At 47.5% G+C, this 141,373-nt stretch overlaps 1 protein-coding gene across 1 annotated transcript; it reads left to right on the top strand.

Annotated features, from left to right (window-relative positions):
- Positions 1 to 17,228: 17,228 nt before the first annotated feature.
- On the top strand, positions 17,229 to 91,290 carry KTN1 (kinectin 1). Its single transcript, XM_086462117.1, has 51 exons — positions 17,229 to 17,751; positions 19,368 to 19,505; positions 21,952 to 22,119; positions 24,462 to 24,592; positions 26,665 to 26,781; positions 29,398 to 29,538; positions 31,664 to 31,770; positions 33,290 to 33,422; positions 34,448 to 34,535; positions 34,871 to 35,037; positions 35,666 to 35,734; positions 37,531 to 37,568; positions 38,165 to 38,255; positions 38,553 to 38,621; positions 39,350 to 39,387; positions 39,505 to 39,595; positions 41,918 to 41,986; positions 43,336 to 43,370; positions 43,504 to 43,594; positions 44,505 to 44,573; positions 45,461 to 45,498; positions 46,127 to 46,217; positions 46,380 to 46,448; positions 48,040 to 48,077; positions 48,739 to 48,829; positions 48,947 to 49,024; positions 49,935 to 49,972; positions 51,022 to 51,112; positions 51,216 to 51,284; positions 51,714 to 51,751; positions 52,695 to 52,785; positions 54,889 to 54,975; positions 56,817 to 56,906; positions 57,841 to 57,921; positions 58,366 to 58,455; positions 58,545 to 58,637; positions 59,900 to 59,971; positions 60,428 to 60,511; positions 60,707 to 60,790; positions 63,159 to 63,242; positions 64,583 to 64,675; positions 68,838 to 68,961; positions 69,190 to 69,240; positions 70,579 to 70,641; positions 71,716 to 71,766; positions 72,365 to 72,423; positions 72,533 to 72,710; positions 73,970 to 74,038; positions 74,209 to 74,251; positions 91,053 to 91,113; positions 91,198 to 91,290. The coding sequence occupies exons 1-51, from the start codon at positions 17,229 to 17,231 to the stop codon at positions 91,288 to 91,290; spliced, it is 4,755 nt and encodes a 1,584-aa protein (XP_086318243.1).
- The last annotated feature ends 50,083 nt before the right edge of the window (positions 91,291 to 141,373 follow it).

A 141,373-nucleotide genomic window follows, 5' to 3' on the forward strand; every position in this document is an offset into this window, starting at 1 on the left:
TGGGTTGCGTACTAAATTTAGTAAACCTCTTTACAGCTTAGTGTGTGTATGTAAAAACAGTTTTTTTTTTTTAAAGTAGCTTTTAATGGGTTAGAGCTTAGTTCAAGATGCTCCACGAAGCTAGGCTTTCTTTACACGGGTGGCAGTACACCAGGCCAGTTGTGGGAGGAACAGGTACGCTTCTTTCCACCTCGGTGTATGTCAACACGTGGATTCGGCGAGGTGCGGGAGCGCCGTGGGAAGGAGGTTGCTGAGGCCCAATTACGACTTGCGTAATGTGGTCTGCAGTCTGAGGCATGTCAAAAGTGCTAGCGAAGGGGTTAGGTTTCGGAAGTTTTAAAGGTTTGTGAGTATTCTTGGTCAGATGTTTCTGTCACAAGCCTGCCTTTTCAACCCCCCGTGCTCAATACCCAAGTTTCTGCCTTCCCCCCCGCCATGCTGTTTGTGTGACAAAACTTCTTGGCTTCTGGTCTGGTGTACCTGTTTCTACATAGGTTTCTTAATCCCTGCTCCTCGTTACAGGCTACTGGAATAATAATTTGAGGTGTAACCAAAGTTGGAGGCAAGTAAGTTTAGATCTGTGTGGTTGCGGTGAAGCGTTTGTTCAATCCTCACATGCCAAAGGAGGAGCAGATTGTGGGACAGCAAAGCGAGGGGAGTGAGAACCCAGAGAAGCATGAGAGAAATGACCTCAATTACTCTGAATTTCTGTTGCTGAGCATATTTAGGGCTTTTTAACAACCTAGCATGTTCTCGAGTTCAGATCAGTGCTGTGCTGATCAGTAAAGCTGAGTGTGTTGGGGCGGGTGTGTGTGCATGTGTTATGAGGCCGGTTTTGGGGGAGAACTCTGGGATGTTGGGTTATTGACTCGAACTCAAAATTCTGAAAACAGTGAAAACTTATTTGAAGTCCCTTTAGGGAACTTGTAAGAACAAGCTTGGTCCTTATGGTCACAAGTGGAGAAAACCAGGAAACCCTCGGAGATACTTTGAACACATCTTGGGGGGTGTGGGGTGTGTCTTGTGTGTTGTCATCCAACTCCCAACATTACACTGTAGCTGGGGTTACTCAGAAAACTGTGTTGTGGAACTGGGACTGGTGTGGCTAAGGAGCATGGCAGGGTCTGCTGGGCGGTGGCGGCTGCTGCTCAGAGAAACATCAGCAAGCCTCAGCGTTGCTCACCTGGGGGATCAACAGCCACACAAAGAAGGTGGTAGAAGAAAGCTCCTTCATTGCATGGCCCAGGTGTAGTTCAAGTGTGTTAAGCAAGTGTGGAGGAACTGGAGCCTCTTCCCTGATGCTGGAGGAGAACTTAGTCTTCTACTCCAGTGTTTAAGACAAGATGCAAATATTGTCTTGGAGTCTGCTGAAATACTGCGCTGGTTCCTGAGTGCGTGTGACCTTCTTAAGCTGCCTGCCCAGGTCCTAAAGGGTCCATGCGCTGAGATGACACTAACTGTGTATCATTTCACAGGGTCATAGAATACGAGGTTGGAAGAGACCTCGATGATCATCTGGTCCAACTTTTCTTGGCAAAAGCATGGTCTAGACAAGATGGCCTAGCACATTGTCCAGCTGAATCTTAAAAGTGTGTGGTGTTGGGGCATCTACCACTTCCCTGGGGAGATTATTTCAGTGGCTGATTCTTTTCGTGAAAAATCTGCCTCTTGTGTCTAATTGGAATCTCCCCAGGAGTAACTTGTATCTATTATCCCTCATCTTTTCCATGTGACCCCTTGTAAAAAGGGAGTCTCCATCTTCTTTGTAGCCACCCTTTAAGTACTGGAACATGGTGATAAGATCTCCTCTAAGCCGCCTTTTCTCAAGGCTGAACAACCCCAACTCTCTCAGCCTTTCCTCATATGTCAGGCTTCCCAGCCCTCTGATGATCTTCGTGGCCCTTCTCTGGACCCTCTCCAGGTGTGGCCTGACAAGCGCTGAGCAGAGTGGGATAGTGACTTCATCTCTGCACCTTCTTGATGCAACCCAGCATCATGTGGGCCTGCTTTGCCACTGCAGCACATGGTTCGCTCATATTAAGCTTGGTGTCCACCAGGTCCCTTTCCACAGAGATGCTCTCCAGCCTGTGCTGCACTCCTGAATTGTGTTTTTCCAGGTGCAAGACCTTAAGCTTGTCCTTGTTGAACTTCGTAAGGTTCTTGTTAGCCCACTCTTCTAGCCTATGCAGGTCTTCTTGCAGGGTGGCTCTCCCTTCTGAAGTCTCCATTTACCCACTCAGTTTGGTGTCACCAGCAAATGTCATCAGGGTACACTTGACCCCATCATCCAGATTACTTATGAAGATATTAAACAGCATTGGGCCCAATATCAATCCCTGGGGGACCCCACTTGTGACAGGTTGGCACTTTGGGAAGGATCTATTTACCACCACCCTCTGGGTGCAGCCTGTCAGCCAGTTGCCCACCCACTGCACAGGCTGCTTGTCTAGGCCATCATGCAGTTTCTTTATGTGTGAGTACCTCCAGCAGCCTGTGAAATGAAGGACAGAGAGGTTAACAAGGTGAAGAGAAACCTTACGGAGGGGAATGTGTGGTGCTACCGTTGAGGAGCGCGTATCCTTGTTGTGGAAGTTGAAAGGATGGTGTCTTGGAACTGTAGCCAGCGAGGTCCCTGTCGTAGTGTAGGTGTTGGGGATGAATGATGAGGTGAGGAGCTCTTAGTGCTGCCCTTGATAAATGGGTTGTGTGCAGTGTCTTGAAGGAGAGTGGAGACGGACCTTAACGCTTCACTTGTCTCAGTAGGGAAATGACCACAGTTCAGCAGCGATTTCTTGAACTTCATGTTGTACTTTGAGTTGAAAGTTACAGCTCGTAATGCAATTTATACTTTGAAATACCCTGGGGTGACTTGTATGGTGGCAGTGCTGTAGGGATTGCTTCTGAAGCCTCTTTTGTTCCTTTACCTTTGAAACTTTATTTCTAAGAGTGTCAATAGCACTGTGTTGTGCAGCATAAGGGATCTGGCTCGGATGTGGAAGTGCTATTGTTATGCCTGTATGATAATATACTTTAGGTAAACATTGAAGGACAGCTTTGCTGTGGAGCAGTCAAACTTCCACAGCAGGTATGAGTTAGTCTTGGCAATGGAAGTCTGTTCAGCCTTTAGCTGGTGCAAATATGTGCTGGAGCAGAAAGTCAAAATATCGGTGTTGTAGGAAGCCCATCGTGGGCTTCTATGGTCTGAATTCAGTCCTGAATGTACCTCTACACATTCCCTGTGTTCGCAGGGTTTTATAAATACAGCATGAACAATGTTTTAATCTGGAATGTGGTTTTAAATTTAGTGTAATAAAATCCAATCCTCTTTTGCAGGTGTTCCTAATGTGACTATGGATTAAAACTCATTGATTGCTACTACCAAAAGAGCGGTAGCTGCTTCTTGTATCAGTTAAAGCAGTCCTGGAGCTCTCCTCTGTAGCTAAGTGGCAGGAGTGGTGGGTAGACTCTGCTGCTGTATGGCCTGGTGAAATAAATACAGCACCCGTGCTCTGTACGGAGGCTGCGGATTCACCATCACGGCATCGAGCACCTTGTTGGACTGACGATCGAGAGCTGCTTTCTGACTTGTGGTCAAAATGTGTTCATGGCCTGTTAGTACCCATTTGTTCCTACACCAGCATTGTCCTCTGGCTTCAACCCCACCCTGCAAGGTATGAGCTGGGGGGTATGGCCCCGGTTGCCTTCGGTGTAGTTCAGGGCAGCGTGGCCGTACATGCACGGGGGGGGAAGCAAGGGTAGCAAGTGATGCCTGCTCAAGCCTGGCTGGTCCGATTTGCCAATGTTTTTGTGTCTTTCTGAGCCACAAGTCTGGGTATACAGTATTAAAAGCAAAAATAGGCACGCTGACGCAGTGCTTAGCCAGCTGTGCAGGCTGAAGAGGAGGCAATTCCAGCCTGGGGAGGCTCGTAGTATTCCTACTTCCTAAGTCCTAGTTTGGTAGTTGTGCTGTGCATGTTGATAACTGATGCCTCTGTCAACTTCAAGGAACTGTGGCTTCTGCATGTTGAGTCTGCGTTCCTCCTCTTGTCTACCCTAAACTGAAGTTGCCCTTTTAAAATCTCAGGGTTGAGAACTAACTGCGTACCCCCAAGTTTTAAACTCTTGGCATATTTGAAAGTTTATTGCCACTCTGTGAACTTTGATTGTTTTAACTGGTGGATACTTTTTTTTCCCACTATACTGTATGTGATCAGAAGGGAGAAAGATCTTGTCTGTTGATTTCATCTCCCTTTCCAGCTGAAGAATTACCAAGACTTAGCCTGATAATGGGGTACAACAATCTTGTTTGGAATGTTGCTTTCTGATGCTCTCATTTAGCTAGGTCTGTGCCACATTTACAGTAATTTTGATGCCTCAATCACGCTTTCTTTTCCTTTAGAGAAAACTGAAATCACTCGACTGCTTAAACATAATGTGCGCAGTAAATAGTATCTTAAAAGTTCAGGTAGTTAGAAGAAACCACATGAAAGCATCTAGATCTGATATGATTCATAATCACTTAAGAGTTTGGATTTCCCTCTGTGCGTTAACAACCCTCTTTTAACTTGCAGCCTGTTTCCAGCGCAGGTCAATCTCATTTTCCTCTAGAAATTCAAATAGGCAAGAGCATCCCTTTGCTATTGGCTTCTCCTTTTGTCCATTGCTGTTTAACAATAGGATCGTTGAGTCACCGAGAGGTTAACGAAGCACTTTTTTGTTGTTGTTGTCAGTGGTCCAATCTCTTTGTGTGGTTGTGTCAAACAGCACGCTGAACAGAAATAATGGGAAAATCTTGTTGGTGGAATGACCAGGGTTGTCATTTTGCAATACCAGGGTAAAGGCCTGCTTAAGCTTCAGGCTTCTAGCTGTGTACGGAGTGCCTGACTACAAATCCCTCTGTGAGAACATTAAATATTCATTTCTCTGTATCTTTTGCATTCAATGGTGTCGGAGCTAGGGGGATCTGAGCGGTTACAGTTGGCGCAGCAGTAGCTTCCCATTTAGTATTCAAGATGGTTTTGTTACGACAAGTCTTTTGGGGTTTGGAGTTGGAAAAAGGGTGAATTGTAGCCCTTAATGATGAAGTGCTAGAACAATTGCAGCCGGACGGGCAGGCAGTGGTCCAGCTCCTCTCTCACTGCGCGAGCAATGCTTTTGTGCTGTGCCATCCCACTGCACAAATGGCTGTAGTGGGCTGTTGCTGGCTTGATTGGTTTTGATCTCTTTTTACGAGGGGATCTGAAAGGTCTAATTTTGGGTTCATCACAGTAGTCCTTCAGGCTTCTGCCCTCTTGCTCTGAGCAAATCTGTTACTGTGGCTGCCCCAAAGAGCTTCCCATGGAGGCAGCTGGTGGGGGAGAACGTGGGATTAAAAACCAGCTCTTCCATCCGGCTGTACTGGGACATCAGCGGCTTGGCTTGTGTAGGCGCAGTGGCAAAGTAACTGCGAGGAACGACTTGAAGGTGCAGTGTTTTGCTGGCAGCCTGGCTCCTTTGTGTGTGCAGGTGATGAAGAACTTTGAGGAGTTTGGGGGAATTAAGCTTGGGAAGGTGCAGGATGGGGCTGTGCTCTGTAGCACGTTGGGGAGCGCTATGACTTGCCGGATGCCACCTGGGGCAGGGAGAGACTTCCCTTCCCCTGTCTCTTATCAGCCCGTGGGTGATGGCATCCCTTGCTCGGCAGAGCTGGGTGGTGATGGGACTGGCGGGAGTGCCTGCTGGGGGGCAGTGCTCTGAGAAACTCTCACCTTTTCCCTCCAGAGCACCTCTTCAGGTTGGGTTTCTCCTACGGTTCCAGTCAAAGTGCACCCGTTATCACCGAGGCATTGCTGTTTGCCCCAGCCCTGCCTCCTTGCCAGGCGTGTCGTTAGGTGAAGACTTCGTTGGCCGACTCACAAACCACGCTTGCGCTACGCTTCCAGCAGAGCTCGTGCTGGGGAATGGAAAATACAGAACTCCCCTTCGGGACACCACTTTTTTCCTCCCCTCCCAGGAGCTGCCAAGCCTCCGTGGCAGCTGGCGTACGTATGGCAGTGCCTTCTCCTGTTGGGAATGTTAAAAATACCCACTACAATTTTCCCTTTCCACATACCAAAATATATTAATTTACTGCTGCTTTGATTAGTCACTTCCTCTTCCTTTGTTCCGTTCGCAACAGGGTAAAGGACTGCGGGCGCGTACTTCAGTGAAATCTTGTATGGTTAAGAAGTCTGAAGCTAGATTCTCCTGGGTTAATACCTGTCTTCGTTGGCAGAAGACTTCTGTTCTCATCTGTTAAATAGGCATTTAAAAATAAATCTGGATAAAGTCACTTTTATGGTGTTCATACTAAGAATATCTTTGCTGCCTGATTTATTTTTGTAGGGGAAAGAAATGCTAATATTAACGAAGTTAATGCTCCTACCATGAATTTAATATATTCTTGCAGGGAAACTTCAGTGATACATTGCTATAGGAGGATTTCAAAACTCTCTCACTTATTTTGAGGTTTCTTGTCTTCCTCGTGTGCCATCACCTCTGTACATGCGTGTGCCACCCTCCCTGGGTTCCTGTGAGACCTCATTCAATGGGGGTGGAAACTTGGTGAAAGTACCAGCCTGACACTGGTTAGGCTGTATCTGGGTTAGTTGGAGGATAGTTTTGGCATCTCTGCACCATCGGGGTGAGGAGGTACTAAGGTTAATAAATTGGGCTATATGGACCTGCTTGAACATTGCTCCGAGTGACTTGCTGACCCTTCAAGGCTGGATACTTTTTGCTTTTCCATTGTGGCTGCTGCTTTGGTGAGAAATTTGGAGATGAGCTTTAGCACTGGGTGGTCTGTCTGGAGACCCACAGAGTAAGTGGTAGGTTTAACACTTTTTTCTATGTCTGGAGAAATACAAGTGAGTAGGCTAAAGTGTCACCTGACCAGTTAAAGGCAAAGTTGGGTAGAAGTTTGGAGAATTGAGCCATAAATGAAGACAGACCTCTTCGTAGGTATGTGCAAACTTCAGAAATACGTTCTCTAAACAAAATGCCATCCTTGTTAGCAATCTGTCATGATTTTCCTGTCATTCTGGCACTGAGGACATCTGCTCTGCCCTGGATTCAAAGCGGAGGACAGCTTGTGCCTGCCCGAGGAGGTGAGGCATAGGCAGCGGTGCTGCTTCTGCCAGGCAGCCTGAGGAGAGGAAAAAAAAGGTGTTGGTGGGGCTCTGTGAGGCTTGCAGGGAGGTAATTACCTCTTCTGGGAAGCATAGGCAGATAATACACTTGGGTCTTTTCCTTGACTATTTGCAGCTCTTGTGTTTAAAAACCTGGGTTGTGGGTTGTTGGGTTTTTTTTCTTTTTTTTTTTTTTAATGAGCATTAGCCTCCCAGTACTCGAATGCCATTCATACTTTCACAGCAATCTGCTAAGGCAAAAAAAAAAAGCTGGACCCAAGGCCTTTTCTTCCTTTGTTTCTGTCTCCTCTTATTTTACATTAATTTTTTAAAATATACATCCCTGTATTATGTATTAGTTTATATGTAGTTATATTTACTGTATACACAGGGAACGGGAAAAGGTTTAATTCCATCTGTTTTTCTTTACAGATTGCTGTGAAAGTATGAGAGGAATTTAATTATTGAGAAGCTACTGCTTGTACCTGCTTTCCTCTATCTTTCCCTGCTTGCAGAGACTGAATTGGATGTAAAGAGATGAAGGGGCTGTAACAGCCCCAAATTTCTCAAGAGGCGATCTTCAGCTTTTTTTTTTTTCACTTGGAATTTGAGGCTCTGCCTGGTTTGCGACCAGAGGGGAGTCAAGTGTGTAATTGCTGTGGGTGCTGTAGAGCTTGTTTTAATCAAGTTAAAGTAACAGAGCATGGCAAGGGTAGGTGCTGAAGTCTCGGAATAAATATACTTGTGCTAGTGCAACTTTTTCCTGTGTCAGGAAAGGATTAAGAGTGTTGGAGTAAGAGCCTGATACCCTTACAGTTGAGACCCTTCACCTGGCCTTGTTTTGGCAGAGCCAACTTTGGGAATGACGCTGCACGCGGTGATGTCACAGATGGAGGAGGGGATAAGGTGGGTGACGGGCAGCTCTGTGACTCCAGCCGAAGGAAGCACGAGGAGTTGTGGTCACGCAGAACCCCCGTGTCCTAGGAACGGGTGCCGTGGTAGCTGAGCGAGCCACGGTAAAACTCAGAGCAAACACAGCTGGGCTGTGCAGTGCTCGGCATCAGAGCGCTCGTGTCTCATCTCCTGCTGGCTCCAGGAGATGGTGACTGTGCTCTGAGGCTTTCTGTGGATCTGAGGTAAAGATTATACTGTGAATATATATTTATACAATAGACCACGACAGATGCCAAAAGGCCTTTGTGGAGGTGTATAGTGGCTTTAAGTTTGTGTAAATGGCTTTTGTGTGCGATAAACCCGAGCTGCTATGGACTGTCACATCGACTTGGCTTCTACAAACCTCTGTTAACTTTCCAGGCATCTAATCAGAATAACAAAACAGGCATGGCCTGATTCCTCCCTCCCATCCGGGTGGCGGGCAGAAACAGATTTCATGTGCAGTTGTGCATGTTTAATGCTTCTGCCTGTTTGACCCAAGAGTCCTGGCTTAAATCTGTACCTGGCTCCTGCTGCTGCACAGGTTCGTGTTGCAGGAGACCTCTTGATGCTCAAAAACTACGCAGCGTGTGGAACCGCTGCTCAGGCTGGTAATCTAAACTCAGCTTCGGCCATTAATCTGCTAGCTTTGTCCCTTATTTTTAGTATGTAATCCTGCATTAGTATGGCTTTGGCAAAACCCCAAGTTCTAGCATTGCCTACAAAGCCAGAACTAAGGAGTTAATCAATGTTGAGTTTATTGCGATGTATTGTTACACCTTGAGCAAACCTGTGAAAGCCACTCAGTGCAATGCAGCTGAGCAGTGCCGTGGCGAGAACAGTGAAGGTTGGTTTTGGTCAAGTTTGGTACGTTGAGACTACTAGAAATGTAAACTTAGCTCTTTTCTAACACATAGCTAAAAGGTGCAGCTGTCCTGCTGGCTGGATTCATTGGCTTTATCTGGCAGCTTTGGAGAAGAAGTGAGACTTTGCTGCCTGGCTTGCAGAGGCGGTGCCTCTCTGAGACTGCTGCCATCTTTCCTTGCCTTAACATCAGCAGCGTTGTTCATGCTGCTGCGTTTGTATGGCTGCTTGTGCAGCCTCTTTTGCTGTTGAGCTGTGCCTTCTGATGCAACCCGTGCGATGGAGAGCAACAGATGTCACGGGGGAACTTCTGGCTGTTGGGAGCTGCCGTGCGAGTGAGCGACCTTGGCTGCTGCCGCTGCCCGCTTGGGGGGCGAGCAGAACCGCGAGCTGAGAAAATCAGCGTCTGCGTTCAACCTTTAGTTTAGATCTTGCTGCTCTTTGGTCCTTTGTGAGAAAATGCAGTGAGTGTTTTTTCCTTTGTATCATTGAGAAGTTTCGTTTCCCCGTTCCCATTAACAGAAGTGAGTGGTGATTGAAGAGCAGATGTCAGATCGGGTCTCTGCTTGCAAGGAGAGCAGGGAAAGGGGAACCGCTTACCCAAAAGACAGCGAGGTCGCGTCTAAACACCTGAGCAGCTTCTTGAACCGTTCACGGTGGTGTGGGCAGAGCATGTCTGTACACGAGTGTGTGAAGGAAGGAGCCGGGGAAGCCTCAGGGACTCCCTGGAAATAGCGATGGGAAGCCGCAGACTTGCTGAGTAATGCAGAGAGCCCTCTCGGGCTGCAGTCCTCCCCCAGCCCTCTCCCTCTGGAAGAAAGAAACCTTTGATCCTTTACAAGCACTTTGGAAGAAGGTAGTGTGAAGATAATTTGTTATCTTCTGACTTGGGAGATAATAGGTGTGTGTTAGAAGTTAGTGATTTTAAGGGAAAACTTGCAATTTCTGGAGTCTGGTGGGGCCGAGGATGCTTTCCTCTGGCCCTGATGGGTGCCAGATTTTATCCCAAATAACATCCCCTTACAAACACCACAAGAAATGTTTTAGTTTCCTAAAGAATTTTCAGTCCTGAATGATATAGAATCATAGGATCATTTAGGTTAGAAAAGACGTTTAAGACCATAGACTCGAACTGTTAACCCAGCACTGCCAAACCCACCATTAAACCATGTCCCTAAGGACCACATCTATGTGTCTTTTAAACACCTCCAGGGACGGTGACTCCACTGCTTCCCTGGGCAGCCTCTTCCAGTGCTCGATAACCCTTTTGGTTAAGAAATTTTTCATAGTGTCCAATCTAAACCTCCCCTGGTGCAACTTGAGGCCATTTCCCCTTGTCTTATCGCTTGTTGGTTGGGAGAAGAGACTGACCCCCCCCTCACTACAACCTCCTTCCAGATAGTTGCAGAGAGCGATCAGGTCTCCCCTCAGCCTCCTCTTCTCCAGGCTGAACACCCCCAGTTCCCTCAGCCGCTCCTCACAGACCTGTTCTCCAGACCCTTCACCAGCTTCGTTGCCCTTCTCTGGACACGCTCCAGCAGCTCAATGTCCTTCTTGTAGCAAGGGGCCCAAAACCGCACCCAGCATTCGAGGGGCGGCATCACCAGTGTCCAGTACAGGGGGACGATCCCTTCCCTGGTCCTGCTGGCCACACTATTTTGGATATCAGTGTCTTCATGCTCATGGTTTGGTGAACCCCATGACAAGGTCTGTGCAGTTTTGGGGGGTTTGGGTCAGCTGCAGGGCAGGAGGACAGAGCATAGTTTTCCAGCGCGTTCCTCGCTCTGTGTCAGCAACAGGTGTGCATGCTTTGCTTTATCCCTGGATAAATGTGAGGTTGCTCGTTCCACTTTCACTGATGCTAATTCCAACTCCCGGCTTTATCGCCCAGGTGGTTTCAGGGCGTGAGCTGCTGCACAGTGAATCCCTGCCCTGCCTTATCTTGTGTGAACTTGCCTGGATGGCCAGGTTGCGGTGGAAACCTCTTGCCCTTCCCCAGCAAACCCTTGCCGGAGGTACCCGGCTGCTCACCGCTGCAGGCACTTGAACAAGAGCAAGGTCGTCTCCCAGACAGCGGTGGCCACGTCCTGTAGCCGTATTGTGTTCCTAGCTTGCTCTTGGCACCGCTGCTGCATTTTGTCAGGCGTTGGCTCTACAGCTGTATTAAAAGAAAAAAGCGAAGGCTTTTGTTGAAGCAAAGCTACTCTTTTTCTGGGATTTAATAAATAGTGTGTCTGTGTTAACTAACATCAAGCAACTGGGAGCAGACACAGCCCAACAGATGGTGCAAACAGCGGCATGTTTGGAATGGAAAATATTTACCTAGAGGGTATTTGAAGTGCTGAGATTGTGCTCTGCAAATGGCTTAATTGTATCAGCGTAATCAAGTGAAGAAGAGCAAGATTTATTGACAAGTCTCATTCTCCTCTTGCTGTTAGCAGTTTGTAGGGGGTGTCAAGCACTGTTGAGCTTCACTTGAACAGGTTTTCTTCCCAGAGAAGAGCAGCTTTGATACGTGAATGGCTCAGTCTGTAATTTCGAGTGTCTACAGTTTTCTTCTGTTGCTGCATAAATCATGCTGTCAGGGCAAGTATTTAAATGAAAGAAACTTGGAGCTTGAATTGCTGTTTATTATGCTTCCCCCTAGTCTTAGTTTTGAGAGGACTTCTGTAAACAGAGCATGGAAATGTAGTTATAAAAATACAGTTTAAAAAGAATACAAAAAAAGTAAGTTAAATTTTTGCCATTGGGGTCGAAACTGGCAGGGCCATCTAGACCTTTGGCTTTTCCAGGTGGTGGATGCTTCATGCATGCCTCAAAGTTGTGTGATTTTAAAAGTGACCTGAGATAAGATTGTGGATGATCTTACTGGAAGCTGTGCCTTTTTCCTTACATAGGTGAGATTTATACGTAATATCTTATTTTCATATCTTAAAACCAGTGCTCAGGTGTAGTTGGCTCCTCGCTGGTGTTCTCTGGGCAGTGTTTTTTGGGAATGGGTACCCCTTGGATGGGAAGGCTGAGGAGGATGTTGAGTCATTGCAAGGGCTCCCTTTGTTCCCAGCGTTGCTCAGCAGCTGAAGTTAGCCAGGTTAACAAATTCAGAGCAAGTTTGATGAGCTGAAATCCCTGCCTGCTCTGACAGCTGAGCTTTCACTCTGCCTCGGAGTGTCACCTCGCAGAAGCTCTGCTGTCTTTTGTGTCTCCGCTTGGAGCGTGAAGAACACGCCTTGTTTTTTTCAGTGATGTATAGGGCTGCTTAAACTGAAATCAAGCCAACCTAAGTTCTAACTCCGCAGTTTTTTCTTGTACTGTAGCAATGCTTGTGTTAAATGAACTGCCTTTAGGTTTTTCTCCTTCCTAGAGCTTGAGCCCTGCAGTTAGTGCTCATGGACAAAGTCACAGAGGGCTGGTTGCTCCCGCTATGGATGGGGAATATGCGTGGAGTGGCTGAACGTCTTGTTTAATATTGTATTTCACCTGTGGCAGATGTGGGTGTAGTTTCCTTGTCTAGCCCAAGTTGCTGGGCATCTTCTCCCGAAGAGCTCTGGGGGAAGATGAGCTTGGCAGTGAAGCTGTTTTCAAGAAGATCCTCTTTGCAGCTGGCTGATGGGGAGCGTGTTGCTAACCGTGAGCAGATTAAGGAAAAAATACTGTTACCTATTTGAGGAATTTGTGAATACAGATACTCCTCTGAGACTTCTTGTAGCGTTTGTAGTGACTGTGGATGGGAGGGCTTTCTTTTAGTCCGCTTGCCAGCTTGAGAAAATCCCAGGGAAAATACCCCAATTAAAGAAACTGTTGCCTTAGCTAAATCATATGTGGTATCTCTTAAACTGCTTAGTATTTAAAAAAAAACCAAAAAAAACAAAAAAACCCTTGGTACCTATATTTTCCCTCCTTAAATATTAGTTTTTCAGAGAGGCACAAATCCCTGGAGATTATGTGCATCTTGGGACCCAAGCATTTATACAAGCCGTGCTTCTAATGTGCTGGGGCTAAGCTACAAGTGACTCATTAGCCAGATGGAGCTATAATTTATTTCTGTCTTCTCAAGTAAGCTAATCCCCTGGACCTAAACTGAACGAATATCCCGTGAAATGTGGTATCTGTGCAGGGTGAAACTTGAGATTTAAATGCAAAAAGCGAAGGGTGTGTTTAAAAAATCCAGGGCAGTGTTAACTAGCAGAGAAAGTCAGGTGCAAGCGCTAATACTGCACTGGAGTTCAGAAATAGTTATTTTCTGTGGCACGGGCTCTGTTTTGGGGAACAAAAGTGCAATTCTTTTGTTCAACACGGGATGGGAACAGTAACAGAGTCTGCATGTGGGCTGGGACAGATGCGGTTTGTTCCCCTTTTTCAGAATGACTAAAGGGATGTTGTGAGTTCTTGAATTTATGAACGAGACGGGAGCGTGTCTGCAAGTGTTGAGCCTGGCACGGGCGCTGGGCTCTAAGAATCGTGCCTGATAAACATCAGGTTAAATATCAAATAAGCATGGAAGGTGAGTATTTAACCGAATAACTTGGAAATTGTGTAGCTAAAGTCGCTGTGCCTCTTGTTGGCAGGAGCGAGGGGGTGTGTACGTGCAAGTTCTGCTGGGTGTGCCTTGCCTGGGGATTGCAGTTTTGAGTGGGTAGAGAGCTGGTGCAGCCGCCCCGGAAAGTTGTCCGAGGGAGGGCTGTGAGTAATAAGTCCCTCTGCCAGCACTGCTGGAGGGATGAGAAGTAATATTTTTGTGAGGGTGTCTCGTGTTCCCACAGCGAACAGGAATGGGAGGGATGGTAGAACTAAATCCTGAGCAGTTAAGCTGCGATGTGAAGGTGTTTTAATGTAGCGTTTGCTTGGTTTAATTTAAGAATCTCCTTTGTCCTGTTTCTTTTTGTGTGGCGTAGGATTTTTTTTTTCCCCTTATAGATTCCTTCTGTTTTTTTTCCTAGATGGCTTGTCAGTGTAATGTGGAAGTATAAATGGGAATGGAGAAACTTGTTTGTAATGGTAGGTTGTCGGATGACAATTGGAAACAGCATGTGAGCCAAAACACTGCCTATTTACCCCGTGGCAAGGATGCCACTTTATAAAGACATCTTGACAAGGGGTGGATGGTGAAGGATCATCTTGTCGTTCTGCATACAAGCTAGCAGCAATGGTATCCTTCCAGAAGTGATTTTAAAATGCCCTTGCACATGCTGGGCTGAGATGGGAAATTACTGTGTTACCATCAGAGCAGAGCTCTTGTTTGCTGTTCCTAGGTGTGCTTAATCAATCCTAGTTACAACCTGAGGCTTTTACTTGTTTTTATTTTTTTCTCAAACCTTGCTTCTATATGAAAGGCTGGATTTGTGTATGTGACATTCCCTGCTGCGCTTCTGAGGTGAAATCTGTGTGTCTCTGGTCACAGTGTTTGGGGTGGAAGCGTTCATTTGGCCTTTGCTCCGCTTTGCCCTGATGAGCAGGAGGAGGACAGGAGCAGTAATTGGGTCTGCTGAGGCTCTGAAACTCATCCTTGCCACGCTGTGCTCTGGATCCAGCGTTGTTCCACAAGTGGAGGGAAGTGCAGGGTGGTGGTCTGAGGCTCAGTGGAGCTCGCATTGCTCAGCCAGCTCTGAGATCAGACCTCATCTAGTCTCGTACATGTTCTGCACTTGGACTAGCTGTTATAATTGCATATTTATGGCTGCTCTTGAAGCAGCTGAAGCCTTTAAACATGTCTAGCCTCTCTGGTCTCAAAGCAGCAATCATTTTCTGCTTATACTTGGCCCTACGTTGATGACCAACGTGCCTTCTGCCACTTGATGTCTTGAGCCTTTACAACGCGTGTTTTGCCGAGCGTGTGACTTGACCTGAGCATCTGGTGTCGGGTGGTGGGAAACGCGTAGGGATGGCTGCAGGGTGTGATCGTCCCGGCTTGGCTGAAGCAGTCGGATGAATTTATGGCCAGCTGCGTGCTTGTGTGTCAGCAAGGCAGAGGTGGGCTGCTCTGGGCTCTTTGTGGTTAGGTATTGTAATTGTTGCAGTAATGTATTGTAATGATCAACTTAATTACACTTGTGAAAAATCTGCTTAATTACATATTTACTTTAGGGATTAGCTTCTCCTTTAAGCATTCAATATTGACTCTGGCTGAGACAAATTTTCAAGATCTGCTTCCTTCAAGAGATGACTAATATTAGATCACTTAGTGCAGGAAGCTGGTTTTATCAAGTAGCTGTAACTAATCATTTTGAAAGCTCCAGCTTAGTGTGGAGCATCTGTGCTTTTTCTCCCCAAAAGACAAGCTTTTCCTCCCATCCTTCTCAGCCCTTCTGAAGTTTTCTGTGCTGAATATAATTCTAGACTCAAGCCTTTTCAGTGAGCTGTGTGCACTCAGAAAATAAATACAAACTGGGAGGAGACTTAATGTGAAGACAACTGATGAATAATTAGTTAATTGAAATGTTAGTATGTTGTTTGGATAACTTAATAGCCAAATTAGAGTTCCCACTCCGTGCTTTCTGTGCTGCTCAATGCACTGTATAAATAGATTATCGCAGTAACTCCTCTCTGTCCAGAAACTACTAGATACGACAAACTCTTCCCTTCTGAGTTGGAGCCAGGCTCCAAAACTTAAGTTCTCGGCAATGTAGCAGGATGGCAAGCTGGTTTACGATAGCAGCTTCCAGCACAGCCAGGAGATAAGTAAAACTACCTTAAATGTTATACTATTGGGGGTTTAAAGAGTAATCCTCTGTCTGCCCCAAAGCGAGGAGAGCTTGTCCTCTCCCTGCACCATGCAGCTTCTACATGGACTTTGTTCCCTGTGCCCTCAGTAGGCACATCTGTTTTCTTTTTCTGAATGGCAGTGGAAATACTCCAAGCAGTATTGCTTTAAGGTGTGGGGCAGTTTTCCCGACTGTTTTTGGGGTCATCTCACTTATGTCTAAGCCTGTGTGGAGCGCTTATCCTCAGGTTGGTTGAGGAGAAGCAGAAGGGCAGGCTGATGTGTAACTGTGCCCAGCATCACTAACGCTACGAGCTTCCCCAGGCGTTGTTGGGGGACCTTTGTGTGCGTTGGCTGTGTTGGGGGATGCTGCAGTTGGGCAATGGTTGCAGAGAAGGTGACAAAGATTATGGGAGACACAACCTGGGTTAGATCCCTTGCCTTTCCTTCCCAAGAGAATGGGTCTCCCAAGGGATGGTTGAGTTGAAGAGTTGTCTTGTGTAGAGAAAAATACAGTTGAAGCACGTGCTTTCCGTGGTGTTTTTTAAACTGAGTTGGTGAATCAGGAATTGCACTTGCTTAACTAGTTTTGATTGTCTTTTTAATGGTGGGTGCTTTTTTTGCCCCTTGGAACAAACAGACTGGAGAGGATTTGAATTCTTCCTGCAAAAATCCAGCTCTGTTCATAGTGATCAGTTGTGAAATTGGAGAATTGGTTTTGTCTTGGCCCCCAAATTAGGTTTTTAGCTTCATCTTGACTTTTTTTTTTTTAAACTCTGTGGTTCCTGCTTTAAAAAAAAAAATAGTGCTCAGAGCACAAATAGCGTTTTTAAGCAAATTATCCTGGAGTCATCTGGTCAGTTAGTGCCCTGGAATTTGTGCACACTTACATGCACAAAATAAGTAACAGACCTTCCTGTTTTCCTATAAATGTGTGGAATTTTTGTGACTTTAAAGCTGGGTTTTAGACTTCAAAAAAGCAGTTTTGAAAATACCTGATTCTTTATGGTTAACTAAAATTTAGGGCGCTCTCCCTTATTCCCATCATTCCACTTCTGAAGCTATCATAAATCTGGGAACAAAAGGAAGTTGAAGTTTAACTCCCACTTGCCAAGATGGAAATCTTAATTCGTTATGTTTGATTTACATCAGAGAAAAAAGTTGCTCTGCCTGTGCTGGTCCTTAATTCACAGCCTCTGAAAGTGCTGTCTCACGTATTTCTGAAATCAAAAGCTTTAACTTCATGAAGGTCACTTGGGAAGGGAGAATGAGGAAGATGGAGAAAAGTAAGGAAAGAGGAGAACTGATCTCTTCCAAGATTAGCAGTCTTGTAAACTGCAGTTCCTTCTTATCAAGGCTGACAACTTTGAAGCAAATGGGAAATGATTCCAGAAGTTGTTCCATGATTGCTTTAGTTTGGTAATTTTATTAAAAGCTGTTTTAAGGCTTCTCCAAAACAATGCCAAAGCTTCTTTTATTATTGTGGTTGGTGGGGGAAATAATATTGAGGAAAACCTGTTCAAAACCTAATTTTTTTTTTTTGCCTTTTCCCCTCTAGGTTTTTTAAATAGCTAAGAAAAAGCACAATGGAGTTTTATGAGTCCACCTACTTTATCATCCTCGTTCCTTCTGTGGTTATTACAGTCATCTTCCTCTTCTTCTGGCTTTTCATGAAAGAAACTTTATATGATGAAGTCCTTGCAAAACAGAAAAGGGACCTAAAGTTTCCACCTACCAAGACTGATAAAAAGAAAACGGAGAAGAAGAAGAACAAGAAGAAAGAAGCTCAGAACGGGAACATCCATGAGTCTGATTCTGAAAGTACACCTCGGGACTTTAAGCTTTCTGATGCCCTGAGTACAGATGAAGAGCATGTCGCTCCTGTTCCCTTGAGTGTGACTGAAGCGTCTACCGGCGTTAGAGAACGGAAGAAGAAGGAGAAGAAGCATAAGGCCGTTCAAGATGATCATGTAACCAAGGAGTCAGAAGGATCCAAGTCTTCAGGCAAGAAAGTAGAACCAGTCCCTGTTACAAAACAGCCCACTCCACCATCTGAATCAACAACATCTAAGAAGAAGTCTGGGCAGAAGAAGCAGAAAAATGGAATGGGTATCTGATGTTGCATATGCTTCTTGCACAGAACGCCAAAACCGTGTTCTGCTTTTTTGCAAGGCCCCGGAGTGTCTCTCTCAACTGTTCTGCCTGATCTCTATGGGGCAAAGCTCACTTCTAACCTTTTCCTTTTTTACAAGCTCTTGCTTTTTCCTCCCCCTGTTTTTCATCTGGCAGCAATGCTTTGGTTTTCCTCCTCCTGTCCTTGCTTTCTTCTACTAAAGATTAAGTGAAAGAATAGCTCGTATCTCTACTTTGCTCTATGGTTTGGCTACTTTGCTCTCAAGCTGTCGGAATTTTGATTATCTGAAAGAAGTCGTTAGATGTTTGCTGTGTGCATTCTGATGTCAAGCTATGAAAAAGTGGAGTCTAAGAGTAGTTGCTCTGATAAGGAAGGGCATCTAGAGAAACCTCGTAGCAGACTGTGCCAAATAAATCATTGTTTAAGTGCAGGCTTAATGTATGGAGAGGTGTTTGGTGGCTGATTCATGGAAGGAAGCACTTAGAGCTGCTTCCCACCTGCTACACCTCTATAATTGAATGGAACTGATGCTAAAAGAAAGCTGGTTCAGCTGTTGTAATGAAACTTCCAACCTAGAACAGACCGAAAACTGTAGTGAGAACTGACTGTCTTGACCATATTCTCAGCATAAGTTGACTTGTCTCAGCGTGGTCATCTGAATAGAAGTTAAAAAAAGAATAAAAATACCCAGTTTCAGAAGTAAGTGAAATGCAAGATATTTGCAGATCACCATTTTGAGATGCAGGCGTAACAGGTTAGCTACAGGGAGTGAGGAAAAAGAACGACATTGCTGCTTGATGTGGTGATTTTTTTTTTTCTTTTTCTGAAAAAAGGGAGGAAAAAAAAGACCCACCCACTACCAACAAAAAAAGTATCAAATCTTGTTTGTGGGTGTTCTTTGAAAATCTCTGTGGCATGGTTACAACGTGGTCTGCAAGCACTGTTTGAGGGCAGCCACAACTAGCTCTTATCCTTGATTACAGGAGCGAACACCCATAACCCTGTATTGTGTGTGTCAGCTCTGACAAGAATATTATATAGCACAGGCTGTCCAAAAAGATAAAAATTAATCGCTAGAAACAAATTTAAAAAGAACAGTTCCGTAATGTGAAACACTTATTTTCTGCTTCTCACAGTCCCAGTAGCTGTTGGGGGTGTGTGTGGGGGTGTGTGTGTGTAAAATGCCCAAGTGGGGAGTGGGGGGGGAATAAAATACTTCCTGAAAATGGGAAACTAATATGGGTAACACGTGCTGTCTGCTGTGTCACAGTGAAACCCGGATTGGATTTAGTAAACTTACTTGCACTCCTGTATGTTCTGCCTGCAGATAAGATTCCTGTCTGTCAAAACACACTAGGTGCTGTCGCTCTTGATTCTGCTAAACCTTCCTATTGCTTTGGGGTCTCTGATAACGGGAAGTGTATGTTTGTGAGTGCATGTGTGTACGTGTGTATGGATAACTTTGCGTTCTGATTTAACATACGGGGTTTCTCTCTTCTGGGAACGGCCTTTGGTAATTACAGATTTACTAATTTAAAAAGTGATGATGAGAATATACAGAAGAGCATATTGTCTTAATTGTCTGTTCCAGATGATCAAGATACTAAGACTGATTCTGTTGCATCTCCTGCCAAAAAGCATGACCCAGTGCTGCTCCACCAGGAAATAAAGCAAGAAAATGTATCGGGAAAGAAAAAAGTCTCTGCGAAGAAGCAGAAAGTTGATAATGGTGAGAATACAGACTCTGACTTAGTTCAGATAAACCTGACTGTTAAACCTTTTTGCCATCCATACTTTAGTTTCTTTCCCTTTGGAAAATAAACTTCTAGAAGAATAACTCCCTTTAATTTGAAAAAGCAGGAGTTCCAGGTAGGAAAGATTGTTCAGCCTGAGATGCTGTTTTATGAACATCTGGTACCACTGAACGTGGGATGATGCTGTTAACCTTCCTGAGCTCTTCTGGATCCAAACAGCCACGCTTGAATTGAGGAGTAATGTGTTGATTTAGAAGTGTATGCTGAGCAGGCTCCAAGTTGCTCTGAGCAAGACACGTCTGGAACTGCTGCAGTCCTCTGCCCCAAGCAAGGCTGCAGCTTTTTTAGCTGGTTGCTTTGACCACGTTCCTCTCTTATTCTCCTTTTGTTAGCTAGCTATTGCTCCAACATAAACTGCTCATCTTTGCTGTCAAGGCCTTTACTGTTCGTCATCCCTCGTTCTCTGCCAAGATGCTGTTTCTTGTCTCCTCTTGGCTCAGTGTGCCTCTGTGTTTGTGTGTGGCTTTTTTTTTTTTCTACAATGAATGCCGTTGTGCATGTGGCTTTTGGGAAGAGCGTGACCATGAAGTTCTGTGAGGCCACCTTGTTAGCTTCTCAAAACTTGTCTTTGCTGGGACAGCTATGAAGAAGTTGGCTGGCAGCTGGTGGACTCCTCCTGGAGTAGACAATGTTGGTCACTGTTTCCTTTGTACTTTGGTCAGGTCATCAGGGTGCAGATCAGTTGTAAGCCCTGGTCAGACCAGGGTGGGGTTCCAAGTAGTGTAGGGTTCCTATATGTTATAACAACAGAAAAACTTTCAGATTATTCCTGGAAGAAACCTACTGATGGGGAACCTAGGGTGTGATTGCCTTCTATGGTGAATGTTCTTGTGCTTTTCGTGATGCATCTGTTGCCCTTTGTTGAGGGGGCATTTTATGGACCACAAACTTGTTTTGTATGTGGCAAATAAGTGTCAGTACCAGCTCAGCCAGCATTAAAGCTAAGTTGTCAGTGCTACACAGGAGTAGCTCATGCATTATTTGAATGCAAGCTGTTTTCTTTTAAAGCCACCTCTCCGAAATGACAGAGCAAAAATTGGCTGCAGTGGGCATCCAGATTAGCCCAGACAGTCCTGTGGGGATTTCAGATGTTACTGACACTGCAGAATGTCTCGTTGATATTAAATAGACTTTGAAAGGAGGGGAAGTTAAGAGGAAGGGAAAAGGTGAGGATGGTAACTGGATTAGGTGGTCAATATTTCTGCTAGAGGAAAACTCTCCTCACTTCTGAGCTTGCAGTGTACCTGCAGATGTTTGCTGGTTGCTTGAGTGGAAAGACTCCAGCAGGTGACACACAAGGTACATCTGGCCTGTTCTGTTCCTTAAGAGCAGCCAGAATACAGAAAGGTTTTATAACTCTCTCTGGCAGCCAGGAATGTGTATTTGTCTTGCACTGATGCCTGAAACCTTGAATCCCACCCAGTTCCTCCTCTCTCTGGTCTGCCCTGTGGCATCTCTTGTCCATCAGCCCTTTGGTCTGGGCTGGCTGGATCAGTGAGCTTCCCTGCTGTGGCATGGCTCTTCGGACAGTGTCTTGCATACTTCAGGCAGCGTGGACCAGCAGCTCGGGAGCGAGGCAAACAGAAATCCAGCTCTGTTGCCAGCTGTATCTGTTGTCCCTGGTCTGTCGCTCTTCCTCTCCCCTCCCCTGCTTTTGTCTTGGCAGCACAGGCTGAAAAGCTCTTTGGGCAGAGGCTGATCCTTTCTGTGTTTATACACTGCTATGTGGGTGGAGACCTGAGGTCGGTCAGTACCTCTGGGTATCTCTCTGAATATTAATGATGCCTAAAGCCTGCTCTGGCAGATGAGAGATCTTCATTAAGTTGAGTCTGCATGTGAAATAAGCTTGATTGCTGTCCCTACCACACGTTCTGCCTGAATGGTTTAAGGTCACAGGTGATGTGATCTGGCAGAAAATGCTGGCAGTAAGGTACCAGGTTTTAACAGAATAGGGACAAAGGACTTTACTGGTACTTCAGGGATGCTGGTTGATTTCATACGCAGCCACAAGTAAACCAGTCTCATTGCTGCTATGTGCAACTTTCTCATTAAAGTGAAATGAAAGTCAGAATGTAAAGATTCTTCTCTGCTGCTTGTTAAAATGCTAAAAAGCAGCTTTGGAAATAGAAATTTAATTGAAGCTATTAAAGTACTATGCATTAGAGACCTTTATTTAATGAACTTACCTGAAGAGCTTTAGTGAGTTAAGCTGTGAAGGATAGTAGAAATAGAGAGTATAGCTAACTATTGCAGTTAGAGATGCTTTAATCCAACTCTCTAATAGGTTACGCACCTCTTCTAAAAATGTTGGTGTTTAATTATTACAAAGCTTTAACCCATCCAGTGGACTTTCGATTACAGTTTTGGTGGATGAACCCCTTATACAAGCAACTACTTATATTCCTTTGATGGATAATGCTGATGCAGGCACTTTGGAAAAGCGAGAAGTGGTTGAAGTAGCAAAACAAAACATGCATGAGGGGATCCAGAAGAGCAGTGGCAAGAAACCGAAGAATGGAACGGATAAAGGTAAGAAACCAATAAAGCAGTACGTCTCCAGCATAACCTGCTTGCAAACCTAAACGGGGAAAACGTGCTGTGTATGTAGGGAGGGGAGTCCTCTCTTACTTGCTAGGAAGAAGTGATTTGAGGAAAACGTTGTGGCTGCAGGACACTGCTCTTGTCTGTGCTCGTTTCTCTCCTGTCTTTGGCACTGTTGAAAGGGCTTTGCGCCCTCTGAGTCCTTTTAATGCGGACTGTAGGCTTTTGTGTCCTCACAGTGAGCAAACGGGTGATCCCAGACCACACAGATGCATGTGAGCTAGTTTTACAGGAGCTGGTTCAGGCGTCACTAACAGTGAGGGACTCTGGAGCTTTCAGCACGGGCTGTTGGAGTCTGCTTGAGAGCAGGAGTGCAGCTCTGGGGCTGTCATGGCACTAGCTTGGGCTGGTCAGCCAGTGTGCATCTCTGGGTGCAGCACAGAGTTACCTGAAGCAAATTGCAGGTGGAGATAGTCCGGCAGTTTCCAGTAAGACTGCGAATTTTCCTTTTAATACAGTTGGAGTTGGTTGGGTCCAACCCAAGGGGGAGCTTCCTTCATACTCTCCCACGGAGACCTGAAGTGATCCGTGAGCGTTGTGTCCCACCCTGAAAACTTTAAGTAGGCCCCTGACCTGCTGAAAGCATGCCAAACTTACTAAGCCATGAGGTGAGCCCCTCAAATGTGTGGGCAGCCAGAGAGGAAAACCCAAGTGACTGACTGAGCAGTGGCTCCCTGCTCAGGTTTGTGCAGAAGGCTGGCTTTCCAACAGTGTCTGCCTTGGTTGCTCGCTGCACTCTTCGAGACCTCTTTTTTTTTTTTTTCTTTTTACACTCTAAAATGCTCACTTGAAAGCTTCCTGGCCACTGTGTGTGGTACCAAGATGGGATTCCCACTTGCCTGAGGCTCCTGTTGTGCTTCTAGCTCAATGGCTGCATATTACTGCCCTGCAGCATCAAAGCCTCTCACACCCGTCCCTTCTCATCTCCTTTGCGTGCTGTAACCTTCTGTATGAGCTCCTAATTCTCCGCTGTCAGCTGGGATTTGCCCTCCCAATATAGAAATCTTCCCTTATTCTGACTGTAAGCTTCTTGGATGCAAGGGCAAGGTCTTCCTGCCTTCAGGGAGCACAGGGCTCAGACTGGTCCAGGCCAAGCTGCTACAGACTCCTGGCTGCCCGGACTGTGGTCTCAGGATTTTGGCTTATTCCTGGTAACAGTAACGTTGATGATGTCAATGCAGCAATGATGTGATCTGAAGTCTGTGGCCAAGACTAAGTTGGATTTAGGACTAGGAGGGTGTGTGCTCGAATTTGTCAGTGTCCACCCCCCCTTCCCTGCACTCTGTTATTCAGTGATCTGGTTTTATGCTCAATAATTTCTATTAGGGGTTTAGTTATCACCACTGCTTTTTTGTTGATTTATTTTTCAGACTCTGGGGAGGTTTGGGTTTGTGTGGCTTGGTTTCAGTAGCATGTTTAGCACCTGTGATGAGAAACCTGGACCCTTCTCCATGATCTTTGGGACATTTTCTGAACCAAGCATCACTTAAGTTTTTCCTTCCCCGCCACCCCGCTCCAATTCCTTCACGTACTTTTGTGCACTGGTGAATATTTGACAGAGATACTGGCTGCCTTTGGTCTTGTGCTTCCATTTACTGAAGTTAGGGGGCCACCTAATGACCTATGTCTGTGCAGCCTGTTTTTCATATGAACAATGTTTTTGTTGGAGCGTAGTTCAGTTGAATTGTGTTTCCTTGTTTGTGTCTTTTTAAACACTTAGTCATTAAGAGGGTTCTTACTGATTATCTTCCTACTGCTAAACTCCTTCTGCAGCAGTTCATTTGCAAACTCACACTGAGGGAATGTTTTTCTGGTTTCCATATATTGTACTCGGAAACGTGCCAGTTCTTACATTCATTACGTTGTTATTTGCATATTGCTTGTGGTGCCAGGCTGTCCTTTAAATGGAGAACTCGGCTTGAATTAATGTCATAATACACTGGAAAGGACTCTTCAAGTTTTCACATTTATGCTATTTTTGACTCCAAAAATCTGTGTTATGCTTTAACGTCTTGATAGCTCTGTAAATGTTACCAACTGTACAAACAAAGTGGTGGGATTTTTTTTCCCAAAACTATCAGCTGGCAGATTGTTATCAGATTTAAATGGGAGAGTTGTTTCGCTGAGTGTTCATGACCCCTTGCTTCTTGGCATTTCAGACTGAAATTGAATATAATGCATAATGATACCCCATTGCATGCTGTTTCAAGGCAAAATAAATAATTCTGTATAGAGTCCAAAGTAAATATATCCTCCCTTCTGCGTTGCAGAGAATGCTGAAGTAAAATTTAAAGACTTTGTAATGGCCATGAAGAATATGATCTTCACTGAAGACGAGGCCCGTTGCATAGTGGACGTGTTAAAAGAAAAATCCAGCGCAATTCATGATGTCTTGCAAAAGGTAAACGACTGTGAGTGGAGGGGAGAGCCGACTATTAAAGAAGCAGGAACTGGAAAGAGATGCTGTCGAATTAGCTGTATTGCTGCTCTGTTGTGATTTCCGCATTCTGTCTTTGGAAGACTTTTTCCAGCTGGTCTGTGCTTGCCTTGCATGCAGAAAGCAGTTGTCAGATGTCTGTGGGCTGCCATCTGCCATCCCATGGGCTGGCTAGGCAGGCTGATGGCTTTGACCGCTCACCAAGAGCAGAGATAACCATGGAGAATAAGGTATATAATGTACGGCTGCTGCTGCAGCTGATGGGTCGGTGTTGGCACGGGGTCTTTCACAAATGCGTAAACAGGCTAAACTGTAGCAGAAATGAAGAAAAAGCTGCTGTGGCTGTGCACTTGAGCAGCTAATTCTGTGTTGTGCAAGTCTCTCCATCTCTTAAGTCTATGTGTTCTAGTCTGCTGACTGCTTTGGGTATTTTTTCAGTGGATTGTAGGTCAACTCAGACTTGGAAGGGACCTCGGGGGGTTTGTAGTCCAACCCCCTACTTAAAGCGGGGCCAGCTCTGAGGTCAGCTGAGGCTGCTCAGGGCTTTATCCAGCCTAGCTTGAAACCTTCAGGGACTGAGACTGCACAACCCCACTGGGTAACCTGTGCCAGTGCTTGGCGGTTCCTTTTTGGTTTTTGTATTAAAACAGAAGAGAATGGTGACCACCAGCATCTTACAAATACCTACTCCTCCCTCCCGTGACCCATTATGATTACCACTTTGTGCTTGTAACATCCCGTTCGTCACTCTCGAAGTCTGGCAGTTCTGTATTCTGCAGATACGGTACAAGAACAGAAAGGCAGAACTGGAGATGTGTCAATTCAGTTAATGCAATATGGTAGCATGTCACACAGTTCGGGTTGGAAGGGACTTCAGGAGGTCCAACTGCCTGCTCAGAACAGGTTCAACATTGAATTCGGAGCAAGCTGCTCAGGGATTTGTCTGTCTGGTGCTTGAAAACCTCCAAGGATAGAGACTTCATGTTCTTTCTGGGCCCTTGTCTCAGTGCTTGACTGAAAACCCAGTAGTGGTACACTTGCAATGATATTACCTGTTTTATTTGGAACAGCAGCCAGCTTGCTTATTGTATTTTTTTTTTTTCTTTTAAAGGAAGGTTTGGTGTTAAAGCTAAACCTCTAGGGTCAAAATGTGTTCCTGAGTTTGTATACAACTAAAAAATCTAGGTTTCTGTACATGGAAACGTGAATATTTTCCTATCTGTAGCTCACGCAAGGCATTGGCAGTGTGTTTCCTACGGCGTACATACACAATACCATTAAAGCAGAGCTTCCAAACAAGTTCAGAGTGCATTTATGGGATGCTTATTGTTGCTTCCTCAGTTATCAGGCTTCATTGAGTGAAGTCTGAGCCCAAACATTTAGAAGGTTTGCCCCTTACTGCGGTTATTTCAGTTTTAGGACCGATATACAAGTGGCAGGACTGTGGGGATCGTTTCTCTAGTTCTGTTCCCAGTAGTATCTCCGAAACTTTGTGTGTCAGTGTGCCAGCAGAAACCTAATTATGTCAACTGGAGGCTCTCCTGTGAAGTGGAAGAAGAGACCAGATCAGTGTTCCCTTTTCCCTTTGTAGTGAGATAATTCAGGAGATTAAGTCCGTTGAATTATACCTGCTTTGAGTGTGGGTTGGACCAGGTGATCTTGGAGGTCCCTCCCAACCTCAATTATTGAGTGATTCAGCGTCTCTGCGTCTTTTTTTCCTTTGTTTCTCTTAATGGCTGTTCTTCGTTTTCCCCAGTGCCACCGCAGCGGCTCTCTTCCAACGCGGAAGCACCTTAAGAGCCCATTTATTCTCTTAATTGGTTTCAGTGCGTTTGAAAATGCATTTCCATGCCTAAGAAAATCGGTGCTGCAGGATCCATTAGTGGCAGAATTGGGTACTGGTGGTGCCATGTAGACAGACGATTTGGGGGCAGGAGGGGGTGGGTTTTTTCCTCTCAAGTTTGCTCTGCTGCCTGCTAGTGTGCTGGGCAAGGACTTCTGGCATGTATGATCGTTTTTATGTACTTTTGCTGCAGGCTAGCAAGGCTGAGTCGGCTGCAGCTGCACATCAGCTACAAGACAAAGAGAAAATGCTCGCTGCGATGAAGGAGGAGGCAGCCGTGGCAAAGGAGCAGTGCAAGCAGCTGACCCAGGTAAATATAAAGAGGTTCAGGTGTAGAGAGTGCCGTGGGAGAGGAGCAGGGGCTTGTAGGACTAGCAGCCAGCAAATGCTGGCTTACTGAGCTTAGTATAAACTGAAAGGTGGAATTTTTTATGTTGGGAAAGCTTACCAAGACACCGTGTTTGGTTTTCTGATAATGTATTTATGCAGGGTTGTTGTCCAGTAGCTTTTCCAGAGAGTTCATTTACTGAGACTTTTAAGCTGGGACTATTTTTCTATTCGAAAGGTTGCTTTAAAAACACTTTTTTCATGAGTATAATATGGTTTTGTGGATGTAAGTATCAAACACACTTTCTGCATCGCAGTTTTAACTTGGTACATACTCTAGCATTCACATGCTTGTGTGCTTCCAGGCGCAACAGTCATCAGTTTTCATCAAGAAGGAAGCTACAGAAAGTGTAGGCTGCCTCCTTAGCCCCTTGAGTTGCAGCTCTGATTGCTTTAGACTTACTGGATTGCTGATGTACCACTGTCAAGACCAGTTTATGAAACTTCTTTTTTTTTAATGAAGGTTTCAGAGGAAAGCAGTTATGGTAGAACAAATAATGATGTGGCTATGGAACGATTTGGAGACTTGGAGGGAGGATTCTTATGTTTTGGCTGGTTTGGAAACACATGGGCATTAGGCTCAGGAAGGTCACATTGTGGGACACGAGTCGGGCAGAGAAGGCTGGGTGGCTAAAGGTGGGAGCAGAGTGGCCAGAGGACGTGGGAGTTGGGAGCCTTGGCAGATGAGAAGGGAGGAAGGGGGTGGATGTTCTGGGAGCTCCTGGCAGGGCACAGGTAGGTGTTTATTTGCAGATGGGATCGAGAGGTTTGGGATAGTCGATGGGTAACTGTAGGGAGAAGGGACTTGTGCTGTGTTTGGTGGTGTGGAGGGGAAGAAACTCTGGCTCAGGATTGCAGGATGAAAGGCGAGGGAGGCATCTGGTGCTGCAGAAGCAGAGGGAATGTATGAAGGAGCCTGGGTGTGGGGGAAGCTGATGTGGCTGGGAATAAACATCTGCAAAGCGGTGCTTGTGAAGGCAAGGCAGGAACTGTGGAAAAGTAGAGGTCGTCAGAGGTTTTTTGCCAGCTGGATTGGGGGAGGGAAGGGAGAAGGAGAAATAAATGGGCATTCGTGAAAGCTGCGAGAAAATGGTTAAAAGCAAAGTTGCTGCAGTGCTAAAGTATCAGGATAAGCAAGGGGAAAAAGCTCAGCTTGACTGGCAAAAGGCACTTTTTCTTCTAATTAATGTGTCTCTGAAAACACTGCCAAAAACCGTAGAGGGACTTTAGGGTGCCGAGACGTTCCTGCAGTGGTGTTGATAAAGGTGATAACTGGAGAGGATAAATGAGAGCAAGAGATGCCTGACCTCAGAGGTATCTGGCAGAACACAAGCGAGGTGAAAGTTAATCTTCCCGGGATCTCTGGCACTGCCTTGGCAGGGCAGCTGAGTTAGCGGGGACTGCAGATGGGTGGTGGAATTGGTGGAGGGGTAGAAGGAAGCTGCAATATGTCCTGGTGCCCTCCTTTTTGTTGCATCTTAGCAGATGCAAATATGACATGGAGAAGGCTTTGTGTCAAGCTGCTTACACTGTATTTGCACACTTGTGGTGTGGCTCAAGTTCCTAAATGCCTCCGTGAACGTGGGCTTGGGAACTTGTCACTTCATTCAGGGGGAATAGCCTCCTGAAGCTAGTAAGTTGGATCTAGAAGAGAATAACTTTTATTGAAATTAAAATGTGGAAGAAGCTATAATTACTCTGAAGAGATGGAGGGTGTTCAGGCTAATAATTTAGAGCACTTAATTTGTGTGTCAAGGCTCCCTGGCACTGTAAGGAGCTGCGTGCTGTGCCGTGTAGCTGGAGACACCTGAAGCTTAGATGGTACAAATACCCCGTTCCGCAATGGGAGCGTGCTGAAAGCTGCACTTAATGCTTTTGCTTACTGCAGCAAGTGCACTTATATTGCAGGGGAGCAGCTCTATGGATTTCTTGGGTGTATGGGTTGAATTGCTGCCTAATAAATGATTAATCTAAATAGCAATGTGTATTTTCATTTGAGATCTATAATATGGAATAATGCTGATGGGATTCAGGGCTTCTCTGGCTGTTGCTGGGTACTAATAGCCCGTCTCCTCTGACAAAATGGGTGGCTTTGCAACCTGCTACAAAGCAATTATTTGCTCTAAAATGCTCTGTTGTTTTGCCACCGTTCTTTACCTGCAGTCTTCTGTTTTGCTAAACTTGGGATGCAAATCTAAGCTGCCCCGTGTGATATCTGTGGTTTCAATTGTAAGGACCCTGTGTACTTTGGTCAAACTCAATAGCAGTAAGACTCCAGCTCTTTTGAGACAACAGATCAGTGTTTAAATTGGCAGACCTCTTTTTAATAAATGTGAAATAATGCTGATCCTAAATCCTCATAAAAGTGCTGGAAGCTTGGTCAGGTCGAATACTGTAACTTCTCTGAGCGAAGATTGATGGTGACTTTGGTTTGATGCACTCTTGCTTGTTTTTAGTTATCTTAAAACACTTGACTGTTAGGCTCCAGAAAGGAGCAGTAGATAACTACTTTCCCTCTTCCCTTTCACTCCCACCCAAGGAGCTGGTTGCAGAGAAGGAGAGGAACGGCTTGCTCACAGCGAAGATGCGAGAGCGCATCAACGCGCTGGAAAAGGAGCACGGCACTTTTCAGAGTAAAATACACGTTAGCTACCAGGAATCGCAGCAGATGAAGATAAAGGTAAATACTTTACCAAAACTGTTTGAGTTGATGGTCGGGCCCAAGCAGATCAGTGCTGAGCCGGGGTGCAGCATCTGTTGTTTGCTCACACAGAAACTGGCTTCACTGATTATCCTGAGCTGTGAATGCAGCGTGCTGGTAGCTGGTGGTGTAACGCATCTGCGTGAGGATGGGAAGCTTTGTAGCGATTTCTTGTCCTAAAAGAAAGACAAGCCATTCTCATAGGTGACTTTCGTAGTCTGTAGAAGACCAGTGCTAGCTAGACAGCCTGTATCTGATCTAGTTACTTTTCCTTCGTGGTGTTCTGCTGAAATGGTATTCAATTAAAGTGTAGAATCTAATTGAAATACTCAAGAGAGCCACTAATGCTGATGATTGTTTACCAGCTGATAAATCTCATTTTTTTAAATTATAGTACAGGATGACAACATAGCATAACATACAAGAAACATCATTGCCTGGGAGAGTGCTTTGCTGAAAATATTTGAAGCGCTGACACTTGCAAATTTTTTTTAAGACCCTTGTTACTCTCTCCTGATGTTGTATTATAATGAGGTGACCTCAGGAGAGTTTGTTTCATCAGATGAAAAAGTTTAACTTGAGGTTTTCTAAGAAAGATGGCCCCTCTTCTGCCAACTTGACTGGTGCTTAGATTTCACATTCTGGTGTCTTTTTCCGATAAAAATGTCACAGCTTCAAGCCCAGCGTGTGAACTTCCCAGCTTTAATACTGTACCTTCTGTGTTGGCGCTTCGGAGAGCAGAATCTCTGCGGTTTTGGAAGAGAACTATGTTCTCCTGAGCAGAGACGACTTTCTTTGAACCTATATCGACAACGGCAGATAGGTTCTGGGGAAGGTTACAGCTGGCTGGGGAGGGTGAAGGAGATCTGGGCACGATCTCCTGGGCTCCTAGGGTGGCTTTTGCAGATGCGGCTGTGGTAGCCAAAGCTAGAGGAAAGGTGCGCAGAGGCCCCAGTGCTCTGGCTCTGCTCCCCCTGCTGATGTGCTGCAGCATTGCAGAGAAGCTGGAACGACTGTCAGTCCCCAGTTACATGGGGTTTGTGCCCCTGCTTCTGTTGGGATCTTGTATGTCTGTTGGCATTGGAAGAAAAAAAAAAAAGGGGTGGGGGGGAAGAACCCCCCAACAAATGTCCGAGGACCAGCTCGTAGGCGTGTTGGTGCTGAGCTGGAGTTTCTGACCTATAGGGGAGTGCTGTCTCCTGCTGTGGATGTTAGACAAACATTTGTTTGGATTTATTTTTTAAATACAAAATCCTCCTTGGTGAGTCGGCCATTTGATTAAAACTGGGTCTTGGAAATGGTGCCAGCCATATCTACAAACTGGCGCTGGTAGAAGAAGAAAGTATTAGAGCTGTGTGTGCTCAAGGGTTTTCAAAGCAGGCTGCTGGGCTGCAAAACCAGCGATGCTGTCGTCTGCATGTGCAGAGTCCGTTTTCTTCCTTCTGAATCCTGCCTTTTGATTTTGCTTGTACTGTTCTGAAGCAGCCTTGGGTTATTAGGGCTGCTTTCTGCCTGGGTTTGGAACCATGTTGAAAATGCAATCAAAGCATATTATTGCCTAAATAGAGGCTCTGTTTCATAGTCTTGACTTCAGGATATTAGAGGAGGACTAGCCCTTTGCAGTTTATGTGCTGTAAATCTGTGTAGTGTTAGTTATTTTATACTTGTTCTGCTTTGTTTAAAGGCTTTGTAAACTTCTAATTCACAGTACATTTACTTTATTTCCCTTTGGAAAAGTAACATATTTATATATCCAGTTATTGGCCGATATCTAAAGCTATACAGCTGAGCAGTTGGTATCCGAAGTAGCACTTGTGTAGTCTTTTAAACAAACAAAAAAGGTTGCCTTGATAAATAGGTTGATACATTGGTATAAAAGGAAACTGGTGTTTTTATTTGAGCAAGAGTGTCTGAATTGCACAGTTTAGTTTAAGAGTGGGTGTGTGAGGAGGGGTGTAAAGCTGCCTCTTTCTCAAAAATCCACTTAGTTTTATGTGCTCAAACTATTGTAATACCTTATCTGCTGTTACAAGTTGTTGAGGTATTTTTATTACTCCTTAGTTTAATCTTTTTTTTTTTTATTTGATCTTTCTTTCCCCATCAGTTCCAGCAACTCCGTGAGCAGATGGAGGCAGAAATAAGCCACCTGAAGCAGGAAAACGGTATCCTGAGAGATGCTGTCAGTACTTCTACCAATCAAATGGAGAGCAAGTATGTTAGCAGCTACTCAGAGCTCTGTGTTTTGTTTTTTTTAAGCCTTCCCTAAAGAGTTGTTCTGGCTTGTGCTCCTTTTGTTGCTATCTCCTTGGCTGTCGCTGAATTTGTGGTTAAACTAGGAACACAGATATTTTGTGCTGGGGAGGCACCTATTTGCATTGAGCCAAGGCTTTCAAAACAGATAACTGTCTGTATCGGTCTGAAGCCTGAGTTTTTAGAGAGTAGGTGCTGAGGCTTTAACAGAAAGAAGTGCAGAAGGGCTCGGCCACAGTTGGTGTTTTTGGCAGGGTATGTTTCCCTTCCCCTGGGGCTTCAGAAGAAATGCTGATGGTGGCCTCTTGGGAGAACAACAGCTCTAAACTTACAAATCAGTAAGGAAAAATATCCATGCCCTGCAGTTAACAATACTGCTGGGGTGGCACTTGGATGTAGCTGCTGGTGTTTGGAGAAACAAAAAAGGGGTCTCTAAGTTTCCTCTTCTGTGAGTTATGAGTTAGGATGCCCCTCAGCTGGAGGAGAAGGCTGCGTGTATTGCGGTAAAAGCTGAGTGCCCCGGTAAGGCGCATTGCCAGATGGGTGAATCGCTGCCAGTGGGTTTCTGCCTGTAGAAAGCAAAACCAGCACTTTATGTGCTCTTGGATATTTGTTACTGTTGGAGAATAGAACGTCAAAACCACTGTCAGGACTTGGAAGGGGCTCTGTATCTTTCTTTTTGGGCTATGCTGTTCTTGCAGAGGTGGTGCTTCTACGTGGGCCATTCTGTTAACAGCTTCTGCACTGCCAAGTGCACTCAGCAGAGGCGTGTTCTGCTCCCTGTGCCTATCCTGCCAGGGCAGGTCGATAGAACAAGCGCTCGGAGAAGGGTACTGGTACCCTGGTTTTAGGCGTCCTGTTTGTAGAAATGAGCCATCATTGTCTCTTAGACAGTTATCTTGGAAAATCCTTAATTCAGGCAAACTTAAAATAATATGGGGAGCCTTTAAAAATTCTTACATCTTTTCTCCCTAAGTGAGAGAGTGCATCAGATACCTTTGTAAGTTAGTAGATAAGTGAAGGCCAGGAGATACCGTGTAGTCCGAAGAGATGTGTGTGGTTAGTAATCCAGGAGGAGTAGTCTTGAGTAAGTCTGAGATCAAGAATGGTTTATGGGAAGAGGAAAGAAATGTGAATTTCTGTGTGAGACCTTCCCTTATGCTGAGCCTCTTTAGTTTATATATAAACCTGTCCAAATTATGCCCATCAGCCTGCAAATGTTTTAAAGGAACGGATGCTTGTGGCTTACTGCTGACCTTTTGTTTCCGACTCGGTGGGGTGTAGTTGCTGTGCTGACGGCCAAGAGTACCTGACCCTTCTCCCTTTCCTAGGATGAGGCAGTATGGGGGGGGGGGGGGAAACCCCAACCCACCACCCAGTGCAGCCCACTGGCTGCAAATGCAGGACTTGGTGTTTGTATTTGAGTAGCTGTTGTTATGGCTTACGCTTCTCTTAAAGCCGTGAAAACGTTTCTCTTCAGGCAGTCGGCTGAACTGAACAAACTGCGCCAGGATTACGCGAGGCTGGTGAACGAGCTGGGGGAGAAGAGCAGTAAGCTGCAGCAAGAGGAGCTCCAGAAGAAGAATGCGGAGCAGGCAGTGGCTCAGCTAAAGGTGACTTGGGTTTTCTGGGCCTGTCAAGTTGTGCTCGAGGCTTTATCCGAGCCAAGTTCCGAGTCGGGTGGGATGCGAGGTGCGTGGGAATCGCTTTAGCTGGCTCCCTGGCCGCTAAACCTCTCTGTCTTTTTTTATATGTGTAAGTATCTATTTTCGGATAGACTGAGCCAGCCTGTGGGCTTATTTAATGGTTTTATTCAGCACTCTGGGTTTTGAGTGTTTACAAACCTCCCTATGAAGTGAAACTTACCCTTCCAGGTAAATATCTTTAAAAAGCTTAACTGCTGATGTTGACCTTGGCTTTCTATGAGCATACAGTTCTAGCAAGATTTGATGTTTTGGAGTCATTCATCCAGGTGGTGTTGTCCTTGCATGATTTTTTATTTGAGACTACATCCTTTTGCTTAAATGTATGCTTAAATGTTTAAATAAATATAATTTTTTAAGAGTTAAAATGTAAATGGACCGACTTCTGGTTCCATCTATTTTCTTTGGAAGAAAAGGTCTTTTGTATTAATTGTTTTTCAGAAGAGAAATGTAGTGGTTTTGGGTGAGAGCGCCAAACCAGAGCTTATTACTTTTTTCATGTTTGCAATTAAATCTTAATTACCAGAAGTTTTCCCTGCCTCTAGCCCTTGCAGGTGGAGAATTGGTATCTAAAGTTGAGACATGTTTTAATTACTAGATGCAGATTTATGTGATGCATGGCTAGTCTGGCTTCTAGTGTTAATTCTGAGCTTGCAGGGCAAAGATGTTATGCTTTCGTATTACAGAAACCATCCTGTTAAGAGCCTATAATGAAATCCTGTTCACAATTTGCTTTTTAAATTAATAGGCTAAACTGCTCTAGGAGGAGGATTACAGGGCACTCTGTCTCTCTGATGTGCCCTAATGGAAACAAGAAACAATTTTACTTCATTGCCATATGTTTTGGGAATAGCACCGAAGAGATGCAGTCTGAATGTTTCAAAAATAAATTAAAGGTTAGACTTCTTTTCATCAACTCTCTCTTCAATGTGAAGGTCCAGCAGCAGGAAGCAGAGAGAAGATGGGAAGAAATCCAGGCTTATCTCAGGAAAAGAACAGCAGAACATGAAGCAGCACAACAAGGCATGTATCCCAAAATTCCCAAATAATGCTTACTGGAGTGGTGATTTGGCTGTTGCCATTTGTGTAAAAAAAAAAAAAAATTAAGGGAAAAAAAAAAAAAGGGCATTATTGAGTAAATGCCTTAAATAAAACTCGTGGGAAGTCAGTACTCTCTCAACACCCTGGGGAAATAGTGTGCTGTGATACCTGTTAGATTGAGTGCTGAGGAGAGAGGTGAACCTTGGCTTGCTGGAATGAGGCTTCTAATCAGCCTCGCTGTTTTCAGTGAAAATTATTTCCCCTGAAGTTAAATCTTTTCTACTGTATTTATTAAAACCCTGACATTTCTGCTGCAGATGTGCAGAATAAGCTTGTGGCCAAAGACAATGAAATCCAGAGCTTGCACAGTAAACTTACGGATACAATGGTGTCAAAACAGCAGCTGGAGCAGAGGATGTTGCAGTTAATGGAGGCTGAGCAAAAGAGAGCTACTGCGGAGGACTCCATGCAGATGCAAGTGCAGGTAGTATTGCTCAAGTATCTTAAGGGTTTGGGTGTTTTCCTCCCACTTTGTGCTCGTGGAAATGCAGTAATATCCTTGAAATGCTGCTTTAGTAAAGCTTTCCTGCTGAATAAAGAATGAGAAAATGATGTGCCGGTCTATCATCTGGCAACTTATGAAGTGAGACCGTGTGTGTGGTGCTGGGAGGAGGTCTGGGGCCATCTCAGACCGGAGAAGCACTCTGGGCAAGTCAGGAAAATGTGCTGACCCAGGCAGTTTCCCGAGCTGTGAAATGACCCCTGTGGTCTGGGGAACACCCTGGAAGAGCAGCCATGTACTTCTTGATGTTGGCCTGAGCTCTTCTCCTGGCATCAAGTGGTGAGAGGCAGTGTGGCCGTAGCTCTGGAGGGCTTCAGGGAAACCGAGTGGTGTTCGGTGGGGCAGGGAGTATTTTTCTCTTGAAAAGGTTCTTATGCTTCCACTCAAACTGGTTAATTTTAGTGGGGAGAAAAATAGCGTCTTTGAAAAGTGTCTGACATGTAAATGCTAAACTGTTCTTACTAACGTAATCATGGCTAAGAGCTAATCCTAGCAAAAGTTGACTAGCTGCAGATCTCAGCCTGCTTTTCTTTCTGTGCTCTCTTACAAGGAGCTGATAGAGCAGAATGATGCTTTGAATGCTCAGCTTCAGAAGTTTCATTCACAAATGGCAGCCCAGGTACAGCATGTTCTCAGACTTTCTCTTGTAGTCGTGAATTGGGAACTCTCATTAAAAGTCAGATTTTTTTGTAGCTAGATATGAGAGATGTAACGCTGAAAGCAAAGGCTTGTTAGCATCCCCTTTGCTAATGTTTCTCAAACTGAGTTAAAACTTAAGCTTCTGCTGTCCGTTTGGGGGAAAATATCGACGTATTTCCTCCTGTAGCGGCTTTCAGTTGTAACCAAAGGGTAGAATACCTTTTTGAAAGTTTGTTTTCTGTAGCTTTGCATGTGTACAACTGTCATGTGGTTCTTTTTGCAGTCCTCCTGTGAACTGTCTCCTCATGCTTTTCCCTTGTGCATCAGGTTGTGAAATGGTCTTATGGTAGCTGCCCTACAAAGCTATTTGCTCGTTCTAGTGGTGTCTTCTCAAACACCAAAAAAACCCACCAAACCTGCACAATGCCTCTCTTAATTCTTTTAATCTCTAAAATTTTAGTTTGACGGGTTTCTTTGAGAAATTATTTCTGTTGTAAACACTATGTAAAACCTCAGAGTCACTGAAGTTGCTTCCATGTAGAGCTAGGTCACGGAAATGGTCTCAGAAAGGCTGTAAGTTCTGTGGGCCCAAGTGGAGACTGTTCCTATGCAGTTGGGTGCTGTGTTCTCGTAATCATTGATGTGGTTTGATGTAGTTCAGTTAAATGCAACATCAGACTGAAAATGTGTCATTTAGCTTGGCTTGAGGTGCTTTCACCCATGGGGTGGGGAAGAGTAGGGAAGGAAGAGACACTCTGGATTTACAGCATCTTCATGACCTACTCCTCTCGTCCCAGCCCTTTAAAAGGGCTTTGAAAATAAGTCCCTAGGGGAATTTTACCTTTTAGCTCTGGGTTGCCCAAGGAGGCTGTTGGAAGGAGGTATGGGCTTTCTCCATGTAGCCCCGCTGGCCATCTTTCCACTAGGGACAGTGGGTGTGAGAATAGCACTCTGGGGAAGCAAGGTTGGACTGGATACTGCTCTGAACATCCAGATGAAACTGTCCTGGTCGTTAAGGAGACCCTCTGGGATTAGAAGTACTTGTTCCCTTAGATTTTTTTTTTTTCCTCTCTGTTCTCTATGGTATGATCTGGATAAGGCAGTATAGGAATTGTTACAGAGTCCCGTGGGCACAAACTCTGCGAGATCCAGGATTTTGGGGGAGGGTAAGGCTGGATAAGGAAAAGCATGTATGTGGAGCACAAATGAACATGGAAGTTCTGCCACAGCAAACTATATGAATATGAATGGACATGAAACAGTCTGCAGAGGTCCCTGGATGCTTTGACAACCAGCGTGGTGGGTCTCTCCTGCCCTGTTGTGGGTGACCACATAGGAATAGGCTTTTTCCAGGCTGAAAAAATGCCGCTTGCGGATTTTATGCTGCCGTTTCTGTTCCTAACATAAGAGCTGATGCACTGTGCAGGGTTTTTTGGTTGTATTTTTTTAAATTTGAGGGGTTTGTCAGCAGAATGTCCCATAAAGCACTTAATCCTTGGGAAGCAAGTGCTGGTGATTCCCGTGGCTTGTTTGAATCTGGTAAAGGGCAAATAAGATGGTTCATTTTTTTTCCCTTCATGTTGCCTTAGGCCAAAGGGAAAGGAACGTCAGTATGTGCTGGTATTCCTTCAGTATTCCTTAGCCAGGAAATAGTTGGAAGTGTCCCGTGCCAGTTTAAAATAACTAGACAAATCTTGCAAATGCTGTTCCTGGCTCACTGATTCTTTGACTTGCTTTACTTTCAGCTGTGGCTTTTTTTTTCCTTTCCTTTTGCAGACCTCAGCGTCAGTCCTGGCAGAAGAACTACACAAAGTGTGAGCACTCATTTCGTCTGGTATTTGGGAGGTGTTACTGGCTTTTAATGCACGCCACCTTTCCTCTGTGCACGTGCAGTGCGTGTGGGAGGGACTGGTGAAGGAAATGTTGCTGTCTATGCTTTTAACTTCTCACCATGAGATTGACTTGGGAGCTGGGAAACCGCTTCCTGCGGATTTCCCTTCCGTGCCTGGCCTCAGGTTTGGAGCGGGTTGTACGTGGCTCTGCGCTACACAGAAAGCAGTGTCTCCTCTTGTTTACCACTGCCTGTGTGCAGGGGTCAGTGCAGCGTGCAGGAATGCGCGTGCCCATGAGGATTGTTAATATTTGGGCTCTCTGGCTGTGCCAGGAGATTTCTTCCTTTGGGAGATGGGGTAGCTGTTGTGTTTCAGAGCTAAAGAATGTCTCAGATTTTTGGCAAGCAAACAGCATTTAAAATGGATGGAAAAGCTTTTGGACCTAAAGTGTACTGTCAGCAGGATTTAGAGTAGGAGCTGGACTTAAGGGCCAGCGTGTGTTTTAGCCTGGTGCTGCATGTAGCGCTTTCATCCAAGACCTTTTAGTACTGACACATCATCATGTCTCATTTGTGCAGGATTGCAGAAAAGGACAAACAGATAAAGCAGATGGAGGACTCGTTAGGCAATGAGCATGCCAACTTAACCAGCAAGGAGGAAGAGCTCAAGGTATAATAAAAGCATGTGTAAATGCCAGCTGTACAGGGAGAGGCTGCAAAATAAAGCCCACAAGGCTGCTGCCTTTGGAGCTCTTTCAGCTACAAGTCTGCTGGTTTTGCTCTTCTAGGCAAGGCCAACACTTGATGCTGGGAAGCTGTTGATAAGAAAGCTTGAGGTTTTTCCTTTGTATTACCTCTAGAGTCCTTCTAAAAGTAACCTGAAACACTTTGCACTGGAGAGTGAACTTAACCTGAAATACTGTCTCGATGCAAAGTGCAAATACATTTATTGTTCGCCTTCCTTCAGGTCTTGCAGAACATGAACCTGTCCCTGAAGTCAGAGGTACAGAAGTTACAGGCTCTGACAAATGAACAGGTAAAATAATAGTTTCATTAGATATTTAACTTTACTCTCTTTCCCGCTGCCTGTTCTGTCATGAATGCAAATGCAGATCCATTGGCTTTAAGGCAGCTATGCTTGAGCACATTGAAGGTGTGAGGCTACTGAATCGGGCTAGCACACGTAGCTGCTGGGAGGGCTGCTTCTCACCCCTCCTTCACCAGCAGAATCTTCCTTGCTCAGATATCCAAGTTACTGAAGCGATTTGGTTGCTTTAGCGTGGCGGGTACGCGGGTTGCAGGGCTCTCTCTTCACAGGAGTGAACACAACTGCGCTTGAATGTGCAGTCCTGGCGTTGGCATACAAGGGGTCATAAGCATCCCTCTAAAAAACCCCAAAAGCACGCACATCACCCCCACCCCCACCCCCCCAATATCTTCTTAGAACCAAACAAAACGCTGCCCCTCTTACTGCTATGTGACCTGTTCATTACGGAGGTGGAAGTAAAGTGTTTAAGTAGAGATAATCCTGGTTACCAAATGAATCTCTTAAAGATCTTCCTCCCTTTGCGTAATTGCACGCTTGCCTTGTGTACGTTGGTGCTTTAAAAGTGCATGAAGGCAAGCTTACCCTTTTCACTCCTGCCGCCGAGTCGTGTGCTGAGAGGCCAAATGACTTGTTCTAGCTTTTTAATATTGTGGAATGAAAGGTTGATTGAATCATGTGATGTATCCTAAGTCTGTGTTAATCCTCTTTATATCTAGGCTGCTGCTGCACATGAGCTGGAAAGGATGCAGAAAAGGTAAATAGCTCTGGGATTTGATAAACAGTGTTTATCAGTCTTTTGTGTTCTTTTGAGTCGATGCTTTTTGTAAGACTTGGATGAGGAAACATATTTAACTGTGCTGCTGTGTCTCAGCATTCACATCAAAGATGACAAAATAAGAACCCTTGAAGATCAGCTTCGAGAAGAACTTGCTCAGATTTCAAACACAAAAGAAGAATTCAAGGTAAGATACAGAATAGCTGTTCTTGTGCTTATTCACAGTAAGTTTTTGGGGACTTTGGAGGGTGCAGAGCAGTTCATGCAATTGGGTGTTGATTTGTAAAATAGAACTGACTTTTGGGTGTTAAGGTAAATTACAGTATTCTGTTTGCAAGGCAAGAGCCGTGTGGGTTGTCACAGTAGTAGCAACAGGCTGTGCAGTAGGGGAAGAGATGGGGTAACACGAGTTAAGGGCAGTGTCTGCAGTTGTGACGAGTGAGGACTTGGAAATCTGGAAGTGGAGGTTGTTCAGTAAAAACTATTGTGGTTTTCCTGCATTCAGCCTTCTAATATGATTTTCAAGGCCTTGGTTTGTTGGGTTGTCATGTTGTCAGGTCTTTTTTCTTTTTTTTTATCCTCCCCTGTCAAGGCAGGTGTAGAAATGCTTATTTGTCTTCTGCCATCTTCCAAATTGTTTCTCATAAGGCTGTAGCTAAATTGCCAGAGCTTTTAGTTGTGACATCTGGGGTCTGCACAGCAAAGCTGGTGCTTGTTTCTAGATGGTGTGTGCAGAGACCAACTTAACCCCTCCTTGCCCTCTGCCACCTTAGGCTTTTTGTTCTGAACTTCAGCTGTTAGAAGTAGACCTGCTTCTTGAGAAAGGTGATGACTCCATCTTTTTAACTCCTTTAAAGCCCATGTTGAGTACTGCTGCTCTTCTGATGTTTCTGGTGAAAGGTCACTCACTCTGAATCTCGTAATGTCGAGTTGGTAAGTTTGCTAGTGAGGAACAGAGTGGGAGGGTAGTGGCAGAGGCAGCATGCTTTCGTAGGGGAAGCCATGCCTCGTGAGTCTCCTGGAGCTCTTTGAAGGTGTTAGCCAGCAGGTAGTAAACTTGATTGATGTGTTAGTGGCACTTTCAAAGAGCTTTTGATGTGAGTTCCTTGCAAGGCTCTGTAGTTTCTCTTATGCTGTCGGAGAATAAGATGGAAGAAGTTTGCTCAATTAATAGAATAGGAAACAAAGTACAACTTCAGTTGATTTTTGTAATAAAGCCAACAACTGAATCTTTAGTGAAGTGTGTGCTGGGTAATGGATGCATAAATGGTCTGGAAAGGGGAGTGGGAAGAGGTGGCAGGCTTGAGTAAGTCGGCAAGCGTCAAGCTAGTGACACTCTCAGGGATTTCAGTGTGGTGGAACACTTTAATATGGCAGGTGAAGTGGTGAAAATGAATGTGAGGAGGAATAATCTGAACTTCCTTTAGTGTGATGGTTTCTGTAGTAACTGTTACCCAGGAAAGAGGCCCTCGAGGTGTTGTGGATGGTTTTGTGCTGAAATCAACTCAGTGCTAAGTAGTGGCAAAAATCATCTGGAGGCAATTCTAGCACTTCTTGGGAAGTGAATGGAGAAGTGATACTGTGGAAATCCGTGGTGTGCTCTCAGCATGGGTATTATGTGTCCTTCTAGTCTCTTCATCCTCATGTCTTTGATCCCAAACATAAGCCAGACCAGCTCTGTGCTAAGTGCTTCCACCTGAGGAAGTGCTGCATTTTTCCCATGCACATGAAAGAGGGAAAAGCCTGGTTCAACACAGAGCAATTCTTTTAATCCTTGCCATTGCTGTCCCTTCCTGCTTGTGTTGCCTCTGTAAGGCTTTGGGTCTGTAGCACAGGTCATGTGTCCTGCTTTTTCCTTTTGTAAAGCACCAAGCAAGTCTTTAAAAAGACTTTGTAAAGCAAGAATAGAGGAGGATTTAAAAACATATATGAGGAATCCAGACAAGGCAGCCTGTCTGTTAAGGGCTGCCGTGTCTGTTGTATGGAGCAGGAATGCTGGAGAGGAGGTCTGTGGTACGGCTGTCTGTCTCCCTGATTCACCTCTTCCCAGCCTGCAGTTAGACCAAAGTGTGGGAGCTGTGGAAAACTCTCTGCTGCTGGATTGCTGATTCCTTCATGTGCATTCTCAGTGTTGAGGCACCTGAAGAGAACTAGAGGGGATCCTAGACCGTTTGCTGTGCTAGATGAATTGTCTGTGGGAGGCAGCTATCAAATCTTGATGTGATGCTGATGCTGCTTTAGGAGGAAAATGCAGTTTCTCTTGCCTCTCACGCTTGGTACTGTCTGATTCTCTGCCTGGGAATAAAGGTGGTAACAGCTGAATTTCTCATGGGAACATAAGGACAGAAGTATTAATACAGAAAAGCAAGAAAGAAGGGGAAAGGACTCTTTGTAGTCTTGTAGCTTCCGAAGAACTCACTGTAACGACTTCTGTGCTATTTAATTACCTCTTTGCCATTATGAAAATGTTGTAGTTCTGAACTGATACAGTGTTTAAATTTCCTTGCAGGTTCTCAAGGATCAAAACGCAGCTCTGCAAGCTGAAGTTCAGAAGCTGCAGACTCTCCTGTCTGAGCAGGTATAGCCAGTGTTCACTGAGATTGTATCAAGTATTTTCTGTTCTTTTTAACTTGTTAAGTATTTTTCTTAAGCTGGCCCTAGGCTGAGCTGGTTGGTGTCAAAGCCTGTTGCTTTTCAGGTGTTTTCTTTTCCATGGAGGGTTTGAGTAAGGCGGTTGTGACCGGCTTCTAGAGCTAGTCAAGAGTGTCCAAACAAAATGTGGTGGGTTTTTTGTTTTGTTTTGTTTTTTTCTCCCCTGGAGAATGCTAGTTTAACTCAAGGAAGAATTTGTTTCTGCAACCTCTCCCAGTTTTATCAGTAATTTTCTGGAATAAAAAATATACTATGTATGACTCGCCCTTCCAGGGGAGAGGCTTTTTACTGAGCTGTGGAGAGACCGGAGTAAGAACTTTACCCTACTTGTTTTCTTACATCCTTGAATGAATTCTCAAACCAGTGGTAGCCAGAGAACAGATCCATGGAATGGGAAAACCACGTACATCGTGATGTCTTTTGTCCTTCCTCTTCTATGTTTTTGCCCACGGCACACCTGCCTGACTGGTGCTTGTGCAGGATGCTGCAGGTTCGAAGCTGTTGTGTTGCTCAGCCCCATCTCCTTGGCAAGTGTTGCCTGGGAGAGCTCTTGCGAACACTCGTGACTTTGTACCATTGTGGAATGAGAAAACTTCCTGAAACTCTGGAAAAAAGACTTGCAGGACAGGAAACATAATGCCTTTTCTGCGCTGGTGTCCGGTAGCTAGCAGCAACCTGTCTGGAGCAGCTCCCTTTCTTCTGGTAGAGAACCAGATTTGCAGCCTTATTCCCCTGGGTCTGGCTGATCTGGTGTCCTGTCTGAAATCTTTTTTTCTTGGTAGCTTATGTTTCTCGTGTGGTCTGTCACAATGTGGTGGTGTTGAGAAATCATAAACGTTCTGCTGAGTGAGCCTCAGGTGGAGCTTGTGGCTTTGATTAAATGCTCAAGAGAGGCAGATTTTTTTTCAGGTACTGAGCAGGCTGGTGTGGATTAGATGCTGCACAGTGTTTGGCATGCTTGACACTCCGGAGGATCAGTGGGATCCCATGTCCCACAGCAGCTAGTTGCCAGAACTCGTGTAGTCCATCAGTGTAAAATCATCAAGGCATTTGGGCTGAATTTCTGCCTCCCCTGATAGATTTAACATCTTTCCAGCATCAATGTTAGACACGCATGCCAGGAGGACATTCTTCCCCTACTTTATTGTCCCTTCTGAATTAGTGTGGTACCTAAGCTTCTGGTTGAGTTGATGCTCTCCAGTTACTTCTGTTTTTAAAATCCCAAACCGTTATTGATCCAGTTAATGATCACCCTATTGTGTTTTTTTTTTATAGACAAACAAAGACTTGTTAGAGCAGATGGAAAGAAGGTAAGAAACTTTTTCCTTCTGAATCAGAGGCTAAAATAAAGATCCAGTTTTGTTGGCAGCAACGCTACTGTTGTTAGCTAAACTGCCTTCAAAGGTGAACTCTTTTTCCTAATACTCACTTCTGATTTCTCAGCATGAGAGAGAGGGATGATAAAATCAAGACAGTTGAAGAGCTGCTTGAGGCAGGACTCATACAGGTGGCTAATAAAGAGGAGGAGCTGAAGGTAAAAATCTCTCACATTATCTTTTTATGGGGAAGTAGAGTTTAAGTGCTTTTATGCAAAGTGTATGTTCGAGTGCTTATAGCGCAGTCTGAGCTCGTTCCCTTTGAATAGGAAAAGCATGTCATGGAGGCAAGGTTGAAAACCTTCTTGGTAAGGTAGGCTAACCATTGATGGCGTACAGTGTGTGCTGCTCTCTGCTTAGTCTAGAGCAGGTTTTGCTAGGATGCATATCTGGTGTCTCTTGGAATACAAAGAATACATCTCCAGAGCTGTATATTTGGCCTAATCTGCCACAAATCTGCCTTTAGGAAAGGGTGTGTTGTAAAAAGTTGGCAGTGTAGGACTCTTGCATCTTTTTACTTTGTTGGTAATCTGAAGGGTTAAACGGATTATAAACTAGTGACACTCCTGGGATGGTGCTAAAGGTATTTTCCTTCCTGCTCTGTTTATAAAGAGGCTAGCGGTGAGAAATCTGGAAAGCTAGTGCAAAAATCCCTGTCTGTTTTCAGATGAGTTTTGCTGGAAAGCTGTGTCCTATCTACCCAGACATAGCCAAGACAACACTCACCACCTTAATGTCCCCAAGTTCCAGGTGTGTCTGACACCCATGTACTGGGGAGGGGTTGCACATGAGTGGTCAGGTTACTAAGCAGCCAAGGGTGTGAGCACATCACCTTTGATGTTTCCCTGGACTCTAGCTTCCTCTGGGTTGAAGTCCACTCTGGGTTGTCCATAATGCATTAACAGTCCATTGAATACTTGCGTGCCAACTGCTGCAGAGAGGGTCTTTTTCAGACTTTCAAAGTCTTTCACTTGTTCTAAAAGAAGTGACTTTTCTGTCAAGCTTAACACTTTTTTTTTTTCCCCCCAACAAATGAGTCTTTCATTATCTGTGTGTCTGTTTTCAAAGGCTCTGCGAACGGAAAATTCATCCTTGAGAAAAGAACTTCAAAGTCTGCAAATTCAGCAATCAGAGCAGGTAGTACTTTTCATCTAAAACTTTCATTACACCTAAACTAAATCTAAGAAGAATCTTGCTGTGGTTGCAAAAGTCAAGGGAAAAAGGTGAAGATGTCTTTGAAGCTTGTTGGCAAAGCATCCTGTTTTCTTCCAGCGTTGGTCTGGAAGCTGATAACTTCTGTCAAATACTTCCTCTGCCTGTGTGTCAGAAATGTGGCAGATGTAAAGATTCCAATTCGGTGGCGGTTCTGGGTTGGCTCAAGTTTGCCACGCACTGAAATGGCTGTGGGTTGCTTTATTTCCAGAAGCCTAGTGCAGCAAGCGTGGCTGGTAGGCAGCTCGTGCTGCATCAGCTTGGCTGGGCGTATTTGAGCTTTCTGATGTTAATCCACACTTGTGCAGCTGTGACACAGCCCCCTTCTGTTTGTGTCTCTGTTCAGCCGCACTGTCACTATTATTATTTTGGCTGTGCACTCGGTGCTGATCGGGAAGTGCCTTTCCTTGACATCCAGCTCTGCTTGGACAGCTCAGAAGGGCACTTGATTTCTAGGAAATGATTTACGGGAGAGGAGAAGCACAAAAACTGGAGAGGTGTGTACAGTAGTGCCAGTATGAAAAGGTTAGCTGATCAAATGCTGAGCTTGAACCTCAACCTCTCCTGGTAAAGGTGGTGTGGGCTCGCTTTTGTTTTCGTGGAACTTGCAGCAGACTTGCTATTATTGGTTTGCCAGGAGCTGGAGACCAACAGCTAATTTTCTCGGGAGCAGAGAGATAGATAAAATCGTTAGGCTGCTACATAGTTTACCCAGTGCCAGAGTGCTCAAGCTCTCTGCTCCTTACCCCTCAACACTTGCAGATTGTTTTGCTCTCTTCTGTTTTTCTAAGTTGAAGCTCTGTTTTGAACAGGTTTCCTTCCAGTCACTGGTGGAAGAACTCCAGAAGGTGTAAGTTACTGCAGATTTCATTTCCGATTGTTACTTCTCTCTGTCTTTTATTCTGTGACTACAAGTGTTTTGCTTCCCTGAAATGGTGTGCTTTTAACTGGGTGTAGTGTGTGTGTGTGTGGCAGAAAGCATTATCGCTTTGGGAACATGTCATGTCAGATCAATACCCTTTGAAAATCCGGTTGTTTCTCTGCTAAACAATTAACTTCATAAACCTAACTTTGACTAGACAAGGAGTTGCACTGAAGTGTCAGGTAATTGTTTTTTCTTCAGTAGGCACTCTAAAAGGAGTGAGCTTGTTCGCTCTCTGTGCGTGTATTTGAAGTTGATAAATACTTTGCTGGAATGTCCAGTGAAGGCTGAAGTTGTGTGTGTGTAATTCCAGGGGCCATTGATACCTTAATTTGCATTTTTAGGCAGTAATAGTGTCTATTTAGCATGTGAACTACTGGTTCTATAAAGCCAGCTTGTTCCCACTGTTTACTTCTCCCATTTGTTTCTCCTGCTTGGTCCCACTGTGGATCCCAGAGGCTGGTGATGTGATGTGATAGCAGAACCAAAGCTTGTGTATTTGCTCGAGTAGCGTGTTTGTTCAGCCAGCTAATGTTGTTCCTCTGCTCTGTTTCAGGATCCATGAGAAGGATGGAAAAATAAAATCGGTGGAAGAACTCCTACAAGCTGAAATCCTTAAAGTAGCAAACAAGGAGAAGACTGTTCAGGTATCTGTCTCTGCAATAGCTACTGTCCTTTCTGTGTCTGTGCCACTGACTACCATTTATTTGTTACCGCATGGCATTCTGTAGTGATGAATTTGTAGCATCCATTTTTGTGGCGTTTTTGTGTTTCCATTGTCCAATCCTGTCTGTTTTGTCATTGAAAAGGCTTTGACACAGGAAATAGAGGCTCTGAAAGAAGAAATAGGAAATTCCCAGCTTGAGATGGAAAAACAGGTAAAATACCTTAGTGCCAGAAGCGTGAAACAGCCTTGCCTTGGATGCGCTGCTCACTCATTTCTGTTCTAGTGTGTTTTCTTTCACTGGTGAATGTCATTGGGTAAGGGAACTCTTGAATGGTAGAGCTACACTATTTTGGATATAAAGCTGTAAATACGTAGCATAACTACTGCTGTCCTTTGGAAACCACATTCCTCTGGATGCCTGAGCTTTTTGGACTTTTAGTATGAAATTTGGCAAGAATTGCTATAACTTAAAGCATTGTAGCGTTAGCTCTGGCTGGGCATAATGCATACTGTCCTTTGAGGCTGGCAACGTGGAAATCTCAAGTGCTGAAGGTGCTTCTCCTTTTGTTGGCCTTTCTGTGTTGCTAAAACAATACCACAGGCCCAAATAGCATCTGGTTTCCAGGTAAACCTAAGACTGTTTTTTCCAGTGTCCAAAAAAAAGCCTGTCTTGGCAGAGGAAGTGTTACTCTAGCTATCAGGAATGCAGAAACGGAGGAGTACTGGCTCTTTTGGCATGCTTGCTGTCTAGCATCCAAAACAACGGGAGCGCACGTTTCCTTAGGGAGCCCATTCTGCAGGCAGCTTCATCCATCGTGCTGTCAGGAAGTTTGCTTGCTTGTTTGTGTGGGGTGTGTGGGTTGGGTTTTTTTTGGTCTGCACTTTTTTTTTTCAGTCTTTCTAGCTACATTCCAACATGTCACCCCGTTTTCTTCTTTCCTTAGTGTTTAAGTTTTGTCCTTTTTTAGGCAAAGCCTCACAGAATGTGTTTCCATCTTGGGCTTTTCCTCCAAAGCAAATTCCCAGGAGCTGGAGGGATTATTTGTGTGTATTTCCTTCCCTGGAACTGACACAGCCCAGAACAAGATGCAGTTTAAAGTTGCCATCTCTGGAAAGCTACATATGAGGGATGCTTGCTCCAGAGGTGGTGTATTATGGACCTTTTTGGTCTCCTGCAAGCGGAATGGAGGTTTTTGGGGATGTCTGAAACTCCCGTTGTGTCATGGTAGAGGACTAAACTAAGCTAGCTGTTTGGACAGCCAGTGTCTACGCAGATAGCCACTGTCAGGCTTTTATACAAAATTCATAGGAAATATTCCCACAAAATCTTGTTTCTTCAATCAATATTCAGCCTTAGAATGGGAATTTAAGGAAGTGCTGACATTGCAGAGGGCATCTAAAGAGCACGTGCTTGTACAAAATTCTAAGTGTCCAGGGATGATCTCTCTGATTTGAGCTGCGGTTGCTAATGAGATAGTTGTCATCATCAGTGTCTGCTTCTTCCTTTGTCACTCGTGGTGGAAGGGTGCTCTGGTGGGCCTGCTTGTGTTCCCCATTTGCACTGATTCCTTTTTGGCTCTGGAAGTCGCGTTTTAAATGTGGAGAAAGTAAATAGTGGAGACACTTGGCTTCTCGTAATTTATTTTCCCACAAAAAAAAGGCATGTTTATGCTTACATAACAAGCAGTGCCTGTTTTAATGATGTATACTGGCTTTTCCCCCTGTTTCTCCGTAGAGCAGTTTATAGCATTTATGTGTCTTGCCAGTGTGCATTAAACTGAAGTACTGATTGTCTTCTGTAGGTGTCGATTACGTCACAAGTCAAAGAACTTCAGACTCTGTAAGTACAGTTGTTAGCATGTCTGACCTGCCCTGTGCACCCCTCACTTCCCTGCTCCGGTCTATTTTAAGTTAAAATGTTCTTGCCTGGTGCCTACACTTTGCATGAAGTGATCCAGGCTGTTAACGCTGGTCTTTGTAGATGCACGTCTTTGTTAGACGTACCTGGGCCAGCAAACAAGGTGAAGTGCTGCGTGGCTTCGTGAGCCCTAATTAAGCTGTAAGGGATTAAATTCAAGTCAGGGTGGAAGGATGTAGGCAAGGCACTATGGCAGACTGACTTTGGAAATATCTGTGCTGTGGTTGGGTGGGTGAGAATTGAGGCACCATGGTTGTCAGTCCCTCGTGTCCCCGACTCGGGAGGGGGAAGGAGGTATCTTTACATGAGGAGAGCACACGTGTGTGAAATCCCTGCAATATATGTTGGTGCAGAATTTGCCTGCTTTCACTGAATGAGCAGTACCATTGGTCAAAGGCATCTCCTGGTAACCCAGACGGGAGTGGAAGTGTTCACACATTGATTTTTAGCGAGTGAATTGTGTTTAATCACATATGCTGCTCTTGTTATGTGCTGCAAAGCATAAGGTGGCTTTTTTTTTTCTTTCCCAGATGGATAAAAGAGCAAGGTTTTATGCTGTGTGTCTGTGTGTTTAATCATGCAGGTTGAAAGGGAAGGAAAAGCAGGTGAAAACCATGGAGGCCTTATTGGAAGAGAAGGAGAAAGAGATTGTTAAGAAAGGAGAATGTCTGCAGGTAAGCTTCCGTGGTATTCCAAAGGGAAGTAAGTTCTGTTGCAGTAGTTCTGGCTATGGAAAAGTTGTGTTTACACTTCTAAACTTGCCTTTTTTTTTTTTTTTTTTTTGTCCCAAGGGTCAGAAGGACACAATTGCACAATTAACGAACAAAGTTCAGGAGTTAGAACAACAGAACCTGCAACAGCTCCAGCAGGTGTGGCTTGCAGAATGGATGTGGCTTGGGAGTGCTGCTCGGTTGAACTGGATGATGTTGGTTTTGTCCTCTCCCCCTTACAAAGGGTTTGCATTGGCTTCAACCTACAGAGCGATTTTAAATCCTACTTGACTAAACTGGTAGTCTACAGTGCAGAGAGCCCACTAGTTCACCTGTGTTCGTCTAAAACAGGTGTTACACAGCTGACAGGTCCCGAGAGCTTTTCTTTAACCTGGATGATACCACGCACAACGAGTGGCTGTGGGGGTCTGAAAACTTTGAAGCTCCTCAGCAGAATCATAGCTGTGCCGTAGGTTCCTCCTGGCCAGACTGAAGTAGCATCTCTGTAGGCCTGTGGAGGAACTCTTGCTGTGACTGAACGTAGCAGCTCCTCTTGAAGCGGTCAGGCTTTGCTGTGATTCCGTCCTGCCTTTAACTGTTGCAGAAGTTGCAATTGGCTGCAATATTTTTGGCTTTTGATTTCCTGCGCTGGGCTTGAGAACAGGCAACTGCCCATCCTTGAGGCCAGGTGTTACTTAGTGGAAGGACTTGTCCAATAAGGGGGAATAGCTCAGTTCGGATTTTTGTTGATGATAAAGGGGAGAAACTCACTTGCACTCCTATTTTGTGTGGATGTCTAGACAGGCATTTATCTGAGGGGAGAGGTGGAATGGAGAGAAATTGGCTGGTGTCAAGTTTGGGATGCTTGGTGTAAGCTGTGCTCCTGAAATCCATGATGTGTTCAGTTACTCTTGGAGCAATGTCTGATGCAAAATTCTGTGGTATTTCTTTGGCAAGTAGTATATCTCTTGCAAGCTGTGTGGTGCCCCTGCTCATGCAAAGAGTTGCTGTTAATTTGAAAGCTTTACTGTGCCATCAAAATGAGGTTGGGAATGACTTTGTTTTTCAGGTACCTGCTGCATCCCAAATCCAGGAGCTGGAGAGCCTGTGAGTACGCTTAGTAGCAGTTTCTCAAGTGCCTGCTGATAATGTGTGTTCAGTTGTTCAGTGCTGGTGTTTGTCTTCAGCTGGAATGTATGAATTGGTTTCAAGAATTTTATGGGCTTTGCTAAAATAAGCTGTTAGTGCTGATGGACGTACACCAGCCAGCCTGTCTGCCGTTCTGTGTAATAGCGGGTGTCTGGCGTCCCTGCCTGGCGTGCCCAAGGAGCAGTGCTCGTACGCTTTACGGGAGGGAATGATCGCCCAGGGCTCTACTAACTAGTGAAATAGCTGCTGCTTCTTGTGTCTAGTGATAACTTCTCCTTCTGTTTAGCATGTTTAAAAGCGTGTGGATTTAAGTGCCTGTGGCTGAGTCGGTAAAAGCCATGAACAGAGAGTTTGCCACTTTCAGTCTGGGATGCAATAGCCAATTCTCCTGTTCTATGGAGAAACGCTGCCAGACTTTCCTCTGTTTTGTTTCTGCTTTGCCTGGCTGCTGTAAGTCAGAGGAAGGTTGTACGAGACTGTGCCAAAAAGGGCTCTGTCTCCAGTGCAGCTCTTAAAATGTGCTGCCCTCCCAGCAGAGCTCCTGTATAGCCAGCACATGGTACCTAAGGCAGCCTCACCTTTAGGAGACTGTCCCTGGCACCTTCCCAGCCAGCTGGCTTGCAGGATTTCCTCAGGTGAGCAGTTCCTTCTCTCCCACTCGGGCTCTGAATGCTGTTGAAATCAGCTATGGCTGAATGTGTTTGCTGATTGACATGTGAAATGACTAGCTTGCTTCGGGCCAGTTCTTAGCAGGTTAGCGTTTGCAATACATGTTGTTGCAGCTGGTGTGTATTTTTGTTGGCTTTCTTGGTTTGCAGCCGTAGTGCAATGGCTGCTTCTGTGTGTGTGTGCTCTCCTTTTGGCTGATTATTATATATATATAGCACATGAAACTTAGTTATCTTCTGCTGCTGAAAACTGTCCCAGTTAGAGTGTCTGTCCCTTTTTAGCAGAAATTCTGACTTTAACCCTTTTTTTTTTTCTTACTTTCTAAACTACCTCTGCAGGTTGAAAGGGGAAGAAGAACAAAGGAAGAAATTGAAAGCTGTAGTGGAGGAAAAAGAGAGAGAAATTGCAAGCCAAGTAAAACAGTTGCAGGTAAAGTTTTGGTAAAAGTGCCTTGTGTTGCAAGGAGCCTGTGTATTGTGGGCGTATATCTGTACATATACGTGTGTATATAATGCCTCTCTTCTTTCAACAGGATGTGCAAAAGGAAAATGAATCTTTTAAAGTTCAAATTGAAGAATTAAAGCAGGAGAATTGCAAACAGGTACAGCTTCCAATTGCATTGTTACAGAGTGAAGTCAAAGGGGGGTGGTGGTAGCTTGTATGGATGGCCTGGAAAACCAGTAGTTGTATTGAGCATGCAAATCCAGGGATAGCTTCAGGGTTGGATTGCACTAAGCCAGCTTTTCTGGCTGTTGCCTATCTGTTCCTGCTTCCCTTCATCGTGTGGATTTGCAGCCTGGTGCTCTTTCTTATGCCTGCTGTGTTCTCGTCTGGCTTTCCACCGCTGTCTCTACACGCTGTATCACAGCCAGAGTGGTTCTGGCCAAAGGAGGCTGGACAGGACTCCCCTGAAGGCCAGGAGCGTAGCTGCTTAGTGGTGCAGCAGTGCCTGGTTAACAAGGCAGATCATGCCCTCTGCACCAGTCGTTGCTGCTGATCTGCTCCTAATGAGCTTCTGGTCTGTTTATAGGCATCTCTGGCTGTCCAAAGCGAGGAGCTTCTGCAAGTGTGAGTACTGCCCCAAGTTGAATGCAGTAGATAAGTGCTTCATTTCACTGATTGCTCAGGAAATTTAAAAGGTGAAATAAATGCCAAATGTACAATATCAGCGTGTAAGAAGTGGCCAGTAAAAAAAAGAATCTTCACTATCTAATAAAACTTGAACATGGAGATTCTACTTAGGCTAATAATCCTCAACTGCAATCTTCTGCAGATAGTGCTTGCGATCTGTTGTGCCCACAGTGAAGTAAGCAGGCCATGGTTGATTTAATTTTAAATGTGTGCCAGCTCAGCTGTATGTCTGAAGAGTTAAAATTTGGTGTTTCAAGCAACAGGGACAGGCTTTTCTTTCTTGGAATTTCAGCTTAGTAGAAGGTTGTTCATATTATAAAGTCATCTGGTGGAAATCTCTTCCCAGAGAAAATCTCAGGGGTAAAAGTGTGTTATAATGTATTGTTGAAGCGCACTCAAGAACTGTGTAGAAGCTAATGCCATACCGGCTTATATTGTGCTACACAAATTGCCACTGTCATGCATTTTTTGGCTGGCTGAATTATTTTTCTGTTAAGTTAAATGACTTACAGATTGTGGACTAGGTGCTTGAAAAAGAATGCTCTTACCCAGCAGGCAGTGCCTATGTTGTGGTGGTGTAGTAGCGTGGGCTGGCTGACTTATCCTCGTCTCATGCGTTGCCTTTCCGTGGCCTTGATAAATGTGTGCAGATGCCTGTTGTAGGCAAACAACAGCTTTACAATGGGCTTTGCTTTGGCAGCCCACAGTTCACAGAGCAGTAGGAAGCAAGCGGTACTGCCAAGTCAGGGAGAGCAGCTTTTCAAAGAGAGCGTGTGGCTGGAAGGGAAGGCAAGTTAGTGTATGTGAAAGGGTGTCACTGCTTCACTTGGGATTTCTTAAATGTCTCCTGACTTGTTTATGGTTCTTTTTGCTAATTCAGGGTTGCAGGGAAAGAGAAGGAAATCGCCAGTCTCCAAAAGGAGCTTGCCTTTCAGAGGAATGCTCTTGAGCAACAGAGGAAAAAGAACAACGTAAGGAAATTCTACCACTCCCACCCCCCCCCACCCCCCCCCCCCAAAAAAAAGAAAAACCAACCCAAAACCCAACCCAACCTGTGTGCATGGCACTCCACAGTGCCTAGGGCATTCTGCTAAGGAAATGTTTCTGACAGTTGTCTGCTGTATTGTGTCCCCTGGACACTCCTCTCCTTTTTTTTTTTTCTTGGGGGTGCCTAAGCATACCGTACTCTACAGCTCCAAGTTTCAGCTCTTTGACGAGTTGCTGATTTGACGAGAGGGAGGAGGCTTGCTAGGGGACGCATCCCTCAGCAAGTTCTCAAGCTTGGATTCAAGCTTTGTTAGCCCTGTTCAGAAACACGTCCTTTGCTAAGAGAAGAGGGGGTTTGGGGAGAGAGGGTGGGAAGATGAAGAGGGCTGTGGTCTGACTGAGTTATGGTCCTTGTGGGGGTACATGGGAGGAGAAGTTACCTTCAGGGCTCTCGGATCTGGTTTTTCCCATTCCTAAGAGTGATTAATCCTGATCTTCTGAAGGAGGTGAAGGACAGTGAGCCTTCCTTTACAGCAGCTGCTGATCTGCAGTATGGGTTGTTCGTGGGTGGAAGTAAAGTTTGTATCTTCCATCACAGAGCTGTGAAGTTACCTCCTTGTAATATGTTACCTGTGCAGGGCAAAAGAGTGGCATCTTGTAAGGTATATGGAGGAAAACTTAAAATACAGAGTGTTCAGCTCACTTGTCTCTCCTTGATAGCCTATAAAATCCAATGAGTGCTGTGCAAATGATACTTGTTCCTTAAAAGGGGGACAACATATGGAAGATGCACAAGGAAAATACTAAGAATGTGAGCTTTTGAGCAAGTAGTGTTGCTTAAGAGCTGAAATAAAGTAGAGGGAAGGTGGCTGGATATTCTCAGAATTCAGATGAGCTGGAAAGGTAGAACAAATGTGTGCTTGTTTCGTGGGGAGTTGCAAAGTCGTAAGTACCCTTTGTGGTGCAGGCAGAAGTCTGGCTACTGCTAAGAGTAGACCATGCCCGTAGGTCCTAGCTTAGCACATTGCAAGTTTATCCGATCTTGTTTGTATGTGCTGTGAAAGAGCCCTTAGGATAGCAGGCAAATAGAAGTGGTAAAGCAAAACTGGTGTAGGTACATGCTAGAATTTGGATGCCGCTTGGCGTAGCGAATCGAAGTACGGCCTTTCAGAAATCGCCCTTTGCTAAAGCAGGTGCCTGAGGGTTGTAAAAAAATAAATCTAAATCCCAAGCACCGTGATCTCCTTCCCACAAGGCCCGCCATCCTTCCTAGATAAGAGCTGCGAGGCTCTTTTTAGAAGAGCTCTCAGGCTCCTAACTGAGCGTGCACGTTGACATCTTGTGGAGTACACGTTTGATGACCTCGCCAAGAAAGATGCAGGAGCGCGGCACGGCGCGGTGGCGCTTCCGTGCGGATCTGGGCTGTGCTCGCCGCTGGTGAGGCCCCAAAACCTCCCAGGAGGGCTGGTGAGCGGCAAACCCGTTTTCTTTGGGTGCAGCGGGGAGAGCTGCGTGGGTAAATGCTGCCAAACCAAGGCCCTGAGCTTTTGTGTTTCTACCGTCGGCCCTGGTGTAGTAGGTTTGGGCCGGGGCCTGAGGATCTACGCAGCTACGTCTGGTTGCAAGATCAGGGGCGTAAATGTGTACACCTCCATGTATCCTCGGGTCCATGCTGGGTTCTGCAACGCGACATGCCTAACACTCTGTTGTGTAATCTGTGGTTTTGGTGTCTGTGTTCCTCACTACTTTTGAAAACTTCCCTCTTTCTTCTTACAAGTGCAGTCAAAGTGCGGGGTCGCTGTAGCGATACGCTCTGCCGTACCCCTTGGATCAGTTTTGGACGTGGGGGCAGGTTGGGCAGAAATTGGCTTCCCCCCCCCACCCCCCCCCCCGTTTTTCATTCAAACTTTTTGAACATCACACTTGTTTTTTGCCAGTGTACGTCATCTTACCCAGCAAAATCATCTTGCAGTAACCAGCATTTAAATGCAAATGGTGGAATGTAATGCAAAATATATCTCTGAAGTAAAAGCGGAAACAGTTTGAATATTGGCTGAACTGAAATCGTTCTTTCTAAAAATGATTAGGACCTTCGGGAGAAAAACTGGAAAGCAATGGAAGCATTGGCATCAACTGAAAAATTGCTGCAGGACAAAGTGAACAAGACTGCCAAGGTTGTAAAGTTAACTGCTAGAAACAACGCGTTAAGCTAGAAGCAGATCTGCAGCTGGTTTTCTTAAATGAAATAAAGGCATTTAACTTTTACTGCAATTTAAATATAATCTGTTCTGAGTGATCATTCATATACTCTCACTTCTGCTTCTTCCTGTTGTCTTTAGGTTTCTTTTTATTTTTTTTTATCCTTAGTTTGTGGGCATGCTGATTTTTTTTTTTTTTGATTTCTGTTTGCATAATTGTTAGAGCTGTTGTGAATCGTTTATTTCTGTGGGAGCTCTAGAATAAAAACTGTGCTGGTGAGCAACCTGCTTTCATCTACTGGGCTTTCACTGTGCTTGAATAAATTCACGGGACCCGTGAAGAACTGGAACCAGATTATTTTTTAAAAACCTGGGAACTGCTCAGGAAAACAGTGTCACCACAGCTGTGAATTTCCTCCTTGAAAGGACGTGAAGCTCGACAGGTCCCGTCAGAGCCAGTGTTCAAAACGATTCGGGGCATGAATTGCTCTGAAAGGAGCTTGCATTTGCTGTGAGCCTGATTTGGTGTTAATTGTCACTATGTGGATTTCAAAAAAAAAAAAAAAAAGGCATCAAAATAACTTTAAAACCACGAGTCAGGTAGCTAGAAGCAGAGGAGCTCCGCTTTGGGATTGTGCGTCTGTGTTCTGGCGATGTGTCCGCTCTTCGCTCGGCCCCGCGTCCTGAGAAGTTGTGAACCTGCCGTGGCTGCGTCGCTGACGCTTGCCTGCTTTCTCTTGCAGTCGGCCGACTCCATCAAAGAGCCTTTTGCCACTCCTCAGTGGTTCCTAAATTGCTGAAAACTAACACACTTAGCACAACTTCACAGCCTAACGTCTCCTGTCCGTTGCTGTCTCTTGAATCTCAACCTACTAATGCCACCGAGCTCTTGCAGCAGAGCGAGGCGCAGTAGCGCTGGCGCCAAAGAAAACAAAACAAACCCAAACGTTAGTGAAGGATTTGTGCTGAAAGCTGCCTTCTGCTCAGGGTTTCAGGCTTTCTGCTTTTAAACTTATAGGGGAGCCTGAGCGTCGTACGGCTAAATTAACCCAATCTGCCACAAGCACAGCAAGCAAACGTCCTGTGGCTGCTCTGCTGTTGGTGTTAAATAAACGGAACGATGGATCTGTGTTGCCCTTGGCTCTGTGTATTTCTGCTTGCAGAGCAACGACAAAGAAAACCTGGAGATTGTCACACAGCTCTAATAATTATTTTCCCATTGCATCCAAGCTTGGGGAAGGAGAATGTAAGGGTCTCCATCTTGAGTAATGGAAAGTAATATTTAGAAGATACGGTGTTGCTTTCTTGGCCTGGTTCAAATGTGCATTAACACAAAGTTTCCTTTTGACTTGAATTCTCTTTTTTTTTTTTGATGTGGTGATGTTAATTTATGGTCATATTTTTTTCCTGCCTAAAATTGTTTAAAATAAGTACGAATTTTAAAAAAATTGTTGATTGACCCAACTTGTTGCTTTTGAGATCGTTCAACTTGAGTGGCAGGGTTGGTGTGATTTGTGGATGCAGTTGCTCAGCACAGTGTAGTTTGTGTCGTGAATGATGGTGTAATTTCTGTACAAACAGGCTAGATTGGAGGAGAACATAAGAAAATAAAAGCTTTGGCATGAACAAATATGAAGGCCAAATTCTGAAGCAATTCAGTGTCATTTTTGGAAGCAATTTACTGGCAATTTTAGAGACTAGCACTTTTCTCTACTTAAAAAAAGACTTTCTGGGTTAAGTCAGTTACTCAAGGCATAGAAGAGGCTGTTGCCAGGTCCGTGTTGCCCAATTTCACGTGAACCATTCTCTCTGTTTAGGAGAAGCAGCAGCACTTGGAAGCTGCCGAGGTGGAGACACGTGAACTACTCCAGAAACTCTTCCCCAAAGTCTCTCTTCCTTCTAACGTGGTAAGAGAAGGGGCTCTTCCTACCCTGCTGCTGGGGGCTGGGGAGCTCTGGTCCTGCTGGAGTGTTTCCCCTCTGCCCCAAGGCTTTTGCACTGGGACATGAGTGTTTTCTATTTGCAATACCTGTACTTGCAGCAGCAGAGAGGCAAAGCTGCAGACAGTTACTTCAAGAAAATTGTTAAAAAAAAGTTATCGTTATCTTGTGTGTGGGTTGATATATTTTTTTTTTTTTCCCTACTGCCCCAACATCTGATTCATCTGCCTGTGTTATCTTGTGTCTAACGGAGATAGTGAGTTTTCAGGGGTGGGTAAGGTCTACTGCGTGTTTGCTCACTGTCTGGCACAACGAGGATCCGTATCTACCCGGTGGCTGTGCAGATAATGGCTGGCCCCCGCCTTTCAGAGGAGCTGTGCTGCCTCAGTGCCAGTTGATCCAGTTCAGGAGGGTTTGTTTGGTTCCCAAAGTTCCTTTGAAAACCACTGATTTCCAGTTTTATATCCTTGGTGGCTTTCAGGTGTTTTCGAGGGAAGCGCACGGGGTTTGTGTGGTTTAGGTTGCGTGAGTGATGTGAAGTGAGGCGGAAAAGATGGAGTCTGTGTTTCATTTGTGTAGTCTAGAAGTTCTGAATATTCATATTTAAAATTATTCTCAAATGTGCCTAAAGTTAGTCTCCTGATTAGCTAGAAAGAGTCTTTAAAAAGACTGTTTCTGTAAGGTTATAAAACAGTCTTCCTAGTGAGCTCCCTAGAATTACGTAGCAAGCGTCTGCTTTAACTGCTCAGGGGTTTTGGGAGAGGTTCCCTTAAGTCTTCAAATACTTCTTGCAGAGCCCCAACACTTGCAGGGAGACCTCTCTCACCCAGTTGTATTTCAGCACTTCCAAGCCCCCGTGAACTGTGTGTGTGATGCTTTAACCAAATGCCTTTCTCAACAGAGCCACAGTGAATGGATATGTGGGTTTGAAAAGATGGCTAAAGAATACTTGAGAGAGGCTTCGGGATCCGAAGACGTCAAGGTAGGCATGAACGGTGGACTGCTTCCTTGTGTGTGGCATAGGATGTTTTCTGGTATAAATGGTGCTCTGGATTGTGAAGTTCAAATGGGTGAACAGGTGAAAGAAAAATGTTTTACGGATATTTGCATCTTGCAAATCGGAAACGTATTGGTGTCTTCGAAAAGCACCTTGTGGAGCTGTGAAAATGTTCATGAAATTCAAAAAACCCTGTTCCCTTTTTCAAGTAAATGGTTTTCTTTGGGCAAGTCAGAATTACTGCAGTAACTCCCATGAAGTTTGTGATTGAATATTGAGAGTTGGAGGTGAACGTTGCGGTTGTCGTCTTGGAAAGACAGGCCTGCCGGTGTGAACGATACCAGCTTGCTTGCTGAAATAAGATAGATGATAGAACTCAAATCTGTCAGCTGAGACGTGACTCTTCTGGTCCCTCCTCTCCTTTGCCAGGCTATGGAGCAGAAGCTGAAGGAGGCCGAGGAAATGCACGTACTGCTGCAACTGGAGTGCGAGAAGTACAAATCAGTCCTGGCGGAGACGGTAAGCAGGATGCCTGCTCGCCTGGGCCTTGTGATGTTGCAGGCTGCCTTTCTTCTGCTGTAAGCTTTCAAACCCCGCTCTCTTCTTAGGAGGGGATTTTACAAAGGCTACAGAGGAGTGTGGAAGAGGAAGAAAGCAAATGGAAGATAAAAGTTGAAGAATCACAGAAGGAACTTAAACAGGTATTTCTGAAGATCGGCTTTTTGTGGCAGCCAGGCAGTTTCTGCTTGAAGTTCCAGAGGGTGTTTGAAGGCAGGTGTAGAACAGCCCTGGCTGCCTGGTTTGATGTGTGTGTGACCAGTGGGTGAAAAAGGTGAAGTCTGCAACCACTATAATAGGAACAATCCCTCCTTATAACAGTAGTATTTTTGGCGCTCTGATACTTAATTTCATGCTAAGAGTGACTTTTATTTTTTTGAGGAACATATTTCCATGTTAAACTAAAAAGTGTAGGAATTATTGTCTTTAGACTTGTGTGGCTGTTCCTGTTGCCATCTTTAGAGAAGCACGAACACGTGAACAGCGCAGGTATAAGGTCTCTGACCGTTACGGCAGGTCTGTGTCAGTCTTTTGCAGGTGATGCGAGAGGCAGCCAAATGTCGCGTAGTGATATTGATGATGGGGTAGGAAGGCAAAGATTCAGGAATATACATGTGTCCCATTAATGTGCCCAGGAATGTATATTTTTCTGATCCTGGCAACTCAGTTGTATTTCTGTTAAGCACCTGGTGCTAAAATTTAAGTATCATATAATCATAACAATTTTTAGGGAGCTGCTAAAATACTGCTTCATCCGTTATGGTCAACTAATTACACTTGAAATCGCCTGCAGAACTTTTCTTTTTAGGAAGCAGAAGTGATAAGAAAAAAGCCTTTTATGTTTCTTTCCTAATCTAGAATTCAAGTAGGTCAAACTGCTTTTTTTGAGAGAAATTGTTTCTAAAGTATTTTGGCTTAGTACATCTGAGTGCTAGAGCATGAGCCTGGAGCAAACAGATGATTTATAAACATCTTGTTTGAAGGGCTTATAAAAGGCTGTCAGATCTTGAGCTATAGATGTGCTACCATCTGCTGTGCTTATGGAGCCTCTAATGAGGCTAAACATGCTGCGTTTGGCTACATATCGTATATGAATGGAGACAGTCTTCGCTGTCTAGGAGAGATATTTCCTTTACCATAGCTAATGGACAACTGGCTTGGTCCTTATATTCCAAATCTTTCAGGCATCTAGGCTCTAGGTGTGGGAAAGAACTTCTTATGTTGAGAGAAGGTAGGAAATGCGTTCTCATGGAGACTCAGTATATTGAATTATTTGAGTGAGCGTCTTACTTTATTCAGTCACTGTGACTTCATCCTTAATATGAAGCAAGCTTGTGTGTGTACGGAGAGCTTGTCTTAGATCAACCCAACTAAATGATGTATTTGTCTGTCTTGAAAACTGCAGATGCGTTCTTCAGTCCTTTCCTTGGAGCACGAGGTAGAGAGGTTAAAGGAAGAAATCAAAGAAGTTGAAACTGTACGTGCGGGTGGCTTTTTTTTTTCCTCTTTGAAGCTTTTTGTTACTTAAACAGGATTTATGCTTGTGCTGTAAGTCTGAACTTCTTAGGACTCCTCTCCTGCCAGTAGCGCAGCCCGTGGTGCAGTTTAAACGGAATCATTTGGCCAGTGGTGGTTGAGAAGCGGAGAAGCTGGGTACTGGAAACTGTCCTGGTTTTTGCTTCTGTGCTGGGGCTTTTTCCTTGTGAGACTGAGCAGTTTGCTGCTTGTTGACGATCTTGGGCTTGGTTCTTTTTCTTTTTATCTTTTTGAAATGTAACAGTTTAAATATGAGCTGTGCAATCACTGGATTTGAAATGCTCTCTACATGTCACGGAATATTTGGTACAAATTTATAGCTAATTATAAATCAAGAAAATGATACTGCAAAAAACCACTGAAAACATCTGTGTTAACTCTGTTTTTCTGTTTCTAGCTTAAAAAAGAGAGAGAACATTTGGAAAGTGAACTAGAAAAGGCAGAAATAGAACGATCTACTTATGTTTCAGAAGTCAGAGAGGTAAACATCATTGACCAAACTGTTCTTTTTCTTGTGGTTACCAGCTGGCTCTCAAACTAATCTAATGCTTAGCCCCTGTGGCTGAGGAGTTTATATGCTTGTGACCTTAGGGTAGAGCGACACACTAAAAACTGAGCAGAAGAAAAGTGGGCATCCTAAAGGAGACAAATCCTAAAACTCTAAACTTCATTTCAGCTCAAAGATCTGTTGACTGAATTGCAGAAAAAACTTGATGATTCATATTCTGAAGCAGTAAGACAGAATGAAGAGTTAAATTTGGTAAGAAGCTTGTTCTCTGCTGGGCACAAACTAGGCTCCCAGCGTACTTATGAAGCAGAGACTTATTTCAAATCCTGTCTGTTCTGCTAACCTCTTCAGCTTGATATTTTTGTCCATTGCAATCATTTATTGTAGTCTGACTTTTACAATTTGTCTCTTTCTCTGCTCCTAACAATAGCATGTCTGGTTCTTAAGACTTTTTCCGAAGTCTGTAAGACTTTCATTCCTGAAACTTCTTGAGAATCAGTGTTTTACAGCGTAGATGTACGCAACAGCAAATGTAATGTCCTTGGAGCAACAAAAGTTGTGCTCTCATCGGTTTAACTTGAGGATTATTCTCTGGTGGTTTTATTCCAAAGCTTTTGAGGATGTGTTTGTGCTCTGACTGTGCAGAGCCTTTTCCATCCTCCTCTGTATGTACAGAAATTGGCCCAAACCGGTGTTAGATTAATTCCGAGTATCCAGCCATGCAGCAGCTGGCATCCTGATGTAGCTGAATAGCTGTGCTGGCTTGGTGCATGCACTGTGTTCCAGCGTGTTTGGCCAGAAATGCTTTCCCACCAATAATGCTCCTATAACCAGGTTTTCTCAAGAAGGAGGTGGATTAACCGAGGTCAGACCTATAGACCTGAAGACGCCTGGTTTTCCAGTTTGAGCCCTTTCACTTCTCACTTGTTTCCATGATGTGTGTGGGTGGTTTTTTTTTTTTAAGGCTGCAGGAGCAGTCGGATCCTTCCTCTGCTTGTGTTTGAACACTGCTTTGGAGCCAGAATCAGGAAGGCTGTCTCTGTCCCCATGTCTTTGCTGGGTTTTACAGTAGTTGACGGGACAACCTGTCACTGCAGGCTGAGCTGCTGATCTCGCTAGGGTACTGCCGCTAATGTAACTGGGTTAAAACAGTTGATTTAAAAAAAGCCACCACAATAACAATCTGCTTAAGTTAATAGTATGCTTGGCAAGTCTAGTACAGCATTGATTAACATCCTGCCTCAGCAACCAAAGCCTCTCCTTTTGAAAGCAGGGGAAATGGGAATTGAATGCGTATCTTCGAGTTAATCAGTAAACGCCAACCTCTTGAATATAAGAGGCAACAACCTATTATGTCTGTAACAACAAAAGCTTAAAAAGCTGAGCTCCCTGCTAGGGCAGCTTGACTCTGCAATCCGATGATGCTGTGCTGGTAGGAGTGTGAGGTGGTGGTAAACAACTACCTTAATGCAAATGGCTCGGGAATGCTGTCCAGTGTATACCAGTGGGTTTTGCAGTAGGCAGGGGGCCGTGGAATAGAAATGATGGGATTTCAGAATTCCCACTGGTTTATAAGGTGAGCAAGGAGAGAAGCTGAAATGCAGAGGAGCTCAACAGTGCTTCCCCCAAAACGTAGAAAACCAGCATCCATCTGTCCAGGTGCTCCAAAGGGGGAAACCTTCCAGGAGTGAGACAAATGTAATGTGTAGGTTTGGAACCAGTGAGAATTCAGGGCTCTGAGTAATCTATTGTTCACTTTAATCCCTTGCTGGCTCCCAGGAAGACTGACAGCGGGAATAGTGAACATTAGCACAGCGCACTTCAGAGGCACAAATAGAACAAAATTGGCACTCGAGCTTCTTGTTAGCACTCCTGTTTGAGGCTCGAGCCGTAAGTGCTGCGGCTGGTGCTGTATGCTGTGTTGAAGAGCAGTAGAAATACTCTTTAAAAAAGTGTTTGTATCCTTTGGAAGGCTGTAGTTTAAGGGCAGCCCGAACAAAGTATTCATCCCTCTTGACTGAAAGAGTTTTACTTTTTTGGATTGAATCTAAACACAATTGACAACTTAATATCCCCCTGTCAGTGATTCATGCCTTGATGTGACACTAACAGACTGGTTAAGTCAACATAGTTGTAGTAAGTGGTGCTTTATTAAGATGACAAGTAGAGCTTTTTAGTTTATTCAGCAGTAAAGTGAGTGTTTAGCCTGAATTAGGGAGATGACAATCTACATTTTTGCATATTTGCTGTGAATTAGGTTGGAGTCTGGGCTGACTTTTGTGGTAAGAGAGCTGGAGAGGCTTATGTACTGTCACTATTGCTAATATTCCTACTGGCAGTATAGCTTAGAAGTTGAAACCGCTTCTAATGAAGCTGATGCCAACCATGTCTTTTCTTCTGTAGTTTCCATTCTTTACGTTTATCTTTACAGATGGAGTCTCTCTTCCTTGACTGTCCTTGTAAACCTCATCATACATGTTGACTAATCCAGTGTGTGCAATAATTGTTAGTAATCTTACTCCCTTTGCAGTCAGTGTGCACTGGGTTAATCCGCGGGACAGACAGATGAAATCTCTGTGTGTGCGAGGGGAAACTGATTTTCTTTGTTACTGTTTTGCAGCTGAAAACGCAGCTAAATGAAACACTATCAAAACTCAAAGTTGATCAAAACGAGAGACAGAAAGTAGCTGGTGACTTGCCCAAGGTAAGCAGAGACCCTTACCGTTTGCAGATCTAATTGTTATCAAAACCCTCAAGATCTGGAGCTTTGCGGTGCTGGAAAATGTGGCGATTTGAGGGGCTTGAGGAGACTGCCTGTCTGGTGGGGTGTCTTACCGCACTCACCGGTTCCCCAGGTGACTGGGACTGTGGGTGTAAGAGCTCGTGCAAGATACCTGCATGTCTATTGAAATGATAAAAATGCAAATTACAGCTCTGTTTAGTTATCCTTCTCGAACAAGTCTCTTATTCACGATAATTTTATGCCAATGGGATCAAGCGGTGATTTTGAGGCTGAGAAATAATTCTTTACATAAAGAAACCCAGCCTAATACAAAAAGCCCATCCCGTAGCCTGAAGCTTTTAAATCCAGTCTCAAATGGCAGTGGGTTACAAGTGGTTTACAAGCCGTCTGCCCATTTGAATGTGGTTACAAATCAGCTATAACCCAGGAGGCTGCAAATCTTTAAAGTTAGCTGTATGCAAGCTTGATGAGACAAGCAGGTGGGTTACCTCTGCTCTTCCTCGATGGCTGCTCTTGCAAGATGGATTGGAGTGGAAAAATCTTTAAGCACGAGAGGTCTCAGAGCTGTCTGTCACCCCAGAAACGAACCTCTCGTGGGAGAACTGATAAATGGAGACAAGAATAGCCTGCAGAGTGGCTGAGCTCTGCCTCCAGACTATAATGTCTTGTTCCTTCTGTGGTAGAGGTATAGTAAGGAAACTGGGCTGCGTTCTTGCAGGACTGGAGTGGGGAGAGCTGTTGCTGGGGCAGGTCTTGTGCTGGGACAGGGACAGAGGGTCATAACAGCGCTGTCAGGAGGTGGGAAGGTAAGGGAGACCTGCTGTGATAAGGTGCTTGAAATGTTTTGCTCAGGATGATTATGTTGGATGTTGACATGTGAAGTGAGCTGTGCTGATGTCCCTGGTTTGTGGTATGTTCTACGTAAATGGAGGTCTACGATTAGGCTTTTAGAGACCTGCCTGCGCTGCTACTCTCGCACAAAAAATTTTGCTGCTCGTTTTTTTTAGCTAATAACTTGACATGAGACTTATTAAAGCTTCCCTGTAGAATTGCTCTCAAATGCAGGCAGGCTGACATGCAACATGCTGATTGTAAGGAGACCTGTCAATCTTGGCAAATGTGTTGGTCCCCTGAGCAAATCTGGCATAAAACAGATTTCCTCCGGAACAGTGATTTCCTGTGTCTCTAGTGCTCTTGGAGAGATGAGGGTTTGCTTCTCAGCCTTTCTAATTGTTGTGCCTCCCCTGTTTGGTATTTTGTTGGGTTTTTATCTTCTTTTTTTTTCCCTCTCTCCCCTACAGGCCCAGGAGTCTTTGGCATCTCTTGAAAGAGAAATTGGGAAAGTCGTTGGGGATGCCAACGTTATTGAAAACAGCGATGTTTGCACAGAGCCGGTGAGTGTTTCTTTTGAGCCCCTGCACAGGGGCAACACAAATCTTGTGCAAAGTATCAACTTTGGGAAGCGAGGTCCAGCAAAGGAACATGCTGCTTATGGTAAATTAAGGCTTGATGAAACTTCCTGTCCTACAGCTTGTCAGGCTGGTGTCCTGCAGCTGTATCCCAAGGATGCACTGGGAGTTCTGTTGTCGTCTGGATCGTGGCCTCTTTCCCATGGCTCAAATTTGCAAGGAGGGAGGGGAGAGATTCTGGACGTGAGATCTGGGCTTTCAATGGGTTGGTGTTTTGGTTTGGGGAAAAGTGGGAAGATCCTTAGACTTGTCCCTTCGAGAAGGGAAGCTAAAAATAAATCTGCTGATAAGTAAACGAGCTTAAAATACTGACTTTTGGGTTGGTGCTCGCTGATGTCCTGTAATGCCGAAGAAAGAAGGCAGTCTTGCACGCCCTGTAACCGAGGCAGAGGATGTCTCTTGCCAGAACATTGACCCTTCTGGTCCTCTGCAGCTGGGGGCAAATTCCTGTCCTTAGCAGGTGCCAGAATTCCATTTCAGCTGATCCTGGCTCCTGGGAATTTGTGCTGACTTTGATGTGGTCCAGCAGCCAAACCTTGCTAGCCTGAGCTTCAGTAAGCGACAGGCTTGAGCACTGCCTCGTGCTGTGGGTGGGCAGCTCTCCAGACTGATGATCTTTATATCCTCCAGCAATGACACTGCTGTTGCAAGGTCTGGAATTGGGTGGACTCTGTTTGGGGTGGCCTCTTTTCACGCTTGCAGGTCACTCGCCTGAGCCTGTGGGTTGCTGTTAGCGTGGATGACTGCTGAGCTGCTTGGGTAGCTGGTATTCTGAGTGCTGGCCCTAAAAAGTCAGACACCACCTGTACAGATGGTTGAGTCGTGGCCTTGTGACTGGGCTTCTCTGTCTCTGGAAACAAGAGCTTTCACACCAGCTTCAAAATAGCTTCAGAACAGCTTTCTGGAAGGCAGTTGGGAAGGGGAAGGCTAGAGCAGATGCCTTCCCAGCACGTTTTACACAGCTAAGTGGTGTCAATGGAACTCATTACCCATTTCCTTCTGATGGTTAGAGTGGAAGGAAACGCTGTCGTTTGAGGGGGAGAGGAGCACTTGCTGATAGGACAAATAATTTATATCTGCTCCTTTTAGCTGCTGAAAGTAAGTAGCTTCATCAGCTGTGAGAGGAAGCCGGGAGTCCTCTGAGGAGTACTGGTAGAAAAGCCTTTGCCTTTGTAGTCATTAGCAGAAATGAAATGGCTTTTCCAGAGTGATCAGTCGTGGATGCTGACAGACCCTTGCGGTGTGGGCTCACCGTGTCTGAGCCGGAGGTGCAGCTGGGCCCGTGAGACCGCTGGTGTCCCAACCCTGTGAGCTGGCTTCCTGGGAGGGTGGTAGGTCTGCCGAGCCCTCCTCAAACCGACCCCAAACTGCTTGCTCTCTGCTATGCCTTCATGGCTTGTCTGAGTACAGCAGAACAGCGATGCCATCAGCTGTGGCATTTTGTGGCTGGTGTGACACTGGTGAGCTCCCCTGAGCCGGGTGTCAGTCGATGTGCCCTGCGGTGGCCCGGGAATGCTGGTTTGATTTAATTGCTTTACCCTTAACTTGGATAACCCCTCTGGCTCATGCATCGCTCCGCTGTAGCTGCGTGGGCACGTGGCAGAGCCCTAACCAATTTTCCTCCAGAATATCCACCGCTTTATTCTGAAGAGGAGTGTGGAAAAACAGTCCTAATAAACTTGTAATTAAGCCTTCATTAGTAAAAATACGTTAATTGTCTAAACAGCGCTCTGGACAGGTAGCCATTGGCAGAGGCTGGAATTAGAACATTTTCTTTATCCTCTTCCCCAAGCCTTTTTTGCTGCCTTTTTTTTTTTTTGTGGGAAAAAAAAAGCTGTCTCCCCAGAAGCCTAAAAACCCAGCTTAAAATAGCTCTCGGATTAAAAAAGAAAGTCTTCCAGCCACTTCCACCTAGCAACAGTGTCTCTCTTCGTAAGAAGGACCTGAAAACACATGCTCAATAATGAGCATATTTGTTCCTTCTGGGTGCTGGAAGCAACCCACAAAATTGAGAAATGATGCTTGTGTAAACCCTCAAAACACAGTCTGTGTGTTTTCTTTAGACTGCTTTTCTTTCAGGTTAAAAATAGACCATTTGGTTTTTCTAATCAGCTTCCTTGTCACTTATGGGACTAAATGATGACTGAAGGGTGCCTTTTAGTATGCTTTAAGGAAGTCATTTATATTCAGCAGCTTGCTTAGGCAGTAAACTTATTTTGAGGCTTATATGAAATCCAATGTGCTTTCCCCCCCCCCCAGATCTCAGTGTAAAACACTCCATCACTGAAAACTGGAAATGCTCTATGTGTGAAGCGTGGTGGAGGGAAATCTGTCACTTCAGCACCTGTCTTAGCTACTGGGTCTGTCATCATGGCGGGGGGGGGTTCCCCACAAGCATCCTCTTCTTCCCTGTACCCTGAAGACATGCCTTCCCTGAGTCATGGAGAGCATGGAGCTGGAGCAGAGCAACGACTCCATCAGGCAACTTGTGCTCCTGGGTTAGCAGAAGCTGCAGTGTGACTGCGTTGAGCCCAAATCCATCGGGAGCTGGTCAGGATTGGCCCTGGGAGGCTTGGGGATGTGTCTATAATTCATGAGTAAACACTGCCTGAGATGAGTGAAGTCAGAAAACAGAAGGGAGAGAAGAGCTCTTCGCGGAGATGAGGGCTGAGAGGGAATTGAAAGGCTCCTCTGCGGCTTCTGCTCTGTGCTAACGCACGTGCACTTTCGTACCCGGCGCTATCGGTCAGCGCTGCAATTTGTTCATTTGCTGGGGCGCTGATTGCATTTGCCTTTCCACTTCCATCAGCCTGGATGAGATTGCGAAGTCTCAGTCTTGGCAGACCTGATTTTCTACTTTAATAAGGGTAAAATAGGTTAAGGCTACCCTAATACAGATTCCCAATGATTTTCTACAGTAGAAAAATGTTTACCAGTTGCACTCAAGTAAGAGCTTTGCGATATATGGCTTTGTTCTCTTGCCTGAGCCCGGAGTAGTTTCTGTAATGGTGCAGGTGGTTGAGTTTGATTTACTGCTCGCTCTGCGTTACAGCAAGTCTAGCGGCGTTTCCAGCCAAATGGGAGCTGGGAAAGTGGCCCTCTCTGAACTCGCTCTAATTTCCCCGAAACTCGAGGGAGAGATTTGCAACAGCATTACGCATCAGTCTCATTCTGTTAGTAAAACCACTTGCAGTCGGAGTGGCTGATGGTGAGCGCTCGCGAACCGCTCTGCGCTCGTGTTCAGAATTGGGCGCTTCCGTAGCGCCGACACCGAGGCTGAGTTGCTTATTTTTTAGCTGTTGAATTGCAAGGGAAAGCTCTCCTCCAGGTTGTGAGCTGAGTAAGGAGCAGTAATGTGTGTTTTGGACGCGGAGTTCTTTGTAGGTCTCTGGAGGGGCTAATCGATACAGGTAATAAAACAGGGATTACATCGCTGTTAGCTCAGCGAGACTGACTTTGGGGAGGAAGGCAGGCAAGAGGGGAAGAGTCCGTTTCGAGTTGTGACACTTCCCCGTTAATAAACTGTCCAACTCCTTAAAAAGCAAAACAAAAGCCCTGCTGAGAACACCATCCCACAGATCCTCATACACACCAAGTCCTCGGGGGTCCAGCAGCCTTGTTGTTACAGCTGCGGGGGGGTCAGAAGCCGTCGCTCCCGCTGGGCACTGCCCCTGTGCTTTACCAGCCTGCGTTATAAACCACGTGCTCTCATCCACGTGGCGTACTCAGCCAGGCTTGTGGGGACACGGGGTAATAAATTCCGAGGCCGGATCAGCTGTGGTTGCGAGCACAATTCCTGGAAGCCACGAGTAAGCGGCGTCCTGGGCAGGGAGGGCGGGAGCTGGAGGTCAGCGATGCTCTCGCCGGCGTTTGGTGTGTGCAGGTGACTCCCTGGAACGGGAAACAGCTTCTTGACTTTGAACCATGTTCTCTTTAAACGTGGCCATAACCCTCTGACTTAGAAGAATTGTTCCCATCTGCGCAAGGAGCTGTAATTTTATACAGAGGATCTAATTCTAGGCTTGCTTGGTAATTAGATTGTAAATGAGGTTTTAATGATTTCTTTTTTTTTTTCTTCTTCTTCCAGGAATTGACTGATAAAAGACTAAATGTGGCGGTGAATCTTAACCAGGATGTAGGTCATCTCAAGAAGCTGCTCGTGTCAGTAAGCCAAATGCTGTCAAAGGGACGAGAACACTACCAGCTAGTAGGTAGGTGCGGCTGGTGGCCACCTAGTTGAACGGGTAGGTGGCTGTCAGGAAGGACACTGGTCTGTGAGGGCGGGACCCTGTTCAGATTTAACAAGTCAGGCGTCAAAATCGGAGACTTTCTATGTGCAAATCATGAAAAACTTGTAGCAGGCACAGGATTTGTTCCTCTCTGGATCTGTATTTCGGTTAGCTGAGACTAATCTCGCTAATCCCCGTGTCCCTCTCTAGGCATGTCACTCTTTATTCCTCCCTTCCACTACCTGCTACTTCACACAGCAGGTTTCCCAAAGTTTTCTTCTCCCAGTGCCTGTACCTTGTTTCCTTTGTCCCAGCTACATGAGCAAAACCTCTACGCTTCCATGCTCTGCTTGCTTTGGGATGGAGGATATAAAGTAACCCACTGGGCTTTCACTGAGTTACCAGCAATGCCTGGCTGTGGTCACGGGGATATGAGTATCTGAAGCATCAGTCTGGCATGAACTCTTCACCCAATTACAGACACACGAACAAGGCTTTTATTTTAATATTCGGCCAGCTTGGAAACCTGAGCCTTTGTGGTTGGCTGCATCGTGCTGGTAAACTTCTTCAATGACCCAAAGTTAGCGAATGCTCAGAAAAACTCCAGACACTGACCTTGCTGGGGAAGCTGATGCAGCTTGTGAGCCCCTGCTGCGAGCCGGGCCCGAAGGCGGGCTGTGAACCGTTGGGTTCGGGAGGCAGCGAGGCCTTGGCGCTGAACCAGCTGCTACAAGGAGTCAGAACTCCCTCCTCTACTGACAATGGGGACGTGTTTGGGGTGGTTTTTTTCCTAATTTGGGTGGGTTTTTTTCTGCTCCTGCCTCTTCGATACAACGTGGGCAGCAGAGCTGTCTTAAGGGCAGGTAATGGGGTGGTCACGGTGGGGTGAGCCCAGTTTTGGAGGACAGGCTTGGCGCCCGTGGGAGGAAGGTGCTGCCTGCACCTCGGCCTCTGCTCGGGGAGGCCGGTCTCGCTCAGCCTCCGCCGCCCTGGCCTCGTCCCGCCGGGCTTCGTCGTGGGCTGGCGCGACCGACGTGGCTGGCGTGAGGCGGGGCTCGGCTTGAACGCTGCCCTTGGGGAAACTGCTGGGCTGATGCGGCGTTTTGTGTTTCTCTTGCAGAATGAAGTCGCGGGGGAATCGTTAATTTGAGGATAGCAGAAGGCATTGTATTATATTTTGCCAAATTAAAGCCTTATTTATGTTTTCACCCTTTCTACTTCGTCAGAAACACTGAACAGAGTTTTGTCTTTTCTAATCCTTGTTAGACTACTGATTTAAAGAAAAAACCCAACTCTGTAGACACCTCCAGAGTTTAGTTTTGTAATAAAAACAAACCTGTTTGGATAATTAGACCTTTACATTCCTGGAGAGACAGTAAACACATAATCTTTTCTCTTATTTTGCTCAGTAAAACTTGTTCAGAAAACTCCAACGTGGTAAAGTCACCAATGGGATATAACATTTTAATACTGATGTTGTACACAGTTTTACTTAATTACATTTTTGGGATTAGCTGCCTCTGACTTCAACCTCAAGTAAACACTCCTTTTTTTTTTTTTTTTGGTTGCTAATGTAATCCGTTTTTGTAATGGTGTCAGCAAATAAAGGGATGCTATTATTCAAGGTGTTCCTGCTCTCTTCTTTAAACGTGGATGACTCAGGTGAGATTTCCACCTCTCCCCTCCCTGAAACGAGCACGAGCCTGCGCTCGGTGTGCTTATTTTTGGGCAGAGGAGGCAGCACAAGCTTGAGAAGAGGCAACCTGGGGGGCTTGCGAACTTCAGAGCAAGCCTTCCTGTTAAAGAAAAGGTATGAAGGCTTTAAAAATGAGCTGTGGTTCCGTGTTGTGTATCGTCTTTGGGAAGAATCAGGGAGTATAAGGGGGAGGAACAGTTGGAAACACGGCTTTGGATGACACAGCCCGCTTTTGTGGGAGCGTTGGGCAAGCCTGCCGGGCTGCCAGCGGTGCACAGAGTATCTCCCTTTGCCCCAGACCTGCCTCCTGGATGGGAATCTGTGGTGGAAGGAGCTTTGTGGGAGTTTGGATGCTCTGTTAGTGAGAACAAATCTGGGGAGGGTCTTGGATGGGACAGGGTTTCTTCTGGGGGTATGGGGAGATCAGGTGGCCCCCTTCTGCTTTGGGTTTTTGAGTGTGTCTTGGAGGAACCCTTCAGTCCTGCAGGAGACTCCAGTAAGCAAGGGGAGATGATGTGGCTTAGTTCTTGATGACACTGGAGGACATGATTGTCTGAGGGAAGGCAACAAACGGTTGTGGGCCAAAATGCGTTCACTGTAGAAGTAAAATGCTTCAAGCTGCTCACCCTGAGCTCTTCACACTCCTGCCTTTGTGGGGATATTTTTGTTAATATTTTAGTCCTTTTGTCACCCAGGCCTCTTGGGAGGCGAAGTGAAGAAGTTTCTTCCTTACACAGACCCAGTGGTTTCCTGGATGATGCCAGTCCTGTGGAGAGCTATGAGATAGCTCAGAAGAGAGAGAGAAAACTGGGAAACCTGTGTTTCTTCACAAAAGCTGCCCTTGGGTTTCAGCTGTAGCCATTAAGCTGTCATGTTCCTCAGAGGTGTTATTTCATTGAGTAAAATCTCAAATGCTGTTAATCTGCTTTAATAGTTTTATAGGTGGTTTGAAGTAGAAAGTGCTTGTTAGTACCAGGGACACCCCCTGCAACTAGATCTAAGGAAAACCTGAACCCTGGAGGGTCTCCACGCTTGCCCAGGTTATGGTCGGAGGCTGATCCTTTCGCAGATGTCTAGGCACCTATTTTGGGGTAAGTAGCAGCTTCATGGAGCAGGTTGGACTGTTTTGAAACTAAGAACGTAACCCACAAGCTTCAGTGTCGGTCGTTTGGGCTGGGGGTGTTGTAGCGTGGCTCCAATGGCAGTCCTGCCCGCCTGGGAAGTCCCCGTGGCCACCCCAGCTGGGGGCAGCTCCTCCTCTTTTGAAGCTCCGTCACTTCATGAACTATGTGGTGGTGGAGGCAGGTGCTGGCGGTGGTGGCCCTGTGGGAGAGCAGACCTGGGTTTCTGCTGCCGTGTCGGCTTCTTGGTGTGCAGCTGGGGGGAAGCTCAGCCTTCCCCTGGGTCAGATGCTCCCCTTTGGCTCCTCCATGTGTTTGGGTCTCGGCTGTGGTTTTTTGCTTCTCTCCTCTCCGTTATGGATAAGGAAAATGGGCAGCAGGGAACCTTTACAGGGAGCAATTTCCCATCCTTGGGCTCACGTGTAACAGTTCTCCCAGTATAACGGGTGACTAGTCTAAGGGTGCCCAGAGCCTTCCTGTGTGTCTTACGTGCCTTGCTGGTTGGAGAGCATGGAGCGATGGGCACCAGTGAATTCCCTCCATCCTGAGCTCCCTTCCCCGTGTTCAGGTGGGGCAGCTGCTTTGCAAGACCCTGGGAAAGCTGGTGGTGAGAGACAGGTTGCACAGGTACCGAGTGGAGCAGGGTTGACTCGCCTGTCTTCACCCCCAGCGTGGTGTCGTGAAGGCAGAGCCGGTTGAGGAGCCGCTGCGTTCATCCTGCCTCCCTCTCCGACAGCTTGGCACGGGTAACGGCCCAGTGAGAACTGGGGTCTCCAGGGAAAGGGATGTCCCTCCTTCCTCAAAGATGGTTTTGCAAATGCTGATGGTGCCTCATTCAGGGAAGAAGGACTCCTGGAAGGGACAGCAGTGCCTGGAGAGCCTCTGGCTGCAGCCTTTGGAGGAACAAAGGTGGTGTGAGCCTGGAGGTGGAAGCCTGGCTGTGTCTGCAGGCTCTTGGTGGGTCTTTTCTGGTGGGTTAAGCTGCAGAGCGGGGGGGGCGAAGGTGCTGCTGCAGTGCTTAGTTTAAAAGGGGAGAGATTTGCGGCATCATTCTTGTTCTTGGCAGAAATCGCCCTAGGAGAGGATGCGAGACCTTTCGTTTCAAAATTTAAGTGCAGGTTTTTATTTTGGTTTGGGAGATGTACGGAGGTGTTAAAGGCAGCTGTAAAAAGATCCCCTGAAAAGCCTGGCTGAGCACACCCTAATCCCCTCTCTGAAGGGCGAAGGGAGGTTAGGATGGTTCCCCAGGAGCAGTGGGAAGGGGGGATGGATGCTGTTTCATCTGTGTCCTCTCCAGCCCTTGGTAAAATGCGGTTGCTGGCAGTCGTTTCTCAAATTTGAAAGGCTTCAGCTTGACGATTTGGTGACTAAGAACCCTCCTGCTCTGAGCATCTGCTGCGATAAGGTGGAAAGACACCCCCCCCGCCCGAAAAAAGTGTGTGTGGGGAAGCTGATTCATCAATGCCAAGGTAGAGCTGGTACTTGGTGTGTTTTCCCAGCCTGCCACAAGCCCCCAGTTCTCCGCAGAGCTTCAGCCCCTGGTTTCCAGCCAGGCAGGAGACAGGTTTGGACTCTGCCTGCGCTAGAGGGAGACAATAGCTAATGGATACAGAGATGCTTTTCTTGGAAAAAGCCCAAACGGGGATGTTCAGATGCTGGCAATGGATTTTTTTGTTTAATTTATGTCTTTTTTTTTTTTTTAATTGCGAGGCTGGAGTGATTTGCCCTGGGAGAAGCTGTGCCCCGTGAGCCGCAGGCGACGCGGTGCTGAGGGCTTTCTGACACGGTGCTGGCCACCGAGGGTTGCCGAGCCGGAGTCACGTACAAAAGTGGCTTCTCTTGCTTTCTGTTCTTTATCAGCCCCTTCAAAATGGAAATGAGAAACGCAGGGGAAGGCTCCGAGCTGTCTGTTTACTCTCGCTGAAGTTGCGCTGCCTCTTCTTCGTCCCTAAACACCAACCTCCCACCCTTTCCCGGCTGTAGCCAGCAGACGTGAGCAGTAACTGGCTCGTCTCGTAGCTGCTGTCGGGTTTTCTCGGGCAATGACTCACTCGGCTATTTATTATTGTGATTAAAAAAGAAACCTCCTGCAACTTTAATTCAACCCTGAAGAATCCAAATGATTTTGCTATAAAACCCCGTTGCGGTGATGCGGCTGTGTTTTTCTCTCCAGGGCTGCTGGTGCCGTGGGGGGTGCTGGTGGTCTGTGGTCCCCCCGTGGTTCCCGTGTCCCGCTTGCTCGGTGTGTGTGACCTTGGCCACCTTCTGCAGCACTTGTGATGGTGTTTGCAGTCAGCTGTGAGTTTCCTCGAATCGTTTGCTGGTCGCTGAGGCTCTTTCCAGGCTGGTTTTGGCAGGGCTCTGCCTTCTGCATCGGACAGCGGGGTTATACTGGGGGGGACTCTTCTGCAGATCCTGGTGGGAGCTGTGAGCGGAGGGAGCTGCTGCTGGCCAGGTAGGAGCTTCTAAGGGAGCATCCAGAAGGTGAGCAACACCATTTCTGCCTCCTGCTTTGGCTTCAACATCTTGGCTAAACTTAGCCAGGATGTAAAGTCGGGAGGTGATCCAACTCCAAGGTGAGTGTGGGCAGCACCACGCAGGAGCTTCCCTTCGTCACCTGGACCCTTTGATATACTCAGATTTGTTTAGTTAAACATCATCTTCCAGCAAACTCCTCTCCATGGGTCCAGAGGATGCCTGTGCCCTGGCTGGGGAGGAAAGGTCTTTGGGAGAAAGATGCTACAGGAGGCCAAGTCTCCAAAAGCTTTAAAATGGAATGGAGATAGCTTCAGTGCTGGAGAAGTAGCAGTTTTCTTCCACCTCCTTCTTGGAAATGTAGCTTGCTCCGACAAATCCCAGTAGATCCCATGTCAGCCGTGGCTGGGCTGCCCTGCTGCAGCGTCCTGGGGGTAGTGATGGGCGAGAGCTGCCCCTTGGAGGGAGGTTTAGCCAAGTATCTTCACTGAGGGCAACTTCTCTCCCAGACTGGCTTAAAATAAGCCTGGACTAGCTTGCTGAAGGTACAAATGATGCTGGTTTTGCCGAGAGCTCTGCCTGGGGCAGGACTAGAGACCCAAGTGCTGGCCTCAGTCAGTAGGAGCTTCCTCTGGACGTTCTCCTCTGCGAGACTCCACCAAAGCCAATGGGTCAGTGAAAGTCTTGAGGAGTTCCCTAAGTCGAGGTATGAGACCAGGAGTGCAGGGACAGCCCATGGGAATGCCAAGATTTGCTCAGCTGATCGCTGGGGGAGGTCACCTGTGATGTGTCCCCTTCCAAACCCCACCTCCCTCATTCCCAGCCACCAGCCGTTCCCTCGCACGCTGCCAAAACAGCGGCAAAACCCCTGCAAAGGGTGGGTGTCGCAGGCGTCCCTGGTCTCAGAGCTCAGAAAGAAATCATGCCAGCCTGATGGAATGTTTGGGGTGTTTTCCCTGAAACTCCCCAAAACCAGTTTGGTGTGTTGTTTTTTTTTTTTTTTTTTTTAAGAAACAGAAGCCAGAGCCTGGACCAAAGACCTTGCCCTTGTGTGTTTCACTCCAAGATGAGGCTCTTTTTGTTTAAAAAAAAAATAAATCAGTTGAAAACAATTGTAAGTGAAAAATGACTCTGCCAAAGCACCTAAGCCACCCCCCACCCTTCTAAAAAATTGAATTCCCCTTTTTTCAGTTGAAGAGGAGGAAAAAAGTTATGTATGATGTTTTTTTTTTCCTTCCTGTCTGATGTTCTTTCTAGGAAAGAAGACAAAACACCTTCCTTCTGACATACCTGCAGTGACGATTTGGAACAGCTTTTGCCAAACCACCCCAACCCAACAGCCCTGAGCATTTTCCTCTTTAAGCTCGTCTCCATCACTCACGGAGATGAGGGGTGTTGTCTGGCCTTTGCTGGGCAGCTCCTGCCTGGTGTGTGACGTTTGGGCGCTTTACCTCTGCTCCAGCAGGCGTCCAGGAGAAGCCGTGGTCCTTCTGGGGTGGATCAGGTGTGGTGTGACATGGATCTGTACGAAAGACTGGGGTTTTTAGTTTTTAAATTGATTTTTTTCCGAGGTTTTTAGATGATTCTTTTTTTAGGTTTTGCAAGCCTATGTTTGGGAAAGTGCTGAGGTCCCTGCTTGACGGGAGCCTGCTTTGGTCTCCCCTGGGCTGGGGCCGGGTGCAGGTTGTGCTTTTGGCTCTTGCATCTACCGTGCAACCTGCCCGTGGCTGTTTTCAGCCTCCTGGGGGGCTGCTTCTATTTTTGCAGCGGTTGCACCTAAAATTACATCTTTAGGCTCTGGGGGAAGCTGGTGCTGCATTGTCGAGGGGCTAATTAAACTGGGGGGAAACTCAGGCCCACGAGCAGGGCCTACTCCATGTTGCTGAAGATGTTGGGGCGTTTTTTCCTCCTTTTTTCAATTTTCTTCTTGCATTACATGGGCAAAGGCCAGACGTTTACCTTTCCTCTGCAGGAAGGTTCATCCCTCAGGCTCTTGGGCAGCTCTGCCCCCGCCAACCCTTAAACTTCAGCCTCAGCCCCACTGCGACCCTCGCAAGACCCCACGAGCAGCGTTGGCCGCAGCCGCCTTCGATGCTGGGCTGGACGAGGGATGGGCAAACAGCTCGAGGCTATAATCAATTTCATCCTATTAATTTCTAGAGATCTGGGGTTAGTATCCAGCTCAGATGTGCTGAGGGGTCCCGGTGGGCTTTTCCTCTCCAAGCTGCCCATCAGCAATTCTTTATATTGACAAAGCTGTCGTCAAATACAGCCATGGGTCCCGTTCGTATTGCGGTGGGACCAAAAGCCTGGAGATGGATGGAGGCCTGGGGAGGTTCATGGGCTTTACCCTTGTGATGTTCTCACAGGATATATTTTGACAAAACATCCATCCTCTCCTCAGCCAGGCTTAAAGCACGGAGAAGAAATAGCCTGAGACCATTTCAAAGCTTATATTCAGAGCCAGCTGTGGTTCTGCGGTATGTTAATGCTGCCTGGGGCCATCCTCCAAGTCCTGATCTCTTGCTTAAGCAAATAGGCTTGTCCTAATCCAACCCTGTCGAAAACAACCTGAGCTGCATCAGGCGTGGGGATATAATTCTTTAAAATCAATAAATATTTCAGGCGCAGAGGGCGGGGGTTCGTATCAGGAATGCCAGTCCTGGCTGGTCATTATTAATTCAATGGATGCAGTTGTAAATTGGCTGAGGAGGCACAACAGCTGAACTCACAAGTGCTGCTCCCACCCCACATCACGGAGATGTTCTGCTGGATCTTCAGCGAGTCTCACTGGCATCACAGAATGTCAGGGGTTGGAAGGGATCTCGAAAGGTCATCTAGTCCAACCCCCCTGCCAGAGCAGGACCACCCAGAGCAGGTCACACAGGAACGCGTCCAGGCGGGTTTTGAATGTCTCCAGAGAAGGAGACTCCACCACCTCCCTGGGCAGCCTGTTCCAGGGCTCTGCCACCCTCACAGGGAAAAAGTTTTTCCTTATGTTCATGTGGAACCTCCTGTGCTCCAGCTTGCACCCGTTGCCCCTTGTCCTGTCATTGCCCATCACCGAGGAGAGCCCGGCTCCATCCTCCTGACTCTCACCCTTTACATATTTATAAACATTAAGGAGGTCACCCCTCAGCCTCCTCTTCTCCAAGCTCAAGAGACCCAGCTCCCTCAGCCTTTCATCATAAAGGAGATGTTCCATCCCCTTAACCATCTTTGTGGCTCTGTGCTGGACTCTTTCCAGCAGTTCCCTGTCCTTCTTGAACTGAGGCAGAACTGGACACATTATTCCAGATGGGGTCTCACCAGGGCAGAGGAGAGGGGGAGGAGAACCTCTCTCGACCTACTGACATCACCAGCCTTCAACCAGTTCATGGACATTGCAAATGAATAATAATTGTTTTGCAAATGCCTGGGTCCGTGTCCCTGGTTTTACAGAGCTGTGTGCAGCAGGACTTTGCCTCCTGAACAATAAGTTGTCCTTTGTGGGGTGTTTGCCCTAAATCTCCAGCTCTTGGGCTCCTGTGATGAAGTGATAACCTTGGATTAAGGGGGCTGTGCAACCTGCTGGCTGCACCGGCAGCAGCGGGATCAGTCCCTGTTCCCATCCCAGCAAGGCTTTCTGTTACCGTGAGCTTCACGTTTCCCCAGCTGAAATAAGGAGAAGCTGATACCTCTCTTCTTGCAAAGCGCTTTTGAAACCTGATGAGGAAAACCAGCAAAAGCAACCTGCTGGTGGTGCGGGGGGAGAACCCAGCTCCTCTCTTTAACAAGTGTTTGCAGGGAAAAAGGCTGAAAATGGGACTCCTGGGGAACAGAAACTTCTATATATGTGTGTAATATATTTGATTTATTATATATATTATGTATTTTTTATATATATACATGCATGCACACACCCACCTCCTCTTTCCCCCTGCTTTGCTGGGGAGGGCAGTTGGGTTCTGTGCTGGTCTTGGGCTTTGTCACCGTGTCCCCAAGCAACGTGCAGCAGAGGCCTCTCGGTCTGGTGCTCTGCCTGCTTGACGAGAGGTGTCTTGTGAAGAGCGTTGCAGCACACGGGTGTCTGTTAAACACACGGATACGTGTTGCTGCCGGGGGCTGGAGGGGCTGTACTGGCAGAAAGACAAACCATCCCTGAGTTTTCTTTGCTCTGAGATTCCTGTTGTTGCTGGTCGGGGTGAGTGTATCATAAATCTTGAGGTATCTGATGGGTTTTTTTTTTGGCAGGTCTCTGTTTGCAGCGTTGTGTAACCTGTGTCTCGGCTCCTTTTTGGAAGCTGAAGCAATTTCATCCCTTACAGCTGGGTAAAGGAGTGAATCCTGCGGGGCTGAGACCAGGAGAGGGTCCCCCCCAATGGCTGTTTGGCACATCTTGTGCTAACTGGGGCTCTGATCTGATATATACACACATGTACATCATCTATATATACACAGATGCCTCTATAGGTGTATTTAACCTGTAAGGCTAGGAGCCCTAGTTCCTAATTTGCAGTTAACGTTGCCCAAGGCTGGCTCAATCCAAGCGCAATTTTTTTTTTTCTTACCTTTTGCTCAAGATCGGCGTTACAGGCTCATCTTTTACTACCTCACTCCACAGTTGAGGACCAGCCATTGCTGTTGTCTCGGCTCTCCTGGCCCCATGGCCGGCAATAGGCTGCTGTAACAGCAACTGGCGTCAGCGCCAGGGCTGCTCTTAATTACAGGAGCTGCTGTTTATCTCCGCAGCTCTGTTTGCTGCTGACAAAAGCCAGCTTGGGAGGGGGTCTCTTGTTAATAAGCTGCGCCCCAGCAGTGATATATTGATGTATTTTTAATAAATATTCCCTTTTCAAGGGCCACATATGTATTCTGGGCTAATCCGCTCATTACAAGAGCGCAGGGCGGCTGGCGAGGTCTGCAAGCGCCTGCCTGGCGAAGCCGGTTTTCGTAGCCATCGCTGGTGCGTTAGATCTTGTACATCCTGAAGGGGAGAGATGATGAGAGTAATAAAGACTGGCTGTGCTAATTATTGTCACCCTTGAAGTTTAGAGGATGGAGGTGCACCGCCTCAATTAAGAAAAGTGGGGAGCGATAACCTGATAATAGAAAAACCTGTCGTTCATCAGTCCCTCTGGAAAGGGGAGGCTCCTCCTCCGCCTCCCCCTGTCCACCGTGGCTGAACGCCTTCGTTAGGGTGGAATCGCGGTGAGAGAAAGGGGGATTAAGTGCTGGGGGCAAAGCTGCAGCGCTGGGAGCAGGTCAGCTTTGGGCTGGGGTGATGGTGGGGAGTCCTTGGCAGAAGCCCTGCTAGGGTTGGGCACCGCTCTGGGGCGGGCTGGGCGCAGCGGCGAGGCCGTGGGGCCGTGTCGTTTGGCTGTCCGAGCTGGAGCAGAGCGAGCGCCGCTCGTTCACGTAGCGAACCCGAAGTCGGTGGGGTGGAGAGGCACCTCGAGCCTTCCTTTCTGGTGTTTACCTTACTCTCCCGCTCGGGTTATGTGGACTTTAATTCTGTTAAAATCTGATTAAAATATTCCGTTACCATTTGCTCACTGGCTGCATAATAAACGCACTGTGTACCTTGCGAGCAGAGCGAGGGGCATCTTATGAAACGGAGATGAGGGCTCAGATTAAAGCAGCTAAGCTTACATGGACCAGCAGCCACACAGGCTTTGAACTGCTGCATCCTGATTTTATTCAATGTTTTCTACTCACTTATTTTTTTTCTACTTTCATCATTTTTCTCCCAGAAAATAAACAAACCCTCTTTTATGTGGAATTCCTGAGTCTTGTCTTGTTGCTGCTGGAGAATGAGGTATCCTATAGGTCGGAAAACTTTTAAAACACTTTGGTTCTTGACAGAAGAAAACATTCCCGAGGCTGTAGGTGCAGTTTTCCTTTCCATGGTGACTCTCAGTGGATCCTGTGCGCTGGTGGATAAAAACACAGCACCACAACTGCATGATTTCCTACCTCTGTCTCCCAGAGCTGCAGCGTAGACCCTTAACGAAGAGCATCTTAATTAATTTTCCGAAATATTTACAGTTGCACCAAGCAGGGGTAGGGCGGGTGGTGTGTGTCCTGTTGGTTTTAAGTGGGTTTAGATGGTTCACATCTCCTCCTACCTGGTGGTGACCTACTTGGTGACCGGACGCGGGAGCAAGTGGTGGGGCAGAGATGTGTCGCGATGTTCGATGCTGCAGCTAGTCCGATGATGCTTGGCTTTGGGAGAAGCTGAGCCTGTTCTTTCACGTTCCTTCATGGCTTTAGGACAAGTGGTTGTGACGCAAGGGCTTGGGGAGAGATGTGCCTCAGAGGTTGGTGGAGCGTGGAAAGGGGCAGGAGGTAGAAGGGGAGGCTGGTGGCAGTTTCAGGTGGCGCAGTAGTCTGGTTTGGACTTAGGGAAGGGAAATGAGGTGGGTCTCTGTCCTCCCATGCATGGGAGCAATGAGGAGGAACATTGCCTTTCCTTCAAGTGTCGACTGGCGGTGGTGGTTCTTGGCCCCCATGCTGGAATTTGGTAGCACTTTGTGGTTGGACCCTGGCTGTGACCCATGGCAGAGATGTCATCGGTGTGAGACAGAAGGGGCAGGTGGAGGGGTATGGTGGGCTCTGCGGAGGCACTGGGGCTGAAAGGTGGCTTGGCAGAAGCGAGGAGTAGAGCCCCTGGGAGATGTGTGATGAGCCCTCTCGCCTTTCCCAGTTGTTTTGGTAAAGAGAATAGAGATTTTCCCTCATCGCAGCTGACCCGCAGCAGGTGGAGATGCGTCGTGGCACGGGGCCTGCATGGGGGGCTGCTACAGCATGTGCCTCCACAGAGCTTGTTTTGGGGGGCTGGGGCATGCTGCCGGTCACGAGCAGGGTTATTCCCCCTTCCCCTTGGTTTGAGATGCTGCTGGTGGGGGGGAAACCCTGGGCTGGGAAATCCCATTCATGGGTGGCTGCTGATGCGGTCTGTCTGCACCCAAGGGCGGCGCTGATGGGTGCGGGTGGCGCTCTGAGAGCTTTTGGTCCGTCACTGCTGAATCGGGGGGCAGCGTGCATCCTTTGTGGCGGCAGGGATGGGGTTGTGGCTGCATCCCTGTTTTTTCCTCTCCTCTCACAAGCGAAGAGGGAGCCTGAAGGGGAAGGATTGTCTCCTTTTCTTTTCTGAGGACGCTTAGCGCTGGAGGAGGAGGTGGCGATGGCAATGAGTCATCCGTCTAGCAGGTCCCTTCAGCGCTGCTCCCACACGAGAAGGTGGTGGTTCTCCTCCTTCCCCATCAGGGGAAACAATAAAGCTGTCGTAGCCTGTTGTCTTCTGCAGTGTGAAGCCCCGGGTGCTTTCAGAGATGCCTTTGGTGAGAGTGGGTCGGGAGCCTTCACGGTGAGGGCACTGTGTCCCTCCAGTGCCATTGCACACATCCCAGGGATCCCCAAATCCAGGGGCATTTGTGGGTTTGTGCTTCACCTAAAAGGAAGAAAAAAAAAACACACAGGCTTTTCAGGCAGGGTGAGAACCAAAGCCCTCCAAGCCCCTTGCCTCATCTCCAACAGCCTCCAGCACAGGGCAGAGCCCAAGGGCCAGACAGGGCTGTAGTGATCCTCTCCCAGCTGCTAGAGATCTGCAGCATGGGGTTGTCCTGAGCCACATGTGGTCTCCATGTATTTGGTAACCATCCATGAGCTTGTCCAGTCCCCCCCTGGAGCCCACCTAACTTTGGTGTCCCAAGGCAAGGAGATCCACTGAGGAAACACGTGCACTTGCAGGGATCCGTCATTAAATCCTACACAACCGTTGGCCCTGTGTTTGCAACCCCAAATGCCAACAAAGCCCTTAAAGCCTGCAAGGCTCGCCCCAGGTGTTCCTAGCGTGTTTTAGCAGCTCCTGGGAACCAATTTCATATTTAGTACAAGTATTTCCCCAGCCCCTGTGAGCAGAAGGTGAGCGAACGGCTCCTGCAGCAGCTGCTGATGCCACAGCTGATTTTAGCCCCAAATTCGGCAGCTCTAAGCAAAGGAGCAGAGCCTGCCCAAAGGCTTCAGCTTCGCCATCCCTCCCAGTGGCAGGGTTTGATTTGGGTGACTGGGTGCTGCTCTTTTCCTTGGTAAGAGCTGGGTTTGGACACCGGTCTGGGTCCCAGGAGTTGGAAGCCGGTTGTCATTAGCAGACACCGAGAAAGCAGATTTAGCATCTTCTCAGGGCTCACGTGTGCTGCTTCAACCCCTTGTTGCGGTGAGTATAGGTGTTTGGTGAAGCAGCAAAGCCTGGTGGCTTTTCATACGCTATTGGAGAGCCCTCCAAAGGTGGGGGCAGAGATGCATCGCGATGTGCAATGCTGCAGCTAGTCCGATGATGCTTGGCTTTGGGAGAAGCTGAGCCTGTTCTTTCACGTTCCTTCATGGCTTTAGGGCAAGTGGTTGTGACACAAGGGCTTGGGGAGAGATGTGCTTCAGAGGTTGGTGGAGCGTGGAAGGGGGCAGGAGGTAGAAGGGGAGGCTGGTGGCAGTTTCAGGTGGTGCAGTAGTCTGGTTTGGACTTAGGGAAGGGAAATGAGGTGGGTCTCTGTCCTCCCATGCATGGGAGCAATGAGGAGGAGCATTGCCTTTCCTTCAAGTGTCGACTGGCGGTGGTGGTTCTTGGCCCCCATGCTGGAATTTGGTAGCACTTTGTGGTTGGACCCTGGCTGTGACCCATGGCAGAGATGTCATCTGTGTGAGACAGAAGGGGCAGGTGGAGGGGTATGGTGGGCTCTGCGGAGGCACTGGGGCTGAAAGGTGGCTTGATAGAAGCAGGAGTCACAATTCCAGCAAGCCTAGGTGCCTTCTTGCTCAGGATACTGTAAGAGATGCTCTTGGCTCTTGTTTTTCTTTCATTTTTCTCAGGAACTTCATTGGTGTAACCCCAGTTCCACGTGAAGACAATATTTCTACCCTTAGTGATGGCCTCTCTCATTCATCTTAGCCCTAAGCTTCCCCAAGACATAAGTGGTGCCTCTCACCTTTACCCCCATGGCCCTTGGGCCCTTGTTTCGGGCAGCAGTACATGCCTCCTCCTGCTGCGGGTGCTGCTGGGGCCTCCTGGGGCTCCGCTCATGGTGGGTGGTGGCAGGAGCCGATGAGTCTCCTGCTGTTTTATGGGGCCAGGGGATGGGGTGAGGTGGGATTAAGGGAAATCAGCAGGGTGTGGGCATAGGGCATCTTGGTCCTGCTGCCACATGGTGTGCACAGAAGGTCGAGGCAAGTGCCCACAGAGAGGCTGGAGCAATGTCTGAGGTGGGTATCCACTTTGGTGCATTAAGGTGGGTGATGCTGGGGACATCCAGTCCTCCTTCTCCTCCTTCTCCTCCTTCTCCTCCTTCTCCTCCTTCTCCTCCTTCTCCTCCTTCTCCTCCTCCTCCTCCTTCTCCTCCTCCTCCTCCTTCTCCACCTCTTCCACCATGGAGCTGCCTTCTTCCACCCTCAGGCCTCTGCTGCCATCCATGATGGTGGTGAGAGCAGAGGTTTTATCAGCAGGACCTATGCCACTTGGATGTTTGAAATGGGCTCTGGTGGTCCAGACACCCTTATGGGCTGTTGCTCCGAATCCGGGGTCCTTGGTGGCAACTGGGTTTCCCTGTCTGGGCTCCTGCCCTCCTTGAGGTCGGCAGGAGCCAGTGTCTACTGGTGCCTGGCAGCATCCAAGCTGCTTTTCGGCTTCAGCGCGAGGAGGAGATGACCTTGCTGGTAACATTTTGGGATTAAAAAGCAACTCCCTGCCCATGCGTGCGTGGCTGAGCCCCATCAACACCACGAGTGCACGGGACACAGTAACGCACTTCCCCCGTCCGTCCGTCCATGCGCCCAGAGCTCTTCCTCCAGCCCTGGTACCCACTGGCCTTTTGGCTCTGTTGTGCTAGGGAAGGTCGGTGCTGATATTAATCTCTAGATACTTTTTTTTTTTGGCTATTTATGCAGTGTAGCTTGAACTAAAAAGCCTATTGTAGCAAATAGTAGGCTTCTTGTGTGGCATCTTTGAATAGGAGGGGTGTTATCCTGTCCCCATGACAACGAGCATTTGAATTAAGAGCCGTCTACTCCGAACAATTTGCCGTCACATGGTTCAGAGGAAACACTTTGAAACCCTTGTAGTCTTTTCAATAGGCTTGATTGTTAGCGTCTCCCAAACTTAATCATTAACAGGGCTCTGCAACAGATAATTACTGTGCTTTGCATTTTTCTGCCCCGCACGTGACTGGCGCAGTCCCGGGGACGCAGGTCGCCCTTAGCTCTTTCTCCTCTTTGAGGACGTGGGTGAAAGAAGTGGGTGACGGACTTCGGCCGGCCGGAAAAATTTGGGCAGCGGCCCCACGTGCTAAGGGGTGGATGGTTTGCAGGAGGGGAGGCTGAGCCCCGCTCGGAGGCGATGCCTGCCGGAGTGCCTACGTAATGCGTGGGACTTTCTTTCCTTCCCTGGAAATAGCCAACCCCCTGCCACGTTTCCTTGGCCACGCAGCGGTCGTAAATGAGGGGTTTAAAATATATCCTAATGCTTTGCCTAATTGCAGGGCTTGATGGAGGATAGTTGGGTGCTGACTGCGCTACTCCATGCCTGGAAGAGCCAGCCCTGCGATGGCACCGCCAGCTGCTCCGACGTCAACAAGAGCAACATCATCGGTGTATAAATATCTCATTTGGGGCGTTTTGGGTTTTTTTTTGCTGATGAGTTTTTATTGCCCAGGCAAGGGGACAGACATCTTACATCCCACGGAAGGACAACCTACGGGATGATCCCAGCAGGACCCAACGTGCCTGAGTGCAGCGCTCATCCCCCAGCCGCCGTGACCCGGTGGGAGCACCGGGGCTGCGCTGGTTCAGCCGACGGGCTCCCGGCAGCGTGGCCGGCAGGCGGCTGCGGCGGAGGTGCCCCGTTGCCCTGCATGAATACGGTTTGCTTTGTGCGGGAGCAGGTGGCAACGACCTCATTTGCAATTTCTGTGCCTGCCACATGTCCTTTCCGAAACGGCGCATTTTAACGGGGTGTTAGAAGAGATGGGGCCCGGCTGGCAGCACTGCCACTGCGGTCATGAAGAGAAACAGGCTTGAAAGAGCCTCGTGCACCTTCAAAACGTGCTTGGGTGGATAAGATATTCTCCTGTCCTTCCTTGGCCGAGGCAAGCAATGCTCGGGAGCAGCCTGGACTCAGTGGGTCAATAGCACAGTTGGCACCCTTGTGCACTGCCATCCATGAAGTGACATGGTCACATCTCCCCTGGTTGCAAGTTATAATGTAAATTATGTCACAGTGGCAGAAGTGTTTGGAGGATTCATTTCTTCTGCCTTTGGAAATAAATACCGTGCTCTTCCCTGTGTTTATGGGGAGTCAAGGATAGTGTTGTCCTGTGTCAATGGTCTTTTTTGGTTAATGCTGTTGCTTGACTGAGGAGTATTTGCATTTTATTTTGGCTTCAGAAGGGAAACCCTGGTGACTTTTCAGGTGGATGGGTGATGCGGGGAGGCGGCGCCGGGATGGGTGTTGCTGACGGTGGGCATCCCATCCTGTCCCGCTGTAGGTCTCTGCCTGCAACTGCCGCAAGATTTCTCTGGATAATCTTCTCTCAGTCTTTCCGTTTGGGGAAAAAAAGAGTTTTCCTTCCCTTTGGAAAACCTCAGAAAATAGATAGGAAATAAGTGCAGGATGGAGACATTCTGCCACCTCCAGAGCGGTGGGGTGAGCGAGGCTGGGGCTTGCTCCCTTCCTGCCAGATGCTTGGACCAGGAGAGCTGAATTTAACCCAGGAGATGATGGAAATCAGATGACTGATTTTCCCCAGGAGCTGCCTTTTGGTCTTTAATCTATTAAAGCCCTGCTCCTGTGACGGGCTGAGCAGTTTCGCTTCATGCCAAGCCCCGGCGAGGGCTCAGCCCGCCGGCCGGGGAGGATCGAGGGCTGGATGGCTGGTTTGCCGAAGCCCACGTGCCCACCTCTGGAAGTTGCAAAATGCCTTGGTACGTGAAAAGGCAGGGGGAAACACAGGGCAAGGGAGGCTGTGAAGTGCTTTGAAAGCAATAAAACATTAGTGGCAAAGTGCTGGCATGGAAGCAAAGATATTATTTCTTCAACAGAGGCCCTGCTGAAGGGCTGCAGTTGTTTTGTGTGTTTGAGTGAGGAACAATGGGGTTTTACAAGAACACTTCAAAGGGGAAGCAGGGGCACTGCCGAACACCCAGACAACACAAGACAGTGGCTTTTCAGATGCAGTCGCCTAATTTTGCAGCTCTTTTGTTCTCCGCTCCTAAAAAAGATCTGCTGTTGCTTTTACTTTTGATTGGAAAGCACAGAAGGAAGTAAGAGGAAAAAAAAACCACGAAGCCAAAAGAAGCCAAAACAATCTCCTTGCAACAGGCATTTTAGATGGGAGCAAACCCTCCGAGTCCTCTGCCTTCAGCGGTGGGTTGATGGGACCGCGGCTGGTTCACCATCCCCAAGGATGCTGCCTGCTGGACCTGAGCTGGCTTCTTTATTTAGTGTTGGACCTAAGCTGGCTTATTTACCTAGAGCAGCAGGTTTCTGTTGGGTTGGGATGGTGCTGCTGGGCTGCTACCCAAGGCAGAGGAGCTGGTGTGAGCCTGAGCCCCACAGCAGCAACCAGCCACATCTTTGGTGTTTGTGGGGCTCAGCATTGCCTTTCTCACCACGCTGCACCCTGCATTGGCTGGTGGTTTTTGGCTTTTGTGTGCAGAGGGGCAAGGAGCCGCCTTAGCTTTAAGGTGTGACAGAGCCTCAACGGAGCATCAGGTCCAGCCGCTGCCACTGGAAGGGGACGATGCCGGAGGAAGCGCCCGTGCTCTGCGCTTGGTGTGTTCTTGCCTGTCACGTAAGCACCGAGTTTTTAATTTTTTGTTTTTCTAAAATAGAGGTATTTTGTCCCTTCAGGATGCAAAATCCTCATGGGATTTGCAGAGGTTTGGAGATCTGAACGTATGGTGTACTGGGGCTGGGGGTGAGTGCTGGGGGAGGAGAGCAGGAGGGGAGGATCAGTGGGGCTGAGGAAGATGAGGGATGATGCTGCTGCCTGCCTTAGTGATGCTCAAAACTAACCTCTGTGGGGGGACCTGGGTGGGTGGGCCAGGGCAGTTTCCCAGCCCCTGGCTGCCCAGCCCAGTTTCCCATTGGATTTGCCATTGGATCTTGCCTACGATAAAATCCCCAAAAGCTGAAAGAAGGCAGATTGCCATGCGGCGATGGGTTTCTTAGCAGGCGGGCTCAGTTCTGCTTATTTTCAGAAACCAGAGCATCTCCCTGTTTTGCTAAAGCGTTAATTGATGGTCACCCTGGGAAGGCTTCGATACTGCAGACTGATGCCAAACGTACGTTCTCCCTTTTTGACCCGTGTGTGATGCGGCCAGGGTGCTGCAGGGAGGTGACGACAGCACTGTCCCCGCTGGCCGCAGCACCGGTTGTTAGGAGGAGGAGAGTGGTGTGGGCATGGGATGCAATTGCATTTCCTTCAGGGGATGGAGGCCATTATCGTTATCCTGGAGGAGCTGGGCGGTGAGAGGCAGCTGCGCGTTGGAGCTGGCCCCCAGCGTGATGCCGTCGTGCCATTTGGAATTCTTCCCGGAGCTCAGAGGCAGGCGAGGACTGAATTTCATCCTGTGGCATCAGGGCTGGGGAAAGGAACTTGAAACCGTGTGGCAAAAGGTGATGCTGGGTGGCTTGTTTTGGCCAAGCAGGTTGGGATCTCCATGCGCATCGCCTGGCTGGGAAAGGGTGGTCCTGGGATGACCCTACTGGTACCAGCAGGGGAGTCCTTGGTGTCACTGGTGCTCCCACTCTCCTGGAGATACGTCCCCATGTCTCTGTCTTTCCCATCCCTCCTTGCAGGGAGGAGAGCACCTGGATGAGCCAATTCCTCCTCTTCCTCAGTGAGGGCTCTGCAAAGCAGAGTTTGCTCCATCACCCGTGTTTCAGGTCCGATGGGGTCTTCAGGACAGCAGTGCAGATGCAGCATTGGACTTGGCAGCCAATGGGCAGGGCTTTTGGCACAGGGTCAGCTCTGAGAACCTCAGGTTTTTGGCTAACCCAGCAGCATCTTTCTTCTCCCTCAACTCCATCACTGGAGCATCTCCCTTTCCCTCTTCCCACCTGATGAGCCCCAGCATCTCATTTCTTAATAACCCTCATTGTCCCACCCCAAGGTTGTGTTTGCCGGTCACGGCTCTGGGAGCTGCTCCCCTCTCCTCTCCCTGGTAGGGACCAGCCTTGCAGCTATGCAGGGATTTAAAAGAGATGCAAATAATCACAGCCACAAGCCACCACGAGGGCTGAGCTGAACAAGTCCAGGCACCAGGAGGCAATTAGGAAGGGATGGTGGGAATGACCTGGGGAGGTCAAGGTAGCCAGGCATGGCTAGGGGTTAGCGTGGCTTAATTTTCAAGGTGGCACTTGAAAATGAGCGACGAGACAGGGACTGTGTGTTTCATTTTAGCATAAGAGTTTGAGGATTCAGCGCATCTTGCTTGTGTGAACCTGCAGGTGGGGCATCCTGGCCAAGGAGCAGAGTGGGAGCAGCTCCCGGCTCTGCGATGGCGGCAGATGGGGAATTTAGGCACAGCAGAGTGTGGGGCAGTGATTTACGGCACCAGCAGAAATACTGCTATCGTGTTCTTCCTTTGGTGTTGAGTTTTTGGGCACCAGCAGAGATTGGGCCTACACCCACATGGACCTTTGGTCTCTTCCAGCGCTTCCACCCTTAAACCTTTCTGTGGGTCCTGTCCTAAATACCCAAGGAGGGAAGAGCAACGGTTTTGATGCTTACCATGCAGGACCACTCCCCAGAGCAGTATTTTGGGGTGAGAAGAGGCAGAGAAAGTCTCCTACCCCTTCTCGGAGCAGTGTGTGGGGCCAAAGGGAGATTGCTCAAGACCCGTGGGAGAAGTCAGGGTTCTTCCAGGGTTTCACCTGCACTGGGGGCTGGAGATGAGGGTTTGGCTGGGGAGAGGGGCCAGGCTCTTGGCTCTGGGTCTACCTCTGTGTGGCAACTGCCTCCTCTGCTGCTTTGGACTGTCCGACGTGGAGGACCGGCTCGTGTGCCATGGCAGCGTGAGCACAGAAAATGTCCCTGCAGGAGCACAGAAAATGTCCCTGCAGCTACACACAAATTGCCCAGCCTCTGGCCAGGCTGCTTCTATGCAATTAAAACCTTTTGCCAGTGAGAGGCTTAATTAACTCTGGCTTTCTAGGGTTATACCCACATGTGTGTGCTCTGCAGCTGGGTCTTTCTGTTAGATTCGCTGGAGTTTGGCACCAGCTGCAAGAAATTCCTTGTGGGACTTGCTTGGGTCATGGCAACATTTTGCTCTGGGTTGATGGGAGAAATACAAACCGTGTGACTGAAGCATTTCCATACATGGAAGGTGAAGGCAATGGGGATGGAGTATTTTAGGGTCTTGAAAACCATAAACCACCAATGATGGTGATCCCAACACCCCCTGGACAGCCTGGACCAGTGCTGTAGTGAAGGAAGGTCTTGGTCTGAGCACTCTCTGTCCTACCCATTTTCTGTCCATCCTCTACTAAATATCTCCTTCACCCTTAGTCCTTCGTGTCTTTAGATAGTCAACACCCAAGCCCTGCAGTTTTCAGGATGTTTGAAGATGTCTAGTGGAAGGGAGTGGATTTGGGGTGGGCTGTGGCGATACTATGAGCCAGTTTTTGATGGGAAGACTCACGGTGGTTAATAACATCTCTCTAGCTTTCTCTTACAAGGCACTAACAAGACTTTTCCTTGCCCAGCCTACTCTCTGTGCTGGAGACCACCTGCAGGAAGAAGTTAGCCTCTTCAGTCTGAGCCAGTTTTGAGTTATTAGGGCCACAAAGATGCTCCTAGGAATACACAGCTCTTACTTTCATGGCACCCAGCAGTTTTAATAGGCTCAGCTAAAAACAAGCCCCCTTTGCCCCTTCATCTGTTGTTTCATGGCAGCAGGGGATTATTTTGGGGTTTGAAACAAATACCCTCGGGAGGAGCCGTAACCCACTGACCTCGAGGGGATGTAGCTAACATGTGTGAAGCACCCTGCCGCTGGCGTCTGCGGGAAGGATTTAACCAGGGTCAGCAGCCCGTTATTTTTTTTTCCCCAGCTGATAAGGAAAAGGAAGTTGATATTTGTGTCCCTGCAACAGCCTCGTTAAATAGGAAAATAACAAAAGGAAAAAGAACACATTTCCAAAGGTACCCCTCTTTCCTGAAACCACAAAATAATTGCTCAGGCTGCCTCTTCTGCCATGCAAGAGCGAACGCTGCTCATCTACTTTGTAGGAGCGTGGCTTTTCCCTGGTGAGTGGGCTCACCCCGCACCCTGGAAACACCCCGGCACCACTTGGAGACTGGCGCTATCTCCTCTAGAAGATTGGTGGTGGAACGGGTCTAACTCGGGAGCAAACGGTCTGTGCCGCCTGTTGCCCTTTGTGCTGTGCTCCGTGGTTTCCTTTGTCCCATCTCTTCCCGTTCTTCAAACCTTGGCCTTGAGCTAAATGCGCTTAGATCTTCTGTTTCAGTGGTTTATTTTATTTTGTACCAGACATAAAGTTTAATGAGATTCCTGGAGTTCCCAGCCCAATGGTGTTCACTCTTCCCTGTCCTGGGCAGCTTCTCCAGCTGCTTCTTCCTACAGGGCTTCATCAGCGAGGCCAAACTCTGCCATCGCTTGCAAGACCACAGACAAACATGAGTGATGGTGTGTTCTTGGGTCACTTTGGATTTACCCTGCAGTAACTGAAAGCTGACACTGAACTGCAGCCCTTGCAGCTGGAGTAACTCCCTCTGCTCTTGCAGGTGTCTCTGGACTCATGGCCACCAGCTACCAGAGGAGGAGCCCCACCCTGGGAACCTGCACGTAAATCTCCATGTTCAGCTCATCCCATCAATGAAAGATAAACCCCGGATGGGTTCACTGACCCATTTTGCACCTCTATCTTAGGACAAGGGGAGCTGTGTCCTGCCAGCACCCATTTCCTCCAGCGCAGGCATGGCCTTGGTGGCCAACATTGGGGCAGAAGTCCACCTTGGATGAGGCTGGTCCTGCCTGGATGACTGCAGACAGGGCTCTGGACTCACTGACGTGAGATTGCTGAGATTCGTGCAGGTTTCTTCCCAAAAGGCAGAGCTAAGGCTGTGCTTGGGAGGGTACTTGGGTGACGGCATTAGCACCAGGTGCCCAACTTTCTCTAAAGCAAACCCTGGGAGCCTGTCTGGTTTGTGCCAAAACATCATCCTGCCCCTGTGTGCCCTGCTGAGTGGTGGCTTGTGGATGCCTTCCCCAGCCAGCACAAGCCACCGAGGTTTTGTATCTAACATTTGCAACCAGGCGGGAATGAGAAATGAGAATTCCCGCTGATGGGGGGGGGGGGTTGTTAGCATCCTCCGGCATTTATTTCAGCCGGCCACCTCAACAATCTCATTATTATCTGCACACCTCAGAGAAATGAGCATTTCCACGTAGTCAAAGCAAGTATTGATTAAGGGCCGGGAAGGAGCTGATCAATGCGATGCTGTTTTCCCCCCCGGTGGGACGTGTAGGGCTGTTCAGCTGGAGGTTGTCCCAAGCACTTGGGGACTTTGCCCCTCATTAACAGTCATGTGCACTCAGACAATAAGGGCCCATTATATTGTCTTAATGCGGGGCCAATCTGGGAATTAATCGGGATATTTGGAAGCACCTTAGCTGCTCGCACCCATACAAGGACCTGAGTTTCTTCTCCTAATCTCCCCCAGGCAACGAGGGTCTCCCACAGATCCCCACGCTGGATAATGTGTGTAAGCTGGTTACAGTGAATTTGCATGAATAAGCAGGCAGTTCTGCTCAGTCTGAACGCAACTTCATTAGGGCCAGGCGATAATTTGAGCTTGCTTATGGCCTGTCCTTTGAACCCTACAAAGGAAGATTGTGAGCCGCAATTGACTTTGTATTTGGGGTCATGGGGACCGCTCCAGCTGCCAGGCAGAATTTGCTTGTCTAGAAATGTTTTTTCCTCTTCGCTTCCCTCCGCAATCACTCTGTTAAGGCGAATAATTATTGTGGAAAGTTTTATTTGTGGAAAAATCTCACAGGTGAGATAACAAACTGCTGACGGGCTGCGGTGGCATGCAGTGAATTAGTGGTAGCTCCCTGACCTGGGAGCGCAGTTCAATGGGTCTGCCCAACAAGATCCATGCCTGGAAATCAAATTGAGCTGGGATGGATCCCTGCTGATGGAGGGGATTGCTGCGGGGGAGCGGTGGGATTGGGGTGGTGGTGGTGGGGATGTGGGAGGTGGAAATGGGCCAGGGAGTATTGGGAAGCAGGGGATGAGCATCTGTGGTTGGGTGGGAGCTGAAGGGGAGCAGGTAGGACAGGATGGTGCCTGGAAAATCTTTCCCACCTTGCACTATGCAATCATGAAAACGAGCTATCCAACCACAGCAAGTGAGAGGCTTTTTTGGTAGTGAGAGCGGAGAGGCAGGGAGGGTATCCCCAAGGGGATGGAGGGCACAGCAGGCAGGGTGAGCTGAGCTCAGGGAGGCACCTTCAGCTCCTGAAGGTGACGGGACAAATCCAGCTCCCCGCAGAACTGCCAACAGAGGGTGGATGGCTCTTGGTTACCGCAGCAAAGCACTGCTTTGCTCTCCCGGCTCTTCCCCGTGCAGCCAGGCGTTGCATTTCCCCCGACAGCAGGGCTGCATGTTCCCCGGATTACTTAGCTGTCTGCACTGGGTGGGCAAAGCGTAGAGCAGGGTTGGGGCAAACTTTGGGGCTGGGAGGGACATCAGTGACTTATCTGGATACATGCAGCACTGCGTAAACAAAGCAATAAATACTGCCTGCTTCGGGAATGTTAGCCAGGGCTCCTTGCTTCAGAAGAAAATTTATTACGCTGGGCCCAAATTGGCCTGGCGAGTAACGTGATGTTGGCTTTCAGCCTCACAGCCCGCCCTCCAAGCCTCCAGGCAAGGAGGTGCCTCCACGCAACGTCTGGGCAGTGTCCTGGCATGAGCAGGGGCAGAAACACCTATTTAATTTTCAGACGAAGCTCAGTCACTTAAGGAAAAGGCTCTTTTTTTTTTTCTGTCCCTCCCAGGCTCTTGGGTACATGTTCTTGCATATACCATATATATATTAGCAGCAGTTTTGGGCAAACTACTGGGTTTTGCATTAAGAGCAGGCACTCATGCTTGGTTTTAGGGGTGTTGGGGTGACTCTTAGACCCAACCACATCCCGTTTTGACCAGGCACTGGCAATATGTCCGTGAGGCCATTCCTGGCAGAGGATTGCCTGTGCTTTCCCTGCTTCTGAGCCAGCACTGGCCGAATAGATGTCAAGAGCTGCAGGGCCCATAGAAAAATCCTGAGCCATGAGACGAAATTCAGGTTTCTGGCTAAAATTACTGTGTGCAGAGCTGCTGTACAGTGTGAGAGGGGAGAATAAGTGTCCTTCTTCCCCTTAGCCCAGCTGAGCGGCGCCTGAGCCCGTGTACATCATCCTACATTGGTGTTTACGCTGAAATCTGTGGCTGGTGCCTGACATAGCGCTGAAAGCAGCAGGCTTCCTCCAGTCTGGCCCTGGAGTAAGCAGGATCGGGGAAAAACTAGAGAGATTTTTAAGGGGGAAGCCAGGATCTCCTGAGGGTCTGTCCTTGCAGTGGAAGCCGCTTCACCAGCTGTTTGGCACATCTGCAGGGCTTGCCTGAGCTGAGAAGAAAAGCTGGAGTTTGCCCCCATTTACCCCAGCGTGACCCTGTGCTGGCGCCGGTGGCTTCAGTGCCATATCAATGGCAACAGCAGCGGGGCGGTGGCAGGAGCTGGGATATCCCACACCAGTAGGAGCATCAAGGGGGAGGGAATCAGGTTTGGGTTGGGGTCGGCCAGGGGTTCTTTGTTTCGGGGGTGCAGAGCGAAGGCAGGGAGTGGGGGGAGGAGGTGGAGGGCGATGGCATGGCTGTGCCGGGAGCCCAGCTCCCATCTGGCTGCCTTATCAAGCCCCGCACAGCCTCGCGTGTCACATTGGGATGTAAATCGCATTAATTGAATTCACTTTGGCTGCGCTTTTGGGAGCAGACAACGACCGAGTCAAAATCTCATTTACATACTGATAAGACACAGTTGAAAAATGATGCCTTCTAATGAATAAAATGTGTGTAACTGGTCCAGCTTGATATTAGCATTAAAGTGTTAATCACTTTGGCATACAAGTTTATAGTGCTGAGTAAATTTGTCTTCAAAGGGTCCTGAAACAGAAATCTATGTTTCTGGACTGCCATAGCAACATAGAGACGTCTTCATTGTATTTCGTGGTCAGAAAGCAGGTGCCAGCTTCTAATTAAAGCCTAATTTGCAATTTGTGTCCTATTCACTGTTTTCATGGGAACTTTGATGGCTGATATAGCGGTAAGCAATAACCAGCAGCAAGACTTGAAAGCAGTGATGGAAATTCATCCTCCCCTGGGGCTGCTGGGTTGAGCAAGCATGGGAGAGGGAAGGGGCCAGGGACGTAGTGTGATGTGTGTCCCTCGTCCAGGAGGCTGCTCGCAGCGAGGGATGGAAATCATTGCATGAGAGCTGATGCCAGCCTCACAGGGGCCGGCAGTCATCCTGCTCCAGCCTCCTCGGGGCAGCTCTGGCCCTCCTTATTTGAAGACAGATGGAGAAGGCTTCTTCCAAACTCCCAATTAAAGGATCCAGATTAATGATGCCCGTGGAGTTCTCTTGTTGCACGTGTTCTTCAGCCTGCCCGCTGACCTGCAGCATCTCATGCTTTCCAGTCTTCCCGCTGCCACCTATCCATCTCCTCTTTCTGCTTCTAATTACAGGCTTATGAGCTCTTGACAGCACTAATATCAAGGGTAATTAGCAGCAGCAGGTCCGTTGGTACCTGGACCCGTGGTGGAGGGGTGTCCTGCTGGAGCGATGAAGTGATGCTGCTGCTCTCCCAGGGCTGTGTCTGCTTCTGCTGGCTGGGGGTTTGGAAAGGGACCTGATGGGGCCAGGGCTCAGATCCCAGCAAAATTCAATGCTGCTTCGGATTCTTTTCTATATTACAGCCCCGGGTGCTGGCTGGGGAGCTGCGCCTTCCAAAAAGCTCAGCGCAGAGGGCGGGGAGTGCTTCTGCCCAGCAGCCAGCAGAGACAGAGCAGGTCCGCTCAGCAACGAACTTTTCTGAAGCTATTCCCCCGCTGCAGATGCTGAGAGCCTACAAACCCTGGCTGCACTGGGCTTTTTCAGTGCCCAGCCCGCAGGACCCCAGCCCTATCCCTTGAACCACTGGAAGTGAGTTGAAAGCCCCTTGGTGCGCTTTGCACCACCCGTCAGCTTCTTGTTGGGTTTGTTATCGATAATAATTTGTGCCGCAGCAGATCGAAGGGTCGGTGGTCGCACCAGGGCTTGCTGAAGAACCACGGGGGGCTCTGCCTTGACAAGGGGACAGTTGACACAGTCGGGCCGGACAAAAGGGAGACCCAGGATGGGTTGCTGGTCTAGATGTGTTGTCAGAGTGTTCTAGGTAAGGGGTTTTGCCTGTGCATCGATTGGGACTGTGCCACCATGTTGAGTTGGTGTGGGGCAGCTGGGGACAAGCTAATGGGGAAGAAGTCACACTGTGTTGCGTCCTTCAAGAGCGAGACACACACACACACAAACACACACTCATGGATCACACCAGTGCTGGTGGGGAAGGACATCTGGGGGAATCTCCCATCCAATGTGCTCCTCAAAATGGGATTTTGATGGTTCCTGTTGCCTAGCCGAGCCCTGAAACCCCCCAGGGAGGGAGGTGCCACCCTGAGCCCTTGCTCCAGCGCTGCACCAACCTCTAGCAGAGAAGTTTTTCCACGCCTCTCTGCTGGCTGCTTCTCTCCACCTCAGCTCAGATTTTCAGCTGTGATAAATCAGCACGGCTCCACCTCAGCCAATTTTACACCAGCCGAGGCTCTGATTCCCGGTACTTAACGTCCTGTCCCTCCCTTTGCTTCTGAATTAATTCCCTCCATAGACGCTGTAGGATACGTGCTTGCTGAAGTCTTATAATCCATCGTGGAATGTTCTTGCTTTTATAGTAAAAAAAAAAAAAAGTCAGTAGCTTAACCCAGGCTTCACCGCGTGCTGCTCCAGGAGATGTTGTTTCAAGCGTGCCACACACATGGCTAAAAGGGATAGCAAACGTTCCGTCCTTCTGCCCTCGGTCCCCAGTTCCCCTTTCCATCCCCTCCTGGCTCAGTTACCGTGCAAAAAGGTAAATTGCTGCCGGACTCTTTATCAGCTGCTAATTTCCTTCCCAATGGAGCTGGGGCCCCCTGGGCAGGCCCACAACTGCTGACGTCCTGGGAGGGTGATCATCTCCTAATAAGCATGTTCTCTTGATTGCCTTGCAGCTTAATTATACCATGCGTGGTCTCCTGAGTAGCATAATATGCTTAAACCGCTGAAGCACCTTGCAGGAGGCCTGATCGTAGACCTGACCTCTCCCCTTGGTTTGTCTCCTGTAACCCCATGGGGATCAAGAGTAGCACCACGAGCCTTGGTTGCCCCGAGCTGGCGATGGGGTGGGTGGGATGGTTCCAGCAGGAGCCTGGGTGATGCTCTGTGCTGGTATCAAGCTTTCTGGTTGAGGCTCAGGGCCTTGGCAGCAGTTAGAAATTACAAATTAGAAACAGAGGTGAAGAAGGCAAGCGAATGGATTTGCACACAGCTACCTAATGCTGCTTATGCCCTGTGAGTGAATCCATAATTAATGGTGTAGAAAAAAAGGGGAACATATTCATAGTTGTTTACGTGACCTGGGATTTCAGCTGACAGTTTTCTGTTTGGTGTTATTTCCTCCACCACATGCAGCTATGCTGATGTCTTCACTGGGAGTGCTTTCTAACCAGAAAAGAGCACTTTTCAAGCAGTGTAAAAATCATCCTGGTCTGATGGACGTGCACAAGCAGTCACATACACCTCACGCATCCTGAAGCTGGGGTGAAAATGCCAATAAATAGGCGTGGAACACTCAGATGTTCAACTCAATCAACAAAATAAATCCGGAATATCTGCCAAGAGAAATGGAAAAAAGAAAAAGAAAAAAGAAAGGAAAAAAATTAAAAGAAACCCACCTAAAACTTTGCTCACATAACAGGAAAAGAATAGCCCGGGGCTCTGTCCACCTATTGCTATCAGTGAGTGGAAAACACTCTGCTCCAGGAACCTGCCTCTTTCCTGCCTGCTGGGGGATGTAGATGCAAATGCTTCCCGCAGGGAATATCCTGTTTACCTAAACCCCCACTTCCCACCAGCAACCTGCACGTTCCAACAAGCATCGCTACCATTTGAGTGACATCTCCTAGGGAGCTGAAATAGTTGTCTTAATAAAGAATTGATTAATGTAAGGCTTTTTGGCAAGGCACTGTCGGGATAAGAGGTCTAGGAAATCACTGCAGCCCCTGGAGCAGGAGCACCCGGTCTCGGTGAGTGGGGTGGTGGCATCCCATGGCCATGATGGCTTCTCCAGACCTGGCACCTCCTCTCCATCCTGCTCAGTGCCTGCCCTGGGTGATGCCCTGGGACTTGTTGCATCTTTTCCTAACGAATAATTCCCCGGGGCTCTGTGCAAACCCTCACGGGAACCTGTTCACTTTGGTACGTGCTGGAATTGCTTTAAAACATCTGGCTTTAAGCCTCCTTGGCTTTATGTGGCATTATGTGCCTAAGTCGTTTAGGCCATTAAAAAAGCTTTTCCCAAAGGGCTTAGCACCGGGGACGGACTGGGGAGTGTGTGAGTGAGGGGTGTCATCTCACAATCAAGAGAGAGGAGTTACTTGGGTCGTGGCGCTTTTGCCAGCTGGAGTTATGGCTTGTTCTAGCCCAAACACCCCTAACCACATGATAAATATTATCGCTGTTATTAAAATATTTTACCAGAGCCAGAAATGTTTGAAAAACCTGTTACAACACTAAGCTAAGCGTTTTAATGCAGCATTAGGAACAGGCTCGCCTCTGTTCTTAGCACAAACTGGGTGATTTTTTGGATTTATTTATTTTTTTTTTAATTCCTTCAAGCAATTTGCCGTGGACAGGGGATGTGCTGGTGCACAGTGGACTTGGGCCAACCTCACCAGAGGGTCTGTGATGGCAGCAGTGGGATCCTCTGTGGGTCCTTCCTCAGCTCCGTGTGGTTCATATTTTGGATTAGGGCACTTTGTAGGTCTGGGAAGGCAAGAGGAGCTGCAATTTTTTTCAGGCATGGAGGGGTATGGCCGCATGTGAAGGGAGAATACGGCATGGCAGGATGAAGGCACAGCATCCAAGACACAGCCTTTCCCACAGAGCCAAAAGCCAATCTAGTCATGAATCACAGCTTCAGCTCATCCTCCCAAAGGCTCAGAGTTGAGAACATGGTGCTAAAACACCATTATGCACAGATTGTAAGCCCGTGTTTTCAGGGAGCAGTTACTTCCCCAAGCGTTTTGATGCCTAAACCAATGTCTGACATGTTGAGATCTGCATCTAGAATATATCAGGGGCTCATGACATCAACTGACAGTTATATCCAACTCGGGTGGACTCAGCCTCTCCTCCTTCTCTGCTGCCCAAACAGAGGCTGGTGGCAATGGTGGCTGTAGAGACAACAGTGTTTAACCCACCTCGTTAAAAGCTTGAGCTGGAAGAAGACTTCCAGAGGGAGAGCGGCGGCTCTCGGGAGTTTCGCTCATCGATGCGTCGTGCTGGGATGCAGCGCCCACTTCGCAAGCGCAGAGCGGCCGGTGAGCACGGCCTGGACCGCCCTCCATAGGCGTGCGCTCGCTTGTCAAGGTCTTTGTGTCTCTCAGTTTAGCAGCTGTCTCCTTGCACAGAATGAGACGAGTTCCACAAAGGAGCCGGTCTGCAGGCGCGACAAAAGGAATGGTATTGCTCAAGAGCAAATATTTGCAAAATAGAGCAAAACTGACTCCACGATGGAGCTGTGACTCACTCGGTTCCTCTTTAGGCTCATGCGGAATAATCGCCGCGTGATGCTGAGTGTGCGGTTCGAAGGCAGATGTCCTGTTTTTTGCTGAAGGGAGAGTATTCGGGAGTGGATGTATGTATACCTTACTAGTGCATACTGGAAATTTTTGTTGCCTGTTTTCCCTACTATGTGGCTATAGAAATAAAATGAGAGTATCTCCTTTCTGTCTGCAAAAGCAATAGTGGAGCGTTTCCCGCTGCTTGTTTTAGTCCCATTCTGGAGCCAGGATCCTTACACACCAGTTGTCACAGTCAGTGTCTTTTAAATACAGGTGAGTGGCCATCTCGGATAGCTTTACCTGTGTCAGATCAAGGATGATGTTTCACCCAGCATCTGCAAGATCCAGGCACCGTAGCGGTGACCCTGGAGCTGTATGTTTTCATTCCCTGGGGCCAGAGATTGCTCCGGTTTGCTGCATTCATTGTGTCATGCCAGGTGTCCACTGCATGGCCAAATGAGACCCCCCCCTCAAGGGGTCAGTGCCATCCTGGTCAACCCCTGCTCCTCCTGGTGATGCTCCCAGCAAACATAGCAGGATCCTGAATGAAAATATCTACTGCTTTTAAAAGTGTATTAATGCAAGATTAATGCTTCAGCTGCCTCTTCAGTAGACAAATTCAGTCCATAAATCCCTGCTTAAGTCCTCTCCAACCTCTGCTCTACAGTTCCCCTTGAGAAGATGGAAGAAGCTCAAGCAGGAGAGAGGACAACATCTGCAGCCTCTCCAAGGTAGGTGCAGCCCGGGACCAGTAGCTCTAGTCCCACTGAGGAAAGTCACGCAGAGCTAAGTGAAAGTTACGTGTATTACGAGCTTGGCTGCTTTTTGATTAAAGGGGAGCCCATGTCCTCAGCTACTTGCTGGAGAATTTTGGGTGTCAGTTGGCTAGACATGCAGATTTCCAGCTTCTGTACTTGTGAGAAAAAGAGAAGATCCGAAATTTTAAACACCTTCCTGTGGGTTTCATCTTCTGCTTGCAAAGGGATCTTTGACTGAGTGTGATGGAGAAGGCCAGATCCTTCCTGGGTGGATGGGGAGGGCTCAGCCCACAGCTTGCTGGCCCTATTAGCCATGCTGACATGGATGGCCCATGCTGATCCCCACACCCCACCCCAGTTTGGGGTGCAGAAAATTGAGGAAATGTGTCCTTTGCGGGTGGCTCTCCGCTTCTTTCTGGAGTAAGGCAAAGAAAAGAGGGAGATAGGATCCACATGAAGTCCTCCTGGTGAAGACAGATGTCTGAGTGGCAAAATCTCCTGCCTTATGTGCTGACAGGGAGATGTGTGCTGGAAGAGCAAAACAGACCTAGCACACAAATATTTACTCTGCCCTGAGAAGGTTAAGGGACACTGTCAGCTTTTGTCTTATTTTATTTAATCCTTCAGTGTGGCTTGGTTCAGGTTTGCTAATTTGGGGTGTCTTTTTAAATTTAGAGCTGTTTCCTCTCTGTCTGTCTAGCTTGAAGCATGGTTTCAAAAGCCAGAGGATGGGGTTGTCACCATCTCCTGCCATGGTTTCCTGCTTGAAGGGTCCTGCATCTCTCCTTGGCTGTCCCAGGGTACAATCCTGTGTTGTGATAGAAAGGTCTCCTGAAACGTCTGTGACCCGCTGGTGAGCATCCATGTTCTGGATGGAGGAGAATGGGGTTCGGTGCTTGGGTGGGAGCCTGGGAGCTGCACCCATGGACCTCCTGCAGGTTTGCTCTTCTGGAGGCTTTGGCTCACCTCTCTGTGTCCTCCAGTCCTCTGCAGCTTTCTAATCCAGCTTCACTCGAGGTGGTATGCGTTTTCTCCTCCCTCCCTTCATTAGTGTCCCACCCATTTTAAGAGACGTAGGGTCAGATATCTCACATGCAATGATGCGCTTCTTCCACCAGTCCTCAGGGCTGATCCCTGCCTTGGTGGAGAGCAAAAAGTGATGGGGAACACCTCTGTCATATCCAAACTTTGCTGGCTCAAATGGTGTCCCAAATAAAAGTCCTCTTTTAATGAGAACCCCCAAATTTGGAAGCCAGATTTAAACTTAGTTAAAGGTTAGGCAGTAGACCCTACTAAACTCAGCCAGAGAGCACAGTGAAGCATGGTCATACAGGTAGAGAAACACTGGGGACACACAGATTTTAGCAGAAATAAGCAAAGGTGGAAGGCTGAGTCTGAATATCCAGACTTTGTCAAACACCACTGGCCAAGGATGTGCTGATTTCTCCCCTAGGTCTGTGGAGAAGTGAATTTCATTTTGGTTTTGGTTTCAGTCTGAGGTTCTTGGTCTGTTTGGAGAGGGATGGCTAAGGGAGCTATGTGGGGAAAAGGAAGTCATTGGCTCTCTGTAAAAAAACGAGTAAGGATGGTTTGACTTCTGGTTTTGTTTTTATCTAGCAAGTAGGCCACATGGTGGGGTTAGTTTATGTGCCAAGCTGTTCCCAAAATCCAGGTGGGTTTGATGCAGAGTTTATACTCAGACTAATCCCTGCTTTAGTCTGAACTCCAGGTTTTAGGAACTGTGTTCAGACCCAGCTTATTCTGAAATTTGGGCAAGTGTTTCTGGTTTTGGCTTATTTCCAGTTCTAATGTTGGTTTTAGTTGTAGAAGAACTAAGGGTCTGACACAACGCCCACTGAAGTTTGATGGAGCTTTGAATTCACTTGATACCAAGCTGGCCTGTGGGTGGACAGTCTTCCAGCAGATCAAGCCAAATTCTGCTCTCCTTTACCCCTCCATAGAGCCAAAATTGAGCCAAGAGAAGAACAGAGCTGTGGGCATAGAGCCTTCTCCAGGGGCAGGGTTTGGCAGGCTGTAAATAGACAGCACATCCAAACCTGGGGGAGAGAGCGATGTTACAGCCACACTCGATAGCCTCCAACTGCAGCCGCAACTACTTTATACACCTTTTTAGGCACTCATATTCTCATCTCAGTGTCTTATTCAACACTGAAAAACAGAATTCCTTCTTTCCCAGTCGTGAAGGTGGCTTAAACTGAAGGGCTAGTTGACTCTACTGGAGAAAGACACATTTATGGCATATTTTTGTTGCTATAAAACCAGTCTAAAATAATGAGACTCGTGAAAGGATATGACCTAAACTATAAAATGCACTTATTAAAGTTGAATGATAAATCAGAGGAGGACACGCTTGCCTCTTCCTAAGGAACTGCACGCAGCTGGACAAGAAATCGAGGGAAGGCAGATTGATTTCTGGTGTGTGGCTCTCTCCCAGCTAGGGGTGAAGAATTAGCGCAGGTCAAATTGCTCACAAACCTCTGTCAAGGAATATATATGTCTAGCCTAAATGTCAGGCTAGAGGAAAGAAAACCTGAGCTCTGTGGTCCTGCCGCATCCCAGCATGGTGATTTCATTAGTTACATCCTTCTTTGCTCTGGACTCTGCCTTTTTGCCCCTTCCTTTTCCCCCGCTAACAAACCAAGCGATGGGTCTTCAGCAAGATGCCCTGCTGTCACGTTAGGTGCCCCAGCCCCAAATTGCCAAGTCTGCTGCTTAATTTCCACCCGTGTTTCCAACATCGATGTCGGTACATTCAGTTCTGTCTCAAGGCGTACCCAGAAGTGCATGGACTAGATTTGGAGAGGTTTAGGTAAGTAAAGTAGGATGATCTGCTCAAGGTGAGGTGAGTCTGTTAGGGTTGAATTTGGTTTTCACTGGTGTCACGCTAACATTACACTCAGTGGACAGGGAACAGCCGTCTGTTCAGTGGGTTGGAGGGGACTGGGTGTTGGCGGTGTTAACAGCCTTCTCACTGAGTGATTAACTGCACCCGCAGAAGGAGGAGGGAAGAAAAAAAAAAAAAGCTGCTTTTTTTTTTTTTTTTTTCTCCCTAAAAATATGTTCTCATTCTTCAAATGCTTGGGAATCTTTTTTAACCCACTCGAATGATTTATTCTTCTGCAAAAGGTCTGACTGGAGGGGAGGCTCCCGGATTAACTTTAACCAACAGTAAACTGTAATGGGGAGAAAAGCAAGAAACGCTGTTAAGGAGCTGTGGGATGCTACAGCACCGGCAGTGTGAAGGCTAAGAGGCACGACGTTAAAGCGGTTTGTTTGCAAAGCTGTTGGGTATGGATGGATTGGGCAAGTTTTTCTCAAATCCCGGCTCCCAGGACACCACATCAGTACTGAAATGACCTCACAACCCTCCAGGGGCTGAGGCTGAGCCCTCCCATCCACGCAGGGCTTATGTCAGGGCCAGTTAAGGTTCAGGAGCTGCATCTCCTCCCTTCAATTCCTCGTGGCACTAAGACGCCTCAGTTCTTAGCTGCCAGGTAATTTTCTTTTGGGTAATGCAATAGCACATGGAAGAGCCTATTATTTGCCAGTAGCAGGAGACTCAGCAAGCACTAATTGGACAAACGAGGCTCCAGGGATTTACAAACTAAGCAGATGAATATGCAATCGGGGAAAAAAGGCAAACAAGGCTCTGAGCCACCCTGAAGAGCACCTGCGATGGCGCTTTGCTGCTGAAAGCGAAGGGGCACGTGCTGCTTTTCCCCAGCTGCAGCGGCATTAGGGACCATTCTGTCCAGAGAGGTCCTTCCTTCCCAGTAAACCGTGTCCCACCGCTGCTCTCATGGGAGCATCTCTGATAAACGGATTTGTTTTACTCTGGAGATGCACAGACCGCCCTGTGAGGCAGGTATTTGGAAATATTTCCCAGGCTTTTGGCGTCCTTCCCAGCTCCCGTTACCCACAGTGACAGTTCTCAGTGTTGGGTGCTGTGCTGGAGGGGAAGACCTTTTTGCCCTCGAATATTACCTTTGAAAGAATATCCTGAGCTGCACCAGGCTCCAGGACATCTTTTGGAAGCTTCTTCTTGCAGCTATGGGTCATCAGCCCAGCGGTGCTTATCCTGGTCTCTAATGAGCCCAGCCACAGCTCATCAGCAAGCCAGCTCCCGACCCGTGAAGGTAGGGACAAATCCCCCATGCATGCTGCTGTTGCAGCCCGGGGAGGCTGCAGGCCAGCAGCAATGTGCAGGCAGCTTGGTGAGGGACTGGGGGGGGTGGGATTGGTTTCTGTCTCAGGGAAGGCTGCCAGCAGCATCTCGATAGCTGCTGCCTGTCCCAGCCACGCATGGGCATGGGCTTGGGCTCACCAGTGAGAGAAGGGGCTGCAATAACGCAGGAGAGCAGAGCTGCAGTTCTTTGGTAAGTCATGGGGCCAGCGCAGGATTTGGGGCTTAGGGAGGAAGAGGAGGAGAGCAGGAGGAAGAGGAGGAGATGTCAGTGATGGATGCTTCTCCCTTCTTGTGTCCCCATGGGTAGCTCATTCTTTGGGGGCACAGCTTCATCTCTTTGCTCCCATCCCACTTGGACTGTGCAGGAAAACAGATTAGACCGTGATTTCCAGTACACATGACACAAGGCATTGGAATGGCTTAAAAACCATTGCTTTCTGACTGCTTCCAGACATAATTCATTACCAGTTCACTTCTCCTTCCTTTACTGCTGCCCTTTCCAGCAACCCCTCCGTAGGGAGGAGTGTTTATTGCATCACTGTCAAAACACAGCATATCCTCAAACCGCGAAGTCTCTGGGCATGAGGTCTGCTCTTCTCCATGGCTGGGTTTTGCTCCATGACCCGGGTACCAAACTACTACTGTAAAATGAATAATAAGGTGTTGTGTTCAATCAGTGTCTGGGGCTGAATACTCCTGGGGCTGAATACTGGTCCTGCAGCACTTTGATATAACACTGTGAAAGCCCCCGAGAGACCGGCCAAGAAATGACTGATGGTGTCGAGTAAGTTATTGCAAGCCCTTCTTGTAGAAAAAAAGTGGTCCTGGCTGGAGTTTGGGTGATAGATCACTGCCTTTTTCTGTAGTGCATTAGCACTTGATCTCAGAGGTCAGGCCAGAAAATAACCTTCTCCCTCTAATTGACATGCAAAGCTACCACTGTGTATTAATTTGGATCGGGGCTGAACTTGGAGCACCAGTGCTGAGGTCAGAAAAATGGAGAGTGGTAAATCTGCAGTAAATTGCTTGGATATTTATAGGCTCTCATATATGAAACATTTATTTAAGAAAGAATAAAATGCTGCGGTTCATAGGACTGCTTTCTGCCACTGGCCAGGGTTGAAAAGTCCACAGCCTGGTCTGGTAGAAGCAGGAAATACGGCACGGCTTTAACCGACCAGAGAGCTTACCAGGATGGGAGAGGTAGCTGTCGTCTGTGTTTTCATGGCTGTAAAGGTGAACGGGTTGGTTTCACTGTGAGAACGATCAGTGAGGAGGTGGAATGCTGAGGCTGGAGTTACGCTGGGTGGTGAATGGGGGACCCCGATACTCTCCATCAGTTAAAGAGCAGAAATTAGCCAGGTGAGACACTGCTTTTAAAATCGGAGAAAAAATAGCAATGAAGGGGCTCTTTTTCCACTGTTTGAGCCTTTGTTTGCATCCAGTCAATGCTTTTATGCTTCCCTCTGCAGTCCTGATGGCCCAAAACGTGCTAGAAAAGAAGATGTCTTCTTCACACAGCCCCAAATGTCGCAGTGCCAACAAAAAACCCACGAGTGCTGGTGTGGCACTGGGGGGTACTGAGGAATGTCCCTTCAGTTTTGGGGAGCACCTCCATGTTTTTGTGGTACAGTAGGGCTGTAGGTGCTGGGGATCAAAGAAAGGCGGCCAAAGCTGGGAGACCTGCTATCACTGATACCTTCTGCACTGGGGTTTTCACTTGAGATAGGAGCTGTGAGCTAACCCAAAGTGCAAAACTTCTTGCTCAAGGTGAGATGACTACATACAGTGCAAAGAAATTATGTCACCCCTTTCGTTTAGTCTGCCTTCAAAATTATGCAGCCTTGTAAATAAAAGCCTTCCAGAGCCTCTCTACAGGCCATAAACCTCAGCAACTGTCTGGCTTCATTTTTGCATGACTGAAGAAGCTCTTCATTACCTCTTCCAAAATAATGAGAGAAGTCAAAATGAGAAAACCATAATGAAAATGGCTGATGTAAACATGGCTGTATCTTCCTACAGATCTCTATAGTTAGCTGCTCTCATTAATCATCACTGTATCCAAGGGCTTATGAATTCAAACAATTATTTTCTCTCTGTATTTTTCTAGGGAGGAGGACAATGACTAATTGGTCCTGGGCTTCGTTACCGCTCCTGAGTACCGCAGGAGTTAACAACGTGCCTCCGGCCAGGCTGTGTGTGGGCCCAGGCTTACAGAGGGTGAGTCCGTACAAGCAGCTGTTGCGATGAGAAGGGAGAGGACCTTCACCTCTGGGGTTGTGGGGATGTGCTTGAACCAGGAATCTTGGAGATTTTCACCTTTCTGGGGGTGGGGAATATGCTGGAGCTGATCTTTGAGGGAGAGATGTCACGGATCCCCCTTTAGCCTTCAGAAACGCCCTTGCCATCCAAGACATCTGTGGATGTCCATGACCTGAAGCGTGTCTGTTTGCTTGACCTATTTTTCAATTTATGACCTATTTTGCTAATTTTCTCACTCGAGTCATGTGCCACTGTGATCACTCTGGGTGTGAGACACATCGTGAGCTACCGCACAGAGTCAGGGCTGTACCACGCTGCAAACACCACCATCACCCCCCGGTGCTTCCCTCTCCCCTTCCCCTGTTATAATTAAAGCACGAAGCCTGACTGCAGCGTGCCCGTTGTGGTAACACACAGCACTCCTGCAGCCTGCTGGTGTTGGTAAACAAGGCTGCTACAAGTAGTTTTTCCCACCACGTATCTCCTGGAGAAAAGCAGTCTGGTTGCCTCTCCCTGCCCAGGCGCAGTCTGTACAGCATGTGGAGTGTGTTTTGGGTATCTCCAGCTATGCTGTAGTGTGCACATCACCAGGCTGCTGCTGCTGATTATTATTATTAATAATAATAATAAGTACTACGACTTCTAGTAGTAGTAGTAGTGTAAGTATAATAAGTAGTATAATAGGTAGAAGTATAATATTTATTATTGTTGCTGTTCCTATTATAATTGCCATTATTATTATTATTATTATTATTATTACACTGCCACCAGTCCTGACCTCGGGATGAGCTGCAGTCAACTCAAGCCTGACCACAGAGCAGAAATGGGCTGCAGAAGCAGCGAGCAGGTGCCAGGGCTGGGAGAGGGTGTATCGGGCTGTGTCTTCATCTCTGAAATCCAGGATGATGCCGTGTCCCGGGGTGTGTGATTAATGAGCCCTGACTTCACAGTGGCCGAGGAGCGCAGGGCGGGTGCTCCCAGCCTCCCACTCTGGTCCCGTGGGATGCCTCGTGTTTGATGAAACCCCAAGGTTTGACTTTTCAGGGTGACTGTGGCTCCCAGCCGGTGTTTTGGCAAGCCAGAGGGGTAACGCTGCCCTCCGGAGCCTCCGATTCATCACGGGCGAGGCACAGGGGGTGCAGCTGGGCTGGATGCGGTGTTACGGGACCTGATGTGCGTTGATTATCGCCTGTGGTGGGCAATTCAGATGATGAATTGGCTCATGTGGAAGGGAGTCTGGTCTCGACCCCAGTAAGCCAGGACTTGGCCCAATAACCTGGTTTGACTGATTGAACCTATATTTAGACAAATGCACTTGTAGAAGTCACCAGCGGGAAGGCAACCCTCCTCACGTTCACACTGCAGCTTTGGTCTGGCCCACATTTCGTTTTTTAAGCTGGTGCTGCAGCCAAAGCATTTCTGTAAATATTCTTCAATCTTTGCCAACATCTGCTGCTTCCACCCCCAACCCGGGTACTTTTTGATCTGAACTTCCAGGTTGCGGTGAATTTGTACAGGAGGTTTCTGTTGTTTAACTTGCACAAAGAACAAGGGCTCTATCGCTCTCACTTCATAAATCCTGCCAGGACATGAAATGGCATTTTAGAAGACGCCATTTACTTAAAACACCAACAACTGGAATTTCTGGAAAAACATCAGAGGTTCTCATAAATTATCCCAGTCTCCCACGTTTCATACTCCCAATCTTCTACCTTTTGTTTAGTCCATATTATTCTGGATCATGTTTCAGGGGAATACTTACGAGCAAAGCATGTTCCTAGCTATGACTGGCTTACTTACAAATTACCCTTTAATCAACACATTTGATATTAATTAATAATTCATAGACTGCTCTTAGGATAAAATTGCATAATAATGTCTTTGATGCAGCCCAAAGTGTCCATTGTAGATGGCATAAAATGTTAATTAGCAGGAAAATGCAGTTAGGAGAAAACTCTTTTAATTATGTAATAGGCCTCATTACAATGGGTAATCAACAATGCTTCCAGATTAGCCCACTGACAGCATTTATCTATACATAGCAAATAAACATTTGTTTGCAGAAAATACATTTGAATAGTCGGCTTCTTAATTGCTTTCAAGCAGTTTTTAAGTCATTGCAGTCCCTAGCAATGTTTTAAAAAGGACCACGCTTCTCAGCTGAACAGGCCATAAGTAAAGCCTAGAGAATAATGGGGAAAACTGTTCACAAATATTTGTTCAGATACGCAAGCAAATTTCAATTTGACCTTTTATAGGACCCTTATCTGAATACTGGAGCATTTTGCTAACAGCGGTGCCCGGAGAAAAATGTAAAGCATCGGTGCATGAATATCCCTCGAATTTCACATTGTGTATTAGGTCATCCAGCTCACACTGACTGCTTTGTTGATGAGTCGCATAAATTACCCAGTCGGGTAACTGCAAACCAGGTTGTGTGGTCAATATGGCCAATAGGACCCAGGAGTGTGCAAAAGACCTGGTTGGAAGAGACATGGAAGAGACGTTGAGAGATATGGATTTAACAGATGGACCACTGGGTGGATAAGGAATCGGCTGGATGGCTGTACTCAAAGAGTTGCAGTCAGCAGCTCAATGTCCAAGTGGAGACCAGGGATGAGTGGCGTTCCTCAGGGGCTGGTACTGGGACCGATGTTATTTAACATCTTTGTTGGTGACCTGGACAGTGGGACAGAGTGCACCCTCAGCCAATTTGCTGATGACACCAAGCTGTGTGGGCGGTCAACACTCTGGAGGGAAGGGAGGCCAATTGGAGGGACCTGGACAGGCTGGAGAGCTGGGCCCGTGCAAACCTCATGAAGTTCAGCAAGTCCAAGTGCAAGGTCCTACACGGGTCAGGGCAATCCCAAGCACAGAGGGTGGGTGATGAGTGGGTCAAGAACAGCCCTGGGGAGAAGGACCTGGGGGTGCTGGTGGGTGAAAGACTGAACGTGACCCAGCGACGTGCGCTCGCAGCCCAGAAAGCCAGTCACCTCCTGGGCTGCATCAGGAGCAGCGTGGCCAGCAGGGCGAGGGAGGGGGTTCTGCTCCTCTGCTCCGCTCTGGTGAGACCCCACCTGCAGGGCTGCCTCCAGCTCTGGGGCCCCCAGCATAAAACCTACATGGAGCTGTTGGAGCGAGTCCAGAAGAGGCCACAAAGCTAATCAGGGGGCTGGAGCACCTTCCCCCTGTGAGGACAGGCTGAGAGAGTTGGGGTTGTTCAGCCTGGAGAAGAGAAGGCTCCGGGGAGACCTTAGAGCAGCATCCAGTGCTGAAAGGGGGCTGCAGGAAAGGTGGGGAGGGACTCTTGATCAGGGAGGGTGGTGATAGGATGAGGGGTAATGGCTTTAAATGGAAAGAGTAGATTTAAATGAGATATTAGAAAGAAATTCTTCCCTGTGAGAGTGGTGAGACACTGGCACAGGTTGCCCAGGGAAGCTGTGGCTGCCCCCTCCCTGGCAGTGCTCAAGGCCAGACTGGATGGGGCTGGGAGCAACCAGGTCTAGTGGAAGGTGTCCCTGCCCACGGCAGGGGGTTGGAACCAGATGAGCTTTAAGGACCTGTCCAACCGAAACCATTCCGTGATTCTGTGTTTCTATGATACTTACAAATCCAGCTTTCCCTGTGAAGGAAAATGGGAAGGAGCTCAACAAGCAGGTGCTTCACTTGTAATCTCTGTCACCAACTGACTTCTCTAAGCCAGAGTCTAGTGAAATGAAGGGTTTTGTGCCAGGATGGCCGAAATGAGTCAAGTCACCATGAGATTTGCACCATGACGCCTTTTGCTGTTTCTGAGTTGATCTTGAGAGTTATCTGGGCTTCTTCAGGGGAGTCTGCAATCCTTATTTCTCTTCAAATTCAGCCAAATCTAGGACTCTACTAGGTTCCGTATACAGATGTGGTCCCGCTGGGTCCAGCTCAGACCTTTGGGGCAAGGATGATGGATTTATCATGTCGCATCCTCTGTCCAGCCCAGCAAATCTTCATCTTTCACTGCAAATAATTAACAGTGGTAATAATATCCTGCAGTCAGTTGCTAAGCAGTGCTAATGGCTGCTGATCTTCCTCAAAGGGATGGCATGAATCCTTGGGACATGATGACCTTTACTTGTTCTCTGTTGTTCTGCTTGTAATTCTCCTTTTAATATTGTACAATACTGATAGCTGAAGTTTATCCATATTGTCGAACAGACGGATACTCTATTATTAGATTTGTTCTTGCAGACACCTAGCTATATTGGCCGAATGTAATTTATAGTCTCTAAAATCTGCGGACACAGATTTCTGCCTCCTTCAGTGTCTGGTCATTTCTATTCATTTCATCTCTGGAATCTAATGTAATAAAATTATAAAAGGCTCTAACTCCTCAGCATTTAATCAGCTTAGTATGAAAGAATTACATCAGCAGCCCTTAGGTGTACTTTATCCTGCAAAGGAAATCTCACATTAGGAGACAATCTCATTATTTTGACTACTAAGGATTGCATGAATTTGTTAAGAACCACCAAGAATACAGAAGACTTGAGGTGGGCTGCGTCTTTATTTATAGTAGATAAAGAGCAGGAGGGTTTTGCTTTCCCAGCAAGGCCTGCTGGAGGTATAGCCTGGACCCAGAGCCAGTGTTCTGGATCCTTTACTAAGATCTCCAAATGATCCAGAGTCCTAGACAAGGTAGTATTTAGAGGTAGGTAGAAACTTAGTAGAACCATCCCCATCCCTGTTCAAAGCACTTTCCACGTTCACAAGAACAGCTCTAGATCAAACCTGTGTTCAGCAGAGGATTTAGCAGGGACTTTAGTACCTACTAACTTAGAGATCCTTTATTCCTTGCTAAAGAGGTGTTGGTGCCTCCTCTCTCCTCTGTTTCTTGATCTCAGTTTCTAGAAAACCTCCTCCTGGGTTACATCCCACCCACAGGCCTGGGTTTCTCACCCTGAAAGGATAAAGCTATTTCTGGAAAGCTGCCTATGCCCTGCGCGGGTCTGTGTGTCTCTCCTTCACTGAGCCCAGCTCTGGCTGTGCACTGCTTGATTCAGTGTATTGGCTTGTAGGGCATTGGTGGGTTTATTCTTTGCCTCCATTGAGCCTGGAGAAATCGCAAGTTTTACTTTATTGGCTTTTTTCCCTTTCATATCCATTTTTATTTGCTACAACCTGCAAAATTTCAACGACTGGGGCGGTGAGGTGGACAAAGAGATGGTGCTGCCACCTCCATGAGAGGGAAGAGATTCTCCAAAGGGTGATGTGTCATGCTCACCTGCCCAGGGTTGCACAGAAGTTCTGTGGTGAAGCAGGAGGCTAAACCCAGGTCTTCCTTGGGTTACGCTACTGCAAAGCCGCTGTGCCCCACACACATCTGCTCCCCAGCCCTGCCAGTGGGTGGCTGAAGTTGGGTGAGAACAGGATTTCCGACACTATTTTTGGTGCCTTCGGATGTAGACTTGGCTGAGAGGTGGAGGGAAAGGATGAGGCAGAAAGGGAAGGAAAGGAGCTGTTTAATGTAACACCAGGATTGTGAGAGTTTCGCTCTCTGGACATGTTGAAGACAGGGTTGTCCAGACCTGTCCTTCTCTCCCACCTGACGGATCCATGCTGCGCTGATCCCGTGGGATGGCATTTCTGCCTCCCTGGGCACCAGTGCTATTTTAAAAGAAAAGAGCTTTTTTGTTTTCCAGCCCAAGCTGGCTCAGCCAAGCTCAGCCTCTCTAACCACAGTCTGGGCATTTATTTTTGTCCTCCAGACTTTTTGAGGTATTTCTTGGGGTTATTTGTCTGGTTCTCGCTGGGACTGATGTGACACGATAAAAATAGAGAGGAGTCCCAGGCTTGGGTTCATTCTTCTGAAAAATTGACAGTGAAAGCTAACACAAGGCTCAGGACACCCAGGCAGGGTCTCATTGCCAGAGCAAGATACCTGATATGTCTTGGATCAGTCCATGGGGCCTGGGTGATTGAACACAGCTCGTTAGGGTGGCTTCCAGCTTGCCCTTGGGCCTGAATTCAAAATATGGATTTGTTAAAATATTCAAGAAACCGTGTCTCCAGCTTCAGTGCAGGCATCAGGGGCTAAACTTAGTTGAAACATAAAGAGTGGAGCCATCTCCATCATCACGTCGGCTCCAGAACCTGGGGCTTTAATTAAAATACTAACCATAATGAGACTTTGCACCTCAGTTTGAGGGCAGGCAACGCTGAGTCCCGTTCCCCCAACACCTTTGGTAATGTCAGTGCTAAGGGAAAACCTTGGGCTGTCAGAACCCAGGTTTTGTTTCACAGGCTGGTGCACCACATCGGAGCGACTCGGCGTCGCGCCTGGAGCCAGGTGGCCAGCATCTGTTTGTCGTGTTATCCTCTCCTCTGGGAGTGAGATGAGCAGCCGCTCGTGTTGTTTTGTCTCTGTTAATTTGAGAATGTGTTGTTTTGCCTTGCCGAGGTAAGCAAAATGCCCTTTGCACGCGATGGGGAGGTCTATGATGGTTCCTGGAGGAATTCAACCCCATTGCCAATGACCCCCCTGAGAAAGCACGGCTAATGCACAGCTGAGCTCTGCCCTTCTCGCGGCAGCACCGTTGGCAACCAATTTAGCTTGTTACTGGTTTGTTCAGCTGGTCTGGAGCCTGGCCATGGGGTGATTCAAAGATTAAGATGGTTACTCTGAATCCCCAGGGGAAGAAAGCTCTGAGAGGGGAGGCCAGGACAGGACTGAGGCCATGAGCTGCAACATCCCCAGCTCCCTGGGGTTTCCAAATCGGCGATGGCTTGGGCTTGGGTCTGTGCCGCAACTGCAATTCAGCCCTGAGCTAGCAAGAATTTGCTTGAGGGCAGGTCAATGTCTGCCTGCCTGGGCAGGGTGGTTGCTCGTCAGGATGATGGGAACCATCACAAGGTGCTGCCATGGCGGCGGAGTTCATCATCGATGGGAAATCAGGAGCCTGTGATATCCTGACCGTGCAAATGGCTGCAGGCTCTTCCTCCTCAGGAACTGCTCCATCTAGGGCTACGTGGTGCAAATGTCTTCTGTTTCCACCGCAAAATGTCTTCTGGTCAGATTTTGGGCATTTCTAAATATTCGATTATAATATTTAGTATTTGTGGAGTTTTGCATTAGTAGTGAGAACCCACAATAGCACTGCAGTTTTGTTGAGGGTTGAGGTGTGTCTAGAAATCGTGGATGTGTCTGGATATGTTCGGGCAATGTAGCACCCAGAGAAGAAGACTGATGCTGTGGTCAATCCAGACTTTTGTGGAGCCCTGGGTGGGACAGCTGTGGATATAGCATCCACCCATGCCATTTGAGATATGTCGTATCCTTTCCAAGCCGGCTATGCAGTGCACGTACTTAGTGGATATCCAGGGACAAAAATGATCTTTGCTCCTCAGTTTTACCTTCAGATGGATGTTCTTCACACAGGATCTGATCTTGTCCAACACTGGCTACTGTGGCGGTAGTGATGTGGGTGGTGATGGTGAGCAGGTCAAGCCCTGGAGTAGGTTGAGAGTTTCACCTAGAGGCATGGGAATCCCTTCAGTGCAATGCTTGGGAAAAAATGCACCGGAACACGTAAGGCCACTTTGACATGGATGTGCGGGGGAAGATTTCTTTCCCTGCTTGGCAGGAGGCAGCCACAAAGCAACCAGTTGTGCCGCTTGGTAGCTTTGAAAAGAAGCTCTTGGGAGGCAGGTTTGGGGCATATCTTCGGGGTCTGAAGTCGCTGGGACCTCATCATCGCTTCAGGCCTGACCATAATGCACCTCCTCTTGCTCCTGTATAGCTTGTCTTTGCAGAGCTATAATTCAAACCAGCATTATTATGATCTGCTGACTGTTGCCTCCAGCGTGTTTCCTCCTGGAACTTACAGCACAGCCCTGGTGCCATTATTTTTGAATGTCCTTTAAGCAGAACTGTTCACACCTCTTGATTCAATTCACTGAGAGTCTTTTAGCATTCCCATCGCTTATCTAAACATATCATATTTCAAGGTTTATTTTGTGGTCATAAAAATTTGCTGTTGGCATTCAAAATAAAACTCTTTGCTGGATTTTAGCCTAGTAACAAATGTGTTGGATTGGGTTAGGCTGGAAGAAAAGAGAGTTTAGGAGTTAATGAGAAATGAGCCTCCAAACTGGAACGCTTTAAGCTGATCTCCCAGACTTACCAGTTCAGACAAAACAAACCGAGCCTGCAGTGCTCTTCCAGGCAAATGTTTCCTGTGGAGCTGGCGAGGCTGGGGCCTTCAAGGAGCCTCTAATGAAGACACTTGAGGCACTGATTGAACGTTGACCTCTGTTCAACTCTGCAAAAAGAGGAGCACCAAATGCAAGGGATTGCTGCCCGTGCTGGCCTGGAACTCATGCCATCTGCAAGGGAAACCTTTATGGATTTTGGTTTAAAATGCTGCATCACCACTGCCAGCAGCTGGTGGATGGAGAGCAGAGATATCCTTGCAGAGGAACTGAGTGGTCCCAGGGCCAGGGAGGCTGCAGGTTGTCCTGGGCTAAGTTATCCCCATCCTGCCTCCTTGTTGGCCACAGAAAGTCACCCCAAGCTGGGTTAGAGATCCCCCAGCCTTTGCACAGAAAGAAGGTGGATGGCAAGAAAAGGGGAGAAGTCGGGAGGGGGTTTGATAGAAAAGCAGGATCCCAGACACGGATGTAGCTCATGGGTGGTGGAAATGGTCTGATCAAGCAGTTGTGTAGAGCAGCTAGAAAGGAGGAGGTGCTGTGGGGATGACACCCATGACAAGCAATGCAGAAGTGTGGTTGGTGCAGGACAGCCCCAGCAAGTGCAGGGCTCCCCGACATGAGGGTTGTGGGAGACACACCTTCAAGGAGGGACACCACGCATCTGGAAGCACAGAGGTGAGGAGAGGACCAAACCAAGGTGGTCTTAGCACCGTGATACTAGCAGGGACCCTTTTCCTAGTAATCAGGGTTTCTTCTCCCCATCCACTTGGTCTATCTTTATTCCTGCCTTCCCTCATTGCTGCAGTTGGGCAGGAATAAAGATATTGTGCAACAACCCCGAATGCTGCACTGTAGGAAACCTCTGCACAGGAGTCTCCTCCGCTGCTGCTTCCATGCTTGTTTAGTTGGGATGGGGAGGAGGTAAGGCATGCTTGGTGTCTGCATTTGTCTCCTGATGATCTCCAGTAAATAACTATTATTAATCACAGCTTTGCTTGGAAAATACGCAGTCGAAAGGGGGAGTCTGCTCCACCAGTTGTATCAGCGAAAGGGCTGGTGCCTACTCAGTTCCCATCTTCACCCCTGTGCTGAAGAGGTATGTGGCATGAGTGAAGACAAGTATCTCATAATGTGACCATAAGTTTGCAATCACCTGCTTCGCACATGCACTGCTGTGCCGATTATAGGGCCCCAGTTTGCAAATCCAGGATTGCAAGTGGTTACGGCACTGGACACTGGAGATGGTGGGTTTTGGCCAATGCTTCCTGGGTGGTTGTGAGTCAACTGCTTCATCTGCCGATGCTGGAGAGTGCAGGTGGTGTTCAGACTAGGACCTGGCCAGGCTGGATGGGCTGGTGGATGGGCAGTGTGTTGCCACTCCCAGGTGGACATGCTGCCAGCGGGAAGCCATTCCCCTGTGCACCATGCTCATTATGCAGCGTGTATGCTAATGCACATCGCTCACCTTAGAGAAATATTCCTCTTCTGCTTATAACTCTATCCGTTCCTTCATTTTTGGGCTCAAATTTGATGGATGTTTTTCTCGACCTGGACTTGAGTTTCTATGAGAAGTCAGAGCAATACTGATTTGCCTGTTTTGTGGCAACAAAACAAGAAAGGCAAGGCAAAGTTTGTAAAGTGGGCTGAACACTCTATAGTGCCTCCAGGATGGGTGGGAGAAGCTTGGGGTGTGGCAAGGTGGTTGTCCTTATCCTGCAAATGTTTCTTTGAATGGGCTGCAAAAGATGAACTTCCAGTTACAGGGGAGAAAATGGGCGAATGCATTTGGGAGATCTTCTAACACTCTGCACAGATTTACATCTCTGGGAAAACCAGAAGGTGGCAAACACAACGCCAAGATGAAGGGACTGGACAAAACAGGAAAAAAGCCTCCGGAGAGGGTGTTCTCAGAGCAACAAAAGACATTGAATGAGGCAAAGGGATCCCCTCCCTCCTTTATCAAAGCACACGCAAAGCTGGATATGCGCTCGGCAGCTTGGCAGGCAGGATATTGCAAATTCCAGCCTGAATCCCGGGGAGTGCAGGCTGTGCTCTTGGCAGGCAAACTCTGTCTTTGCTGCAGGTAGGCAGCAGACACACCCTTTGCCAAGCTGTAGATCAAGTTTTCTACTGTTTTTCAAGGCAGTATCTGGGCTAAAAGTAGCCGTTGCTCAAATAATTATTGAACGGTAGCAATGAAAGCAACTTGTCATGCTGGGTTGGGGCCCTGCCTTACAACTGCATCTCTCAGTTTTCTTACAAATTAATTGCTGCTTGCAAAGACTTTCCTATCAGCTCAAAGATTGCCCCGTAGCCCTAAGGACTTTGCAGTCCAGTAAGGATTCCTGCAGTGTAACTGGCCTGGGGTCTGGTTCGAGTCAATGGAAAGTGCCTCTGGACTCCAACATACTTGGATCAAGCCCACCCCAATTCTTGTGCACACACAGTAAATACCCTTTTATCCCTCGCTTATTCCCAGACGAATCAGTGGTGAAGTGTATGTGGATGGTAATTCTCTATCAGCTGGATGTAAGGCAGGTCTCTCACCAGGAATGTTTTCCGCCAGGGAAACATCTCACAAGGGATGTTTCTTTTCCATAGGTGAAATTGTTGACTTTGAGCCTGCTGGCAGAGCCGTCTGACGTCCAGCCTGCTCGACATTGAATGTGTGCTTGATTTTTAAATCTCTCACTTTCTTTACCACTCTAGCTCAGCTCTTTGACTCAGCTGGAATGTGGGAGGCACTTGTGAATGTGTATGTGCACTCTGCGTGAGGTTCCAGGTTTTTGCACCCTGAAAAACAAGGTCTAGCATGTCTAAATATCTTACTTGGTTGCAGAAATGATGTTAGTAGTGCTGGTGGTAATCTAAGCTGTTAGCTCCTGTTTATCACATTGGCTCTGAGGTCATTTTTGGAGCATCCTAGCTGCTCGAGATGCATCATTGCTTCCTAACAGCGCAGCAGCAAGGAGGAATGGGGACAGGGCAGAGTGATAGGAATGGATCTGCCACCCACAACTTGCTTCAGAGGCAGAATTATATTAATATTTGCAAGCTTCTGCACACTCATGTGAGGCTGCCCAGTTTCTGCCTCTAATGCCTGCATGTAAGGATGCAAGGTTTGCTCTAGTCTTGGAGCAAGAAACCCAGGGAACGGGCAGGAGAGAGGAGATGTCTGTGCATCTTGCAAAGACAGTGATTCACGGTTGCCCTTGTTACCTGGAAATCTGTAGGACACTCAGGTGATTAATTTTAGATTTGCTCACATAAGCCTTTTTCTCATCCAGGCCGTGAAAAGCAAAGAAAAGCAGTGAGAACACCTTTTGGAAATGCATTAATGATCAGGGACGTATCGCTCTGCTTCTACAGCCTGGCTTTTAAACTATGCAATGACGAGAGTTTCAGCCTGCTGCTGCACAAAATAAATGTCCAATAAAAGATTGTTTTATTTTAAGACACATCATAAAGTTTTACCAAATGCAACAAGAACTCATTGGGCCATGTGGAAGAGGGCTCTGCTATAAAGTGGCTGAGGTCACGTATTTTTGCAGCCCCTCTGGTTTCCCTCTGGGAAATGGAGGTTATAGTCCTTCTTTCCTCCTTGCAAGGTCATCAGTGCAGGGGCCAGTCTTGTCCAACACGGCTGGACACCAATTTCTGGGCCTCTAGATACTTCTGTGATGCAAAAACCTGCAATGAACAGCTCAGGTATCTGGTTTAGCACATTGAGCAGATGTTGCAGATGTTGTGCTGCAGATGTTTTTGCAAGAGATGTAGTGAAGCATTTGGATTTCACACAGGTCCACCAGCAATGTATGGGAGGGAGAGCAAGAAATGAGGTGGGCAGCCCTTGAAAAATAGAATGGCCCATGGACCAAAAGCTCCCAATCCTCAGTAATGCATGGGATAGTTTCTTTTACAGTCAGCTGGATGCGAGGAAAGTTTGGAGATCACTGTGGGGCGCTCCTTGGATACGTCCTTGTCCTTCAACACTTTTGCCCGGGAGCTGAAGGAAATGATGCTTGTTCTTCCCAGGCTTTCACCCAGTGAGCTGAGTCAATCCAATTTAGGCATCCTTCATGTTCAGCCCTGAACAGCTTATTTAAATCCTAGTGGTAAATAAAAAGTAAATCAGAAGTAGTGTGATAGGCTGCTTATCCCATGGCCCATTCACTCCACAACACTTTTTTGGCATCATTGAGTTGGAGGGAAAATCCTCTCCTCTTCAGCCAGATAGAGCATGGCTCATGGCTGCCCCATTGCTGCCGGGCAGCAGTTCTGTGAGGGCTCCTGCACCCCTGCAGCTGATCTCTGGTCTGACAGTGCTTCGCCTTGATCAGCTGTTCATGTTTCCCCAACCATCGGCTCTCCCCTTGCCCATTGTCAGCTCAGTCACTTCCCACTTCAACTGCTGACTCATGTTGTTTTTGATGAATCTCCCTCCCTTGCTGAGCAACTTCCTTTGCTTGGTGGGTCATTTCCCATCATCTATTGATGTTTATGCTGCTGATGGGAACACCTTTTTTGAGGGTAGGTTTAGATTAGATGTAAAGAAGTTCTTCACCATGAGAGTGATGAGGCACTGGCACAGGCTGCCCAGAGAAGCTGTGGCTGCCCCCTCCCTGGCAGTGCTCAAGGCCGGGTTGGATGGGGCTGGGAGCAACCTGGTCTGGTGGGAGGTGTCCTTGCCCATGGCAGGAGGGGTTGGAACCAGGCGATCTTTAAGGTCCCTTCCAACCCAAACCATTCTATGTTTCTATGATCTTTTAGTTGCCGACTGAGATGTTTTGGGCTGGCAATCTCTGGCTCTGGTGACATCTGGTTTCCAAGAGACACTGAGCAGGGAATTTCAAAGGGCTGAATGTGCTTTTACCTCCGACATCTCCAGGAAATTGGCTCGGGGTCAACAAGAAGGCTGGAGGCGGAGTGGTCAGTCGACAGCCAGAAGTCGCCTCCAGCTGGCACGTCCTCCCAAGCAGGGTGTAAGTCAGACTCACAAGGGCAGAAGAAGATGGGCTCTTTTTCAGAGTTAAGGTTATTTTTGCAAGGCCAGCTTTGAAGGGGATTAGTCCAAAAGACAGAAAAAGGCAACCAAAATTAAGTCTCCTAGAAAGAGCAGAGATGTTGCAGGGCTGGTTTAATGGCTGAACGATGCCAGGTGCTGCTGCACAGAAGAGGGTTTCCTTCTGCTCTGCCCCTACGTCACTTGTGGTGATGCAACTGTGATTCCAACACAGGCATCTTTGGTGGCAGAAGCTAAATTGTAGAGGAAATAGAGTAGTGGGCTGCTGTTGCTGCTGAGCACAGGTAACTTTGAGCTCTTATTGTGTAGCAGAAGATACGTATTTTTGGTAATGTGGGGTAACAGTTTTAGTCAAGTCTCTACATCCAGACCGTCGCAGGGGAAGAGAGGGACTGATTCCCCATGTCATGTTTTGGAGGTGGGAGACAGAAGGATTGGCAAGCCTGGATGCAGGATTTCACAGAAACCAGCTGCCCCATTTTCTGCTGTGGCTGCGACCCGAGGGGAGCATCTTCCCTGCCCTCCCCAGCCGAGAACAAGTGTCACAAGCAAGTGTCGTCTTGCTGCTCAGATGCCTGGAGATGCCCACTGTTGAGGAAGGACTTGTGCCAAAATTTCAGCGTGCTCTTTATGTGTCATGCTGTCCTGACAGAGCGAAATGTGGTTTTGCTAGCGTTTCCTGAAATCAGCTAAAAAGGCTGGTGATGCACAGGAGGATCTGGGGTTCGGGGCTTGCCTGCGCCCCAGGAGTTCCCAGTAGAGGATGGTGCAGGTGGTTCATCTTGGTCTTCTCTGAGATACTGAGATAGGCCAAATGGGCTTTTTCTCTGCCTGGTCCACCTTTGAGAGCTGATTGAGGCTCATCTTCTCTGAGCTCATCCTCTGGATGTTTCTGAAAGGGTCTCTGAGAGATAGCAAGCCTGCTCTCCCTATCTTTAGTTCTTAAATTTACGCAAAACATGAAAGGCTAATCAGCCAGCCCTGTCTGCAACTGATGGAGGATGTAATTTCAGCACTATCTGCACTTGATAACATTTAAACGTTTCATTTAATCCAGGGCGAGGTAGTCTGAGGTAGGAAAAAGCCCATCCAAGCAAAAAAATACTAACTCCTCCACTGTCAGAAAGCCAAACCAGATCATTGCTTTTCCTCTGAGGCAAACCCAACCTTCCCGGACCTCCTGTCGGCTTGTGGGGAGGAGGAGCACGGAGGCCTCTCACCACGGCGGAGCTCAGCTCCCAGCAAACGACATGCTCGCACAGGAATGCTGTTTTGTGGTGGGAAAAAATAGACGGCTCCAGCCAGCAGCTGTCCCCGAGGAGGAGCTCTGAGCGGGCATGGGCTGCGCTAATTACGGACACGTATTCGTAATGAGAAGCACTGCGGGAAAGCAAGAGCAAGACGGATGGGGGCTGATTTCTGAAGCCTCGTAGCGTGGGGTATGGCCAAGCAGAACTCTCTTGTGGGTCCGGCAGGGCAGATAGAGGAAGCAAAGGGGGCCACGTCACCTCTACATTTCTTGTCAGCTTCTGAAGCTGCTGCATCTGAATGAGCTCCTCACGGCTCATCCCGTTAGCTCTGTTTAAGGGTTTGGAAGGGGTATGTTTATCCAGACACCGGGAGCAAAACATGCTCCCTTTTTTTTTCAGTCTGGGACATCTTATTTTAGGTTGAAGAAAACAGCAAGGAAAGGAAGAGCAAATATAACTCCCCAGGAGACAGCAAGCCCACTGTGTCTGCCCCAGCAAGGACCTGTGCCATGAACATCTATAAAACCCAAACCACTGATGTCCTGCGGAGGAGAGAAGTCGACAACTATCCATGGCCATGCAGCCTACAAGGAGGGAAGTTCAAAAAAATGCATTAACCATGAACAGGTCTCTGGGCTGGGAACCAGGAGATCTGACTCTCCTTCTCCAGTCTTGGCCAAGCAGAGCTGTGGAGTGACTGGGAACAAGCCCAGTTCTCTTCCAGCACGTCTGCTCCCCATCCTGCTCTTTGGCTGTTTGAACCAGAAGCTCTCCTGGACTGGCACTGGCTCTCTGAATGTACCTCCACACACTTAGAATATAAAAACCAGACCCTGCCATTTCTTCCTGCTGTAATGTGACCCAACGCCGGGAAAGCTCCTGCTCAGCTCCAGAGTGTCAAGGGCTGTTCCTGCAGATGCAGCCGCTTGGCTTTTGTGGAGAAGTGGGGAAAATCTGGCTTTCGTTTGGAATCAGGTCATAACTTTTTTCTTCTCTAATAAGGCTGATGGAGAACTCTGGATATGGATGAAGTTGCACGGAGGTCCTTTCCCCTACCTAAATTAGAGAACATGGGAGCTTGCTCTGAAGATACAGGAAAATAGGAGCCCTAAGAGAGAGGGGCAAAGAGAGACCCAAGAATGAGGACAGTGGAAGAAACACTTGGACATTTTCTAGGATGTGTTACATTGGAGGATGTTCATTTATCAAACTGCAGATCCTGGATGGCATCAGTTTTGAGGACATTTGCTCTGGACGCATGGCATACTGTCCATCTGCCTTCCTGATGCCCCACTGCCAGCTGGGAGGGCAGGCAAAGAGTTTGGTCACCCTGCACAACCCTTGTTGAACAACAAGAGCACAGCATTGCTGCAGTACTCAGAAAACCTGAGGTCCTGGGGAACTCGGTGCCACGTCTGCTGAAATGTCTGCACTGCAATGGGACCCGTCACCCACCTGCTGTGGTCGAATGTGAGTGTCAGCACTTGTCCCCTGGCACTAAGGACTGCTGTGCAATATTCCCAGAGTGACTGGTTCGGAGGAAGAAGTCTGAAAACTGCAGCTCCCCTCTGCCCTGACTGCCTCTGCTCCCTGTTTCTCCCTGTTGTACATGGCCAGGACTCACCCGAGAGATGGCTTGCTGTAGTTTCCCGAGTTCATACAGCGTCTAAAGTAATCAACAGGATTTTCAGGGCACCGTAGGGCTGGATTTTCAAGTGCTTGGTGCTCACTGACATTTCAGGAGAGTTCAGCTCTCATATAAGCACATAATAAGGCTCACAGGGAAGAGGGCAATAACGCTTATAGCAGTAGCAGCAGAAATGGTCACTAGTATGATGCTGGCCTCCTCTGTAATAGCCCTTTTCCTCATTTTGTTTCTCTGGTGCATTGACAAACCAATTGGTTTAAAAAACATCAGCAGCAAAAGCCGTGTAAGTGCAGCAGCTTGTAGTGCTGGGTCTGCTTTGCCTTGTCCATCAGGTCGTATTCACCTGTGTCTGATAGCCCAGGGGCATCTCGAGTCTCTCCCCTCAGGGGGGGTGTCTTTCTCTCTGTCTCCAGGTTGGGTTCCCAAAGGGGACTTAAGCCTCGTGATGGTGGTGGCCAAACGCCCCGGCAACTCGTTGCTCATTTGCAAGCCCACCAGCGTGGGACTTTGCTGTGCTTGCAGGCTGGCTGCCCCGCACCGCAGGTGCCCTGTGCTATGCCCATGAAAACCAGAATGAAAGACCGGTGGGTGTTGGGAAAAGGGTGTCCTTTGCAGCTTTAGCGTGTGGATTAGGAAAGACAGTCTTCTTAACAGACAGGCCCAGCTTTGCCACAAAATCTGGCTGAAAGACCCCGTGGCCCCAAAGTGTTCATTTAGGAGAAGAAAAGGCAGGACTAGCAATTGATGATGTGAATTATTTTTTAACTAGGCGGTTTCAATGTCCATGACTTCCCTGTCTCACTGCTCCGGCCCCAGACTTTGCAGGAATCCGGCATTACTGCACTCCCGACTCTGCTGGCGCTTCAGCCCTGATGCTTTGCATGCAGTGGGGCACATCTGCTCCGGGGGCTGCGTGCATCGAAGGGGGTTTGGATGGGCAGGGTGGCACGGCCATGCCCCCCCGGGCCAGGGGTGCCAGTACAATAGGGAGCCTGAGGCATCTTGCACAGAGGTGCCAGTGTGAGCTGCAACAGAGGCTGCATTGAGGCTGCAGAGGGACTCTCCCAGGGTGGCACTCGGGTCCCTGCTGACCCCGGGGTGGGTTTTACTTGCTTAAATAAAATGCTGGGGAAAAAAACTCCAAGAAACCCCATGTTTGATCCACGCCCAGGCAGCCCGATGCTCTCTGGCTGGGGTCAGAGGAGGTGTCAACCGATATTCGCTGTAACGGCCGATTTGTGGGCTTATGGCAGCAATCTGAAAAATGCAGCGTCTTGCAAGCGAGCCACCGGGGCTGGGAGGAATGTGCTAAAGGCGAAACATGATGGGAAAGTAAATGGAGAGGAGCTCACCGAGAGCAGGGAGGAACCCAGCCTAAGGGCCAAAACTTGGCTCTGTGACTCAGGGAAGAAAGAAAAGAGGTACTGGGAGAGGTGAAGCTGCGTTGAGTTAGAGAAAATGATTTGGAGGTGGGTTGGGTGGATGGGATGTCAGGGCAGCAGCGTGTGCCCTTCAGTCCCTGCCTTGCTACCTCGTGCACTGCTCTCTGTTGGCGTACAGCATCTTGTCGCAGGAGATGAATTTTTGACTTAAAAAATTGAGCTGGAGAGAAAAGAGGAGCAAGGGATGTCTCAGCCCCAGACCCAAGGAGGGCCAGCAGCAGGGCTCCTGGGCTAAACTGCCTTGGGTCTAGCCAGAAAAGGAAAACATAAGTGGTTGTTGTGGGTTTTTTTCCCTAGAAATACGCTGGGTTTGTTTTTCAGAGTGGAGACACAAAACAAAGCAAACCTTTCTAGGCAAAAAAAAAAAAAAAAAAGTTTTGTTTTGATTTTCTCTCCACCTTGCTCAATCAGGGTTCGCTTAGGTCCATGTGCAGGTAAGGTTTTCTTACCATCATATGCTCTTAAAACTCTTCATATGTGATCGGGCATCTCTGGCCCAGTGCATTTGCTGTTACTGTAAAAACCAGAGAATATATGGGCAGCAAAGAGACACATCACATACCACCTCCCCCTTTCCTAGAAACAGCCTGGTTTTCAGCAAAATATCCTTCTGTTCCTTGAGCAGAAAGAAGTTTACATGGAGCCCTCAGAGTCCACCGCCCGTGGGAACGCTTGGTGGGGGAGGCAGCTCCCACTCCCAGCACCTCTGGCTGTGCAACACTTGCGCTCGATTGTTTTCACTTTGCTCCTGGTGACAATATGGGGCTGTGCAAGGTGCAAGGGTGTCACTGACAGTGGCTCGGCCCTGGCATGGTGAGGGCTGTGGTGTTAGGTTGGCCAGGGGGTGAAGAGGTAAGTGCTCGCCAACCTGCTCCTCCGAGTGTGCTCCTCTGCTCCGCTGAAGATGTTATTTCAACACTGCAGTTTCCCTCATGACCTTTACAGCCGCTGCTTTGAAATGATTTTTTGGCTTCTTGTCCTGGAAGCGATTTGATGTTGGAGATGAAGTGTCTGAACATTTAACCCCTGCTCTCCCCCATCTTTTCCTCCTTTCCGTTAGCAGCCGAGGGCCCCTTGGCTGCTCTTGCCTTGAGGTGAGGGTCTCCAGTGAGTGGTTAAAGGCAAGAGGACCAAACCCAGGTTAAAACCTCACCCAGAAGATGCAGATGTTGAGCTCTGAGCAAGGGAAAGTCCCTCAGGCTTCCCTCGCTCTGTTGAGAAGAAGGGAGCCCAGAGGCTCCAGACCAGCGTGGACAACAGCCTATGAGGATGTCTCCTGCATCCTACAGGACAGCTGTTTTCTTTGCCCTGGATTAGGTAGAGAACCTTGGAAGCTGAGGAGCTCCAAGAGACCTTTGCAATGGTAGATGACATAAATCAAGGTCTCAGCTTGCTGGTGTGAAACCCCAAGGGTGCATCTGTGGTCGGTCAGTCTCCATTGGTAATGCTAGTTATTCCTAAGGTCCCTAAAATGCTGATTTTGCCTTGTGTCTGCACATAAAAGTATCTCCCAAATGCATAACTTGAGTTCATCTTTGGGCTCCAGCCCTTCAGGGCTCTGCATGCCCTGACCTCCAGCTCCCTGGTTTGGCTTGTTGGGCTGTGATGGGACCAGTTCCCTTTCCTGAGCAGAACCACTCTGTGGTTCCACGGTGGGCACAGGGAAGATGGTGAAGAAGGCAAAAATATGGGGGTAAACAGCTTTCCTCTCAGCCACTCACTCCCTTGCAAGTCTTCCCTACTCCCAGATCCACTTCCAGAAGTTTTCCAGGCTTGAATAAGTCTCTGAAGTGCTTTGACCTCCTTTTTTTCTACCTTGGTGGCACCTTACACTTTATTCTCTTCCTTCAGAACTCCTCGTAACTATGCAGGGAATGTTTTTGAAGCAGCGATTTCTCCCCAGGAAGCAGAGAGCTGCTGTCTGGCCATAGCAGACACAGAAAATATATACAAACACATGGAAAGACACAATTTCGAGCCATGAATTCAACGCAAGTGCAAGGAAGTAACATTTTTATGAAGGAACCGTTGTGCAATTGAAAGTCCCAAATGTAAACAACAGCAGTAGGCAGTGCTCAGGAAAGGTTACAAAACCTGAGATGTGGTTATTGAAGCCTTTGAATGATCCATCAAAGAATGCAATATAAAAATGTTCTTACTCTCAAAACTGGGGAAGCTGGGAAAGGCTGCACAGCATAGAAAGTTGGTCACAGGGGAATTGGAGGAGTTGTGTGAATCGGGCAGGAAGGCAGGCAAGTGTGGAGACTGTTTCATGACGGCGATGCTGCTGCTTTTGCTGAGCATAATTAACACCATGAATATATAGGTCGAAAACTGGTGACATGCAGGGAAATCGCCTGCTGTGTGGACAGGCGAGATGCTTGATGAAGTGTAGGTGTGAATGCAGATTTAGCACACTTGAGGATGGAAATAGAGCTGGAAAGCTTGCAGGCATGTCTGGGCATCCCGATCTGCTAGGGCTCACTTCAGGGTCGGGCTCACTCCTAGCTTGCCTACCACAGGTTCAGCAACCAATGTGTCTCCTTCTGCTCCCGGGGCCAAGCCCTGGTTTTGCTGGTATCAAGGAGAATGTGTTTCTACTGGGTTCGATAAACCAGAGCCACAGCATGACCAGCAATAGGTATTAATGTCTGCAGTGAACACAGAGAGAGTTGAAAAGCTTTAGGGGTCCACCACTGTAAGTATTTGGTCTGGGTGCCTTGGTGATGTACCCCAGCCCTGGGTCTGCTCCCAGGAGCGCTTCCTCACCAGTGCTGATGTGGGGAACAGGAAGTATTTGAATTGACTGTTTGGGGAGGAAGGTCCAATGTAAAATTTGTGGTATCATCAATATCTGTGGTCATTTTTCACCTCTGAGCTCCACTGTACAGTGTTAATTTAATTCGTGTGATATCCTAGGGGTAATGGAAAGCATCAGCAACCCTATGGACAAACTGATGAACAAGGCTGTTGAGGAGTGGGTTAGTGCTGGAGGAAGAAAAGCAAGCTGGGAGTTTTGACTCATGTCCTACTGGGTACCATCGAGGATCAGATGTTGCAGTTCAGGAAAACCAAGTGGCGGGGTGCTTCTCGATTCTGCTCCAGCCCATGTAGGAGCCTTCCCACCTCAGCGGAGGTATCTAATGCATAAAGAGCTGCTGTGATGGGGAGAAATAACCTGTCCTACTAGAGGTACCCATTCGAGGGTGGACCAAATCGTGAGTGTTTTCCCTGGATATCCACTCAGCCTCACGGAGGAGACAACTCACTTGTCTCCTTCCAGACTCCTTCTGGTTTGGTCTGCTGCAGGCTGTGGTTGTGCAGCACATAAGCCCACTAGAGATGGGTGTAGAGGTTTTTTAGGTAGGACAATGCACAGCAGAGCCCTGAATTTACTCAGTTTGCACTGGACAGTGATTGGGGCAAGTACGGGATGTCTCATATTTGTACAACATGAATTACGTAACCATAGAATCATAGAATGGTTTGGGTTGGAAGGGACCCCCAAAGGCCATCTAGTCCAACCCCCTGCAGTGAGCAGGGACATCTTCAGCTGGATCAGGTTGCTCAGAGCCCCCTCTGACCTGACCTTGAGGGTTTCCAGGGATGGGGCTTCTACCACCTCTCTGGGCAGCCTGTGCCAGTGTCTCACCACTCACAGTGTAATACATTTCTTCTTTATATCTGGTCTAAATTTACTCTCTTTTAGTTTAAGATCATTACCACTTGTCCTGTCGCAACAGGCCCTGCTAAAGCACGAAGTGGTCCGGGACCACGATTAGCACTCCAAGCTGCTTCTATGATGTTAATGTTAAGAAACGATGATGACGATAGCAATAAAACTGGCGGCAATGACAGCAGTGCACGATGCAGGACATGTCTCCTGGGGGGAGGTGGAAAGGCAGCAGACAGCTGGAGGAAAGGGGAATGTACAAACGCCGTCTTGGGAGGGCCGTCTTCGAAAGCGCCTTTCCCACACTATTTCCCAGCTGATGAGCACAGAAGGATTTAGCAATATTAACTCATTAAGGCTGACAATGTCCTGGGGGTGTAAAAGCAACGGGGCATCCTTTCATTTACATCTCCACGGCTGTTTTTCTGAGCATTGAAGGTGATGGAGACAGAGAGAGGCGTTTTGGAGCAGTCACTTTGCCTCCTCCACGGGTTTCTCTTTTGCCAGGCAGACTGCGGCTGCCGCAGTCTTCTGTTGGTGCTGCACATCGTACGGCTGCAGCTTTTTGTGCATGGGAGATAAAACACCCACTGTCTAGCGACTCATTAGCTCTCCTTCGGTAGCATTAGTGGTTAACAGCGTAATTAGTTTCAGTGGTAAAAGGAGATTTTGCAGACCCAGGAGAGAGCTTGTTAATCTTCTGGCATTCCAGACAACAGCAAAAAGTAGCAAATCACATGTTAGGAACAATGGCAGAAACGTTGCTTGCTGTTAAGCAACTTATAACTAAAACACTGACCTGAGGTGGCTTTGTTTTGTTTGTGAGTTATGTTAAAGAATAGTGATTTTAATGTTGTGAAACATCTTGTAATGCCAATGACCAGGCAGCAAAATGTCCGCTAGGATCCTGGTGTTCGTTACCGCTTCTGGGTAGTTTGTTACTCTGCAAATATCTGCAAAATACTGTGTTCAGGCTCTGCATCTGAGTCATCTCCCTGCTGTGGGAAGAGGCAGATTTTATAATGAGGATAGGAACATACCACTGTCCTTTGCTAGATGTGTGCCCAGCATTCAGCAGATTGGGCCTTAAATGAAGGCAGGACATCACAGGAATTGCGGAATAAGAGTGTTACAGGTAATGGTGTGCATCTGTCATCTTCAAGCCTTCCTCCAGCATCTGGGTGGTGGTCAGACCTGCCTTAGAGCTGGCAAGTTGGAGCTCAGAGTAGGCAGCTTTTGCTTGATAAGGAAACCTCTTTGACCAATTTCTGGGCCTTGGGTCTCAAGAGTTGCAGCAAGGACAGGTGGAGGGATGCCTGAAGGCCATGTCCATATCATTGGAGACCACCTGGAAGCTATACAAAGCATCGTCTGGCATTTGACTGTGACCCAGAGCCCAGCCTTCCTGGCTGTGGTTGGCAGCTGAAGCCAAGGACCGAATACTCCAGGAAAAGTATTTTCTGCTGGGGATGCTGCAGACTTTGCTAGAGTCATGACGTGTTGGTAAATCCCATGAGGAACACCGGCTGCCTCACATTTCCAAACTGAAGAAGGTCACATACAGTTCAGGCAAGCTTTGGGAAAATATTGGAACTACAGGATGTTTGTATGAACTGAACCTCTGACCTTCCAAGCCTCACATTTTACTAATTCATAAGTAATGAGGGACCAGCCCATCTATGTACAGGTGTGTGTGCATCATAGAAAGATGACCGAATTGTTTCAAGAATATAAACTAACAGGGATGGGAGTGCGTTACTCCAGACTGCTGTGTCCCAATGCTTGGCAGAAGGAGAAGAAACACCTTGGATCTAGATAATGCTTCCAGAAATACGTCCATCCAAGAACAAAATAAGGTTAGTTACCGTTAGGACCCAAATACCTCAACCCCTCTGAGGAAATGGTCCTTACACCCTATTTATTGTCTTGTGTCTGAGTACCCCTCTGTCCCTCCGTAGCAATGTAGGCACCATGCATAATAGCGTGGCATTACTCTTGAAAACACGTGGAAGACTGGCTCATTGTTTGAAGAGGGAAAGTGGATTTTATTGTTGTAGCAGTCAGCTGTCAGAATGCAAAGGTGGCCTCGGGGTTCAGCATCAGCTCAGAGGGGTGCTTCTGGCTTTTGAGAGGTTGTTACTCCCCTCTGGCCCTTTTCCTCCTGTTCTGAGGGCTTGAGTCCCTCAAAATCAGAAGGCAGAATTACAAGTTATTTAAGGGTTATCTGTTGCATGCTTGTGTGCATTTATAGAAGTGCATGTAAATGCCAGAGGATTGACAGAAACGGGGAAAAAAAAGGAAAAATGGAGTGAAATTTGCATTTCTGGAGGATCCTTGCAAGGCACAGAGGGGGATGCCCAGCAGCACACAACATCGGTGCCCAGGACCTGGAGATTTGAGGGCTGGGGACCAACTGCCCCGGCGGCAGCAGCCCCCGCTCAGCCTGGCACGCTGCTTCCCAGCTGATTTCGGGGTCCTTGGCCACCACCGCTCACAGCTCTGCAGGAAAACTGTGCTGCATCTGGCCTTGCAATCTGATCACCGAGCCTGGTGAAGCATCGCTAGCACACGGCCAAATGTGTTCATCCCACCCAGAAAAGGGCTGTGGAGATGAGAAGAGGTGCTTAGATATGGGAAGTTAAAACCCCCTTTCTGATGGGCCCCGTTTCCTGCTTTTCCACTCAAAAGCAGCGTGCGGGGAAGGGCGCAGCGGTATTTCCCGACAGCTCGCTTCTGGTAGCTATAGAAACTTAAAACACAGCCACAGTAACAAAAATACATCTCTTTGCTGAAGCTTCCTTCCCTTGCAGGCCGTGGCTTTTCCCTGACATGAGCTGCCCCAACCCTGCAAGACCCTAGGGAGCCTCAGCCTGGCGTCTGAAGTTTTTTTTGCCAGTTGGAAACGAGCAGTGTAGTTTTATTGACTGGAAATGCAGAGACGTGGAGGCAAAGCAGGGAATATCAGGGACCAACAGGCATTGACGCAGGGGGAGAGGTCCAATCCTAAACATTACATTTGTGATAGCAATGGTATCCATATGGCTACGGGTTTGCTACCAAATAGATGGATATATTGGAGCAGAAAGGCTGCCGGGAGGACAGGGATGCCGGAGAGCAGTGGATGCCAGGAGCAGCTTGTTGGCAGAGTCCTGGCGGCACCCTCCCGCCTGCAGGTCTGCAAGTCTGGCCTCTGGCTCGGATCTGTGCGGCTTCGTGCCACGCCGTGAGCATCTGAACGGCTTTCAGGCTTTGATGCACACCATGAGGCTCAGTGACCTGCTGGGACAAGGAGGGGTTCCCTCCATCACGCTTGATGGGCTGAGATATCTGCTGAGATGATTAGCAAGGACACAGGTGGAGGAGAAGGGATTTTTTTGCTGTTCTCTGGCTTTTTAGGAAATGTGTGCTTACGGCAGGCGGGATGGTGAGCGGCAGAACCTCCTGAGACATCCATCCCAACACACATTTCCACACTCAGATGTGCCCTACATCTCAGCATCCCAGTTTTGTCCCAGATTAGGGGCAACATGGGATAAAGAGACACCTGAAAATTGCCAAGTGAACGACATATTTCATTTTTTGACCCACCCCACCCCAACAAATAAATAAATAAGCAAAGCCTACTAGACATGGGATTTGTGAGCCACCTGCCTGCCAGCAGATTACTGTGCTCTTGATCTTGCCTGCTGCTATGTGCCAAATCGTGGTGGCCCTTTTTCAATCCCCTTGCTGGGAGTTGCCTTCGGCTGCTTGGGCTGACTCTGCAGCAGCAGCAGGCATGGGACAGGCAAGGGGATCATCTCAGCACCCCACTTTCTTCCCTTGAATATTGTTCTTAGGGAGTAATTTGATTAAAGGGGAATTTACAGCTTTTCAGGTTGGTTGGTTGCTTGCTTTGCTAGGGCTAGCAGAAGAAAAATGGATTTTTTTTTGCCCTCGTAAGGGAATAACAGGTGGCTTTCTGTTTAGCATAGACCCTCTGCACGTGGATGATGCTTGAGTGGGCTCCAGAGCAGACCTTGCAAGCACGGTCCTCTGCTTCTGCTGGAAAAGAGGCAGTGCCAGTGGTGGTGGGCCTGCAGTGGATATCACCACGCAGTTTCCCCTGCCAAGTGCTGCTCGTGACGGAAGGTGAAACACCCACTCTTGCCCCTCATCCACCCCGCTGCCTTGCAAAAGGCTCTGCCGTTCTTCCAGCCCTTCAGAAAGGTGCACCATCTTCTTAACCTTTAGGGGGATGCTAAGTGTAGTGCATCCCCAGGGTCAGGGAGAGACTCTGGACCGTGGTGCTGCCAGAGGAGGAGGGATGCAGGGACCCCAGAAGAGATGAAGTGATGGAGTGAGAAAAGCGGAGAACCCTGTAAATCAGCATGGGAGAGGATCAGGTTTGGACCACAGAGGATGGGGTGACAACGTTGCAGGAGCTGGTGAACGGGAGAGCATCTCCCACAAGGCCATTTCTTAAAAATACCTTTGTTTCCGCAGCCGCCTGTGGTGTCTGTTCCCACGTATTGCTATGCTATTGCCAGGAAGTTTTTCCTAATAATTTTCCTAATTGATGTCTTTTTTTTTTTTTTTTTCTTCAGATAAAGCTGATTTCCTCCTCTCGTAGCCACAGCGGATGCAGAGAACAATAGGTACCATGCCTGCTCTGCCCACCCTGTGACGGGGGCTGTTAACCTGCTTCCTTAGCACTGATGCCCAGACCTCCACTGGGAATGATGCAAATTCAGAGGACCCACCCGAGGGAAAAAAGCTACACCAAAGAAGCGATTTGGAAAATAACTTTGCAAAAAAAAAAAAAAAAAAGGTGGAAAGCAGCAACTGAATGAAGAACAATGTCTACAGCTGCTCCAGGACAGGTACGGCAAAATACACATAGGCAACCATAGCTCAACTCCTGTAAAATTAATAGAAATAAAAGAATCTTGTCACTGACATTTCTGCTAACTTCAGGAGTTAAGAAGCAGCCGAGGGTGTGTGGCGTGACCGAGGAAATTCGTGAACAAGCTTCATGTGCTGTGTTGCTTTGCTGCAAAGGGAAGATGCTGCTTGGGGAAACCTCAGCCCAGGAGACCTTTGCAGGGCAGAGACCTGCTTTGGGGATCCAACCACTGATGTGAAGCTGCTTATTGCAAAATATGTAGCTGAACGTATCCAATTATCACACTGTCTCTGGGTAAAGTAGACAAAACCTGAGCTTGTTTTTTTTTTTTTAAATAGCAGATGGTGAAAAAGTCTGCAGCCCCCAATTCTTTAATCCTTTCTGCGTCGGCCATTGTTCCCAGACCATGTCTGGTTGCTCTTTCCTGGACCAGCTCCAGCTCATCTGTGTTATCCTTAAGCCATCGCGGTGAGTCGAAGCATTGTGCACAAGGAGAGGTGTCACCTCCCACAGATGCACCCAAGGGTGGCCCTTGTGTCTGCCCTTTCCCCCCCGAGCATCAGCCCAAGCTGGATCCCGTCACAACCTCCTGAGCTATTTTTGGGGGGTTACAGACCTCTCCAAAAGCTATTCCCCAACTTGGATTTGGGCATTAGTTATCCCTGCAAAACACAGCTCTTCTCTGTTCTTACTGAATTTTGTCTAGCTCACTTGAAATAAACGCTATGACTTTATTAAGATTTTTTTCTAATTATCTGCCTTCCGAAAACCTTGCAGTCCTCATAGCCCAGAGTTATCTGCACACTTTATAGCACACTCTTTAGTCTATCATCTGGGTTGCTAATGCAAATTTTGAATATATGGGGGACTGGGGACCCCTTCGGATCCCCTTGCAGCCTGGCAGGGAATGTCTGATAACAGCTTGCTGAGCACAGGTTTTCTCCCCTCTGTTGCGCCCCTGCCCCCCCTTTACGACCCCACCTGGATCAGGTTTCCCATGTTTGTTTGCAAAGTTGTCAGCCAAGACGGTGTCAGGAGCTTCCCTGGAGTGAGGATCTGTCACAGCTATGGCTTCCCTCCATCAGCTGGGCTGGTTTTCTTGTCAAAGGGTAGAAAGGATTGACAGGAATTTGCTCTTGAAAAATCCCTGTTGGCCATTTCTCTTCCCCTGATTTCTCTCTGATCTAATACTTCTAAATAGCTGAACAATTTGTACCGGTAGCTTTCTGGATGCTGAGATCCGGGTCATGGCTAGGATGCCCTGGGCACTGCCCGAATACACCACCTCATTCGGGTCTCGTATTGCTGATCGCAAACTGGGATCAGTTTGGCTCATTTGATTCACCAGTTCTTTGGTTGGTGAAGACTGGAGGTGACCAGAGACACCTGCTCCCCGTGTAGGCTGCTGCAGCACCTATAGATTTGTTCTGGCCCTGGAGGGCAATCTCCCCGCCGTGAAGGCAGTGCGCTCTGAGAATATTTAGGAGAAGTTCCCCGCTCTTTGAGGATGTAGCAGAGCCTTTCAATGCAAAGTCAGAGGTTAATTGTGTTTAGATATTCGGCACTGAGCAACATTTAGGAAGGACGGAGAAAACATAAGGGACCGGCGTATGTTCTCAAATGCTCCGTAACGATGTCAGCGGAGGAAGATTTACATAGGAGCCCGAGCATATGGCATGCTTTATCACTGCAATCATCTGCCAGGACATGTGCCGTCACCTAATTACACACCCACATTTTGCCTTCTCTGCTTTACATCTTGCCTTATTTCCCGCAGAGGCATCAGCCACGGGTTTTTTTAGATGGAGCACTGAGTGGTGCTCCATCAGAATGGTGGGACATCCCGGATAAGGACAGTGGGAAGAGATTTCCCTGCAGGGATCTCCTGGGTTCTGTCTCCACTCATGTTGCTTGGTGTCTGAGAGCTAATGCACCTCTTCGCTCCCATGTGGCTAAAATCCAGCTGGACTGACTCCTGGGGAGATAAAAAACCAGAAGATAAGAGCAATCAGAGAAAATAGATGGCTATTTAACGCATCGCCTGTTCCAAGGTGACACCCTGTTCTGCACTGTTCCTACATGCTTGTCTAACTTGTTTTTAAAGATTTCCAGTGATGTCGATTCCTTTGCTTCCCCAGCTAATCTATATCCCTGCTTAATTAACCTTGTCATTAGAAAGATTTCCTCTAGTCTCACCCGAACGTGCTGCACTTTAGCTCACCACGTCTTGTCCTCCCTGCAGTGGACATCGAGAACTGTCTCCCACGGGCTCTTATAGCGCTGAGGACCGTTGGGAGGTCTTCCTTCTTTTCCCATTTCCATCAGACCTTAAGTTAAGTTTTCTCAACTTCTGATCATCTTTGTTCCACCCCTTTGGGCTCTGCCCGGTTTGTTGGCGTACTCCTGCCATGGTACTCTCCAGCTGAGACCTCGCCAGCGGTGAGCCATGCCAAAGAAAGACTTCACGTGCTTTAAATCCAACAGTTGAGTTAAGTCATCCCATTTTTAGTGGCTGTTTCAGGAAAGAAAATAACTATGGCTCTCATGGCCCAGTCATGTCGGTGAAGAGGGGGACAGACACTGCAGTGGAGAAGACAAGAGGATCTGCCCGTGGCGGTGGGATTTCTGACTGCCTGCAACCCTGGCCTTCCAGTTTGGGAAAAAGCTTTTCCAAAGTGAAAACCAAAAAATCTTTCATGATCCAAATGTTTTGCATTTTGGAGTTTGATTTCAGCGATATTTTCAGACCTGCTCTGGTTTTAGCGTGTCTTGTTTTGCAAGGATGAGAACATTTTGTGCTGATGAAATTGTTCAGCTTAATTGCTTGCTAAAAGCATGTTGATGTTTATATTATGTGAGTATTAATTTTAATCTCCAATATTAATCAGTAGCAATGTAAACAATGTATTGAGTATTATCTTTGCCAGGTTGTATTTGTATGTAATTTAATATTTACAACAGGTGTTTAATATTTTATATTGTGTGATAATATTTCTCTGTTATTGTTCATCAGGGACAGGAAAAAGAAATAAAGGCCTTAAATGGCAGCAAGGGAGTTTAGATTAAACATCAGGAGCATTTTTTCTTAGGGGAAGGGCAGTGAAGCACTTGAGCACTTTGCTGGGGGTGGTGAGGAACTGCCATGACCCCAGTGTCCCCAACCTGCATCAGGCCATCAACCCAAGTCCCTTTTGTCCCTATTTTCGCCATGGGGAAGTGAAACTCCAGAAGTGGCTGTCTGTGGGAGAGATTTCTGATAAAATAGCCCTGAAAGCTCATAGTTTGATTGCCCTAAGGGAACTTTTCTCTTTATTTTGCTGAAAATTATGAAGATTAAAGACTAAATTTTGCTTTGATTGGAACATCGAGGTCGTTGAAGCAGCTTATAAATGAACTGTCCAGAAAACTACAGTCCAACTTCTTCTGCTCCCAGAGTCAGCCTAAAATGTAGCCAGCACCCTCTGGCAGGACTGAAGACCACATATCCAAAGTTGGATGATGGCATGAGCCTGAAAATCAAGGCTAAAAACCTCTGCATAAGAAACTGTTCATATTTATTTCTTGTCCCTCAGGTCTGCTGCGTACCTGGAGCACCCAACCCAGGCACAGCACGGGAGCCATAGCCATTTTCACCCCAGGTTTGGAGGGCAGAAGAATCTGCTGCCGTTCACCTTTTACATAATAACCTGGAGCTAGAAAACGTAGTGGAGATGTCTAGTCTTCAACACACAAGATGCTTTGGACCCTGCAGGAACCTTATTTTTGCTTTCCAAAGCTCAACGGCCATTACGTAGCAATGGTGATGGTGACAGCGACTGTAAAGTAGGGTGTTGTGTCACAGGCTATACATTGTGAAAGCTGAAAAGATGCATTTCTCAGCCCCCTTGTCTCAGCAAAGGTATCAAACACCAGTGGTGAACTCGTAGCTTGTTTATAGACCTCAAGGAAGGACATGGCTTCAAGGACATCCAAATTACTGAGACACCCAAATTACTTTTGAAAAAGCAAGGCCCCTTCCTCAGCTGTTGGAGCACTTTTAGAAGTTTTTCCCACTGTTTCCTTACCCACTATGTCTCTCCTTGAGAGATGCCAGAAGACCACGCTGAGATGAGGAAACCTGCGATGTATTTCTGCCATGTCCTCTAACGCTTGGGGCTACGGCAGGACAATTGCCTTGGATCCGGCTCTTGATCTCTTCTTCAAAAATTATTTTGAGATCTCATGGAAAGAGTTATATAAGAGCTAAACAGCATTATTATTTTTTACCACTTAACCACGCTTTTGACATTTTTTGACTTTTAAACTAGAAAGAGGGCTTTTTAATTATTATTTTCCAGGAAGCCATTTAGTTAAATTATATTTTAATAGTGTTGCAACAGACTTTAGTACAGGAAATAAAGTAGTCACAAGTTATGCACCTAAGCCCTGATTTGCATCGTATTTCCCCACAAAAAATATATATTCGTTGTTGCTATGAAACCAGAAGTTTTGCTTAGATCAGATCATTTTGTTCTCATGTCATGGATAAAGAAACTGAATGAACAATGCACCGCTAATGGCTTTCACTTTAAATCTACTTAAAGAAACCTTTCACCTCCCACACTTTCAAAACAAATAAGGACTTTTAAAAATGGTTTTGGTAAGTTTAGTGCTCCTGAAAGTGCCTTCTGCAGCACGGGTGGGAGAGGCAGCAAGAGGGGTGCTGGGGCTGTGCGTTGGCCTGGCAATTGGAGTTTTGCAATTATTTGTGCCTTCATTAAGTTGAGGGGTGGTTTTTGCTTACGTACCAGTTCTCCCCTTCAATAGTGGGGTGCTCTGAGGGTCCTTCTGCTTTCGAGTCCTGAGCCCTGGTGGGAGCCCAGCATGGCACCAGGATGTTGATGGTGAGATGTTGATGATGGAATGCTGATAATGAGAATGTGATTTTTGGTTTAATAGCTCTTTCTGGCTGCCTTTTTGAAGAAAGCTGTGGTTCTGAAAGATTCACTTGACTCCTGGAGCCGGGTCTTTGAGGGAGAAGAAAAAAGAGGTGAAATGCTGGGATAAAATTGCCTTCGGGTGACGATTTGTCTGGCCTCGGGCAAGGCAGGCAGGTTCTCTGTCTTTTTTGGCTACAGTATGCGTATACCTATCTATATCTATATCTGTATCTGTATCTTTATCTATCTATATCTACACATATATATATAAAATATGTATTTATACATGCTGTATATGTAAATTTACATGTATACTGTATAGCTTTAACAAAATTCTTGAATATATGAATATATATATGTACACGTGCCTCTGTGTGTATATATATATATACACACACATACACTTGTTTTTATATATATATATACACACACACACAAGTATAAGCATATTCCTGGAAAAGGACTCAGAGAGAGAAAGTTTTTCTTGCTTCTATACTCATTTATTTCTAATTGTGGATGATGGATTGCATTTATACGGTTTCCTCCAGTTTCCTTTATGCAATACAAATATATCTCTGTAAGAATTCCTTGGAAGAACTGTGGGCAGAAAGCTAATTTAGCCTCAGTACTGATTCATATTCCTTCCTCACTGCAGACATAACAGTAATGGGCTTGTAAAAGCTGGTGTTTGCAGAAAACCCCCACCTGTTTCAGGGAGCTGCTCAGGGGCGTCTCGTGAACCCCCCGTCTTTCCCCTGTTATCGGCAGGAGGGTGGCTATGCCTGTGTAACAGCCCGTGAATGGGAAACAAGATGCAGCAGCCAAAACTGGAATGAAAGTCTCTTTTTAGCTGCTGAACAGAAGATAGGAGTTAAAATATGCAAGTCCATGATAGAGCCAGAAAAATGTGCGCTTTGTTAAAATTAACTAGTGAGGGCTGTTCTCCATCCTTCCTCCTCAGCCGCCGCAGTAAACACCGTGGCTCCTCTCCAAACAGGAGCTTATTTTTGGGTTCGTCTTGTGCAAGCGTCGACCCTGCTGTCCTGATTCTTGTGTTGGAGGCACTGGGTGCTGCTAGTTACAAAATTCTCCCCAGATATCTGGCCTGGTGTGCATATACAAATATACATGGGGTCTGTTTATTTTTTTTTACAAGTGTCTAGCTGCTCTGTTTGCAAAATAGACTTTCAGTCTGTGAACTAAAAAAAAAAAGAAATGCAGAAAAATCGATGGTGGATAAACCTCAAGTTGTTTGGAGCAAAGCGATACTGTCTGTAAAACCAAAATGTTTCTAGGGCTCCTTTTGCTGGTATAGATATAAAAGTCATGGCATGAATTACCTGCTTCACTAATGCAGAGCTCGTGGCAAATTTACTCTGTCGGTTAAGACTGAGCTTGCAGGGAGCCTGAGAGAACAGCCCCAAATATTAACCTGGTTCCTTCCAGTGTTGCTTTAAAGAGGAGCATCATTAATCAGGACGTAGCTCATTAAAGCAGGGATGAAAGGAGGGGGCAGCTCAGAGTGAGGGGAATCAACCCAGCAGGGGGCAGGGCGAGGGATGGAGATGAAGGGAGATGTAATAGCCAACACGCCGGGCTCCAGGACCTGATTGGTATGAGACACTTACAGGTAGCCCTTCAAATTTTGGGAGATGCTTTTTCTACTCAGACAGCAGGATTTTCTAGGGGGGGGGGAGACACTTGTGAGTAATTTGGGATAAGCCCCATGCCACATGTAAGCCACAAATCCAAACGGGTTTCTTTCAGGCTCTTCACAAACTCTGGCATTAAACTTCCAGTAGTTATACTGGTTAAACTGATGGTCTTGTATAGATACAGAGAAGGCAGACAAGGGTAAGATGCCACCTTTCCTTTCTGCATCCTCTAAGACAAACTCCCGTAAGAAGGTGTCCTCAGCTTTTGGGGCAGGAAAGGAGCAGGACCCGCGTCTCTCCCCTTGAAACCAGTGCTAATTCCCAGCTGGTATGGTTTGGAGCAGGAGGGGGATTAGAGGATGCATAAAATGTAGGTGTTGTGATCAAAGAGAAGAAGTTTTTGGTTCGTTGCACTGGGGTGTGATACACAGTGTGGCTGTTTATACCTCCACTAGGTTAAATTAGCATCATTATCCCTTTACGAATGAGTAGATCTTACTATGCTGCCTCTTAAAAAAAAGCAATTACCGTATCTATTGGGCAGTACATTAAATGACACCATTTAATTACAGCCTAATTTATCTCTGAATGAAAAATATTTAAAATTGCTGTACAGTATATTATTCCATGCAATTACTGCAAATCTCTGTCCGTTTGCTGCCACAGATGAGCTCAGCTGGCAAGCCAGCCGCACACATCAGCGAGCGCTTGGCTTTTTCTCTCCTGTGCCTGGTGAATCAGCTCCAACTTCAGCCCCAGCAGCCTGATTTCTGTCTTTGACGGCCTTTCCAAGCTTTAGTGGAGGTGAGATATTTCCAGCCAGCCTCGGATAACCAGGGCTGTGTTCAGCATCGCTGCTGCTGAGCCCTCCTGAGAAGTTGCATTTCCGTGGGTGCCAGAGCCCTTTGGAAAGGTCATGACAAATGGGATGCCTCATGCTTGGAAAAGCTCCCAGCGTATTTCCATAGTAGACACTAGAGGAGGTCAGGTTTGGGGCTATCAGGGGAATCTCAAATCAAGACAATACAGCATTCAGGAAGAGGTGGGAAAATCTTTAAGCGACATAGGACGCTCCCCCAGCCCTACTGAGGTCAGAGAGGAGTTGATGGCCACGTCCCTGGGCTTAGGGTTTCTCCTGGGGCCTCTGGAGAGCTCTCCAAGGTTAACCTGGAGGGAAGCCAAGCTGAAATCCAACAGTGACCCACCCTTTTAGTCCTTCTAGTAGAGTTACATCATGCCGCAAAAGTTTATGTTTCACAAAATTCCTTGTGTTTTCAGCCACAGAAGCTCAACAAATGAAATAATCATGGGAAGATCTGCCAATTTGGCATAAATTTGGGCAGAAAGAGCTGTTGCTGCCAGCCAAGGACAGACAATTTTCTGTCCGTGCTGCTAACCAGTCACAAGAAATGTGCCTGTTTTACGTGTGTGTGACTAATGGACCAATAAAATAGGGTTTTAAAATAAATAAAGAAAATAGCTACGCCGCTGGCCATTTGCTCTGGGTTGATGTCATGTCATGTCCAATTTAGCCATGCCACGTTTGAAGTCAGTGGCAGGAGAGTACATGTGACACCGGAGCAGTATACTGGCCACGGTGTGGCAAAATTATCGAGGATTTTAAGAAAGCTCTTCTGCATGTGAAAAGAGAGAGAGAGAAGGTTAAATTATTAAATTGAACTTATAATGTCATTTCTGGCAAGGTCTGCTGTCTGAAAGGGCAGACATGGATGTGGTCGTGTGCCACCACCGGACGATGCTGCCTGTCACAAGACAGATACTCCCCGTTGCCAGTGGGGCTCATAGCACACCCCCGGCTCTCGCCCTGGCTTGCTTTAGCCCAGCAGAAGAGGAAAGTGCCTACAAAGCACTTCTCCATCAGCTTTAAGAGCTGGCAGAGGTGCTAAGTGCTCTAACGACGCAATGTTTGCGACCGCCGTCCTGTTTGCACAGAGTTGTGGGAAGCAGGAGAGAGGATTTCATGGCTTTGGGAATACAAAGGGCAAACACTGCTGAAAGAATAACACTTTTGTGCAGCAAACCAGAAGATATACGGCTGCCCACTGGAAGCCTTTTAAATATGCAACGGCCATTAAACATACAGTCACAGTCTTGCCAAGTGCAGCGCGAGAGGGAGGTTATTTCTGTTATTGTTATTTTCTGTGATATTGGCATCTTCTGAGCAGCCTGGAATTGGGCAAGAGGTTTAGGGTAGGATGGGAAATGGGTGCAGG

The sequence above is a fragment of the Leptosomus discolor genome, chromosome 3 (assembly GCF_034619465.1).
Source record: "Leptosomus discolor isolate bLepDis1 chromosome 3, bLepDis1.hap2, whole genome shotgun sequence".
Taxonomy (NCBI): Eukaryota; Metazoa; Chordata; class Aves; order Leptosomiformes; family Leptosomidae; genus Leptosomus; species Leptosomus discolor.

Coding starts and splice junctions, on each gene's coding strand:
- KTN1 (XM_086462117.1), top strand. CDS start 17,229: ATGGAGTTTTATGAGTCCACCTACTTTATCATCCTCGTTCCTTCTGTG. Junction 43,371..43,503: donor TTAGAGCAGATGGAAAGAAG/GTAAGAAACTTT, acceptor CTGATTTCTCAG/CATGAGAGAGAGGGATGATA. Junction 43,595..44,504: donor ATAAAGAGGAGGAGCTGAAG/GTAAAAATCTCT, acceptor CTGTTTTCAAAG/GCTCTGCGAACGGAAAATTC.